This window comes from Ochotona curzoniae, unplaced genomic scaffold, assembly GCF_017591425.1.
Source record: "Ochotona curzoniae isolate NIBS_2020 unplaced genomic scaffold, NIBS_Ocur_1.0 contig_3520, whole genome shotgun sequence".
Lineage (NCBI taxonomy): Eukaryota > Metazoa > Chordata > Mammalia > Lagomorpha > Ochotonidae > Ochotona > Ochotona curzoniae.
Window position 1 is genome coordinate 4,771,182 of NW_024465894.1, and position 127,990 is coordinate 4,899,171.

The 127,990-nt window shown below is 48.0% G+C and overlaps 3 protein-coding genes and 3 non-coding genes across 13 annotated transcripts; 2 read left to right on the plus strand and 4 right to left on the minus strand.

The window, feature by feature from the left end:
• Positions 1 to 3,991: 3,991 nt before the first annotated feature.
• Positions 3,992 to 4,083, minus strand: LOC121157507. Its single transcript, XR_005884036.1, has one exon. It is a non-coding gene; the product is annotated as a small nucleolar SNORD12/SNORD106 (small nucleolar RNA).
• Positions 4,084 to 4,263: 180 nt separating this feature from the next.
• LOC121157508 lies at positions 4,264 to 4,353 on the minus strand. Its single transcript, XR_005884037.1, has one exon. It is a non-coding gene; the product is annotated as a small nucleolar SNORD12/SNORD106 (small nucleolar RNA).
• Positions 4,354 to 5,358: 1,005 nt separating this feature from the next.
• On the minus strand, positions 5,359 to 5,451 carry LOC121157506. Its single transcript, XR_005884035.1, has one exon. It is a non-coding gene; the product is annotated as a small nucleolar SNORD12/SNORD106 (small nucleolar RNA).
• Positions 5,452 to 5,806: 355 nt separating this feature from the next.
• ZNFX1 (zinc finger NFX1-type containing 1) lies at positions 5,807 to 42,222 on the plus strand. Its single transcript, XM_040981335.1, has 14 exons — positions 5,807 to 6,220; positions 8,017 to 8,123; positions 10,922 to 12,739; positions 26,099 to 26,230; positions 27,467 to 27,615; positions 28,175 to 28,324; positions 29,630 to 29,744; positions 32,369 to 32,595; positions 34,605 to 34,744; positions 35,600 to 35,754; positions 36,128 to 36,273; positions 37,030 to 37,140; positions 37,448 to 37,543; positions 38,781 to 42,222. The coding sequence occupies exons 2-14, from the start codon at positions 8,042 to 8,044 to the stop codon at positions 41,220 to 41,222; spliced, it is 5,763 nt and encodes a 1,920-aa protein (XP_040837269.1). The 5' UTR covers positions 5,807 to 6,220; positions 8,017 to 8,041; the 3' UTR covers positions 41,223 to 42,222.
• A 1,962-nt stretch (positions 42,223 to 44,184) lies between these two features.
• DDX27 (DEAD-box helicase 27) lies at positions 44,185 to 61,883 on the minus strand. 2 transcript variants are annotated; one of them, XM_040981338.1, is made up of 21 exons: positions 61,756 to 61,883; positions 60,816 to 60,962; positions 59,280 to 59,339; positions 58,592 to 58,763; positions 57,697 to 57,740; positions 57,487 to 57,573; positions 56,443 to 56,548; positions 55,216 to 55,389; positions 53,813 to 53,963; positions 52,577 to 52,676; positions 52,316 to 52,457; positions 52,041 to 52,194; positions 50,919 to 51,000; positions 50,635 to 50,812; positions 49,295 to 49,401; positions 49,075 to 49,177; positions 45,560 to 45,654; positions 45,368 to 45,491; positions 45,124 to 45,211; positions 44,686 to 44,760; positions 44,185 to 44,564 (listed from the first exon to the last, which is right to left on the minus strand). In XM_040981338.1, exons 1-21 carry the CDS (start codon positions 61,846 to 61,848, stop codon positions 44,546 to 44,548), a joined length of 2,301 nt encoding a protein of 766 aa, XP_040837272.1. In that variant the 5' UTR covers positions 61,849 to 61,883; the 3' UTR covers positions 44,185 to 44,545. The 2 variants fall into 2 exon arrangements, with proteins under 2 accessions (XP_040837272.1, XP_040837271.1); XM_040981337.1 differs by having other exon boundaries at positions 52,577 to 52,741; positions 53,788 to 53,963; positions 61,756 to 61,882.
• Positions 61,884 to 74,522: 12,639 nt separating this feature from the next.
• Positions 74,523 to 121,650, plus strand: STAU1 (staufen double-stranded RNA binding protein 1). 7 transcript variants are annotated; one of them, XM_040981341.1, is made up of 13 exons: positions 74,523 to 74,753; positions 86,158 to 86,226; positions 96,072 to 96,208; positions 97,816 to 97,984; positions 100,799 to 100,897; positions 112,032 to 112,262; positions 112,941 to 113,084; positions 115,433 to 115,579; positions 116,604 to 116,679; positions 116,856 to 117,175; positions 118,919 to 119,041; positions 119,717 to 119,802; positions 120,248 to 121,650. In XM_040981341.1, exons 3-13 carry the CDS (start codon positions 96,129 to 96,131, stop codon positions 120,261 to 120,263), a joined length of 1,491 nt encoding a protein of 496 aa, XP_040837275.1. In that variant the 5' UTR covers positions 74,523 to 74,753; positions 86,158 to 86,226; positions 96,072 to 96,128; the 3' UTR covers positions 120,264 to 121,650. The 7 variants fall into 7 exon arrangements, with proteins under 7 accessions (XP_040837275.1, XP_040837276.1, XP_040837274.1 ...); XM_040981342.1 differs by lacking the exon at positions 74,523 to 74,753 and adding an exon at positions 75,325 to 75,348; XM_040981340.1 differs by lacking the exon at positions 74,523 to 74,753 and adding an exon at positions 83,502 to 83,557.
• Positions 121,651 to 127,990: the final 6,340 nt, after the last annotated feature.

A 127,990-nucleotide genomic window follows, 5' to 3' on the forward strand; every position in this document is an offset into this window, starting at 1 on the left:
CACACGCCCAGCCTCCTTCATGAGAAAATCAGCTGCAGCAGGCAGGTGCTTGTTGGCTTTGCTCCATGCTGGATGCCATGGCATTGCCTGGCACATGGGAACTCAGTCAGCAAGGTGGCGGTGACCACCAAATGAGTAAATCTCACCTTAGCAACAAAGGGACTATAACCACAGGCTGACATTGCAAAAACGGGCCACCAGAGGTCGCACTTGCTTAAAACAAAAAGTAGGGAGGAGCGCTGGGAGCCATGGGGACCCACTTGGCATCATGTCAGCTTCACCTGCTGACCCAATTTCTCCAGAATCCTTGCTTGATAACCCAGGTTCTCAGGAAACCTTTCTGGGCAGACCACTCTCCCACTGCCTGCCCTGTGACTTTGCACTATTCCTTCAGCGGAGGGAGGGAGGCTTCTAGAAACCAGTCTGGCTGGCACCTGTTTTCCTTGGTGGTCCCCAGCTGGTCCAGCTGACATCTAAGAGGGTCTCTTGTGACAGTAGACCATGTTGCCATCCCAAAGCTGGGTGCTAAGGGTCAGATCTCTGCAATTCTGTCCAGTCATTGACTCTGCACCCTTCTCTCTCAGAAGTGAGCAGTGGTCATTTCCACTCTTACAGCCTCCCCACACCCCCTCGGGCTCTGTGGAGGACCCAGCCCTCCCCGTCTGTCCACGTGGCTCGCACAAAGCTGACATCACATGCGTTCCCCCAGCATGGAGCACACAGCCCAGAGGTGACCAGCTGACAAGTTCCCTCCTCCTGGATTCAGGTGGTGGTTGGATCAGGGAGGAGTCCTTGACTCAGGCTGTGCCTGTCAGATGTGACCCTAAGACAGCTGGGAAAGGACACTCTCATTCCACTGGGAGCCCCAGGATGGGGCTAGTGGAGGAGCTGGTGCCATGATATAGCAACTAGTCTTGCAAGTGCCTGCATCCCATGTAGGCAGTGGTTCAAGTCCCAGCTGCTCCACTTCCCATCCAGCTCCTTTCTTGCCTGGGAAAACAGTGGAGGACGGGGTCCTTGGGCACCTGCATCTGCATAGCAGACCTGGAAGAAGCTCCTGGCTTTGGATTGGCTCAGAAAGAAACCATTTTCCTAAGCCTATTCACAACACTCTGGCTTTGCCCAACCTGGACAGCTGGGCAGACCCCAAAGAGCAAAGAAGGGAAGCCAAGTTTTGAGGACCCTGGGTGCCCCAACCCCAGCTCTTTCAAGAAGGGCAGTTGCTGGGGAACTGATGACATCACACACCTCTGCCAGCTCCACTGGCCCCTCTACCTAGACCCCTCCTCTCCACTCCTGCGCTGGGGCAGGGGCGCCCCCTGTTGGGAAGGGAGCGATCTGGACACTAGCATCTCAGTGTGTCCTCGTGGTGACACCTGACACCAGCTGCTGCAGTCCCTGGGGGCCAGCAGGGGACGGCCCAAGTACTCGGGTCCCTGGACTGTGTTCTGGCACCTGGCAGTGAACGAGTAGATGGGGTCTCTCCCACACCTCCAATAAATTTTTTCTTTTTAATTTTAAAATAAACAAAGCTGGGCTTCAGCCTCACTTTGCACAAACCCCAATCCTTAACACTCCAGAAACAGCCTCCCTTCCCCCACCCCGCCCCACCAAATTTCACAAAGGCATCTCCTTTGCTTTCACGTGGGAAACTTCTCAAGGCTGTGTGAATTCCCACAGCCATTTACCACTCAGCCCCACGGGAAGCAACAGCCCGTGGGGGAAGACACCTCCGGCCCAGCTCCCCCTCCCCCACTCACTGTGCGCCTCTCCCACCAGGTTCACTCTGCTCCATGCACGAAGGTGCGCCAGGAAGTGCTCTGCTCCGAAGGGCCGTCCGGCTCCTTGGGAACTCCAGCCTGCCTCCTGGGCCCGGCAGCAGTCAGCAGAGGCGGTGCTGTGCAGGGAGGCAGCTGTTCCTGCCCTCTGCGGCCCAGCGCCCTGGGCATGCCAGATAGCATCAGGGTTAATTTGTTCCAGGAAAACTTGCAATCTTTAACGTTTGTCCATACAATACGTGGTACACATCTATCCTTTATTTTTTTGAAATATTTCTGCTGGAAAGGCAGATCCACAGAGCAGATAGTTCTTTCACCAGCTAGTCCAGTTCCAAAGCAGCCACAACGGCCCGAGTTGAGCTGATTAGAAGCCAGGAGTTTCTAATCTTGCATTGTGAACGCAGGAGCCTAAGCACTTGGACCACCCGCTGTTTTTGCAGGTCATTTGCAGAGCTGGATCGGAAGTGGAACAGCCAGAGCTTAAACTAGCACCCATATGGGATGCTGGCATTTGAAGCTAGTGGCATTCACTCACATTCCTGACCCCTAAATAAATTTTTAAAAAAGGAATTGGTTGCCAATACTTCAGTGACTTTTCTGGCTTCTCTTTAGAATGAATGCTCCAACATGCCTGTCCCACTGAGAGCAGACACAAGGGAACCGAGATACGTGAAAATTGATTTGTAAAGATGAAGGGACTGCAGGTAAATTTAGGAGCTTTTGTGCCATCCAGGCTTTGGAGAACTGCCCCTCTTGCAAACTGCACTGCTGAAGCCCATCACTCCTAAAGCCTTCACTCCTTCCAGGGTAGTGCCAGGGCCTCTAGCTACAAAATGGGTAACTGTGTGCCCACAGCGCCCCCTGCAGGCAGTCTGGGACCAGCTCCAACCTCCCGGAAAGGATTCCTGGGGACGGCCAAGGCGGCAGCTTAGGATTGTATGGGCACGAGGATCCTTAGTTCTGGTCTTCAGCATCCAGCGAGCTTCTGACCACCATGGCCCCTTGACACCAGCTGCAGCTCCCGTGCCATCAGGCTGCTGTAGAGCCCAGGGCCACCAAATCAGTGGAGCTCAAGAGCTGCTCCACCTAAGGACGGTCAGCATTTCATGCTCCAATTTCTAAATGGAGTTACTGCCTGTTAAGATTTCTGTTAAAGGTTTAGGCCGTCACACCAAGTGGGACAAAGGACTGTCAGGACTGGAAAGCTAGGCCTACTGGCCGTTAACAGTCCAGGGTCCCTCTAGCACTCCTGCATCCCCAACCCTCCATTATGAGGCACCTGGGAAGAAAAGCAAAGCTGGTCTCATTTCTCAAGAGCCACTGTTATGCTGGACCCTACCAGTTAAAGGATCATTTCTGGAACAGACTACAGGGACACTGCTGTTACTGCATGTCAGAACTCCCCTGTCCTGCCTCCCACAGATCTCAAAATTATGTCCCCAATGCCAAGTGCAAGAACATTTTGATTTTTAAGGATTTTATTATTTTTAAAGATTTATTTTTATTGGAGAGACAGAGGAAGATTTTCTGTCCGATGACTCACTCCACGTGGCCACAACTGCTACAGCTGAGACGATCTGAAGCCAGGTACCAGGAACTTCCTCCAGGTCTCCCACGCAGGTGCAACAGGGAGCTAGATGGGAAGCGGGGCTGCAGGGATCAGAACCGGTGGCCATATGGGACTGTTTTTCCACTGGCAGTCTTGAGGTCTGGAGCCTGGTGGACCGGTCAGATATGCCTATGGCACCTGTGCTCCAGGTTCAGACACAGCCTACAAACAACCAGTTACAATCAGAATCACCCAGAGCAAGCATGGGAGGGACATCTGGCCAAGCGGTAGCCCCTCGAGCACCCACCCACCCACTCTAGGTGCATGAAACCTCAATCCATCTGCACCTTGTTTAACCTCACCTTGACCTAACACTGAGCTCTCCCAGGTGAAAACTTCACCTTCTCCCGACCGGACCAGCACCCAGAAGCCACCTGCCCCGGAAGACAGCTGCAATTTTGCCACTTCATACCTTTGCAGTGGGCGAGGATTCTCTCGCAGTGGAACAGGTTGGAAACGGGCATTTCAGCTGTTCCAGGGAGGACCAGGCCGATAACCAACACGCCATGGTCCAGGACGTCTGACCTAGAGGAAGGGAACAGGTGAAGCCAACAATGAAAAGGCTGGAGGAAAACCCAGCTAGCCAACAGGAAGTGAACGAGAGGCCAATGCATCAGACGAAACTGGCTAAAAGTTCAGGTAGATCAACAGGGTCGATCTGATGGGGAAAAAAGCTCTGTCATCAGCTGCAGAGGCCTGGGGGGGGTCCCCCAGAAAGCACAGCGCCCCGGGGGCAGCCACTTACCCGACCCAGGATCCACCTCGGTCCACTCAGAGCCATGTTCTCTGCCAAGACCAAACCTGAGATTGAAGCAGAGAAGAGCTGCCGTCAGCAAGATGGCCAAGGGAGCAGAGGGGGTGGGAGCTGCTGCAGAAGCTGGCAGGTCAGACAGAAACTGGCTTAGAGAAGTTAGATCAACATGGTCGATCTGCCGGGGAAAAAATTCAGTCATCACACATGCCAGCAGGGGGCCGGGGAGCCCCCACCCCGTCAGTCCCCAAACTGTGACTAATTACTAATAGCAATAGCAAAGGCCTAGAATGCCTTCTCCGTTCTGGGATACAGTTGAAGCAAAACACCCAAAAGGCCCAGGGTCACTCTGCTGTAACCACTTTAAACTCAGGTGCCCAAGACGACTCCCACCACTTCCGAACCACAGTAGCCATCTGGGGAATGACCTAATACAGGGCGTCTCTCATTCACAATAAACGGAAATTGGCTGAAGTGCTTGGGTCCCTGAACCCGCGTGGGAGCCACTGGCTGCCTCCTGGATCAACACCGGCCATCGTGTCATTAGCAAACTGCTCTGCTTCCTGCAAACGCTTGGGATGGCTAGCAAGATTCCAGGCTTTCTCCCAGACCCTTCCTGCTGTTGCACAGCTTAGGAACATTAAGAATAGATCAAAAGATCCCTCACTCTGCCTTTCCAATCAAGGAAATGAGACGGTATGCTGGCTCACCCTCCACGTGTTTCGGATTGGCTCAGCTCCAGCCACTGCTGCCATTTGGGGACTGAACCTGCAAATGCTTTGTCCTCTTCCAATAAAGTCTTGAAAGAAAGAGGCCCAGCAGTTGGGTCGGGCTGCCACGTGGACACAGCCTATGTGGCCAATGGCTTTGGCCTGGCCTAGCGCCGGCGTTCGGGCGTCCTAACTGCCTCTGAAGTAAATGATCAGTTTCTTCGAAATAAAAGCTCCTAACCTTCAGTTGCTGAAGTAGCCAACTCCACCACTAGTCTTTCCCCAAGCCCCCGGACCATCAGCGGCTGGGCCAGGAAGACATGCGCTCACCCGGAGATCAGGAGACCGCAGACGGAAGGTGTCCACATGGGGATCTCAAGGCAGCCGGGCGGCCATCTCCGACAGCCCTCCTGTCCTCTCCGGCCGCGCCAACCTGGGAAACAAAGAAAGGATCTGCCGCCATCTTCCCAACGCGGGACCCGAACGCGGGCCTGGGAGAGACGGCCTGTGGCTGGCGCATCAGAACCAACTGGCAAGTATTCTAAGACTTCTCAGCATGGTCGATCTGATGGGGAAAAAAGTCAAGTCATCATGTACGCCAGCCGCTAACCCAGTCCACTCCCCAGGGCCTTCACTCGGACTCCCAGGACCCAAGAGACAAAGAATACAAACTATCGGGGCTTCCACTCACCACGCACGAATTCGGACTCTTAAATTCCGGCACCATTCTGCAACACCTGTCCGCACAACGGAGAAACCACACTGCAAGACACACCAGCGCGAAAGGAAGTCAGGAGCGCCAGGCCGCCCTTATATAGGCCCAGAAGGGGGTTGCGCCTGCGCACCGGGCTCGAGCGCCGCGCGGGGACCCCTGGGAAATGTAGTCTCCGGGTCGCCCAGCTCGGAGCGCTCTAACGGTAGCCTGGGCGGCGTCTAGCCCCGCCCTCTTCCTGGTACTCTGGGGGCCACCCGAGCTCCCCGGCCTCGCCGCCATGTCGCTCCTCCAGCACACGAACCCGCTCGCCGGGTTCCCCCTCTTCCGAGGCCGACGGTGGCCTACGACGGCCTGGGTGACAGTTAGCCCGTCCCCCGCAGTGCTCTCCCCTCAGCCGCGCCCTCCCGAGCCCGCCGGCCCCACAGCTGAGGGGACCTGAGGCGACACCCCCGCGGAGGCCCGGCTGGGCCAGGCCCCGGCTCCCTCCTCCTATCGCCTCCTTCCCCTCCTTCTCAGGGACTCCGGCCCAGCTCCTCGCCCCGCCCAGGGCCTGCGGGGAAGGGAAACCGAAAGTGCGCGGCGCCGGGCGGGGCCGTGGACCATCCTGATCCCGGAGCGCGAGCCTTCGGCGGCGGCGAAAGGACGCGCCGGAGCCCGGTGAGTGGCCCCTACCCCATCCCGGCACCTGCTGCTGAGCGCCCCCGACCTGCGGCGCTCGCGCTACCCTGCCACCGCCTCTGTCCGGAAGCCCCAGCACTTCCCTCTAGAGTCTTCCCCTGTTCTCTATCTCCCCATCACCCCTCGGCTTCCCCTCAGCGACCCCTTGCCTCACATCCGCACCTCCGCACTCCTCCCTGGCTCCCAGAGGCACCATCCCCGCCTCGCCATTCTGGGTCCCTCTGGGTTCTGACACCTCTCCCCTCCCCTGGTCGTGTGCTGGGCTCCCTCAGCACCCCGATTCCCCACAGTGGCTCGGCAGGCTCCCCCGCACCTCCCCGGCTGTCCCCGGGGTCACCTGCCATTCCCGACTCCAGCCTGGGGCTGGTGCCTTCCCTCCCAGAAGCCACGACCTCCAGCCGGCCCCGGTTCTCTCTGGACCCTTCTCGATCCCCGTGGGGAGTGCGGGGGCGCCTGTGTTGTCCCACAGCCCTCAGGACCCTGGAGACTTACCCCTTCCCCAGAACCCGCCCCTCCCTCCGCCGTCACCCCCATTCTCATCCCCCCCATCAGCGTGACCGTGTCCCCCATTTTCTTCTTTCTGCCTGAATTCACCAAAACGAGAGAGAGAGAGAAAAAACCCCACTTTCTTCTGTTTTCATAGCATTGCCTGTTCCTCTCTGGTCCCCTTTTGCTTTTTTTCTGGTATTTCTCCTGTTTTATGTCAGAATTTTTTTCGGAGCTTATTTTAATGGTTGTCAACAAGAGCAAGAAGGAATGTCCCCGACGGGGAGGGTGGGAAGAAATGAAAAAAAAAAAAAACCCTCAAAATGTGCCCCCCTTGTAGGTGGTGCTGGAAGAGCCTTGCCAAAAATACTGCCGGGGGAATATGTTTTTATGCTGATGAGAAAGGCTACCCCCCATGTGATGGCAAAGCCATTCACAGTTTCCAACCATGAATATTTTAAAACTCAGTGGCAAACATCCCCGGGCGAGCCCTGAGTCACCTTCTGTTTCCTGGCCCATATGATGTGTTCCTAGGACTGAGAAGTTCCGGTAAAAGACTCCTCCAGCCCTTCCCTGCCCGTTGTGAGCTGGTCCTGAGGAAACAGCACCCTGTGGATGCCCCAGGCCTCGGAGCTCCTCAAACATGTCATTTATTTCTCTAGATTCAGGAGAGCAGATGACTTAATTATTTGATGAGCATTGCTCATTAATTAGGGGCAAGCCATAGGGTACTGCAGGCTTGGAGTACAGTATGATAGAAATGCCATGGCAGGTGGCAAGTGCATGGTGTTGGTTTGATAAAAAATGTGTTCCTTTCTGCCCTGGCAACATTCTTTGCTCCCTGGGAGAGGAAAACGAAACCTAGTAACTGATTAGGTAACTGGGCTAACAGCTTAAAGCCAACAGTAGCTTTCAGTGGAACTTTGTTATTCCTCCTACCCGGAAGAAAGTGCAAGGGCAAAAAGAAGGGGGAATTTGGGCGAATCATCAGATGGAAGATCTTCTCTGGCTCTCCTCTTCTCTGTATGTCTGACTTTGTAATAAAATAAGTCTTTTATTAAAAAAAAAAAGGAAGGGGGAATTTGATTACTTGATGTCACCCACATTGTGAATTTCATATTTTCTGTTGCATCTGGGCATTCACGGCAGGGAGGACTTGCGCCTGTGCTTTGAATCTGCTAGTCACTCTTAGTTACTATGTCATCAAAATGTAGAGGCAAGAAGGTGTTTGGTGCTGTTTGGTGGTGTGTCTCCAGAGCAGTGCTAACTCGGCCTGTGCCATTTCCCAGATAACTGAATGTGACGGGAACTTGGATGAATTCAAGTAACTCGGACATGGAGAACCGAAGGCCTCGCCCAGAGGCCAGGCCCAGGAATCCCCATACCAACCAAAGAGGTGAGCATGGTTTCTTAGTGCATAAGAAAGACGTTTTGGAAGCCAAAGAAAGAAATCAGGTTCCCTGTGAATGAGCAGGCTCGCCTAAAATGACCTGTACTCTCAAGTAGAGTACAACTTATTCCTTAGCTACCATACAAATTACTCTGAAAATCAGACAGCCCTGGTCTTTGCCAGAGAAAGCTGATGAATGATTGCAGTTCACTTCAGCAAAAACAGCGAGCAGAGGTCAGAAATAGAAGTAACTTGTCTAGGGCAGCACGCTCCAACCGAAAAGTAAGTTGGAACCGTGGTTTTTAATTTGCTAGTAGCATCATTTAGAAAAGTGAAAAAAAAAAAAAGAAATTTTATTTTTCATATTTAAGATTGATTAAATAAGTCTAATCTAGTGTCTTACTTAACCCAGTATATCCAAATACTATCATTTTATCCTAACTAACGAATGCAGTTCATTATCATAATGCTTTAGTAATTTTAATAATATTTTTATTTCCCCATGACTCCAATGTTCCCATTCTGAAATGTTACCACTATAAAAAATTATAGTGATATATTTTGGTGCTAAGTCTTCAAAATCCCATGTGAGGTTTACATGTCTTAATTTGGACTTGTCACATTTTGCATGCTTAATAGCCACCTGTGGCCAGTGGCTTAGTATTGAATATCACAGGTCTAGTCCTGGTCAGCAAAGCAAAGTTAGTTCAATGAAGAAGTTGGTCAGTTTGGCCGAAATTTTCTAAAGCAAAACAACCAAATGGATTCCTGCTTTCCCCCAAGTTTGCAATATGTTATCTGAGCTTCAGTTGTGAAACAAATGAGGAAGAGCAATGAGATTTATTTAATGGGCTGCATGATTGTTGAAAGAAGGGAAAACTATGCAATTTTTTGTTCCCCTAAAATGAATGAAATTACAATAGTAAAAGAACAACTTTGATATTTTGGGAATTTGAAAAGTAAACATGAGCATAATGATTACTCAAATTTTAGAGTTCAATTATATGACACTTAAATTTTGCCAGATACCCCTTTATGTGATCAAATCAAGATTTTTCTCTACATAGTACAAACCAGAAAAAATGTACATAAATGGATTTAGCATCTGATGTCTGGAAATGATCATTTAAAAAATGATAAGCATTTACAGCTTTCAGAACATTGTTATTGGGTCACTATATACAGTCTCACTTTGTTTTTCAACTGTCAGTGTTACTCTGCTATGTTGTATTAGCTCCAGAATCTGTTCACAGGAAAGGAAAGTGAAAGAATTGGGCTTTGGGTATGTTGGGTAAGGTTGCTTATGAAGTAAATAGCAGATCAGATCAGAGATCCCAAGTTTGGCCTTTTGAACCGGGTGTGTTCCCTGCGTCCAGCTTCCTGTGCAAGATTTCCCAATCAATAAGTATTGGGCCGATGCGCTCAGGCTTCAGAAAACAGAACTTAGTTTTGATTTTCAGTTTCCTGAATCTAAATTTGAGTTTCAGTTTTGTTTCCCTCCCCCCCCCCAAAAAAAAAACTTGGTTTTCAGTTTCCTTTATAGTCTACAGCTCAAAACGTAGCAAAGAAGGCTATATCTTCCTCTTTCCTACTCAAACTGCGTTTGCTGACATTAGGCTAAGTCCAGGTGGCATTTCCTTCCTGGTTCTATTCTGCTTGCCTGTGAAGAACTTTTACTGTAAAGAACCAGTGATTCTAACGGTGAATAGGATTCCCTGCTTCCAGCAATCACTAACACTGAATTTTTCTTTCTTTCTTTCTTTCTTTCTTTCTTTCTTTCTTTCTTTCTTTCTTTCTTTCTTTCTTTCTCTTTCTTTCTTTCTTTCTTTCTTTCTTCTTTCCTTCCTTCCTTCCTTCCTTCCTTCCTTCCTTCCTTCCTTCCTTTCTTTTCTTTCTTTCTTTCTTTCTTTTTTTTAAGATTTATTTATTTGTATTGGAAAGGCAGATTAACAGAGAGAAGGAGAAACAGAGAGAAAACTCTTCTTTCTGCTAGTTCACTCCCCAAGTGACTGCAACCGCCAGAGCCAAGAGCTGATCCAAATCCAGGAGCCAGGAGCTTCTTCCAGGTCTCCCATGCAGGTGTAAGATCCCAGGGCTTTGGGCTGTCCTCTACTGCATTCCTAGGCCACAAGCAAGGAGCTGGAAGAGAAGTGGAGCAGCCGGGATATGAACAGGCGCCTAAATGGGATCCCCCCAGTGCATGCAAGGCAAAGACTTTAGTCACTAGGTTACCACGCTGGACCCCGAGTTTTTCATGTGTTAGATACTATATCAAGCATTTTATAAACATTTAATCTTCACAACAGCATAGAAACTGGGAGATACGATAGAACTTGTACAGGGAGAAAGTAACCACACCAGGATTTGTATAAGATCTCTGGCCCTGCAGCTCTTGACCTGCCTGTTGTTTGGAGTCAGCAGCAGGCTGAAGCAGTGAGCCTGTCTGTCTGTCTGCCTCCTCTGAGACCTAACATCCGACTCCTAACGTTAAATGTGACAAGACACACATTTACTCTCTAGTTTGTTCTAGGTACACACACATTTTGATTTCTCTTCCCTTTTGGGGGGCGCTGTTTTCATCATCTGTGCAGCAACTATAATCTTTCATTTATTTGTGAATAATGAATTCATTCATTTATGAATACTATTAATTTATTTAATCATTTGTGTCTTTGATAAGAAGCATTTTTCCCCCTTTCAGTAAAAAGTGAACTCCTTAATTCTTTTGGAAATCGAGTGCATTTTCATTTTTATTCTGTTGGGTTTCCTTCCTCTTGATTTGTGTGCGTTTTCTCTATTTCCAGGCTATTTAGGGCTTGTGGATGGAGAAGTACCACCTAGAGCCAGAAGTCAGGCTAATAACCTGCCAGCCCATGCTGGCAGAGGAGGCGCCAGCCATGCCGGAAGAACCGCTAGAGCCAACCACCCTCCCATTGCTTACAGACCACGGGAAGAGAGATTTGCAGCTATGGGCAGGAACCCACATCAGGACCGGAGGACCCAGGATGGCTACACCAGTGATGAAGGCCAAGACCAAAGACCTGGTCCAGAACATGAGGCCAGGCGAAGGACTGGTCCCCAGGAGGGTAGAAACCGCAGACTGCCATGGCTAAATGAAAACGTCCAGCAGTGGCGGACCCCGCACCAGAAACCTGCGGAACAGCCACAGCAGGTGAAGAAGCTGGGCTACAAGTTCCTGGAAAGTCTCCTTCAGAAAGACCCCTCAGAGGTAGTCATCACACTTGCCACGAGTTCGGGGCTGAAAGAGCTTCTGTCTTACTCTTCCATGAAACCCAACTTCCTCGAACTCATCTGCCAAGTCCTCCGGAAGGCTTGCAGCTCCAAAATGGACCGCCAGAGTATCCTCCACGTGCTGGGCATGTTAAAGAACTCCAAGTTCCTCAAAGTTTGCCTGCCCAATTACGTAGTCGGGATGATTACTGAGCCTACTGCCGATGTTCGGAACCAGTACCCAGAACACCTGAGCAACATCGTCTTCCTCCTTCAAGAGCTCGTGAGCGTCTTCCCTGCCAGCTCCGTGCAGGAGACATCCATGCTCACGTCCCTCCTGCCGGCTTCTCTCAATGCTCTGAGGGCGTCTGGTGTGGATATAGAAGAGGAGATGGAGAAGAACCTGGAAAAGGTGCAGGCCTTCGTGGAACACCTGCAGCAAAAGAGACGAGAGGGCACGCTGAGAGTAGACACCTACTCTGTCCTGCAGCCGGAGGCAGAAGGCCATGTGCAGAGCTACCGGACCATGCCCATCTACCCCACCTATAATGAGGTGCACTTGGATGAGAGGCCCTTCCTTCGCCCCAACATCATTTCTGGAAAATATGACAGCACAGCTGTCTATCTGGATACCCACTTCCGACTCCTGCGAGAAGATTTTGTCAGACCCCTGCGGGAGGGCATTTTAGAGCTTCTCCAAAGCTTTGAAGACCAGGGCCTGAGGAAGAGAAAGTTTGACGACATCCGAATCTACTTCGATACCAGGATCATCACCCCGATGTGTTCGTCTTCAGGCATCGTCTACAGGGTCCATTTTGATACAAAGCCCCTCAGGTTTGTTCGCTGGCAGAATTCCAAGCGGCTGCTCTATGGGTCACTGGTATGCATGTCCAAGGACAACTTTGAGACATTCCTTTTTGCCACCGTTGCCAACCGGGAGATAGAGGACCTATCCTCCGGAATGGTCCAGCTCAGCTTCAATGAGCAGAGCCAGCAGCTGCTGGCCGAGGTCCAGCCCTCGGACTCTTTCCTCATGGTGGAGACAACTGCTTACTTTGAAGCCTACAGGCACGTCCTGGAAGGCCTCCAGGAGGTCCAGGAGGAAGATGTCCCCTTCCAGAAGAACATCGTAGAGTGCGACTCACATGTCAGAGAGCCACGCTACCTGCTAATGGGGGGTAGATACGATCTCACCTCCCTGATGGAGAAACCATCCACCCCTGGTACACCTGTGCGACATGTCGAGGGCTTGAGATATTCCAGAGTAAACGTCTTGGACCCGAGCCAGTGGCCATCCAAGGAAGCCCTGAAGCTGGATGACTCACAGATGGAAGCCCTGCAGTTTGCTCTGACAAGGGAGCTGGCCATCATTCAGGGACCTCCTGGAACAGGTAGGACACAAGGTTTCCGAGCGCAGGACCTCCGCCCTTTGAGTGAGGCTTGATCCCGCATTCTAGGTGGAATGTCTCATCTAGAACATCCCTCGCCAAGTCGCTACACAGTGGTTTCCCAGTGGGGACAATGAGTGCAAAGGCGCTAGCGGAACCAGCAAAGTGGTACAGAGGGTCAACTCCCCGTTGTAAGACCAGCACCCACATCTGAGTGCTGCTGCTGTCCTTGCTGCTCTGCTTCCAGCCCGGTTTGCTGCCATTGCACCCGGGAAAGCACTGAAGGATGACTTGGGTGCTTGGACTCATCATCACCCACGTGGGGGACTTAGTTCCAGGCTCCTGGCGGTGGCCTGGCCTTGCCCTAGCCGTTACTGCCATTTCAAGAGTGAACCAACAGATGAAATATCTCTTTTTCTCTTTCCCTATCAGTAACTCTTGTTTTCAAACAGTAAATAAATAAGTCTGATTTAAATAAGATTGCTATCAGTCAAACTTAGGGAAGGCTCATGATGCCTGTTTCACCACAGAGTGTATTCATTTGTTCAATTTTGCATTTTTTTTAAAAAAGATTTATTTATTTTATTAGAAAGGCAGCTACACAGAGAAGGAGAGACAGAGAGGAAGATCTTTCTTCAACTGATTCATTTCCCAAGTGACAGCAACGGCCCAAGCTGTACCGATCTAAAGCCGGGAGCCTGGAGCCTCTTCCGGCTCTCCCACATGGATGCAGGGTCCCAGGGTTTTGGGCTGTCCTCTGCTGCCTTCCCAGGCCACAAGCAGGGAGCTGGAAGAGAGATGGAGCTGGATGAGAAATGGGGCCACTGGGATCAGAACTGGCGCCCATAAGGGATCCTTATCCTGCATGCAAGGCAAGGACTTTAGCCACTAGGCTACCATGCCTGGCCCACATATTATTTTTATTTAAATAGTTTCAAATATATAATAGCACTATGTACCAAGCCTGATTTTTTTTCCTTTAATTTTTTTTATTATGTTTTTGACAATCTTTACATAGTTAATTAGGGTAAAAAGCTTCAAGGGCTATAGGAAAGTGGGTAAGACTTATTTCCATATTGTTTTCTTCATGTTTAAAGGGGGGTATTAAAGGAGAAGGCCCGGGCCCGGCGCGATGGCGCAGTGGTTAAGGTCCTCGCCTTGCACGCCCGGGATCCTATATTGGTACTGGTTCTAATCCCGGCAGCCCCGCTTCCCATCCAGCTCCCTGCCTGTAGCCTGGGAAAGCAGTCGAGGTCGGCCCAAAGCTGTGCGACCCTGCCCCCGCATGGAAAACCCCGAAGAGGCTCCTGGCTTGGGATCAGCATAGCATCGGCCATTGCGCTTACTTGGGGAGTGAGTCATCGGATGGAAGATCTTTCTCTCTGTCTCTCCTCTCTGTATATCCGCCTTTCCAATAAAAATAAAATAAATCTTAAAAAAAAAAAAAGGAGAAGGTGCCGGAGTCCAGCTCCAGCCGAGTTCGGAGCTCGGGAAGGGTGCGTGGAGTCGGCGATAAAGAAAGACACAGACACAGGCATTTGGTGCGTTCTTCCAACCGCTCAGGAAAAAACTGTCCTTTTTATTTTCTCAAAACCCTTCTCAAGCTTCTACACAAGCAACTATTCTATTTTTTTTTTCTTTTCAAAATTAAGGGGGCATGTACAGACATTTGGTCACTCTGTCTGTACTCAAGGCTAAGCAGGTGCTCCTAAAGATAATTTTGCAAAATACTGCATTCATATTCTTCAAAGCAAGCTATTGTTTATCCTTCAACAGTAGCCATGGAGCAACAGCCAGGACTCCAAGGCCAAGGCACATGCGATTATCTGCTAATCAGTAGTACTTTCCCACCACATTTTTACTTCTACAATTTACCCATCATTTAATGGGAAAATAGGTTATAAGGGAAAAAACCTAAAATCTAAAATAGAAACTTCAAATGTTAAATCTCCCTACAACTATAGACCCCTACAACCCCATAAACAATAAGACAATAATCAAAAGCATTTTTCTTTAATAAAAGCATCCTTAATCCTCTAGCTAAAAATTATAAAAGCGGCTAAAACAGTTACATTTTCTATATTCCAAAAAAATTGCAAAGACAGGCTAGCCTTTGAGATAACAATAACTATATTTATTGCCATAGCAGTTTCAGCTCTCACTCCCATCACTTGTATTAATATTTAGGATATTTTCAAGCCCCTTCCCAGAAGGTGTGCTATATGTCTGGGCCCGATTTCAGGGCAATGGGTAGGTACACAATAAGGTGTCCAGAAATGGCATGGGTTTAATTGTGCTCCTGTGTGTAAATTGTCAAAGGCCCACTCACCAAGATATTATCAGTGACACTAACTCTCAAGCTCACGTTGGTGATAAAAGCCATCCCACAGGGGCAAACACTGCCTCAATAGATTGCAAAATTCTTAGTGGGGTGCTTGAGTGTCCATGCAGCCAGGGGGTAAAACAGTATCAAGGTGGTCGGAGAGACTTCCGCCGGGCCTTGCCACACAGCTGGAAACTCCCCCGGGCCTTGCCGCACAGGGGAGCTGTTCTCATCACACCCTCGTGTCATCCACACCCACTGCGCGGACCCCAGCATCTCCCCCTTTTTTATTATTAAGTTGGAGGATGTGCAGTGCTCTGTGAGTGGCTTAAATCATGGAGCTCAAATGTTAGAAGATGACTGGGCCAAGAAACAACACAGAAAGGAGAACAATTAGCGTGATTCCCAAATTAATAAAGAAAGAAGAAAAGTTCTTCTTAGAAATAAAAGATGAAAGAGATTGTAAAAATTGATTAGCAACACCTCCCGTGGAAATGGCCTGAAGGTGAGAGTGAGAGGTAGTAGAATTTTGGGCATATAATTCTTGGATGCTAAAAATATTAGATGTACTATTCCATACACTATGGAGATGAGCTTTAACATCAATCCAGGAGACATTTGAGTAAGTGTAAGGCAGCGGAGTAACACAGATCCATTTTTAATTACTATGACAAGTGGCACCTAATCTAATTTTTAAATATAGAATTTCATTGCTAATATAAATTATTGCCTCTTCTAATAATTAGTCTAGTCTCTAAATTTTTATCAATACCTTCCTAGGTAAACAAAGCAAGACTAATATTACGAGAAAGGGTATTAACATGATGGGCTGTATGAACTTGCTCTGTCAGGGCAGTCACTGAAGCTGCAACAGATTCAATAAGGGTAATAAAGGAAGTGAGACTTAAAAATAAGGAAATCACAAAACATTTAGGATCTGATAAAGCTGTAGAAACTGATTCTAAAGTATAAAGAGCAGCATCATCATACCACAACTCAGCCAAATTTACAGGTAACCATATATATGAGGGTCTTTTTAAGATGACAAAAATATCAAGCATCAGGAAAAAATTAAGACAATTAGTAACAATACACAATACAAATTGCAATATTCACAGAGTCATTCTGGGAAAAGGAGAGGGAATCTCAGGATCCCTGTGTAAGGGAAAGATAAGTTATTTATCAGAAGTCCTTTTGGAAGGTAGCTTGAGTCCTGTGCAGGAATGTCTTCAGTGGTAGAGGGTAGATCAGTAGATGTATTTGTGATGTGTCCTCATGGCAGGTGTTGATCCTCTGCACAGACTTGGCTCTTAAAACATTTCCAGGTGGAAGTGTCTGTTTGGCCTCAGCAAGGGTAGCACTGAGGCTAGCAAAACTCTCTTCTGTTGTTTGTAGTAACATAAGTTTACCATGGTCTTTCAGATGGTTCACATATATAGATGGAGAATACAAGGTGGATTATGATAAAGATTTTGCCAAGATGACTAGGGAATATTTCAGTCACAGACATCTGTTCTTTCAAATAATATTTCTGTAACAACAAACTCCAAAAATCAATTAAAAGTATAGCAATTCCTAATCAGTAAAAACAGACAGTATGATAACAATTAAAATAAAAATTTCTATAATAATTCTAATTGGAAAAAAATGGCATAAAACTAAGATCTATTATGTGTCTATTTCTCATTTGAACTCAAGGAACATTGAAACCAAGCAGTAAAACACACACACACCTCTTTTTTTTTCTTAAAATACACTTTAGATGACTGTAAAAGTAAAATTTCAAATAATCGTAATAAAAGACATACATCAACACAGACATAGGTGGCCACCACATTCACTCAATTTTAAAAGCTAATGGTCCATAATGATGTCTTGTATGGACCCTGACTCAAGAGATTGTGTTGCACCCAGCCTCTTGAGTCCCAGATGAGTACTCAAAACAAGCAAATTTGAATGATGAGGTACCTGTATATAGGCAGAGGTCAGTGCAAATCCTGCGAGCCAGGAAGCCAGGACTGGCAGCTGGGGCCGTGTAAATCATCACGGTGGCCTCCCCAGACTACTGAGTCAGGCTCTAGAACCCAGGATGGCTACTACCCTCTGACTGAGGCCTCCAAAATGTTACAACGTGCACGAAAGATCATATTAGATGAATTTAAGATTTATTAAGGAATCATTATAAACCAAGCTTGGTGATAAGCAGTACCTATTAAAATTTAGTAAATGAAAAGTAAACAATGATAATTCAATCCAAATAAAGACCCTGTAAGAAAAAAATTGGTCATACTGAAGACCCCGATTCAATTATAATAGTAATATAAATTAGTTAAAGAGATACACAGTTAACAGCCTGGACATATTTATAGAACTATAAACATTTATATTTTTCTGGCTTTTTGGCCTGCACTACATTAGTGTCAAGCATTATTGTCTTAGACTTTTGGAAATACAGAAATTTGAATTAAAATTCTGTAAAAATTTTTTTTTTCTGTAGTAGTATTTTGATATAGCTAGCTTTGCTCTACTTGGCATCTGACAGTATCTTTATTCCAAAAGCCCATTCAGTTATTGTATCTACGAAATGAAATTTCTGAATTATTTAGATACCTATCAAGGATGCCAGGACTTATAATATTTAATTGAAATAGAATATCTTTATATAACACAATATGGATTAGATTTAATTATTGGCATTAAGTGATTATTTAAATACCTGTAAAATAAATACATAACTTTTATCAAACTTAAGTAATGTGAACATACTGTAAGGCAGAAAACCCAAATATCACCTTGATACCTCGATATAGAATCTTATCATATTCTGAGACACTTCAGTAAATTCAAGTCTGGAGTTCGTTGGCGCTAACTAGAAAAATATAATCATTAGGTAGATAAAGACATTTAAGAGAAGATGTTATAATAACATGTGATTTTTAAAACTTTGTTGCTATGATAGACAGATTTTAATTCCATGTATCAAGGATGAATATTTTAGAAAATACTGCAAACAGTGTATAAAGGATATGATTAATTATATTCCATATAAATAATAAAGGATTATTATTTCACAGCTTCCATAACTTTTACATTATATCTTTCACAGCTTCCATAACTTTCCCATCCCTTCTTCAGCAAACTTTATCCTGTAAATATTTTGTCCTCTTCAGCACTACAGTCTAACATAGCCATTCTCCTATAGGAAGGAATATTTTACAAGCATGCCTTTTTTCTTTTATTCAAGAACTTTCCTCTATACCCTTTTTCATCAAGAACACATTGGTATACTTGCATTTATTCTTTATCTAAATATAAGACTAGCAGATAAAAGTACATGGGTGTGTTTCATACCTGGAAAAAATTTAACAGTGATGTTATCTTTATACCAGTTCATATTTGGGGTAAATGTTACTCTTTTAAAGCAGTGCCTCAAATAATACCTTAAGAGTTATGTTCATAAAGTTCAAATATTCAACATAAAAATTTAATAGAGTTAAAAAAAGATGTTAATTTTGTACAAATATTGTTTATGAAGTACAAGAGGTTAAGTATTTTTCTGTGGGCCCAGTTTAGTTTCATCTCCTATACCCACAAGGATAAATAGTGCTATTTGTCTTATCTCATCCTTAGATATTAAATAAGTAAGCTGTTTAGAGCTATAAGAAATAATTATTTTATTTACATCTTTATCAAAAGGCTTCTTATGTCTATGATATCTCTTGATAATTAAGGTGGAGACCAAAGCACAATAAGGAGTAATAGCTTTTTTATTCATGGAAGGAGGATGTAGCCACTCTGTAGGCCCTTGGTGCCATAAGCATCCAATTGAGGTATGAACAGTAGGTAGTATAATTAATTGCCAAGGAAGATACCAACCTTTAATTAGCATTTCCTCTATCAGTATCAGGTTTTAAGTCTGTTACTCTTCTATAGGCACAGCTTGGATTGGATATTGGTGCTTTGTAAACCTCTGATTGTTCAGAGCCCAGAACCTGCCCCGCCTGGAGTTTCCTGACCACGGGTGCTGGCCATCACAATCAATTTTAGATTTATATTTACATTTACATGCTTTTGCCCAGTGTAAACTTCTATGACATTTAGGACACATATTAAGGCAGTGATCCTTAGCGGTATTACTGCCATATTTTTTAGCTAAAAGAGGTGCTTGGCATTGCTTCTGAAGGTATTTGAGTTTATCACAATTAAAACATTTAGCATTCATTTGCTTTTGGACAGCAGGGGTTTTAAGTCCTGCTAGGTGGGCAGGATGTTTCAAAGTCTTGATGTTGCGGCAGGCCTTTAGATAACCCATAGCTTGTTTACCAAAATTTTGGGTATTTTCTTTCTTACAGTCTTTCCACATATGTCCCAATTTGCCACAATTATAACATTTACGTCTATTTTGCTTTAACTCTGTGCTTAAAGTAGCAGCCATCAATTTAGTTTTGTACACTTTAGCACCGATATTCATACATGTCTTCATAGTTTTGTGGACCTGGGACTGTGGCTGCCTCCCATTTCCCTGAATCTGACCCTGTACAGGCTGATTACTCAATTTAGGACGACTTAGAGGCAATAGAAGTGTTCCATTCTTGTGGAATTTAGACTTACAAGCTTTTTGCCAATGAAATCCCTTCTCACACCGTGGACAGACAGTGTGAGGAATATTTAAATTGGGTTTAGGAGTGTCCACATAAGTTTTTTCCTGTTTGAAATTTTGGGATGAGTTTCTGGCAGGACAGTTGTGGCTGAAATGCCCTACTCCACCACAAGAATAGCAATTCTTTCCTTTTTTATTTTTTTGATTGCCTCTAATGTTCTTTAAAATCTGAGTAGCAGTTTGACCTTGAAGAACTGCAGCAATAGTTAACCCTTGCATATAAGATGGAGTGACTTCAGTACAAGCTCTAACATAGTCTGACAAATCTCCTGTCCTTCTCACTGGCTGAATTAAGGTCTGGCAAGTTGGAGTAGCATTCTCAAAAGCTAGCTGTTTAACTATGAGATCTGTAGCTGTATTGTTAATTACTGTCCGACTCACTGCTTCTGTGAGTCGAGCTACAAAATCTTCAAAAGGCTCCTCAGGCTTCTGCTTAACATTTACAAAACCCGAGGACTTCTGATCTGCAGATGGCAGGCGTTTCCATGCTCCTAGTGCCAGGGAGGAGATAAGCTGTAATGTCTCCTTAGGCAGAGTAAGTTGTTCTGAAACGCCAAGATGAGTGCCCTGTCCTAAAAGCATGTCTAAGGTAAGAGACTTGCCACGCCTCACAGATCCATGAGACTTTACTTCTGCTTTAGCTAGTTCCTCATATTCCATCTTCCACAAAAGGAAGCTTCCTCCTGTGAGGCAAGCCTTAGCAACCTGAAACCAATCATATGGAGTCATCCACTTAGCTGCTAGTCCCTCCACCATTGTCATAGTGTACGGGGAGTTTGGCCCGTAGTCAGAGACGGCATGCTTTAGTTCTTTAATAAGCTTATAAGGCAACGGTTCCCATTCAGGTTCATTCCATTCATAAACAACAGGAAAACAGAAAAAATCACCTTCCTTATGTGCCTGCTGCATTGCTCCTCTAAAGCCAATCTTTGCTGGATCTGGTCTAGCTGGAAAGGGCTCACAAAGCTTAGCCGAATATCTTGGAGGCTTATCATCAACAGCAAGCGACCATCTATCACGCAACACAACTGTCTGCCCTTCTTTGCAATCCTTAACTTCTGATCTAAGTGTTTCTGGTTTTGAAAGATCTTCTTCATCTGCTAAGGCTTCCTGGTCATTGTTAGAATTGTTTACCTTATCTTCGGGACAGACACTTTCCATAGAGCCATAAGTCGAGCCTGAACCTCCCTTTTTACGATTAATCAAGGGAGTATGTTCCCGAGGCGGAGCAGTCGGGGAGGATGGGGCATAAGCATCTGTCCCCGTATCTAGTGTTTGTCTCAATACCGCCCAAATAGCATAGGCTGAGGAAGGCATGTCAGCCCCCCCATGGCTCTGATACCACCTCTTTATATCATTCCCTACCTGATCCCATGTCTGTAAATCTAAAGTTCCTTCCTCTGGGAACCAAGGACTAATTGTCCGTATGAACTGCAAAAATCCTGAAAGCTCTTTTTTACTAACTTTAATGCCTCTCTTTTGTAAAGTATGCTTAATAATATCAGCGTACAAGCTTCTGTCACTTGATGCACTCTGTCCCATTTTTACTCTATAGCAACAGAGGGTACAAAACTTCTCAAGAAATGTTCTGACTATTCACCCCTCCTAACCTGACCTTCTGTCAGGGGGCCTGCAGCACCCTGGGTGAAGTCCTATCCACGCCGCAAAAAAAAGATAAAAGACTTACCTTCGTCGAGCCCTCACGTTGGGCGCCACTTGCCGGAGTCCAGCTCCAGCCGAGTTCGGAGCTCGGGAAGGGTGCGTGGAGTCGGCGATAAAGAAAGACACAGACACAGGCATTTGGTGCATTCTTCCAACCGTTCAGGAAAAAACTGTCCTTTTTATTTACTCAAAACCCTTCTCAAGCTTCTACACAAGCAACTATTCTATTTTTTTTTCTTTTCAAAATTAAGGGGGCATGTACAGACATTTGGTCACTCTGTCTGTACTTCAAGGCTAAGCAGGTGCTCCTAAAGATAATTTTGCAAAATACTGTATTCATATTCTTCAAAGCAAGCTATTGTTTATCCTTCAACAGTAGCCATGGAGCAACAGCCAGGACTCCAAGGCCAAGGCACATGCGATTATCTGCTAATCAGTAGTACTTTCCCACCACATTTTTACTTCTACAATTTACCCATCATTTAATGGGAAAATAGGTTATAAGGGAAAAAACCTAAAATCTAAAATAGAAACTTCAAATGTTAAATCTCCCTACAACTATAGACCCCTACAACCCCATAAACAATAAGACAATAATCAAAAGCATTTTTCTTTAATAAAAGCATCCTTAATCCTCTAGCTAAAAATTATAAAAGCGGCTAAAACAGTTACATTTTCTATATTCCAAAAAAATTGCAAAGACAGGCTAGCCTTTGAGATAACAATAACTATATTTATTGCCATAGCAGTTTCAGCTCTCACTCCCATCACTTGTATTAATATTTAGGATATTTTCAAGCCCCTTCCCAGAAGGTGTGCTATATGTCTGGGCCCGATTTCAGGGCAATGGGTAGGTACACAATAAGGTGTCCAGAAATGGCATGGGTTTAATTGTGCTCCTGTGTGTAAATTGTCAAAGGCCCACTCACCAAGATATTATCAGTGACACTAACTCTCAAGCTCACGTTGGTGATAAAAGCCATCCCACAGGGGCAAACACTGCCTCAATAGATTGCAAAATTCTTAGTGGGGTGCTTGAGTGTCCATGCAGCCAGGGGGTAAAACAGTATCAAGGTGGTCGGAGAGACTTCCGCCGGGCCTTGCCACACAGCTGGAAACTCCCCCGGGCCTTGCCGCACAGGGGAGCTGTTCTCATCACACCCTCGTGTCATCCACACCCACTGCGCGGACCCCAGCAAGAAGGCCCACCCAATTTCTCACCCTCCCCAGGTCCCGCATGTAGGGCATGCTCTGAGATACTTGCTCAAGTGGTTTTGATAGTTCCCCAGTTATGAATCACTGCCAATCTTGCCACTCCAAGCACAGTGAGGTCTTTGAAGAATCCACTGATTGACATAGTCCATCATAGAGTCTCCGTTTGCCCTGTATTTCACTGCCAACATATGGCTGAGATGGTTGATTGACCTGTCTTCTGTCTTGTCTTGCTAGGGTTCTGAGTCTAGTGTTTTGTTTGGGGAGATCTCCAAAGAGACTTTGTCTGAGGTGTTCTCAGACCAGATTTCAAGCCTGATTTTTATTTTTTAAGACTTGCTTATTTTAAAGAGTTACACAGGGAGGAAGAGTCCGATCTTTTATCCACTGCTTTACTCCCCAAATTGCTGTAGTGGCAGGAGCTAGACTGATGGAAGACAGGATCTGGGAACTTATCTGCATCTCCCATATGGGTGGCAGGGGCCAAGCGTTTGGGTGAGCTTCCGCTGCTTTCCCAGACACATCAGCAGGGAACTGGATCAGAAGTGGACCATCTGGGACACAACCGGGTGCTTGTAGGATACCAGCACAGCATCACAGACAGTGGCTTCACTTCCCCTTTGCCAGGATGACAGCCACTGTTAGCACTGGGCTGTGTTCCTTTGGAGCGGCCCTTCATGGGTAACACGGATGTATCTGTTTGCACATGTACGTGTGCACCTTTGCACACATGCTGTTACTTAATAACAAAGATGGGATCATGCTGTTGCTTTGGTGTAAAGGTCTTTGAATCCAACATGTTACACATGTTTATACATGTACCAATGTAAAGACATGTTCATAGTCTTTCCATTACAGTCATAGTTAGAACTGGACATTGTTTTTACTTTACATGAACACTTTACTCAAGTGTTAATGTAACACTGTGTTACACAGAGTGCTAGAGTAAGTGTCCATATGCCTCTATGTCTGTGGCTTTGTATGTGTCGGTTGGTACCCCTGCCAGGAGGACATGTCTGTTCCCGTGGCCTTACAGCCTTTCAGCACTCTATGCCTTAATGCATCTTAGTTTTTGCTCATTTGAGAGGTTACAGTTGGGGGCCTAGTACTAATTTTAATACTAGGTTTTAGCAAATATTTTTTCCAAATTCTCTCTTCTTCCTCACATTATCCCAGTTAATTCCCTTCCCTAAAGCAGTGTCATTGTTGTCCTGTGTCCTTCCAGAGATGTGGGGTACTCAGGAAGCTCAAGGAAAGTGGAATTGGAAGACCAGTGTATTTTGATGCAAAATACTTGGAGTAGCAGACATGTGGTGCAGCAGTTATGTTGACACCTGCCACTTGAGAAAACCTGCGACCCGCGTCGCAAATGTCTTAATTGGGGTCTCAGCACCACTTCTGTTTGTAGCTCGCTGCTAATGCTCGCTCTGCAAGGCGGCTGATGTTCAAGCACTTGAGTCCCTACCATCTGTGTGGAAAGCCTGGATGAAGTTGTGGGTTCCTGGCTTTATCCAGGTCCAGCCCTAGCTGTATTGTGGGCATTCGAGGAGTGAGCCATAGATATAAGATCTGACTCTTTTTCTCTGCCTTTCAGATGAAAAACATATGTATTTTTTAAACTTTTAAAAACAAACTTTTGAAATCCACGTGGTCTTTTTCATAAGGGCCATTTCCGTGGACCTACTGAAGACCCCCTGTATGCTGGGAATACCTGTGTTTATTTTCCTCAATTTCCTTTAAATCTACTATACTATAAACACTGTTGTGGACTTGTTTTGCTGTTTATCTTGGTGGGGTAGACCAGTTAGGCTGCTAGCTTGCAATGCTGGGTCAAGTCCTGCCTCTTCCAATCTAGCTTCCTAATAACGAGCCTGGAGGCAGTGGATGCTGGTTCAAGGACGAGGGTTCCACCACTGCTGTGACAAACCCATTTAGAATTCCTGTCTCCGGCCCGGCACCGTGGCCTAGCGGCACATTCCTGAATCCCATGTGGGCACCAGTTCTAATCCCGGGCCACTTTCCATCCAGCTCCCTGCTTGTGGCCTGGGAAAGCAGTCAAGGACAGCCCAAACTTTGGGATCCTGCACCCATGTGGGAGACCCAGAGGAGGATTTGGGCTCCTGGCTTTGGATCTGCGCAACACCAGCCATTGCGGTCACTTGGGGAGTGAATCATCGGAGGGAAGATCTTTCCCTCTGTCTCTCTTCCTCTCTGTATATATCTGCCTTTCCAATAAAAATAAATAAATCTTAAAAAAAAAATAGAATTCCTGTCTCTGACTGTGGCCTGGCCAGTCCCCTACTGCTGTTGGCAGCTGGAAAGTGAGCTTTTCCCTTTGTTACTCCCCTAACCCCAGATACAGGGAAAAATGATAATATTAGCATGGAAACAATGGTATTACCCACTTTGACCCTGTAGCCCTTGACCCTTTGTACCCTAATCAACTAAGATTATTAAAATAAAAAAAAAGAAAAAAATTAATATTATCTTCGAGATTCTTTCATGTGAATATATGAAAAGTATTTTATTTGTGATTGCATAATATTTCCAATATGTGAAGAGATCATAACCTGTCTACTTCCTCACGGAAAGATTAATTGTTGGAAACGGTGGTTCAGTGATTAGTCTTGTTTGTCAGTCAGTCATTTCACATGCGATCAAATTATATCCCAACTAGATGAAGAACCTGCACACTGGTAGTTGGAGAAGATTGTTCTCGGCATTGTATATCACAGTGCTTCATAGTTCTTCACTTCAAAATGAGATGGAGTACCTTTTCTTTATTAACATCTCATGCTTCTGCTCCTGTTTATTGCCTCTTCCGAGTCTTTGCTCATCTTCCACTTGAATTGGCTGTCTTATTGATTTGTTTAAAGATTTATGTATTTATTTTGAAAGAGTTACATAGAAGAGACACAGGGATGATTGATCATGTGTCTGTTCATTCGTTCCCAGATGGCCACAGCATCTACCTCTGAAAAAGCAAAATGTAGAACAATTGGAACGGCTGTTTGTGTGCAAGCACTATCTGTATTCTCAGAGGAACAGGGGGGACTCGAAATGGGCATTCATACTTGTAAAGGCTGAGGAAGACAGTCTCTGGGGAAGGCACATGGAGATGGAAGCAGGCTGCTGAAGAGGACCAGGGCAGCTGGAGTGGTTTTTGTTTTTCTGAATCACAGAATTGGAGGCATGTCTCATATCTGCTATTTACTCCCCAAATGGCTGCAATGACTAGATCTAGGCCAGGCCAAAACCAGGAGTTTTTTCCAGGTCTCTCACGTGGATGCAGGGCCCAAGCACTGGGACCATCGCTGCTTTTGCAGAAATATGAGCAGGAGGATGATTCTGAGGCAGAGCAGCCAGGTGTGGAACCTTCCTTTTGGGATGCCAACACTGCAGGGGGAGTTCAGTTAAAAAGAAAGGAAAAAAAAGTTTTGCTTTCAGTGATTACTGCATTTAGGAACTGTCTAAAATTTTAAACTCCTTTTTCCTTGTTTTCTAGGAAAAACCTATGTGGGTCTAAAAATTATCCAGGCCCTTCTAACCAATGAGAATGTTTGGCAGATCAACCACCAGAAGTTCCCCATCTTGGTTGTTTGTTATACTAATCATGCTTTGGACCAGTTTCTGGAAGGTAATGTTCTGTACCAAGACATTTATGGTTGAGCTGTCAGCACCTTCAACAGCGTGTTCCATTGCTCTTTGAGCAAAATCCACAGTCCGAGAACCCATGAGGCCCCAGGTGACGTGCCACAGCCTGGCTCTGAAGCTCGGCTCCTGCCACTCTCCTCGGGTTTCTCCAGCTTCTTTGTCCCATCCGGGTCCCCTTACCTGAGATGTGCTTCTTCCCGTCAACTCTTCATCTTGTTTCCAGCCCATCTGGCTGGCTTTGACACATTCTTCAGGTCTGATCTTAGGTCTTGCTTCTTCAGGTAAACTTTCCCCGTTACCCCCAGACATCACCAAGTCAAGTCGCCTTTTGGCCTGACCCTAGACTGTAAGCGCTGTGAAGTTTGGCTGTGTTTCTTTACTGTAGTCACAGATTCTTGCACCTCTCAGACACTCAAAAAAGCAGTAGTAGCATTAACAAATATGAATATCTTTCATTTTGCTAAGAATATTATTTTCCGTACTTCCCATTCCCTTCACCTAGGTGAATCTTTGTTGTTAGAGTCTAGGTTTAAATATTGGGTCTTCAGGAATAGATCCTTACCCAGATAAAGTAAGGTACCTGCTATTCACTTATGACATTGGGTACCGAGTACTCACACTTTCCAGTACTAGAAGTATCTTCTCTGCTCGAGCATAAGATGAGAGAACAACTTGGGAACTGAGTCTGTTCTGATTACGGTATCTTCAGGACCAGGCACACGCCTGGGACTTAAAAGCCGTCAGGACACTATAGGGAAGGGCAGGAAACGTTCACCAAGAGCTTGCTTCATGCCAGCCCCCAGCCAGGAACTACATACTCTCATTTCTACACCAGTAGCCCATGATGAAGGTACTACTGTCTCCAGATTGCAAGGAAATTAAAACTCAAGTAACTTGCAGCAGGTTATACAGCAATGGGGGTATTTTCCCTGTGAGCTTGCTCATTAATGGGTTGAACTTGCTGTGAGGGCAAGTTGGTTTCCCAAGGGTCCAACTGAGGTAAGATCCCAACACCCATAGCTCTCCCCTGAGAAGGCAGACTGCTCCTCTCAACCTGCACAGCTCTTCTTCACCTGCACTAGAGGGATTTCATTTTTAATGTATCTTTATGAAGATTTAGACTTCATTCCTAAGTTCAAAGGGGATGTTTACTTGAGAAGTAAACATTTGTGTACCCGCCCCCCCCCCCAAAAAAAAACCACTCTGCTCTACTCCACAGGCATCTACAGATGTCAGGAAACGAGCATCGTGCGAGTGGGTGGAAGGAGCAACAGCGAGGTCCTGAAGCAGTTCACCCTGCGGGAGTTGAGGAACAAGCGCGAGTTCCGCCGCAACCTGCCCATGCACCTGCGCAGGGCCTACATGAGTGTGAGTGTGGACCCGGCAGCGGTGGCTCTGCCTGGACGCCCAGGGCCAGAGCGGAAGCTTCTCGGAGCTCTGGCAGACCTGTGTTCCCTTTGTGCAGTGTGACCATTGCCCTCGTGATTGAGGATGGAAGCTGTATGAAGGGTGCACTGTCCCCCCCTAATTCCTGTCAGGACGCCAAGGCCACTTCTGCCCTGCCACCCACATCACTTCTGTTCCTAGCCCATTGCCTGTCGTTCTGCTGGGCAGTAAGGTGTTGAGCCAGAAATCCTGAGTTCTTACTAGTAGAGAGGAGAACTGCTGCCAGGCGGCTTGGATGGCTCTGCCCCAGAAGCCTTGGCCTGCTGCTCTCTTACTATTTATTTCCTTTCCTTATTGGTTGGTAAGAATCTCTGAGACATTTTGGTTACCCATTCTTTGTTTTCAGACCCCCGTAGTGCCTGGGGAAGTTGGCTTCCTTCTCCCTTCTTGCTCTTCCTGTCTTGGCTTTGTTTTCCCTAGAGGCAAGCACTGACTTGGAGACTGCCACTCCCCCTCATTTCCTCCCCTGTGCTCTTGGCAGATCGTGACGCAGATGAAGGAGTCGGAGCAGGAACTGCACAAGGGAGCGAAGACCTTGGAGTGCACCATGCGCGGGGTGTTGCGGGAGCAGCACCTGGAGAAGTACATCTCTCCCCACCACTGGGAAAGCCTCGTGAATGGACCGAGACAGGTAGGCCTGGGCCCAGAGCCCCTGGGGGAGCCTCCCGCGGAGGCAGCAGAGCGCAGCCACTGTGTAGGGTGCTGCCTTTCTGGGCGAGAGGCAGCTGAGAATGCTTGGCAGGAATGAGGCTGCGCAGCCAGCTTGCTGGGTTTGAATCCCGGCTTTGCCCGTGGCAAATTCCTTAATCTGTCTGTGCCTATTTCTTAGAAAGTGAGAGTAATGATAGCATTAAGGCAAGCCATATGAAGCTGTCAATATTTGTACATTTTTTGTACATTTTTACCTGCAAAATTGCTGACTTCTTACAGATCAAATTAATTTTTTTTAAAGATTTATTTTAATTTAAAGGCAGATTTACAGACAGGAGAGATTCTTCAACTGCTGGTTCATTCCCCAAATGGCCACAACTGCTGGAGCTGAGCTGCTCTGAAGCCAGGAGCCAAGAGCTTCTTCTGGGTCTCCCATAGGGGCCTGAGGCTTTTGATCATCATCCATACTTTCCCAGGCGATAAATGGGGTACTGGAGTGGAAGTGGAGCAGCCAGGACACGATCTGGTGGTGCCCATAAGGGCTGCTTACTATAGGTAGAAGTTTTTAATTTTTATTTATTTGATGCTAATTATAGGGCTGACCAGGGTTGAAAGGATGAAGGATCAGGTGGAAGCTTAGTCTACTGAGGTACCATGCTGGCCCCAGAACAACTTAAAGGATTATCATTTGAATAAACAAACTGATATTTATAATCCTTTATCTTTAATAAGTATGCTAAACGTGGTTTTTTTTTTAATGAAATAAATAAGATCATAACTGAGGTGGTCTTGCGCATGTAGTGTGTGGCAGTTGTCAGCCCTGGGGCTTGTAGCCTGACGGTGTGGAGTTCGTGATCCGCAGCGACCACACAGGGATAATCGGGCTGCTGCAAACGCTGCTGTGAGAAGTAACGGAGACTGTGAGTGACAGGAGCCCAGGGACGAGGCAAGATAGACTCCTCCAAGGGGTCAGTAGGTGCGTGAGTGAGGGAAGCCGTCCAACACTGAGACATGACGAAGGAGCAAGGACTGGCGTAGCCCGGAGAGGACGCAGCTGCCTCAGCCCCCTCAGGGTTCTGCTGCCCTAGCCCAGAGTCTGGCAGGACTCAAGCCCAGGCGCTCTGATGTGGGATGCAGGTTGTCTTCAGCAATATTGTAACCGTTAGGCTAAACACCAGCTCCAGAGCCTCTGGGTTAGAAGGGGATGACTGAAGTGTTTGAGAAGACCTTGCCTTAGCACCTGTTGTTAGTCAATCCTCATCACTGGTAATTCTGGCTTCCTCAGGATAACGAATGGACCTACTACCAGCCCAGTAGGCATTCCATGATGCTGGAGTGGCTAGGTCTAGGTGTCGGTTCCTTCACGCAGAGTACTGCTCCACCTGGACCTGAGAATACAGGTAAGAGATGGTCACACCCTCAGGAAGCCCATGGCCAAGACCACAGCAATAGGATTTTCAAATAACGTCCAGAATTTATACACAGCTTTCAATCCATCAGAGCAAGGCAGATAGTTTACTAAGATGACAGAGGAAAGACTTTTTTTTAGAAGATTCATATATTTATTTATTTTTATTGGGAAGTCAGATATATACAAAGAGGAGAGACAGAGAGGAAGATTTTCCATCTATTGATTCACTCTTCAAGTGGCCACAATGGCTGGAGCTGAGCCATCCGAAGCCAGGAGCCAGAAGCCTCTTCGGGGTCTCCCACGCAGGTACAGAGTCCCCAGGCTTTGGCCATCCTCAGCTGCTTTCCCAGGCCACAAGCAGAGAGCTGAATGGAAAGCAAGCTGCCAGGATTAGAACCGGCACCTATGTGGGATCCTGGTACGTGCAAGATGAGGACTTTAGCCGCTAGGCTACCACACTGGGCCCTAGATGAAAGACTTTTAACGTACACTTCACAAAATCGGAAATGCTGTTGGTTAGTAGACATAGAAAACATGCTCATTAAAAGAGGAAGTAAAACCACACAGAGACATTATTATACTCCCACTGTGCTGACAGAAGTTAAGCAGTTTCTACAACCCTTCACTGATGAACATGTGTCGTATGGGAACTCTGTTACAGCCCTCGCGGTGATGTAAACTGGACAGCCACTTTGTAAGGACAGACCAACAGAACTCAAATTTTCATCAGTGTTTGTGTAGTGGATCAGTCGGTTATCTTCGTAGATAATGAAATACTGTATAGCTGAAAAGGAATGAATCATAACATGTTTGGACCTCAACACAGGCTGAACGGAAAAGACAGGTTACAGAAAAACACACAGACACGCAAGTGATGTGTCACATAGGAAGAGATATGTAAACTGTGTATGATCAAGTTTTAAATTTTGTATTTTTAAAGATACATTTATTTATTTGCTTTTTTTTTTTTGAAGATTTATTTATTTATTGGAAAGTCAGATGTACAGAGAGGAGAGACAGAGAGGAAGATCTTCCATCCAATCATTCACTCCCCAAGTGAGCGCAATGCTATGCCGATCTGAAGCCAGGATCCAGGAACTCTTCTGGGTCTCCCACACGGGTGCAGGGTCCCAAAGCTTTGGGCCATCCTCGACTGCTTTCCCAGGCCAAAGGCAGGGAGCTGGAAGGGAAGTGGAGCTGCCGGGATTAGAACCGGCGCCCATATGGGATCCTAGTGCGTTCAAGGCGAGGACTACAGCTGCTAGGCCATGCAATCGGGCCCCATTTATTTATTTGCAAGTTAGAGTGAAAGAGAGATCTTCAATTCACTGATTCAGTCCCCACATGTCCACAACAGCCAGAGCTGAACTAGGCTAACAAAATCAGAAGCCAGGAGCTTCCATTCGGGTCTCCCGCATGGGTAGTAGGGTCCAAAACACTTAGGCCAACTTCCACTTTTTTTCCTAGGCCATTAGCAGGGAGCTGGATGGGAAGTGGAGAGCTGGGACTCGAACCAGCGCCTCTGCGGGATGCCGGTGTCACAGACCGTGGGCTTTACCCACTATGCTTAAGTGCTGACCCCAAGTTCTTTTAGGTTTTTTTTTTTTTTTTTAAGATTTATTTATCTTTATTGGAAAGGCAGATATACAGAAAGGAAGAGAGACAGAGAGAAAGATCTTCCATCTGATGATTCACTCCCCAAGTGACTGCAACAGTCAGTGCTGTGCTGGTCCAAAGCCGGGAGCCAGGAACTTCCTCCAGGTTTCCCACACAGCTGCACTGTCCCAAGGCCATCCTCGACTGCTTTCCCAGGCCACAAGCAGGGAGCTGGATGGGAAGTGGGGCTGCCAGGATTAGAACTGGCACCCATCTGGGATCCTGGTGTGTTCAAGTTGAGGACTTTAGCCACTAGGCTATCACGCTGGGCTCCCCAAGTTCTTTTTAAACGAGAAAATGAGTAATGCAAAACTCAGGTTAAAAAGACCCACAAGAGACTTCAGAAAGTATGATAATTTTCTCCTTAAATTGGGTGAAATGGGACCAGCATCGGAGCATGGTGGATGAAGCCCCTGTCTGCAGTGCCTTGTCCCATGTGAGCACCTGTTCAAGTTCTGGCTGCTCCGCTTCTACTTGGCTCCCCACAAATGATGGCCCATAGCTGTGGGTTTCTGCACCCCAAAGGGGGACCCCGAGGAGAGTCAGCCTGGTCCAGCCCCAGCCGTTGTGGCCATCTGGGGCGTAAACAGGCTGGTGGAGGATCTCGCCGTCATTCCTTCTCTATCTCTGCAACTACCTTTCAAATAAATAAAAGCCTGAATGAATAAATGAATTGGGTGAATGTTCATTTTATGTCTTTCTGTTAAATTGCTTATTTATATTATTGTATAATCTCCTTTGTAATTTTTATCTAAAATTACTATGAGGAAATAAGTGCAACATGGGACAAACAAGTAAATAAGGAAGCTTGTCCCCCTCCCTCTCATTCCTCCCAAATTCCCTTCCTAGAGGGACCCACTAAAGCCCATTGAGAATGTCACCAGCTTTTGGGCTCTGGTAGGTGCCCTATCCTGACCTTGGTTTCTGCAGCCCCCATGTCTCTTCCTGCTTTTCTAGCCCAGGAAGAGGAGGAGGAGGAAGGAGAAGAGGAGGGTTCACTGATTGAGATTGCAGAGGAGGCTGACCTGATTCAAGCCGACCGGGTGATTGAGGAGGAAGAGGTGATGAGGCCCCGACGGCGAAAGAAGGAAGAAAACGGGGCTGACCAGGAACTGGCCAGAATGCTCCTGGCCATGGGATTAGACCACAGTGCCCGGCAGGATCAAGCCATGGGAGAGTGGGAGGTAAGTTCACTCCCTCTGGGTTCCTGAGAATCCCAGTAAAATGAGAAATGGGCCTTGAGTTACTACTGCCAAGTGATGTGGGTTAGAATCTGTCGAAACAGGCTTGAGCGTGTTCTGGCATCTTCTCTTACAGCTTCTTCACCCTCACAATTAGGAAGTGTGCCCATTTTACACCCTAATTCTAGCATCAGTCTAATTCCCAAGCTTATAAAAATCATACCACTTTTGAGGGGAGCCTGGCAAAAAATGCCAGTGTGGAAAATAAGAAATAAGTAACCAAATGCTGCTCTCTAGCTTTTAGAAAAATGCACAGAATTGAATCATCTGTGCTGTCATTACTTCATGTGTTTGAGGGTGGTACCTTCCGTCAACTGCAGCTGGGCCAGGAGCCTTGGATTAAGGCATGAGAGGATCATAGTGGGACAATAATGGGCACCCTCGGTGGGGAAGGGAGCCTGGTCCTTCAGTCTCCCTGAAATGTGTGCTCCAAGTACACACATGTCTTCCTGTAGACTTGCCCTCTGCTCCTTTTCCTTAAGATTTACTCATTTGAAACACAGTTATAGTAAGGTAGGGGAGAGAGGATTTCCATCTGCTGGCTTAGTTCCCAAATGGCTGCAGCAGCCGAGGAAGGGCCAGGCCAAAGCCTGGAGCTTCAATAGGTCTGCCCCACTGGTGCAGGGACACAAGGACTTGGGCCATCGTTGTCTGCTTTCCTGGAGCATTAGTGGTGAACTACATTGGAAGAGGAGCAACCAGGGCTTAATCTGGCTCCCATATGGGATATTGGTGTCTTGGGCAGTGACTTAACCCATTAAGCTTCTGCCCCGGCCCTTCTCTGCCCTTCTCCTCAATTCTGGTGATCCTCATCATTTCCCATGTGTTGATATGCAGAATGTTTGGATATGCAGAAGACCAGTTTATCAGCTCCACCAACTCATTTAGGGATTATCAAAGGTAACTTTGAATCCAGTTATCACTTAACTACTGATGTGACATTTGCTCCCTGCTTCAGTTCAGTCCAGTGTGGTGGGCAGCAGCATGCTCCCAGTGCTTGGAAGGCTCTCTGCTTTATGCCGCCAGGAGAATGTTTGGTTTTGAAACCAGGGAAAGCCTTTAATGTGTGTTCTCCCATGACCTCAGACTCAGTGACAGAGTCAGAGGAGAGCACTTTCTCCTAACCAGAACCTGTCCCCTATTCGATCAAGGTACTGGTGGGTGTGATGACACTAGGCTCATTTGAGCAGGCTCTACGCAAGCCATGTGCTCAGCTCCAATGGCTGGGCAGCAGTCACACAGCATCCCCCGGAGAGACATACTGCCCTCTTTGATTAGAATATAGACACTTTGGGAATGGTAAACAGTATGATCAATGAGGCTCAAGGATAGCTGGTACCAGCCCCATTGTGTCTTCCATGTATGCCTATGTACTACTGTCAAGTCACCAGCCCTTGGGCCTGGTACAATGGCTTAATGGCTAAATCTTCGCCTTGCAAGTACCAGAATCCCATATGGGTACCAGTTCATGTCCCTGCTGCTCCACTTCCCACCCAGCTCGCTGCTTATGGCCTGGGAAAGCAGTAGAAGATGGTCTAAAACCTTGGAACCCTGTACCTGTGTGGAAAACCCAGAAAAAGTTCCTGGTTCCTGGCTTCAGATTGGCTCAGTTCCAGCCATTCTGGCCATTTGAGGAGTGAATCAGTGGATGGAGGATGTTTCTGTCTTTCCTTCTCTCTGTAAATTTGCCTTTCCAATAAAAATTTTTTAAAAAAATCAACTTTTTGTGAGAGCTCTTTGTGAGAGGTGCTATTCTTGTTTTATACAAGAGGATGCTATGACACAAGAAGTCCCCAGATCCTAATAAGAGGGAGCCTAGGGCTTGAGCCCAGTTGACTGGCTCTGTAGCCTTTGCTTAGCCACCCAGTGGCTTGAAGCTCATCAGTTGCCCCACCTGGGGAACTCAGACTGGGCCTGCTACCCTCAGACAGCATGTTGCGTGGTGTCCACAGACCCAGCGCACCCAGAAGAAGAGAATGAAGAATAAGATGAAGAAGGAGCTTCGCAAGCTAAATGCCATGACTGAAGCTGAGGCCAATGAGATCCAGGACATCTGGCAGCTGGACCTGAACTCCCGCTGGCAGCTTTACAGGTAACTGTACACTTCCCAGAGCCAGCCCTTGTCATTTCTCCAGGGAGCTTTGTCTGTTCCTGGAGCTCTGCCACAGTGCTGTTGATGGTCACACCACCGAGCTGCTGTGTGCTCAGGCACAGATACCTGCTGTGCTTCCTGAAGCCTAGAGTCTGTCCAGGGAGACAAATGAGTTACAGAATCCCTCCAATGCGACATATGGGCGTAAACACTAACCAAGACAGAAGAGCAGGGAGGACAATGTTGGGAAGATCTCAGCTGGTCTAGGCGCTCAGGAAGGGGAGATGGGGAGTGAGATCTGAAATGCAGATAGGCAGCTGTCAGGTCAACAGGGGCAGGGAGTAGCTCAGGTGGAAGGGATCATACAGGTGAGGGAGAGCACAGCCGCTTGAGGAATTGGAGGAAGGCCCCAGCAGTGCTGTGACCCAAAGACTGGGGATGGATCTCGGGGGAGGCGGGACTGCCTGCTGCTCAGGTGAGGACTGTGATTTTTATCTGTAGAGCAGCAGAGATGCTAGAAGGTTTTACAACAGACTAGTGGCATCATCCATTTTCTTTGTATTACAGTATTCTGTGGAAGGGAGCAAAGGAGTTGTAGGCAAAGGAGGAGTGAGGAGAAATTTTTGCTAAAATCCTTCATTGTCTCCCCGGCAGTTTTTGTGCATTACCCTGCCCCGTTTCCTTAGCTCCTCATCACACTGCTCATCTCTGAGCTTCTGGGCTTGAGTTTACACATGTGGGATTCTCTCTCTGCTTGAGGATCCGGGGTGTACTTCATGTGCTAAGTACACGTAAGGGGTTCCTCCACCTTCTCAAGGCACCTGGCTTCTTTTTCTCGGCATTTGCATTCCCCAGGCTGTGGCTGCAGATGTACCAGGCCGACACCCGCCGGAAGATCCTCAGCCACGAGCGGCAGTATCGCTCATCAGCAGAGAGAATGGCTGAGCTGAGACTCCAGGAAGACCTGCACATCCTCAAAGATGCCCAGGTTGTCGGCATGACAACCACAGGTAAGCAAGGGTGAGATGCTGCAACCAAGTTCCCGCCAGGTGCCAGGTTCCTATCTGATTCTCTAGGGTGTGCAAAGAAAAGCTTCTTCGGTAGGTTAGGGGAAAATACCAAGAGAAGCTAGCGAATGCAACCCCTATTTTGGAAACTGTTCTTGAAAAACACATGCTCTTGCTGAGTTAGAAACTGCAGTTCTGACCACCATGGATATAATGCTGTGAAGACCAGCCAGCACCAATGGTGTCATTCGAAAGTCCCACAGCTCTGGGAAAATAAGAGGTCCTTATTGTCTCCAGCTCAGTCAGGAAGCATGGCTGGGGAAGCCCAGAGGTTCGCTCCACCGCTTAGAAGAGCCTCTCCCCTTTCTGACTTGAGGTGCTGCCAAATACCGTCAGATTCTACAGAAGGTGGAGCCCCGCATCGTCATCGTGGAAGAGGCTGCTGAGGTCCTCGAGGCCCATACTATTGCCACGTTAAGCAAAGCCTGCCAGCACCTCATTCTGATCGGGGACCACCAGCAGGTAAGAAGCCAGCATGCCTGCAAGATGGGCAGACTATAAGGATAGAATCGGAAAGATCCCAGCTGTTGGGCTTCAGCAGTCCTCAAGCTGATCACTGGCTTTTTCCGATTCCTTTCTCTCACTTCCCATATTCATTCTAAGAGTAAGTGCTGTTAGATTTGGGGTGTATTTTAGAGTTAGCACCATCAGTTCCTTCACCTTGTGTCCCACAATACCATGTTCCACTATCTTCCTGCTTGTTTTAGCTATCCTCTAATCTGTTCTCCATAAAGGAGCCAAAGGTGAATGTTTTTAAAGGTCTGTCAGATCCTATCACTCTCCTAGTCTGAAATACCCGTGTTTTCCCACTGCACTTGCTTCTGAAAGCAGCCTGGGAAGCCATCACAAGCAAGCTTCAGCCCATTTCTCCGACTTCCTCTCATCTTGCTCACAGTGTCCCACCCCATCCTTCCTGCTCCCCATTTGGCCTACTTTCTAAATAAGTGAACAACGGTCAGTTTCCAAGCTATCATCAACCTAGGTGTCACTGGTCAGGAGGCCTTGTTTAAAGACTGCCACTTGGGGTTCTGTTACACAGCACCCCTAGTACTCGTCTTTATAGCCCTTGTCACCATTACCCTGTGAGAACTTAGAAAAGTGCCTAGCACATGGAAAGTACTGGACAAATATTTGTGGGTGGATGGATGGACAGACAGATGGATAAATGATTAAAATACATTTTCAATGGAGAATCCTCAGCCATTCCTGTCTTCTTAGCTGCGCCCCAGTGCCAACGTGTATGACCTGGCCAAGAACTTCAATCTCGAGGTGTCCCTCTTTGAACGGCTGGTCAAAGTGAACATTCCCTTTGTCCGTCTGAATTACCAGGTAAGGAGCTGGGCCTCCATTACTGGCCCATACCCAGGGCAAGACTCTTGGGAGCCTGCCAGCTCCCAGCAAGCACAGACTTGTAGGAATAAAACTGGTTTAAGTATTAAAAAATGACTGCCAAACATATTTTCTGTTTTTAAAACACCACAAGGACATGAGATGAGTTTTATTGGATGAAGGAGCTGTTCCAATTTGCTCTGTCTCCCAGTTGTTGCCTAGACCTTCCACCAGCAACCTACTCTGCATAAAAATTTTCCATTTCTCCTTTAGCTGTGTCCCTAATGACAGACATGTGTTGTTTCAGCACCGCATGCGTCCTGAGATTGCCCGCCTCCTGACCCCCCACATCTACCAGGACCTAGAGAACCACCCGTCTGTTCTCACATATGAGAAGATTAAGGTGAGTCTTTCCTCTGGTCTGTATTTGCTAGGGTCAACACCAGGAAGGGGCTATCTTTCCTCAGGATGAAACCACAGTTATTGAGGAGGTGGCAGATGAGCATAGAAACTGGGAATGCAGACCTGGGCTTTTCAACCTCAGCCCTGACACTTCAAAATTATGGGTCCCATGGGATTTCTGAGTTTTAAGGTCTTTGTAAAGGGAGAATATTGGGTTCTTCCTCATCCCATGACTGCATTGATGGAGATGATATATACAGTCAGAACAGGGGGAAGCACAACTCTTCAGAAACTCCATAGGAAAGAGTTGAATTGAAAGATACATATTTTTTAATTGTTTACTTGAGTGGGAGAGACAGAGGTCAATCTGTCCACTGCCTTACTCCGCAATGGCCTACAACAGCCAGGGCTGGGCCAGGCCGAGCCAGCAGCTCCATCCAGGTCCCCCAAGTGCCTGGGCCTCTTCTCTCCCAGGTGCATTAACAGGAAGCTGGTCAGAAGCAGAGCATCCAGGAGTCCAGTAGGTGCATGGACATAGGATATACCATGTCACAGACAGCAGCCTAGCATACTCCACCACCACAACATACTCCAAAGATGGCTTCGGACAGACAGAGCTCTCATCCTCTGACTCATTGCTTCCCCAGCTGGCTACAGTGGTAGGATTTGGCTGGGACCAAAGCTAAGGATCAGGAACATAGTCCAAGTCTCCTGTAGGGGCAGGACCTCAGGGCCTGGAGCTGTCACCACTGCCAGCCAGCAGGCATCATAACTACAAGGCCGGCCATGGAATCCCTGCTGCCAAAAAAAAAAATTATGTCTAGTTTGAGTGTGTTTTTTGAAGATCCTTTATGTATATAGATTTGAATAATTTTTTGCAGCAAAATAACTTTCCATTATCCATGAACTTTTTGAAGTCCCCTTGAAAATGAGCTGCTCTGTCACCTGTATCAGATTACTGCTGCCATTCCCCAAGCTGTAATGTTTGAGTCATTAATGGCTCTTGTAGATATTAATATCAGACTAGCCTCAGGTAGACATGAATTCTTGATCCACTCCATAATTTGCTGTGGCCCTGAAACAAAGTACATAGTAACTAATTTCAGAATTAGATGGTGACATGGATGGAATAGATACCAGGCCCTCCAGGGTCTCTCTGGGGCAGCAGCATCAGCCAGTGCTGGAGGAAAGACCAGTGCTATGCAAGAGCCACCTAATGTCATTCTTTCCCTTTCCAGGGGGTCTCCTCCAACCTCTTCTTCATAGAGCACACCTTTCCTGAGCAGGAGATCCAGGAGGGTAAAAGTCATCAGAACCAACATGAGGCTCATTTTGTAGTGGAGCTGTGCAAGTACTTCCTGTGCCAGGAGTACCTGCCTTCCCAGATCACCATCCTCACGACCTACACTGGGCAGCTCTTCTGCCTGCGCAAACTCATGCCCAGCAAGACATTTGCCGGGGTCAAGGTCCATGTCGTGGACAAATACCAGGGGGAAGAGAATGACATTATCCTCCTTTCCCTCGTGCGGAGCAACCAGGAGGGCAAGGTGGGTTTTCTCCAGATAGCCAACCGCATCTGCGTGGCTTTGTCACGAGCCAAGAAGGGAATGTACTGCATCGGAAACATGCAGATGCTGGCCAAGGTGCCGCTGTGGAGCAGGATCATCCATACCCTGCGGGAGAACAACCAGATCGGCAGCACCCTCCGCCTCTGTTGCCAGAACCATCCTGACACCCACACCTTAGTGTCCAAAGCTTCAGACTTCCAGAAAGTGCCCGAAGGGGGCTGCAGCCTGCCCTGTGAGTTCCGGCTGGGCTGTGGGCACGTTTGCACCCGAGCCTGCCACCCCTATGACTCCTCACATAAGGAGTTCCAGTGCATGAAGCCATGCCAGAAGGTCATCTGCCAGGATGGGCACCAGTGTCCCCTAGTGTGCTTCAAGGAGTGTCAGCCTTGTCAAGTGAAGGTACCCAAAATCATCTCCCGGTGTGGCCATAAACAAATGGTCCCTTGTTCCATGCCTGAGTCAGAATTCTGTTGTCAAGAGCCTTGTCCCAAGTTCCTGAGATGTGGGCACAGATGCAGCCACCCATGTGGTGAGGACTGTGCTCGGCTTTGTTCAGAAATGGTCACTATGAAACTCAAGTGTGGGCACAGCCAGCTGGTAAAGTGTGGTAACGTGGAAGACCTCAAATATGGTCTGCCAGTCAAGTGTACCTCCAAGTGTGGCACCATCTTGGACTGTGGGCATCCCTGCCCCGGCTCCTGCTACAGCTGCTTTGAAGGTCGCTTCCATGAACGCTGCCAGAAGCCTTGCAAGCGCCTGCTCATCTGCTCGCACAAGTGCCAGGAGCCATGTATTGGCGAATGCCCACCCTGCCAGAGGCCATGCCAGAACCGCTGTGTCCACAGCCAATGCAAAAAGAAGTGTGGGGAGCTGTGCACCCCCTGCGTGGAACCCTGTACCTGGCGCTGCCAGCACTACGAGTGCACCAAACTCTGCTCCGAGCCCTGCGACCGACCACCGTGCTATGTGCCTTGTACTAAGCTGCTGGCTTGCGGCCACCCCTGCATTGGTCTGTGCGGCGAGCCGTGCCCCAAGAAGTGCCGTATCTGCCACCAGGATGAGGTCACCCAGATCTTCTTCGGCTTTGAGGATGAGCCTGATGCCCGCTTCGTACAACTCGAAGACTGTAACCACATCTTTGAGGTGCAGGCCCTGGACCGCTACATGAACGAACAGAAGGATGATGAAGTCGCCATCAGATTGAAGGTCTGCCCTGTCTGCCAGGTGCCCATTCGCAAAAACCTGAGGTATGGAGCCAGCATCAAACAGCGTATGGAAGAGATCGAAGTCGTCAAGGGGAAGATCCAGGGCTCGGCAAAGGAAATTGCAGCCAACCAGCAACAGCTTAAAGCTCTGCTGGAGACGAAGAGCCTCCTCTGCCAGCTGCTGCCTGAAGCCTCCCTGATGCTTCATGACAAGCTGGCTCAGGAGAACGTGTCAATGAAGGACCTGGGCCTTGTGGAGAACTACATCAACTTCTATGATCACTTGGCCAGCCTGTTGGCATCGCTGAAAAAAATACATGCATTAGAACAAGACAAAGTGAGGACTCGACTCGACCAGGTCCATGCCTGGCTTGACAAGAAGCGCCTGAGCTTCACCAGCCAGGAATTGAGTGACCTCCAAAGTGAAATCCACAGGCTCACATACCTGATAAACCTGCTAAGCAGCTGCAAAATGGCAGAGGGGAGGGTGAATGGTCACGTGGCAGAAGAGGTCCAGAATCTCCGGAATATCCTAGAGCGAACATCCAAGTTCACTGTGGAGGAGGAGCGGCTTGTGAAGGAGAAGTTGGAAGCTCTGAAAGCCTGCCTCCCTTGCTCCGGCCTGGGCATCTCAGAGGAAGAGCGGGTGCAGATTGTCTCTGCTATGGGTCTCCCTCGAGGCCACTGGTTCAAGTGCCCCAATGGCCACATCTATGTGATTGGCGAGTGTGGGGGAGCAATGCAGAGGGGCACTTGTCCTGAGTGTAAGGAGGTGATCGGTGGCACTAACCACACCCTGGAAAGCAGCAACCGGCTTGCTTCCGAGATGGATGGAGCCCAGCACCCTGCCTGGTCTGACACAGCTAACAACCTAATGAACTTTGAGGAGCTCCAGAGGATGTTATAGGAGGAGGCTGCCGGCTGCCTTCGGCTTGGCCACTCCATGGCTGTGCTCGGCTTCCCTGTGGAGGAACTGGGGGTGTTTTTATGATCCTCCTTTAGTCTTAGCACCTATTTAAGGATCCACTTTTAGGGCTTGCCCACATTTCTTTTTAGATTTACCCTGCGCTAGAGTAAGCACTTTACCTCCAAAACTGAACAAGTGTAACAGCTCTCACCTCTTCCTCTGTTGCAAGTTAGGGGAAGGACCACCCTGAGGCATTTCTGGGACTCCCACCAGGGCTGCCCAGGAGCCACTGTGGATCTTGACATGGTCAGAGGTCTCTTACACAGTGTTCCTGAGGCACCGAGTGTTGACTCAGCATAGCTGGTGGATTCTTACTGCCTAACTTGCAGACTAACTCTGATCCTAATAAACAGAGCCCAGAGGAGCTGTTTACAAACTGCTTATCTTCAAGGAGCACAAGAATCCCTCCTCCCTCCTCCCTCCTCCTCAGGCACCTCCCTCCAGGAGTCAGAAGCCCATGATAAGACAGTCCTCCACTCGCTGTAACCCAGTGGGGAAACGGGCTCTGCCCACAGCTCAGGGCTGACGCAGCAGGCCCAGGCTAATTAAGGCATGGTCCCTGCACCCTTTCCTGTAACTTGTACTTCAGAATAGGGAGGTCTCTACCTGCTATAGGAGAGACCCCATGGCCATGCTGGTCCTCCCTGGACCCATTCAGTACCAGCAGCAGCTGTCCCAAATGTGCCCCTTTGTCCCAGCACCTCCTCCCCAGCTTCTGCCTGGGCAGGGTTAGCATGCCAGCAGCTTCTGTGGGCCCCAAGCCAGAAGCTGGCCCCGGCCTACCGCCTGCAGCGCCTTCCCACGGCCCAGGGCTCCTTAGCACCACTTAGCCATCTCAGGTCCTTTCTAACCTTGGCAAGAAAAACATCCTACGTTGCATTTCCTTTTTTCTGTCTTTAACTATGCACTTTAGCTTATAAAGCCAATCAATAAAAATGATGGAAAAAAATCAGTTCGTGTTTTGACTTTTTTTAAAGATTATTTTATTTTTATTGGAAAGTCAGATATGCAGAAAGGAGGAGAGACAGAAAGATCTTCCATCCGATAATTCACTCCCCAATTGACCACAACAGCCAGTGCTATGCCAATCCGAAGCCAGGAGCCAGGAACTTCCTCTGGGTCTCCCATATAGGTGCAGCATCCCAAGCCTTTGGGCCATCCTCGACTGCATTCCCAGGCCACAGGCAGGGAGCTGGATGGGAAGTGGAGCTGCCAATATTATAACTGGCACCCATATGGGATCCCAGCATGTTCAAGGCAAGACTTTAGCTGCTAGGCTACCATGCTGGACCCATCTTTTGACTTTCAAAAACATTTTATCTGAAAGGCAGGTTTCCCATTCTCTGGTTCACTCCTCAAATACCTGCAGCACAGGCTGGGCCAGGCTGAAGCCAGATACTCTGAATTCAATCCCCATCTTCCCAGGTAGATGGCAGGGATTCAGCCACTTGAGTCATGACCTACTGCCTCCAGTACACATTAGCATGATGCCAGGACTCAACACTGGACACTCCAACACGGGGGTGCAGGCATCCCCAGGGGTACCTTGGTGGCCTGTGTCAAACCCTCGTTCCTTCCCTTAACTTCTAGAAACAGCACTGCCTACAGTAAGGCCATGCTTCAGATTTTTTATTTTAAAGATTTATTTTTTTATTACAAAGTCAGATATACAGAGAGGAGGAGAGACAGAGGAAGATCCTATGTCTGATGACTCACTCCCAAGTGGCTGCAATGACTGGAGCTGAGCTAATCTGAAGCTAGGAGCCAGGAGTTTGTTTCTGGGTCTCCCACACGGGTGCAGGGTCCCAAAGCCTTGGGCCATCCTCGACTGCTTTCCCAGGCCACAAGCAGGGAGCTGGATGAGAAGCAGGGCTGCCGGGATTAGAACCGGTGCCCACATGGGATCCTGGCACGTTCAAGGCAAGGACTTGAGCCTCTAGGCCACACCGCCGGGCCCAATGCTTCAGATTTTGTGATACAGCATTTTTGAGCTGTCAAATCATTGGTCCTGTGAGAAAGGGGCTGTGCCAAAGCACACACTTCACCAGTCTTGGCGGCAACCCTGCTGGGCACACAGGCAGCGTTTATGCTTTATGCCTTTTGGAGGAAAGAGGACCTTTGTGCAATTGGCTTTTCTAACCTGAGGAGCAATATGGGACTCCTGGGCATGGCCTAAAGGGATAGCTTTGCAAACACTCGTCTATATGTAACCAGATAATTACCGTACGATTCCAGGAAATGCACCTTCTCCAGACTGTTTCTTGGTGGCAAAGCCAGGAAACAGCACAGTGAGCTGACCGGGATGCTGCTCGGTACGTGGTGTCTGGCACACGGCACCCAAGAGCCGACAGCATTTACCTAAGCCCCAGGAGGGAATGTCCAGCAAGCATGTCCTCACCCCACACCCTTCCACAATCATGAAGTGTATATGGCTGTGCTGAGTGAGTAGGCCAGTAGGTCCCTTCCCCTCCTGAGGAACAGTCCTTCCATTTGGTGTATTACGGGGAAGCTAATGAGCAAGGGAGCTTGGCTGACTGGCAGAGATGTTTGGGAGACAAATACACGCCACCAACCCTAATGATTTTTTTATTTTATTGGAAAGATATACAGAGAGAAGGAGAGACAAAGAGGAAGATCTTCCGTCCATTGATTCACTCCCCAAGTGGCTGATCCACTGCCAGAAGCCAGAAGCCTCTTCCAGGTCTCCCAAGGTTTTGGGCCATCCTCGACTGCTTTCCCGGGCCACAAGCAGGGAGCTGGATGAGAAGCAGGGCTGCCAGGATTAGAACCAGCGCCCATATGGGATCCTGGTGAGTGCAAGGTGAGGACCTAAGCTGCTAGACTACCACGCCAGGCCCCACCTTTGTATTTTTTTTTTTAATAGCACAAACAACAGACTTTTGAAGACTTGTATTTATTTATTTATTTGAAAAAAAATCCATAGCCTCTTGGTTTACTGCCCAAATGGCTGCAACAGCTGAGTCTTGGCCAGGCCACAGCCAAGAGCTTCTTCCAGGTCTCCCATATGGAAACCAGGGCCCAACCATGTGGGCTATCTCTTGCTGTTTTGTTAGGTGCATTAATAGACCTGAATTGGAAGTAGAGCAGCCAGGATGCAAACCGGTGCCCATATGGGATACTGGCTTAGCCTGCTATGCCACAACACTGGCCCCAAAGACACTGGGGAACACAGCTCAAGACAGAGACTTCCCACAGGGAAGGGACTTAAGGGCTGCCCAACAAGGTTCTTCAATCCGCCATGGTTATTTCCTTCTCTTATACCTGTTTTTTAAAAAAATCAACAGAATTAAGGCCATGAGAAGAATCTCCTTGCCCATGAGCAGTTCTGCTCCCACCCTCAGGCACAGGCTCTGGGCCAGCCCACTCAACCCACACACATCACCTGGATTTAGACTTAAAGGTCCCTCCTCTTCTCTGATGGGCCAGGCCCAACTGTTTCCTTTCTTCAAAGGAAGGGCTGTAAGAAAGAAAAGACGCTGAAATGGGCAAGCTGCTGGACATTGAGTGGCAGCCCCCCCTGCCCCCAGCATCACCAGGACAAGCAGTTTCCAGACCCTAGGCTGTTCTATCTGCCAGTGCCTGCTCCTGAAAGTCAAGGGCCAGCTTGAAAACCGGGCAGAGAAGGCCCATTTGCATCTGCTGGGTATGGTATGTCTATGCAGGGGACTCAGTCTGCCTGACACCAGCTCTGAACCAAGTGCCATGGGGAGGGATGATAACTCCCCAAGAGCAAGTGGGGTCCTTTGGAAATCTATGGGATGGACCTTGAGGTGCAAAGGCTGTCACCACCCCCTTAAGACTCTGTGACCTAAAGCCCTACCCGGCTCGGTACTGCTTCAGGGCCTTCCTACTGGTGTTGGTGAGCTCCTCATCAAACACAGATGTCTTCTTCTGCTTCTGCTTCTTGGCTGTGTGCAGAGAGATGGGTCAGACACGGTCCTGGTGGATCCAGGCATCCAAATCCCCTTCAACTCAGGGTGATGACTGCAGGTGTGGCAGCTGCTCCATTGTTGCAGCCTTCGGGGAGACACTTGGGGTCCATGCAGCGGGTTCCCACCACCTACCAGGGCCTCTCATGGGCTCCTCTTCAGGCATGGCCCGGGCCCGCTTGGTCCTGCGATTCCTCTTGGCCAGGCGCTCAGCAAACATCTGTGCCTTCAGAATTTCAAACTGGGACCGTTCTTCTGCCTAGGGAAGGGGGTGCTGTGAGTGCGGGAATAGCCACTGTACCCCTTACCCCGTGGGGGCCCACTCACTGTCATCTCCCCCTTCTTCTTGGCATCCTTCATAAACTTCTTCCTCTTCTTCTTTCCTCTTAAGGCCAAGTCAAATTCTTGCAGAGCCTTGGCAACTGGAATGGGAAAAGAACAAGAGGCTTCCAGGAACCAGGCAAGGTATTTTGTTAACCCGACAGGAAACAGTGCACAGATTTTAAAGTGTTCAAGTCCTGGTTGCTCCATTTCTGATCCATAACCTGGGAAAGGCAGGAGAAGGTGGCCCAAGGGTTTTGGGCCCCTGTCTCCCAGGATGGAAGTTCCTGGCTCCTGGCTTTGAGCTGGCCTGGCCCTGGCTATTACTGCCATTTGGGGAGAGGGAAGTAATACACAATCTCTCTACCTCTCACTTAAGTCTGCCTTTCAATTAAGTAATATATATATATATTTATTTTTTTTTAAGACTTATTTTTTTTTTATTGGAAAGGCGGATATACAGAGAGGAGAGACAGAGAGGAAGATCTTCCGTCCGATGAGTCACTCCCCAAGTGAGCGCAACGGCCGATACTATGCCGATCCGAAGCCAGGAGCCTCTTCCGGGTCTCCCACGTGGGTGCAGGGTCCCAAAGCCTTGGGCCGTCCTTGACTGCCTTCCCGGGCCACAAGCAGGGAGCTGGATGGGAAGCGGGGCTGCCAGGATTAGAACTGGCGCCCATATGGGATCCTGGGTGTGCATGGCGAGGACCTTAAGCACTGCGCAATCGCGCCAGGCTTAATATATATATTTTTAAAAAATGGTGCCTAACATCTGGAGATGAAAGCAAGAATTGCTTTCTCTTCTGGTGATGCCCCCTATCACACTAAAAACAAGTTGGCTCAACTGTTTCTCCACTATCTTCATTATCTCCTGACTTCCGGCTGCAAAACCTGAAGGTTTATACACTTACACTGGCCACGCCTTCTCACAGAGAAATTGTTTTTGTTGTTGTTGTTTAAAGATTTATTTATTTTTGCTGGGAAGGCAGATTTACAGAGAGGAGGAAATGAGGGATAAAGGAAGGTAGGGAGGCGCATAGCACTTGGAAAAGCGTGGGATCATGTGTGAGTGCTTGAGCTCTGCCGCCCACGGAGGAGACCCAGATGGAGTTTCGTGTACCTGGCTTCTGTCTGACCATGCAGTCATTTGGGCAGTGAACCAACAAATTAAAATTTCTTTCTCCCTTGCTCACTCTCTCCTTTCTATCACTCTTTCAAATAAAGAAATAAACCTAAAACAAAACAAAATGGTAAGATCAGGAACTTCATTGACCTGTTGGGGCCCAGTGTGATAGCCTAGTGGCTAAAGTCCTCACCTTGCACACCTGGGATCCCATATGGGCACCAGTTCAAGTTCCAGTGGCCCCACTTCCCATCCGGCTCCTGCTTGTGGCCTGGGAGAGCAGTAGGATGGCTCAAAGCCTTGGTACCCTGCACCCATGTGGGAAACCAGGAAGGGGCTCCTGGCTCCTAGCTTTGGACCAACTCAGCTCTTGCCATTGCGGCCACTTGGGGAATGAATCAATAGACAGAAGATCTTCCTCTCTGTCCTCCTCTCTGTTTATGACTTTCTGATAAAAATAAGTCACTTTAAAAAATGACCTGTAACTGGGCATTTATTAAATAAAGTATGTCGAACTAATAGAAGACCATGTCGTCCCCACAGGGAAGGGCTGGACTGAAGTCCCAGCTTTGCTTCCTACTAAGGTGGATCCTGGAAGGCAGCAGGTAATGACTTAAGTCCGTAGGTTTCTGGGGCTGACGTTGTACGGTGCTGGGTTAAGCCGCTGCCTGTAGCTTTGACATCCCACATCAACACCAGTATGGGTTCTGACTATTCCATTTCCAAACAAGCACCCTGATAATGCATCACCCATCTGTTTGGGACCAAGATGAGGTTCCTGGTAGGCCACCCTCAGCAGATGGAAGATTTCAATCTTGTTTTTTCCCCTCTTTCTGTAACTCTGATTTTTAAATAAATAAGTAAATAAATCAGTCTTTAAAACAACAAAAGTACTTTGGTCCCTGGCACCCACACGAGCAATCTGGATGGAGTTGCTGATCCTGGCTTCAGCAGGCATCTGAGGAGTGAAGGAGGACCTCTCAATCACTGTCTCTCTCTATGGTTCTGCCTTCCAAATCAAAATGAAAATAAACTTGTTTATAAGCTGTACGTGTACCCATACAAAATGGTCTTTAATGAAACTGAGAAAGCAAGGTGTAGAACAATGTGAATCCATTAATATTGCTGTTGTTGTTTTCCTTAAAAAGAGAAGGAAATAAGAAAAATATCTCCTGGCCTTGCTAATATATATATAATATTTTTCATATATATTTATATTATTATATAAATACATATATATCTTTTCATATACATATATTTATTTTTATTTTTTTTAATTGGAAAAACAGATATACAAAGAGGAGGAGAGACAGAGAGATCATCTGTGCACTGGCTTACTCCCCAAGTGGCCACAGTGGCTGGAACTGAGCCGACCTGAAGCCAGGAGCCAGGCACCTCCTCCAGGTCTCCCACACGGGTGCAGGGTCTCAAGGCTTTGGACTGTCCTCTACTGCTTTCCCAGGCCACAAGCAGGGAGCCGGATGGGAAGTGAAACACCTAGGACACAAACTGGGACCCATAAGGGATCCAGCAGATACAAGGTGGGGATTTAGCTACTAGATTATCCTGCTGGCACCATTAACATTTTTAACTGTGGTAAAATTTACCATTTTGTCCATTTTTAAGTACAATTCTGTGGCATCACTGCTTTCATGTAGTATTAATGTCACATAACCTTCACAATTGGTTCCCCAAACTCCAAACAGGGGAGGCCAGTGCCTCCATCCCAAACACTTCAGCTGGCTCCCTGCCCTGGTGACCTGCGATGTGCCCCATGCACAGGGAAGCCCACATCCTTGCTTGTGGGGATCACTGTGTTCGGCAAAATGCACTCACAGTTTAGACTCGGACTGAACAGTCCAATGTGCAGAAACAACTATACACATTTTGCTGACCCACTATTTACTGAGAGACAGAGCTTCCATTAGCTGGTTTATCCTCTACATGCCCACAATGTGGCCACTGGGCCAGGTTAAAGTGAGGAGCCAGAAATTGAGCCAGGAACCCACCAGCTCTCCCAGGTGGGCGGCTGGGATGCCAGCAACTGAGCTGTCATCATCTGCTGCCTTACAGCATCATCTGTGTTAGCAGGAAGCTGGAGTCACATGACAGACTTAAGACTCAAACTCATACACTACTGTCAGAAGGCTACCTGCTGCTCTCAAGATGCACTAGTAGGAAACTGGATCGGTAACAGAGTGGGAACTTGAACTCAGGCATTCCAATAGGTTGCAGGGGTCCTCTGTGGGACCTAACTGTGGTGGCACAATGCTCCTGGCTACCAGGAATAATGCCTCACCAAAGCCCGGCACCAGCCTCACCAGCTCTGCCCCAGCACCTACTCTTGGTGCTCTGGGCATATGTGGAGGTGCTGGGCCCCTGGGAATTCCTGACCCACCTTTTTCCTTCTTCCTCTCTTCTCTGGTCTGGAACCAGCTTCTCTCCGGCTCTTGGCCCGGTGCCTCCTTGTCCTTCTCCAGGAGCTTTTTGGCTGTGTTGATCTGCCGAGACAGCAAAAAGGTGCCCCCTGTACTGTGAGCAGCTGACAAGGGTGGGGCCACGGTGACAGCTGCAGCCGGTGAGCCTGGCATCGGGCTGAGCTCTGCTCGCAGCCTCACCTGGGCTTCTGATTGCTGCATCTCCTTCTCTTCTGCCTCCAGCTGCAGGACTGCATACACATCTTTCTCCATTGCCTCGATCTTGTCCCGAAATTTAAGGATCACCTCTTGAAGCAAGGGTGTAAAAAGTTTTAAAATACAGGTGAATGCTCATACTACAAGGCTGATTAAATAAAGAAGAAAAAAAAAAAACAGGCAAATCTGTATCTCCTGCCACAGGAAATGGTGCCTTCTGAAGCAGGACTTCTCTGCTCCACAGTCCCCCAAGGCTTCTTGTGGCTCTTGGACGTTTCTAGACTCCCACAAGCAGCCCCTGCCTCAGCACCATTCTCTGTGCAGAATGCCACGGTCCCAGCTCCCCCTCGGTTTGGGGCCAGAGCTGAGGTCTTTCCTGATCAGCTTTTCTGGGGGAGGCACCACTGCCACCACTTTCTGATACATCCTCCATGCTGCCACCTCTTTCTGCCACCAGAATAGCAGTCCTGTGGGATCCCCAGTTCCAGCCCCACGGTGGTATCGAACTATCTGCTAAGTGAACTTGAATACAGGAGGAGAGGGGAGAAGTCTGTGAATGAGCAAAGGTCTGAGAGGTTGTGATGTAAAAATTATTGCTTTTACTCATTTTGTTAACCAGTTCCCAACAAGAAATAAATAGCTTTAAAAAGTTTTAGAGCCCAGCACAGTAACCTAGTGGCTAAAGTCCTCGCCTTGCACACCAAGGATCCTATATGGGTGCAGGTTCATGTCCCAGCTGTTCCATTTCCCATCCAGCTCCCTGCTTGTGGCCTGGGAGAGCAGTGGAGGACGGCCCAAAGCCTTGGGACCCTGCACCCGAATGGGAGACCCTGAAGAAGCTCCTGGCTCCCAGCTTCAGATGGGTTTATTTCTGCCCATTGCAGCCACTTGGGGAGTGAATCAACAGACGAAGATCTTTCCCTCTGTCTCTCTCTTTATGTCTGCCTTTCCAATAAAAATAAGTAAATCGTAAATTTTTTCTTTCAAAAGATGACCTTTGTTCGAACCCATGGCTCAGAGGAACAAGCCTGGCTGCACTCTCTCCTCTGCCTCCCTGAGAGGGAGAGAGCAGCTCCTCGCGCCTCCCGGGGAAAAGACCTTTCCTTCCCATCCTCCCAAGGGAATTATCTTAGTGAGGCCTTGCACCCATGTTTTATCCTTCCTGCTACACCCCCAGGAAGGCTGAGGCCAACAGAGGCACCAGAGACCTGCCCAGGATCTCAGCAGGCCGCTGCACAGCAGGGATCACAGCCCAGTTGACTGCGAAACACCTGCTCCCAGCCATGCGCCGTGCCCACCTGTGTGAACATGGGGCCGCCTCTCACCTTGGGGGAGGATGCGGGCCTTCACAGGAGCCTTGGCAGCCTTCACGATCTCCTTCAGCATCTTCCGTTCCTCTTCTCCCACCAGGGACACTGAGCGTCCTGCCCGGCCGGCACGTGCTGTCCGCCCCACCCGGTGGACATAATGTTTGATGGTGTTGGGCATGGTGAAGTTGATTACCTGGAAGGCCAACACGGAGCATCAGCCAGCACAGGTAGAGGCAGGAGAGGGAGTGGGGGAGTAGGCAATGTGGAGACAGAGTTCCCAAGAGACGGGCCCTGCTCACCGTTTTGATCCCTTCGATGTCCAGTCCACGGGCTGCCACATCTGTGGCCACGAGGATGTCAATCTGTTCATCCTTGAAGCGTCTAGAAATAGCCAGACTATTCAGATGCCCGACCCCAGCAGAGAACAGAGTGGGACACTGAAATCGCCACAAGGGGGCTGGCACTGTGGAGCAGCAAGTTAAGTCACTGCCTGGAACAACCCCTGGTTCAAATTCTGGCAGCACCTGTTCTGCCCCAGCTCCCTGCCAATGCACCTGCAAATTAGCACATGAGGGCTCAAGTACCAGAGCCCTACCACCTACATGGGAGACTTACATGGAGTTCTGTGTTCCTGACTTCAGCCTGGCCTAGCCAGGCTCTTGTGGTCATTAAGTGAGTGAACCAGCAGATGCAACATTGACCTGTCTCTCTCTCTCTCTCTCTCTCTCTCTCTCCTTTCCAAATGCATAAGGTTTCCAGGAAAGGGAATGTGTGAATGTCAGTGATAAATGAACAGAACCCTAGGGCTCCCCTGCCCTGCCAGCTCTGACTCCGAATCTCATCCAGTCAACTGCAGGCATGGCTGCCGTCCTGGCCAGCTGCAGCCACAGACCAGGAGTTGGCTTTCCAGTCAGATTCCCATGGAGGCCCACCCCTAGCAGCTCTCAGGTCAAGACACCCTCAACAGGAATGCCAAGGAGCTGTGCCTTGTCCCCTAGTGCTGCCTGTGTCCCCTAGTGATTTTGTTTTTAAAGATTTATTTATTTTCACTTGAAAAGCAGATTTTCAGACAGGAGCAGAGATCTCTGTCCACTGGTTCACTCAAATGGATACAATGGCTAGAGCTGAGCCAAATCTGAAGCCAGGAGCTCTTCTGGGTCTCCCATATGGGTGTAGGGTCCAAAGGACTTGGGCCGTCCTCCACTGCCTTTCAGGTCATAAGCAGGGAACTGGATTGGAAGTGCAGCAGCCAGGACACAAATCAGTACCCATATGGAATGCCAGTGCTTACAGGTGGAGGATTAGCTTGTTGAGCCACCACACTGGCCTCAAGTGTCCCTTGCTCTGTGTATAATTTTTCCCTCCTGTGAATGGCGCCAGAAGCAAGGTTAATGGAGTTACCACCCCCGCCCGGTCATTACCGAAGGGCCTCGAGTCGCTGTGTCTGAGACAGGTTGCCGTGCAGCTCGCCCACTTGCAGCCCCATGAGGCCCAGGAGGATGTGCATGCGGTGGGCCTGCTTCTTGGTCTGGGTGAACAGCATCACATGGTCGGTGAAGGTTCTCGTCAACAGGGCTGCAGGGAGGAGAGAAGGAGCTGCTGGGCTCTCACTCAGCACCTGCTCTGCCCTGGGGGGTGGGGAGCCCACACTTGCAAGCAGGGACAGAGAACTGCCGTGTGACCCCTGGGCCTTCACCTGCCACGATGGCTTCCCGATCCCCTTCCCGGTTAGGCCGAATGCGGATGAACTCCTGCCGCAGGAAGGGGGCCACGTCCGTGTTGCTGTTTACAAATATCCGCACGGGGTTCTTCAGGGAGACAGAAGCCAGGTCTTTCACCTGCCAGGCACAAGGCCAAGGCGCTCAGTGCGTGCCCAGGCAGCCCCTCCAGCCCGACCGGGGAGACTGCACAGCCCTGCACACTCCCCAGCACGGCCAGCAGAGCCGCCCGGGCCCACCTCGTCAGTCATGGTGGCCGAGAAGAGCATGGTCTGGCGGTGCTGGGAGCACATGCGGATGATCTCCTTCATCTGCTCCTCGAAGTACTCGTCCAGCATCCTGGGGGCAGAAGCAGAAGCGACGGCCGTCGGGAGCAGCACGCAGCCCAGCACACAGGCCAGGGGCTGCACAAGGCCGCCTCTCTCGTCATTCTTGGGGTTATTTTGCCCATGCACCAAGAATGACCATTCTGCTCCATTCCCGCGCCTTCTCTGCTAAACCACTGACAAGTTGCAGACATCACGGCCCTTGACCCCCAAATCTTTGAGCAAGCCTCCTGAGGACAGACTTCTGCCTTGTCACCACAAGGGCACCAAGGGCCTGAAGGACATGAAGTACAGGTCACATTCAGGTCTGCTCCACTCTTCCCCGAATGGCGCCTTGGAGCTCCCCTTTCCTTGACTCCAGCACCAGACTTGCTGTGGTGCAGCATCAGGACAGAGTGGCATCCATACCTTAGAGAACCAATAGAACGTGAGGAAGGCAGGAACTTCCCAAGGAAAGTCAGCTGTGGCCCCTCCTGCGGACCAAGTGCAGCAACAGCCCAAGTGGACAGAAGAGCACTGCCTACCAAGGGACAGCCAGCATGGACACCCATGGGGCCAGCATGAGTCTTGGACAGACAGGGGAACAGACAAGGAGTTGTTGTTCCCTGAGACTGGTGAGAGGGGGCATGCATGATCAGACACCCCTTTACAATCTGTCCATTCTGTGCTATTTTGACTGGGAGATGACCCCAACTCACTCCGGGTTATCTGCAGCCTGCTGAAACTCGCCCCCGCATCACCAACCCAGTGCCCACAGAGCTGGTTTCATTCTGCCATGAAGGAAAGAGGTAAGCAGGTAGGACCCTTGAGAGAAAAGGAAGCAGGGAGAAGTGATGGAGGAGGAATCGACGGAGCTCCCATCATTGGCATGGAGACTTCAGTGGGGTCTCATTCCCCACAGTAGGTACCACTCTACAACCCATGTTTCCAACAAGAGTTCTCAACCTTGAGAACCCAGACTACGCTGCCAGACCTCAGATGGCAAGCAGCAGAGTAGAGCACAAGTGTGGACTACCTCACAGCTTAACCAGAGAGAGAGGCAGCAAAATCTGGGTGAAGGGCACGAAGGCATGGAGAACAACACAGCTCCACATCCGGGCATGGCCCTCGGGAGCCCAGAGCGCCCACGGCCCCGCCACAGTGGCGCACCTGTCAGCCTCATCTAGGATGAGCACCTCGACGCTGTCCAGGTGGAAGGAGGGGCAGTTGTGCAGGTGATCGATGAGCCGCCCTGGGGTGGCAATGAGGATGTCAGGGGCTGCCCGAAGAGCTGCTTCCTGCGACTTCACGTCCAGGCCACCTACGAGGAAAGCCCGCCAGGAGTCAGGTCAGACACCCATGGGCTGAGCTGAACTCCCACCTCAAACACAGCCCAATGCAGAGGAAACAGCAGAGAACTGGACTGACCCAGGCCCACCTGCATGGACTCTGCAAGCCACGGAGAGAGCCAGTCATTTGAAAAGCAAAAAGATGACACAAAGGCACTAAGGAATATGAGAATGGAAACCCCCAAAGATAGGAAGAAGCAGCTGTGAGAATCACTGATGTCACCACAGATGGGATGAAAAAGATCACCTCTGACTTCCAATAGACGGAGAGCAGGTTGGATGGCACTCTCATACAACTTCACCACAAAAATTCTGCCCCAAATAATGCTTGATTCATCTTTCATGCTAAGCAGACAGGATATCCTAAGAGCAGGCATTTGGGCCTGGCGCAGTGGCCTAGCAGCTAAAGTCCTCGCCTTGAACGTGCCGGGATCCTCTATGGGTGCCAGTTCTAATCCCGGCTGCTCCATTTCCCATCCAGCTTCCTGCCTGTGGCCTGGGAATGCAGTCAAGGACAGCCCAAAGCCTTGGGACCCTGTACCCATGTGGGAGGCCTGGAGGAGTTTCCTGGCTCCTGGCTTTGGATTGGCACAGCACTGACTGTTGCACTCACTTGAGGAATGAATCATCGGATGAAGATCTTCCTCTCTGTCTTTCCTCCTCTCTGTAATCTGACTTTGTAATAAATAAATAAATGAATAAATAAATCTTAAAACAAAAAAAAGAGCAGGTGTTTGGCCCAGCAGTGCAGACACCAGCTTGGGCATGATACCTGCCTCTGTACCATAGGGTCTGGGTTGAAATCTCATGCCCACTCGTGATACTAGCTTCCTGAAAACGGGTACCCTGGGAGGCAGCAGCAGACGGCGTGTGCACTTGGGACTCTGCCGCCTCTAGCTCTGGGCTCTTGTTTTGACCTGGTTTGGCCCCCGCTGTCACAGGCGAGTCAGAGGAAGGACACTCTGTCTCAAATATTTTTAAAAAGAAAAAAAATCACAGGCAGCCCGAGTGTATTCAACACCGAGAGAAATTTTCCTGTAATTTTGGTGCTTTTTTAAGGCTGCCTCAATCTCAATCTCCTCCATCCCCTTTCTGTGTAAACAGGACATCTGGTCTATAAGTAGATCCATTCAACGGAGGCCTTTCCGGGCCCCCAGCACCTGCAGGGCACAGGACACACCTGGCTTCCACCCCATCGCAGTCCCTCAGCGGTCAGAAACTCACCCACAGCCAGGCAGGTAGTGATGTTGCAGAACTGTGCCAGCTGCTTGGTGACCGAGTGCACCTGGATGCCCAGCTCACGGGTGGGAACCAGCACCAGCACACGGGTGACAGGCGCCTGGCGGGGCTTGTAGATCAGCCGCTCCAACACGGGCAGGGCGAAAGCAGCCGTTTTTCCTGTCCAGGGAGCAGCAAGAAATGAAGTGACCCGGTTCCTTTCAGAGCTGGAATGTCCCCTCCAACACAGAAAACCCACAGGGTCCTGCTCGGAGACAACACACTATTACTATCCTCTCAAGCCACACGGTCAATGCCAAACTTCTGAGGACCACAAAAACCAGCACCCCTAGTCCAGCCACATTATGCTCTCTGGAAAATCCACTGCAAACGTCAATGGGTCCTGTGTTCTCAATCTTACTCCTTTGTGGACCAAGAAACATAAAAACACACATATTCTTACATAGTAACACTAGAAATTGCTTTATAGTTTTTCTAGGAAAAAACATGAATATATATTTTCTTTTTTTTTTTTTTGTAAGTGCTGTTTGGTCACATGGCTGCACAGCACTGTGACACCTGCACACTCTGCTGTGAAACCAACGATCCCAGGGCTGCCATGCAGGGTGCTCCCTCACTCAGTGCCTGGAGGACTGTCCAAACACAACCTTCAACAGACCCCCAACAAACCTGAGCCCCACAACATGACCACACCTCCCCCAGACACTACATCAACACTGAAGCCTTCCACAAACTGAGCAAGCCATGCACTGAGTCAACATTACTGCATCTATGATGATGCTGGGGACTGATGCTGCCCCACAGCTACGGCTACAGCTACATGGGATGTTCCTGCTATGAGAAGGACTCAGAGTTCCCACCCTGTTGGAAATGGAAATGTTTAAGTCCTTTACCTCTGCGTCACACTGGCATCCCTGAAGAGGTGCTAACTGCTGATTCTTCCCCTCCCCCCAACAGGGGGTGCTGCTGGTCACCCCCAGTTCCCCTCCAGCAACTTGGGAAAAGGGCTCAGAACATTCTGTAAAATCCTGCCCATGCAGACAAAATGAGAACTGGCCAACTCCAAGTTCCCCTGAGTCTTCAAAAGCCTTGGAAACCCCCAATCTGACAGATTTCCTGTAAACATGACCCCTAGCTCAAACAAGCAAAGCCTGATAACCCACTGGTATCCCACAAGGTCCACCCTGGACCCCAACTGGTACCGGGCCCTACCTGTCCCCGTGGCCGCGCAGGCACAGATGTCCTTTCCCAGCAGGCCCACAGGGATGCAGGCCTTCTGGATGGGGGTGGGTTGCTTGAAGCCCATGGTGGAGATGGCCTGAAGAGCAAAAGACAGGCTCAGCGGGGGCAGCGGTTGTGATGCAGTCCCAGCTGGAAACAAATTGCCAGCACAAGTTGGCAGGCTCCTGGCAAACTACAGCCATCCCTCCTGGAACTCATCCCACACACAGTGACCCAGACCACATGGGGTACAGAACCTCAGTGCTGTGCCAGGCCCGCAGCATAGAGCAGCAAAGAACAACAACAACCAAAAAAATGGTGAAGGGGGGGAAATCTCTGCCCTTAAGAACCCCATAAAATAGGGCCCGGCAGCGTGGCCTAGCGGCTAAAGTCCTTGCCTTGAATGCACCCCGGGATCCCATATGGGTGCCAGTTCTAATCCCGGCAGCTCTATTTCCAATCCAGCTCCCTGCTTGTGGCCTGGGAAAGCAGTCGAAGATGGCCCAAGGCTTTGGGACCCTGCACCAGTGTGGGAGACCCAGAAGAGGTTCCTGGCTTCGGATTGGCACAGCACTGACTGTTGCACTCACTTGAGGAATGAATCATCGGATGAAGATCTTCCTCTCTGTCTCTCCTCCTCTCTGTATATCTGACTTTCCAATAAATAAATCTTAAAAAAAAAAAAAAAAGAACCCCATAAAGTAATGAAAACAAATAGGTCCAAAACAAAGACAGGTCCCATGAGTCATGTGCGGGGAGGACACTGCGCCGTGAGGGGGCTGGGAAGTGGCCTGGGGCAGCGGCTGCATGACAGCTGGAGCACCAGCAAAGAGGGCAGGGCAACTGGCCAGCACACAGTGACGTTCAGAGACCTCACCCAAGGGCCTTGGGGCCGATACGGCAGCACTAGCTTTGATCTCAAGGGAGAGGCCTGGGAGAAAGGTGAGGCTGGGAAGATAGCAGTTGTGGGGTCTCTGTCTTGGGAGGGAGGCGTGCTGTGGTTATGGGTCCCTAGGGGCCCCCAGAGATCACCACCTTCAGAAGAGGGCGGGACAGGTTCATGTCCTGGAAGGAGAGGCTTTCGTCGTACTGAGACGCATCTTCAAAAAATCCACCCGCTTCCTGCAGCAGAAGGTTAACAAACAGTGAGAATTCAGCACACAGGATGGGGTGTGGGCAGTGAATGACCCCAAAATCCTTGCAGGATTTCAAGATGAGCCCACCCCGGCTCCTGGTCCCACTCACCTGTCCTTTCTTCTTCCTCTTCTTCTCCTTCACCTTCAGAGTATCTATAAAGAAGAGCCAAGCTGACAACCACACCAAGCCACCACCACGTCCCATACAGTGTCACTAGAGAACGGTCCTGTCGGGCAGCCAGTGGCTGGCTTCAGTTCCCAAATGAAGACACTCATGTGACCTCTGAGAAAAGGAGCCCAGGGTCTGACAGGAAGCAAAGCTGGCTGGCTGGTCCGGAGAACAGGCTCCGAAAGCTGAGCCGCAGTATAGCGGGTGAGTACACACTTCTGCAAAACATGTTCCCTGGGGATCTGGCTGATCCACATCAGTGCAAGGGTGAGTCACAGAGCTGTCCAGAGCTGTCCAGCTGGGCCAAGAGGAAACTTCCTGACAAGTGAGATGGTTGGTCCATGCCAGTTCCCACAGGGATCCAGTGTAGCGAGGAAGAGATCTGAACCATTTGCTGGGGGTGGGCTGAGTACTGTGGTTCAGTGGGGTTAGGACACTTGGTACGCCTGCCTCCCAGAGCAAACTCGGGAGTCTGCCTCCACTTCAATCCTGCTTCCTGCCTACGCGCACCCAGGCGGCAGCAGGAGATGCGTCCAGTACTTGCATCCCTACAATCCACATGGGAGACCAGAGTACAATCCCAGGCTCCTGGCTTAGGCCTAGGCCTATCCTAGCTGTTCTGAGCATTTTGGAAAAATGTGTCAGTGTGTCTGTCTGTCTCTTTCAAACACATAAAAAATAATTCAACAAATTTTTAAATATATGAACCGTACAGAACACCAGAATTCCTATAGGACAAAGGTGAATGTTTTCCCATCCCAGTGCCCATTTCTGCTGGCTCTAGGGTCCACTGACCAGCTCCAGGCTCCGCCCACCGGCTCCAGGGTCTACCCACCTGCTTTGGTGAGGATGTTCTCCTCAGCTGAAGAGTAGTCAGTTTCTGACTCTTCCTCTTCCTCTCCTTCTTCATCTTTTTCCGCAGGATCTTCCTGGTCCCCTGGCTCAGGCTCAGAACCCTCCTGGGATTCTTTCTCCTTTTCCACCTTCCCAGATTTGGCTTCTTTATCCTGGGAGGAAAAAATTACAGGAAAGGCAGGGTAACAAGGAGCTGCAGGAAATTCAGAACCTAGACAAGTGTACTATTGGGCCTGAGAGCCGGGACAGAGACTGTGCGATTCTTAGTGACCCAAGAGGACCAGGACGGGGCCAGTGTTGTGGACAGAGTTAAGCTGCCACTTGCCATGCTGGCACCTCATATCAGGGCATCAGCTCAATTCCTGGCTGCTCCACTTCCCATCCAGCTCCCTGTTAATGTGCCTGGAAAAGCAGTGCAGTACTTGGGCTTCTGCCACCCCCACGAGAAACCAGAATGCAACCAGAACTCCTGGCTCTGACCTGCTCAGCTCAGCTCAGTGTGGCCAGTGGAGATCAAACCAGCACATGGAAACGTCTGTCTCTCTCCTTCGCTGTGTCACTCTGACTTGCAAATAAATACAATAAAGGAGCACCAGGAGACCCTGGGGGGGAGGGCAGAGCACAAACCTAGGGTGCCACTGCCATGAGCAACGGCACTGCCTTCTCACCTCCAGCTTCCGCTTCTTTCGAACTTTCTCAATCTTCTCATCTAACGTAGTGGCTGCCCTCTGCAAATAAAATTAAAGAAATTTAAAAGAAAAATGTAACAGTGACCAAGCAGGATCTCTGACAGCTGGATGCAAATGTGAAGATGGAAAAAGGCTTATCTTTGCACAGATCGACCAATCTGCAGATTATTCATGGGAAAAAGGAGGGGTTAAATAATTGGTCTATTTGCAAACAAACACCTAAACACCTTTAAATCATTAGGAACTAGCACAAGTATCTGCATTTTAGAAAGAACTTCCAACACTGATACAATTACCAAGATACAAGAGCTATATCTAAATGCTGTGTGAAGAATCCTTCCCCTGCTATGTCCAATCAGAACAGCACATGCCTTACTGGAAGACCTGACCACCACATTCACTGCAGCCTTCTCCTATAGACCCTGGGAGGCATCAGGGATGGCTCAGAGGTCTGGGTTCCTACCACCCAAGTGAGAGAACTGGATGGAGCTCCTAGCCCCTGGCCTTGGCTTGGTCCAGTCTCAGCTGCTCCAGGCACTGGGGAGTAAGCCAGTAGACAGAATTTTATTGTTACTCTCTCAAATAACAATAAAATTCTAAAAAGAAAAATACTACCAAAGCTGTCCATTAGACTGTTCTCTGTTACAAATTGATACAACAAAGCTTTCTTCCTAATGTTTAAAACAAGGAATTGGGGCCTGGTATGGTGGCCCAGTGGCTAAATCCTTGCCTTGCATGCCCTGGATCCCACATAGGTGCCAGTTCATATCCCGGCTGCTCCACTTCCCATCCTGCTCCCTGCTTGTGGCCTGGGAAAGCAATAGAGGACAGCCCAAAGCCTTGGGACCCTGCACCTGCATAAAGAAGCTCCTGGCTTCGGATCAGCTCAGCTCTGGTCATTGCAGCTATGTGAGGGGGTGAACCAGTGGACAGAAGATCATTCTGCTGTATTTCCTTCTTTCTGTAAATCTGCCTTTCCAACAAAAATAAGATAAATCTTAAAAAAAAAAAAAAAGGAATGAACATCAGAAAAAGCAGCCTTTTTAAAACATGGCTCTCTCTGTGTGTATATGTATTTTTAGATTGGCTATGGTTATTTATGCCATAGTTGGCACCCCTCAACCACTGTCTGCTATCATCAGACATCTTCTAAGAGCTGCTCTGTCACACTTGAATGTCCATAAAGTCAGGGCCTCTCACGATGCGTACACTGAAGTCTGCCTGAACTCACTTCCCCTCTAGCAAAAGGCATCACGAATATTTGCACTGCTTCTAGAACATCATTCACAAATCAATGACTAGCTACTACTGAAGTCTTCAATAAAGCCAGCTTGTCGCTCCATTTTACACTCTGGAGGTGGTAGAGATTCTCAGTTGCCCGTGACCTCCTCTCCCCATCCTACCGCACCAAAATCACACCACGTCCTGTCCAATGAGCTCCAGTAAACACAAGCAGGCGGGAAAGGGTGGGGAGGCCGGCCAAGGCCAGCGACTGCCCTCCGCGGTCAATCTCACCTTCTTCTTGAGCTGGCTCATGACATCCGCCAGAGCCCAGCTGCCGTCGTAGGCGCCACCCTTCTCGGTGAAAACGAAGTCAGGGTTGAAATCGGCGCTGCGGCTCTTCTGCAAGGCTTTCCGCTTTCTGCCCAGCACGATGGGCCCCTGTCAAGAGGGAGGCAGAAGGTGAAGCCTGGCGGAGGGGACACAACAGCAGAAAGAAGCAGAGGCACACACGACCCCAGAGACCAGAAACACACCGGACGATAAACGGACAGACAGCTGCAGCATCTCCAACGGCCACAGGCCTCTCGGCAGCAAGTCTGCAGGAAATGCAAACACCTCCAAGAGGTCGCGCAGAAAACACACACCCACCAGGCCACAAGTCAGCAAGGCCATGGCTGCAGCCGGAGGAGACGGGAAGGGAACGGCCGAGGAGGACAAGTGTGAAAACGCCTCTCGCTGCCAACAAGACACTAGGTCAGAACCAGAGAGAGAGGGAGGACAGTGCGCCTGGCCAGCGGGTGTCCGCACTCCAGAGGGCAGCGGCCTGTTCTGGTGCACGGGGCAGGGGGCTGGGCGGTTCCGAGAGGGGCTGTGGAGCCGTCCAGAACGTCCAGCTGGAGAAGCGAGGCGGACGGCAGGTGAGGGAGGGCACGAGCTGGACCTGGAGCGGCCGGGCGACACCCCCATGGGTCTCCCGCAGCGACCCCCGCCTCCGGAGACAGGCGCCCTCCTAGCCCACTGCCAGTCAGTGCTGACTCGTCGCCGGACACCCGAGCAGAAGGACAGCCGTGCGACCGCGTCTGCGGGTCTCCATCACACGGAGATGGGCTGAGGCTTCGGTCACCGAGCCCGGCAAGGCGACGTGGACCGGCCCCGGAGCAAGGGTGAGCAGATGGAGACGATGGCGGGGAAAGGAAGCGATCGAGGACGCCCGAGCCCGGACGGCTCCTACCTCTTCTTCCTCGTCTCCCGAGTCGGACTCGGGCTCCAGCGGCACCTCGTCATCCTCGCCTATAGTCCCGATGAAACCGAGCTCGGACAGCATGGTCAAGACACAGCCACTCCCGGAAGCGCGCCCTGCGCGTCACTTCCGTCTGCGCGGCTCGCTCGGGGCAGCCGACGGCGTGGGCGTGGCTTCGTGTGACGCGCGGCGGGGGCGGGGCTTCAGGTGCGCAGGGTCCACTGTAGCCACCCTAGGGCGGGCAGCTGTGAGGAGCCCAGTGTGAGGCAGTTAGGGACGGACCAAACACGGTCATTGGTTAGCAAGGGTTGACCCCGAGCAGTGGAATTATAGATGACATCTCATTTTCTAGTTCCAGTTACCATTTACTTTCATAAAAGAGGCATATATATATACATATATATATAAACTAAACCGCACATTTATGTGTGTGTTATATATACCACTTATCTAGATTCTTTTAGCTAAGTTAATTCTCCTATTTACATACTTTTACACCTATTAGCTAAGTTGATTCTCACAGCAACCCTTGGCTGGAGGTATTCTCTTGGCATTTTACAGACAGGCAGAGCTCCAGGGAACTCATCAGGTAATTGTTCCTTCACTTTCTGTCTACCTCTAGTCCACTTTCCCTCAACATTTTCTTTCTTTCTTTCTTTCTTTCTTTCTTTCTTTCTTTCTTTCTTTCTTTCTTTCTTTCTTTCTTTCTTTCTTTCTCTCTCTCTATCTTTCTTTCTTTCTTTCTTTCTTTCTTTCTTTCTTTCTTTCTTTTCGGATTTGTTTATTTGAAAGACAAAATTTCAGAGAGGACAGGGAGCAGGAGATAGCTTTTCCATCCACTGGCTCACTCCCCACATGGCTGCAACAGCCATGAGCCAGAGCCAAGAGCCAGAGTTTCTGTGTGTCTCCGGCACAGGTGGCAGACTCCCCAGCACTTGTGCCATCTTCTGTGGCTTCCTGGTGGGGGTGGGGATTAGAAGGAAGATGTATCAGTTTTATAAGGTGCAATTTACTGCCATTCATTGCACTCACAATGTGATGCAACCACCACCAGTGTTTCTGCAGCGATTTCATCACCATGGCTGCCTCAGCCCGCAAAGCCTGCAGTGGCCGAGTGTAGCCAGCTTGGAGCTGGGAGCCAGATACTCAAGTCTCTCCTGTAGGTGAAGGAAGCCCAGCTACTTGAGGCATCACAGCTGTCTTCTGGGATCTGCATCACTAGGAAGCTGAAGTTGGAAGGCAGAAGCAGGTGTGGAAGCCAGGTCCTTTCTCAGAAGACACAGCCATCCTTCCTGCTAGGCTAAAGGCCGGCTCCTCATCACGATGCTTCGACCAGAAGGGATGTGATTACTTCTCTTCACATTTCATTGACGCCCAGAGGCTAGAGAAGTGCAGCCGTGCCTAAACATACCAGAAGGGAGAAGCATTGGAAACATCTGAGGAGTGACACTGATGGCCGCCATGGTGACATACAAGATTTCTGGGGAGCTCTCTTTGAGGAGACGGTGTTTACCTGTGACCTGGAAGAGCCTGTTTTGAAGTTATCAGTACGAAAACAGAGTAGCAAATGCAAGGTCCCGGAGGTGGAAACGAGGTTGGTTCATTTGAGGAAGTGTGTAAAGAATATAGTGAGTAGGAAGACAGAAGGGAGATGGAATTTTCCATCCAAGCCTTATAGCATGCAAGCTGAGAGGGAGGCACCCTCATATCTGCATGAGCTGTTGAGATTTTTGTAAAGGTTAAAACATTTTTGGAAGGCCTCATTTAACAGGTACTAAGTTTCTAGGTAGCTTCAACTGCGAATTAACACTGGGAAAGTCAACTGATTTTTTATCTTTTGAGCAAAGTTAGTTGATGTGACTATGCAGAATAATGAGGGTGGGGGCGGCGTTGAGGCCAACCAAGGGCTCAGCGAGGAAGAATATTTGCTTAGCAATGTCTGATGTGGACAAGGGCGGGAAGAGTGAGGGTCCTGAACTTGATTAGCAAATGCGGAGTCAGAGGAACTCATCCCTGATGCTTCTTGATTGTGATCTCATCCCCATAACTATAAATTACCCCCATGTCATATAGGTAGGAATCCAGATCTCACAGAACATGTAACTTACTAATGTGGAATGGGAGCAGCTGGCATTTCACACTAGGTCTGTCTGACTCACTGTCTCTCAGTAAAACCTCAAATATTCTGATTTAAGTACAGGCCAGAGTTGAGCTGATCTGAAGCCACGGGCCAGGAAAGGATCCTTAAGTGGGCACAGGGTCCCAATTTGGGCCATCCTCTACTGCTTTCCCAGGCCACAAGCAGGGAACTGGAAGGGAAATGGAGCATCTGGGACACAAACTGGCACCCATATGGGATCCTAGCACATTCAAAGTGAGGACTTAGCCACTATACTAGGCCATTGTATTAGGCCTCGTACCCTTTTTGAAAGGTTTATTTATTTTACTTGAAAGAGAGAGGAAGAGACAGAGAGAGATTGAGATCTTCCATCTGCTGGTTCACTCCCCAGATGGCCACAACAGCCAGTCTGAAGCTGACAGCCAGGAGCTTCTGAGTCTCCCATGTAGGTACAGGGACCCAAACACTTGGGTCATCCTCTGCTGCTTTCCCAGGCCATCAGAAGTGGAACAGCTGGGGCTTGAACCCATAAACAATGTCAGTGCTGCAGGCAGAGGGTTACCTGCTACATCACCACATCATCTTCAGTACTTTACATTTTGGAAAGCATGTGAGGCCAGCGTTTCACACAGCGCATTAAGCTATTGCCTCACTATGTGAGCATCCCACTTCACAGCGTCCAGCGGCTGCTTTTGAGTCAGCTCCCAGCTAATGTGCCCGGAAGGCTCCAGGTGTGACCCAAGTGCTGAATGCCCTGCCACCCACTGGAGAGACACAGGTGACAGTCCAGGCTTCAGCCTGGCCCAGTCCTGGCCATTATTGTTGCTCGGGGAGCGAATCCGTGAATGGAAGATCAATCTCTCTTTCTCTCTCTCTATTTCTGCCTTTTAAGTAATAGAATGATAAAATCCTTTTTTTTTTTTAAGCATGAAATAGGCAGTGGTGGTATGTTTCTGATTTGAGAGGACTGAATAAGGTAGCATAGGTGAGGCTGGATTTATCTCTCAAATCCATTTTCCTACTTCCTGGGTTGAACTGTGGTTCATTTAACTATCCTTCCATCTTTTTCAGTGGGAGTTAATTAACTGAGCAACTAAACAAGCTTTAAAATATAAGAATGTGGAGGATAGGGGATAGCATTGTAGCACAGCAGGTGGCTCTAGTTCTGGCTGCTGCACTTCCCATCTAAAAGAGGAAGATGGCCCAAGTACTTGGGCCCCTCCAACTCACATAGCAGACCCAGATAGAGCTGCTGGCTGCTGGATTCAACCCTGCCAGTTCCAAGGCCAATTTCAGACATTATAGCTATCTGGGCAGTGACCAACAAATGGAAGCTCTCTCCCCTATCTCCTCCCATCAAACTGCCTTTCAAAAAGAAATTTTTTTTAAAGAGTGTTGAAGAGCCCGGCATGGTAGCCTAGTGGTTAAAGTCCTCCCCTTGCACGCTTCACGATCACATTTGTGCGCCAGTTCTAATCTCGGCAGCCTTGCTTCCCATTCAGCTCCCTACTTGTGGCCTGGGAAAGCAGTTGAGGATGACCCAAAGCCTTGGGACCCTATACCTGCATGGGAGACCCTGAAGAGGCTCCGGACTCCTGGCTTTGGATCAGCGCAGCTCTGGCTGTTGCAGCCAATTGGGAAGTGAATTAGTGGACGGAAGAGCTTCCTCTCCCTCTGTCTCTCTATATATCTGACTTTCCAACAAAAATAAAATAGGGCCCGGCACGGTGGCGCAAGTGGTTAAAGGTCCTCGCCTTGCACGCCCGGGATCCCATATGGGAGCTGGTTCTAATCCCGGCAGCCCCGCTTCTCTTCCAGCTCCCTGCCTGTGGCCTGGGAAAGCAGTCGAGGACGGCCCAAAGCTTTGGGACCCTGCACTCACGTGGGAGACCCGGAAGAGGCTCCTGGCTTCGGATCGGCATAGTATCGGCCCGTTGCGCTCACTTGGGGAGTGAATCATCGGACAGAAGATCTTCCTCTCTGTCTCTCCTCTCTATATATCCGCCTTTCCAATGAAAAAATAATAAAAAAAAAATAAAATCTTAAAAAATAAAATAAAATAAAATAAATATTTTAACAAAAAGTGTTAGAGTGGTAATTGGGCCTAGCGGTTAAGATGCCGGTTACAGCGTCTTGTCTCCTGTATAGCTCCTGGATGCCCAGCTCCAGGCCCTGACTCCAGCTGGCACAGACCCTCGCAGGCAGCTGTGACGTAGGAGGTCAGGACTGAGTTCCTGGCTCCCAGCTTTGGCTTCAGCCTGGCCCCACCCATTGTGGGCATTGGGAAATGAATCAGTGAATGGGAGCTGTCTCAAAGAAATTAATAAAAATTTAAAATAAACAAATAAAAGAGGGTATTCTTTGCAATTTTGATTATATTCACCCCAAATTAAAAGCAAATGAATACACCCCTCCGTCAGTGCAGTAGGTATTGGGAAAGAGTGTTTATTGACTTGCAAATGTAATTGCAGTGTTGTTAGATGAAAACAAAAAGCTGCCGAACAGTAGATGCAGTAAAGTGCCATTTTCCCCCCAGTAATAAAATATTCATATGAAAGTCTGCCTGGAGATGCTGCACATGTTGACAGAACTTCTTTGTGGATGGGGCGGGGGGGGGTGCTCTCCTTACTGTTACTGCATGCTTTCTAACTAGTTCTCATATATTATTTGTGTAATAAAGGTTTTTACATAAAAGGCAATGTTATTTCCATTTTATATTTTTAAAATCATCCTACAAGTACCAGGATTTTCTCAACTAAAGCAAAAGCCAACATAAAGACACTATTCTTTCCCCAGCTATAGGCAATTGTCTAGGTTGCCTTGTTCACCTAGGCCAGTGTTACACTGCTGGGAGAAAAGCAGCCAACAGCTGGGCCTCGTTAATGCCAAATCTATGTTAACAATACCAGTGTGCCAGCTTAGTCTGTTTGTTTGTTGTTTGTTTTGTTTTCAGATATGCGGGGAAGGTGGAGGATGTTGAGCCAGGACACCCCACGCTGGTCCCCAGGCATGCTGTGCTGCTGTGCGGTAGGGGAAGGGGGCTGCAGGGAAGGGGGCTGCAAGGACGTGCTGGAGTGAAGGCCACTGAGGGCATGTTCGAAAGGAGAAGACTTCGGAGGGCTTCCATAGACTAGGCCGCTGTGCTCCCAAGGAGGCGAGGGAACTGAGACGGAGTGGTTTAGAGGGGAAAACTATAGGGCATGGTTTTTTAGGACGAGGTGGGAGACCTGGGCTGGGCTAAATGGCATTTCCCACCGCTCCCTGGTACACACGAGAGCTGGGGCTGGAGGGCATGCCTGGCTGGGCTGAATTGCAGTACCTGTCCGTGAATATTGGGCAAGGGGTAGACCAGGTCAGGCTGGGCTATAGCACCCATTGGAACATGAGAGAACAGATTTTTTTTAAAGATTTTTTTTTAATTGGAAAGGCAGATGTACAGAGAGAAGGAGAGACAGAGAGAAAGATCTTCTCTCAGATGATTCACTCCCCAAGTGGCTGCAATGGCCAGTCCTGTGCCAATCCAAAGCCAGGAGCCAGGAACTTCTTTCTGGGTCTCCCACGTGGGTACAAGGTCCCAAGGCTTTGGGCTGTCCTTGACTGCTTTCCCAGGCCACAAGCAGGGAACTAGATGGGAAGTGGAGCTGCCGGGATTAGAACCAGCACCCATATGGGATCCTAGTGTGTTCAAGGCAAGGACCTCAACCACTATGCTATTGCGCCAGGCCCAAGAGAAAAGATTTGGGGGCAGATTTTTTTTGGGAATGTGTGGGCTTGTCTATGTGGTACTGTAACACCCATCAGTTTGCATGAGAGCTGGGGTGGTGGGATTGTGATGGGCTCAGCCAGGCTGGACCACAAAGAGTACCTCACACTTGCAGAAGCCAGGGCTACCAGGCAACTGGACTGGGCTAGGCTACAGTACCTGTCAGGACATGCAAAGCGCAGGACTGAGGGCAGATCATACTAAGCATGGCTGAGGCACTCAGCACCCAACAGCATGTGTGAGATCCAGGGTTGGGGTGGGTCAGATAGGGGAACCTAGGGAATTCCCTTGCCAGGCTGTAACACCCACTGGGGTGCATGGGAGCCAGGGCTGGGAGGACAAGCTAGGCAAGGTTGCAGCACCTGCTGACATACGCAAGAGCCAGGGCATAGTGTGGGTCACACCAGGCAGGGCCAGCCTGCAACATCTGCTAGTGAGAGCTAAGACTGAGGGTGCAAGGCTGGGCTGAAGCACCCATTGGCACATGCAAGATGCAGGCTGGGAACAGGCCTGGTAGGGGAACTTAGGGGACTCCCCTGCTGGGCTGCAGCTCCCACTGGTGAGTGGGAGAGCAGAGTGGGTGTGGGCCAGGCCGGGCTAAGAAGCATCTCTGTGGTTTTGCTGCCAAAGATGTAGAACTTGACTCTAATCCTAAAAGCAGTTCAGTTAAACCCAAGTGGAGGGACTTGCCACTGATTTGGCACTAGAGTCTTCACAAATACATGTGCAAAGAGCTCTGTGAGTTCCTGCATCCCTAAGGATCCTCTGACAGCAGGTGACAGACACCAGCTCTGTCTACCTCCAGCAGGAACAAGAATTTCCTGGAACGTGTGAGCTATAGGGCAGACTGTGTCATGAACAACAACTTCACTTGGACAATTGACAGAACAACTCTTAACTGTTCTGTCCCTCACTTTTCTACATCTTACAAATGGCGAAAATTAAAGAACATTTCATAGAATTACTAGGGGGTCCGGCGCGATGGCGCAGTGGTTAAGGTCCTCGCCTTGCACACCCAGGATCCCATATGGGCACCGGTTCTAATCCTGGCGGCCCCGCTTCACATCCAGCTCCCTGCCTGTGGCCTGGGAAAGCAGTCCAGGACTGCCCAAAGCCTTGGGACCCTGCACTTGTGTGGGAGATCCGGAAGAGGCTCCTGGCTTTGGATTGGCTCAGCTCCAGCCATTGCGGCCGCCTGGGGAGTGAATCATTGGATGGAAGATCTTCCTCTCTGTCTCTCCTCTCTGTATATCTGCCTTTCCAATAAAAATAAATAAATCTTTAAAAAAAATAGGATTACTAGGAGGATTAAATTTAAGGAATATCCATAAAGCATTTATTACAGTGCCTGATAAGAACAAACCGCCCCCTAAAACTCCTGCAAGCCATTCAGGACACACACCTAATGAGACATGTCTGAAGAGTTCGGACAGACCTATTAGTTTATCTACCCAGCCCATTAGGCCCGGGTGCCAGGCACATAGGCTCAGTTCATCTCAGCCACTGGGCAAACTCGCATAATGCTTTTGTTTTTTATCCATTCCCAGAAACATCCATCCTAAATGAATCAGTAGCTTTGTGCTCGGCGTACTCCGAGGGTGGTTGTAGACCAGCACCTTCTTTGAAAGCCTTCTCCAATCCATGGGTAACTCACTCCTCCCTACTTAGGCCTATGATTTTCAGGCCAAGCCAAAGCGTGTTTACTCGGTATGTTAAAGGAAGATTCGCTACCATGGAAGGCACCAATTGCAAGCAGAGTTTGACCACTTCAAAACACTTGCCAAGGTTAATTGAAAGTTGCTGGGTTTGTGTCTCAGATTCTGCCCTGAATGAACCTTATGTTACCCTTGTTACAGAGCCTGTACTTTCCCATTAACACTAACATAGCTGATGCTCCATAAATACCATTATCATTTAGGATTGTTCAAAGTGAACAAGGAGTAGCCAGTGCAAGATCTATAGCCTAGTTCCTGAGTCCCTCACTTTATACCTCGAATTCCTCACCACAACACTTGATTATAGCTTTTAAAAAGGTTTATTTATCTATTTGAACAGCAAAATGGCCAAAAGAGAGGAAGAGATAAATCTTCCCTCTGCTAGTTCTTTCCTCAGATGGCTGTACCAGGCAGCAGGCAGGAGCCTGGAACTCCATCCGGGTCTCCCCCACGGGTATAAACGACCCAGCACTTGCACCCCTCCCAGGAACATTAGCAGGGAGCTGCATCAGAAGCAGAGCGACCGGGATTCACAGAGTGTGAACATATCAGAGAGTAGCTTAGGCCCCTGCTCCACAACCTCAGTGCCCTGATGCTAACTTTAACTGGTCCTTGGTCCTCCCTCATGATGAAAACCATGGGACTTTTCCTTCTCCCAAACTACTAATCCTTCGTTCTGTATCCTGCTAGGACTTAGACACAGAAACTCGGGCCCAGTGGAGGAGCTAGCAGCTAAAGTCCTCACCCTGCATGTACCGGGGTCCCGTAATGGGCAACAGTTCTAATCCCGGCAGTCCCACTTCCCATCCAGCTCCCTGCTTGTGGCCTGGGAAAGCAATCGAGGATGGCCCAAAGCCTTGGGACCCTGCACGCATGAGGGAGACCCAGAAGAGGCTCCTGGTTCTTGGCTTCAGATCAGCTCAGCTCCAAATATTGCAGCCATTTGGGGAGTGAACCAGCTGATGGAAGATATTCCTCTCTGTCTCTCCTCCTCTCTGAATGGCCAGTCCTTTTCAGAAGCTCCACACGTGTCTCCACCCTCAGAAAACCCTTGCTTCTTTTGTGAATTCTGCATGGAGAACATTTCACCAGCATAACTATCTCCCTGACCTTTCAGATCAGCAAATCAGTAGTTGTATTGTACTGTGTTGGCTACCTGGTCATAAGCAGTAGCCTTCCTTCTAGTGCTGGGTGGAAAAGAACCTATCAGTACCTAAAGAATACTAAAAGATCCAAAAAATGTAGACATCTCAACAACGTGGCCTTGGGTCTAGCACTGTGGCATAGCATGTTACTCCTTGGCCTTTGGTGCTGGCATCCCATTTTGGCACTAGTATCCTAGCTGCTCTACTTCCAGTCAGCTACCTGATTATGGCCTGAGAAAGCAGCAAAAGATGGCTCAGATTCTTGGACCCTGCATCCATGTGGGAGACCCAGAAGAAGCATCTGGCTCCTGGCTTCAGATTATGCTCCTTGATTGTGGCCTGGGAAGGCCAAGAAGCTCAAAGTGTTGGGACCCTGTGCCACATGTGAGACCACATACTAAGTTCACTAAAAGAGTTTTTTTTTTTTTTTAAGCAAACTTGGAAACAAAAACCAACTCCAGAACCGGATGTAGGAAAGCCAGGAAGTTAACTTAGCCTGGTGGCCCACAACACCTGACCCCTTTACCTAATTTTTAATATAACCATCTTTTACAGTTCCTGCCTATGCTGTCTTATTTTGGAACAGGGAAACTGAGGCAGTTCCCTGTTAGCATCTTATTGCATAGAAGATGAAGCGAAGGCAGTTAATAATTTGGGAAGATTACATAAGAATGACATTTAGCCATCACACCTTAGATATTCTGGAGATGAAAATTATCTATGTAGTCATTACTGTAAATATTAAACCATGGTTGAACTGAGAATTATGGATAAAAGAAGGGGAGTTGGTGTGTTGGAGAAACTGACAACAAGAATAACGAAGCAAAATCCTCGTATTCCATAGCAGACAATCAAAGCAACAGCTGTTTGTCGGACAGTCTGCCCAGGAACTCCATTTAGAAGAATGAAAAAGGAGTTTAGAGTGAATGGTGGTTGAGTGCTGTTTCTCATGACAATGTCAGTGTGTTTATACTATTTGACTTTTATTTATTTATTTTCAATGGAAAGGCAGATTTACAGAGAGTAGGAGACACAGAGAAAGATCTGTCTGATGATTCACTCCCCAAGTGACCGCAATGCCTGGGGCTGAGCCAATCTGAAGCCAGGAGTCAGGAGCTTCTTCTGGGTCTCCCACGCAGGTGTAGGGTCCCAAGGCCTTGAGCCATTCTCTGCTGCTTTCTCAGGCTAAAAACAGGGAGCTGGATGGCAAGTGGGACAGGTGGGACACGAACCTTTGTCCATATGGATGCCAGCACATGCAAGCAAGGATTTAGCTACTAGGGTATTGTGTCGTGCCAGCTATTAGATTCTTTATAGTCACATATCACATTAACTAAGTCAAATTTAAAAACTATGTAATGGAAGCAGTTGTGAGGCTGGGTGTGGCTTCTTCCCCCACTCACTCCCACCCAATTTCCCAGATACAGGAAGAAAAAGAAAATTTGGAAACTATGGTCTTACCCACTTTCCCCTAACCCTTGACCCTTACCATCCTGATCAAGTATGTAAACATCCTCAAAAATAAAATTTATTTAAAAAAAGATGTAATAAAACATAGAAATTATCTATAGACTAAATCATATTTGAACATAACATACCTAAGTAAGTACACTTACGCTCATGAGGAAAACTGTGAAAAGTCCAGTGCTGCTGGACACGACAGGGAGCTCTGACTCAGGAGAGGATGGCCCCTAACAGGAGCATCTCCAGTCCAGTCCGAGTGGACACCTCCTGCTCCCAAGCAACTCCGCCATAAGCAATGGGTTCGCGTCAAACTTACACGGTGAGGGATCTGCTGTTCCCATTGGATTCCCTGCTGTTAAATTTAAGAAACAACTAGGTCAGCTAAGGCAGCTGGGCTGCTTGGTGACCCAGAACTAACTCATGAGATCTACTTTGCACCTCACTGCTCTGGAGCCCATCACATCTCAGTGCAACAGCCTATCAGAATTTTTTTAGAGCAGCGGGTGAAAGAAAAAGAACTAGGAGAGAGAGAGAGAAAAAAAAAAGGAAAGAAAGGAAGGAAGGAGGGAAGGAAGAGAGGGACAGAGGGAGGGAGTAAAAAGGGAAGGGGAGTTCCAGCTGTTGAGGTCATTTGGGGATGAATTAGTAGACCTAAGGTCTTATTCTCTGTATTTCTGCCTTTGCAATAAGAAGAAAAAATGTTTAAAAGATTTATGTTATTTTTATTGGAAAGGCAGATAAACAGAGAGGAGGAGAGACAGAGGAAGAACTTCCATCCGATGCTTCACCTCCCAAGCGGCTGCAACAGCTGGAGCTGAGCCAATCCAAAGCCAGGAACCAGGAACTTCCTCCAGGTCTCCCACACAAGTGCAGGGTCCCAAGGCTTTGGGCTGTCCTTGACTGCTTTCCCAGGCCACAGGCAGGGAGCTGTATGGGAAGTGGGGCTGCCGGGATTAGAACCGGTGCCCATATGGGATCCTGGGCGTGCAAGGCGAGGACCTTAACCATCACGCCGGACCCCCCCCCCCCAAATTAAATCTTAAAAAAAATAAAAACACACAGAAATCAGTAGTTAGTATCTCAAAGATAGGCAGTGTAAAAATCTCCCTAGGAAACAGGTAAGTATGTTGACAGCAGTCGGACTGGTAGTAGCAGAAAATGACATCAACCTTGATATCCCTCACAGGGTAGTGCATCACGGGATGCACACTGCACAGCAGAGAACATGAGCACACTAGAACGAGGTGCCTAAACATTGTGGAACCACCCACAATAGCACCTTGAGGAAACACAGCAAGACATTAGCTTGAGCCTGGGCAAGCGATAGAGGCAGCCCAAAGCCCTGGGACCCGGCACCTGCGTGGGCGACGCAGAGGAGGCTCCTGGCTTCCGACCAGTTCAGTTGCAGCCGTTGGGAAAGTGTACCAGCATCTGGAACAGCTTCTCTATCTTTCCTTCTCTGTGTAAAATCTGCCATTCAAAGAAAAGTAAATAAAATATTAAAAAAACTATGCAAAATTGTACAATAAATTTAAAAAAAAAAGGGAAAGAAACTGTGACCACTGGGGATGTTACACCCAATTTTATGTGTTCCTTTTTACAAGATGGATTAAAAGGGAACAGGCAAAGCTCGTAAAACCCTTGCGAAAAGTTTTTATGTAAAGATGACACTTTCATTCTTGTTTCCATTCAATTGGAGGCTCTGTCACAGTATGGAAACAGAAAAGAAAGCTGGGCTGGAGATTTTGTTTTTAGATTGAAAGAGTTAGAGATGGGGATGGGATGGGAGCAGGGGAGGAGGAGGAGGAAGAGGATAAAGAGAGAGAGAGACAGACTGACTGACTCTTCCATCTGCTGGTTCACTCCACAAATGGCCGCGAGGGCTGCAGACGGTACCGTTCGCAGGCAGGAGCCAGGAGCGTCTTCCCGGTCCCCTAGAAGGGCGCAGGGGCCGCAGCACCTGAGCCATCTTCCATGCTTTCCCAGGCTTGATGGCCAGGAGGCGGATGGGAAAGGGTCTTCCAACTAGAGCTCCTACATCCACGAGTCTCAGCTCAGAACGCAGGCCCCAAAGTTATGCAATTAATTCGCGTATTTCATCCACACTAGAACGTAATCTCCAAGAGGGCAGGAGTGTTTGTTCCGTGGTTAGCTCTCGGAGTGGCGTTTCGTACACAAAGGAGGCATGAGGATTAGAGACCGAACGGCCCCTGACGACACTCTGACACGAAACAAGGAAGTGCTGGCGGACAGTAGGCACGCGTTCCCCACGGTCCCGCTCGGGGGAAGCAGCCGAACTACAATCCCCAGCAGGCCTCGGACCCAGGCTCCGCCTTGCAGGCTACTGGAGCGCTTTGCGGGCGCAGGCCCCGCCGCACTGCCCGCCGGGACTTGTGGTCCGCGGCGCCCGTGCTGGGTGTGTGGGGCCGGGCCTGGAGGCGGGCGGGGGCCGGGGGCGGGCGCCGGCCCCTCCCCCGTCACTTCCTGCCCGGCTGCGGGCGCCGGAGCGGCTCCTCAGCGTTTGCGCCGGCCGCCGTCGCTTCTCCCTCGGCTTCCCGGTTCCTGTGACCAGCCCCTCGCCACGCTCCCGCCCGCCTCCTCGCCCCGGCCCGGCGGCGCCCGCCTCCTCCGCAGCCACTCCGCCTCTTCCCTCCTGCCTTCCCTTCCTCGTCTCCCTTCTTCCTTCCTCCTTCCTCCCCCCGGCTCAACGCCGCCGCCACCGCCGCCGACGCCCAGGACCGCCATCCCGGGGGCGGGGGTCGAAGCTCGGGGCAGCCAGCCAGGTGAGGCGGCCGGGCCTGGCGGGGACCCCCGCGCGGACGCCGCGGCCGCGGGGCGGTGGGCGGCGGGTGGGGCCTAGGCCTCGGCGGGCCGCGCGCCCGGCCTCCTCCCCCCAGCCTGCTCCGCCGGGCCTGGCCTCCCCGCCCGCCGGGCCTGCCCCGGGAGGCGAGGAGGGCGGCGGGTCCTGGGGCGCCCCTCGCCTCCGGGCGTCCGCCACCTCTTTCTAACTGGGACTGGGAAACAGGTGCCTCGGCGCTCTCCGCCTGGCGCGCGGGGGACGCCGAAGTTATTCCTGGGCCAGGGGGGTGCTGGCGGAGTCCCGAGGACTCGGAGCGTCCGTGGGGCTCCCTAGCCGGGCTCTGGCGTGTGCCGGACTGGGCACCGGTGTCCGGCTCCGGCGCTGTCCCTTTGGGGCCGGCCGCTTCAACTCTTTTGTGTGTGGCACGTTAGGGGAAAAGGGGACTGGCCGGGAAGGTTGGGCGAACTGGGGCGTGTGAAGCGCTTATCGGAGCGCCAGACCCACAGCGTGTCCCAATAAAAACCGCCTGCAATAATTTATTTGGCGTGATACGAAGGTATAATTTAGTGGGTCGAGTGGTACGCAAATTGACCTACCTATCCCGTGCGAGTTTCCCTGAGTCTGGAACGGCTGGCGTGGCCGGGGGACTTTGGTGGTGGTGGTTGTTTTTGGGTGGGGGGCTCCCCGGGACCCTGGGGCCGACCGCCCGTCTCGCGGCTGCTCCTTGTCATTCCGTTTCTGGGCAAGTTGCTGGCGGAAGCGTCCCTCGTCAGCGTCCCACGCTGTGGGGGCAGGGGGCGGTGGGCCGGGGTGGGCGAGTCCGTCTAACTTTGGACTTGTTTTTTTTAAATCCGCTGCAACTTGGCAAGTGTCGCTGCCTCGGTCGGCCGGCCGTGCGCGACTGTGCTGGACGCCGTCGCTCCTGCGTGGTGCGGGGAGAAGTTTTCGTGTTCGGGAGGAGGGGGAAGATTTGTGTTTCGTTTTGTCCTCCCAGTGGCAGTCTGGCTGTTGGGGAAGTTGTTAGGGTCACGCTTCCGTTGTGTTTGTGTTTTTGTTTAGAGTGCTGGACAGAGTCGGGGTTGGGTTCTGGTTGGTTTCTGCAATCGGCTGAGCAAATGGAGATGACATGGCTACTTGTTGCGGCGGAAACTAAAAATACAGTCGAAGTGTAGGGGGAGCAGTTTCGGTGCTCCTAGTGACAGGTGGGAGCTTTAGGCAAGGATTCGGGATTTCTGTTAATTCTGTTCCTAGGAGTGGAGCTGCACGTCTCCCTAAAGAAGTGCAGCTGTGGATGTTTAGAGACTGGTCCTGCTCGCCTTGGTATTTAGATCGTAAATTTTACGTAGCAAAATGAAATATTTTCCTTTGTACTCAAGTCCCAAAAATGGAGAATACGTGTTTTTCATATTTTTTTTTCTAAACTACTTTGACACAGGCTTAGATCGTTTCTAGTTTAAAATCTGGCTTTTTAAAAACATGTGACTGTGTAAGCGTGTTCAGAGCAAGTTTTCCGCTACAGGGTCATACATTGTGGTTCCTGGCAAGTGATTTTTAATATTGCAGTAGCTAACAAGAAGTTCAAGTTCAAGAAGTTCAAAAAAATTTTTTTTTCGTGATGGAAAATACAGAATAGTACAGAATAGTATTGGTCACTCAGCTTAGTTTATTTTTCTTTCTTTCTTTCTTTTTTTTTTTTATTCAGCTAGTTTTTTTAAAAAAATATTTACCTAACAAAGGAGACAGTCTTCCATCTACTGGTTTACCCCTCAACAGCCTGCCACAGTTGGTTGGGCCAGACTCCCACATGAGCGGCAGGCACACGTGCTTGAGCTAGGTTGGGCTCCTGGACAGGCAGGTACTCATGATGGGAGGCCAAGTGCTGGCTTGACCTCAGTGCCACAGTGCCTGCCCAGCGTTGACAATTATTAACTGGACAGTTCAGAGAGTCTCCATTTCGTGTTGTTCCTCCTCCCCCACAGTGCATTATCCTGAAACAAATGTTAAACGTCCTGTCCTGGTATTAGGGGCTTTGAGTGTGTCAATCTGTCCTAACGTTTGCATTTAGAAAAATCATGGCTTTTTTGGGGGGAGGGGGGAAGCTTCTCATCTCCAAACAGGTGACAAGGTTGCTCCCCAGCAAGGAAAAACCAACCGCAACTCAACGGCCCGCTGCTGAGTTAGCTTTCTGTGTACCAAAGTCATAATTCTGGAATTGTTAATAACTAATTGAAAAGCCATCAAATACAGATTTCCTTAGCTCTGGTTTGGAGTAGCCCCTTTTAATGGAGGTTAGCTTTGTGACAAAGTTAAATTACAGTTAATAATTCATAATGAAAACTTTGCAAGTTTCCTTGCAGTGGTTGTGTAAATATATTATTACTGCTTGAGGGTGTTTGACTTCAGGATCTTCTGCTGCAGAATTGCTCTCCATAGATTCCCCTTCTCTATTTATAAACAGCAAGCTATTACTAGTAACAAAACATTAATTTTTGTGACTCGCATGAAATCACAGAATAAACGTTCATATTTCAAGGAGCTCTTTCCCTGAAGTGTTGTTAAGTAACTGCCATTGTTAAGGTGATGTTCACATTTCTGGTCACGAACAGTTTCTAGGTTTTTAACTTGTAATATTATTATTCAGTTGTGTGGGTTTACACTGGAACCTGATCAGACATACAGTGGAAGTGTTACAAGTTTTGTTTTAGTTATTGCAACTTGGGAGATAAGGAGGAATAAAATTAATCTGGGGGAAAAGTTGGTTATCTAGGAAAGTACACAAAATTTATCTTTAAAACATGCTCAGGGCCCGGCGCGGTGGCGCAAGTGGTTAAGGTCCTCACCTTGCACGCCCGGGATCCCATATGGGCGCCGGTTCTAATCCCGGCAGCCCCGCTTCCTTTCCAGCTCCCTGCCTGTGGCCCGGGAAAGCAGTCAAGGACGGCCCAAAGCTTTGGGACCCTGCACCCGCGTGGGAGACCCGGAAGAGGCTCCTGGCTTTGGATCGGCATAGCACCGGCCGTTGCGCTCACTTGGGGAGTGAATCATTGGATGGAAGATCTTCCTCCCTGTCTCTCCTCTCTGTATATCCGCCTTTCCAATAAAAACATAATAAAAATAAATCTTTAAAAAAAAAAAAAACATGCTCAGTGCTTGCCATTAGGCTTAAAGGTGAAACTTCCAAGTATTTAGAATTATTACCATAAGTAATTTCTTTAGAATAAATTGTTAGCTCTTAAGATTCAGCCAGAGAGCCCATTTATACACAGATTTTTAAAAATATATTTTATTTTTATTGGAAAATCAAATATATAGAGAGAGGAGGAAGTCAGAGAGGAAGATCTTCTGTCTGCTGATTCACTCCCCAACTTGCCACAATGGCCAGGGGCCAGGAGCCAGGAACCTCTTCCAGGTCTCCTATGTGAGTATAGGGTACCAAGGCTTTGGGCCATCCTTGACTGCATTCCTAGGCACACACAGGGAGCTGGATGGGAAAGTGAGGCCGCTGGGATTAGAACCGGTACCCATATGGGATCCCAGTAGGTGCAAGGTGAGGACTTTAGCCACTACTGTGCCGAGTCCTCTGGGTGTAATCCTTAAATACTGGGGCCAGACAGCTCTGCTGCTCAGGGCTGTCTCCTCCCGGGGGACACAGGGCAGGCATTTGGACTAGGTGGCACCCTGTGCGGCTCAGCATATGGGGCATTTTTCTTGGACAGCCTTTTACTGAATACAGTGAAAGTTAGATTCATCAGCATAAAGATGCAGCTTTCATGAAAAAGGCATCCTTTTGTGGAATTTCCTAACCCTGGTTCCGAGAGCTTGTTTATCTGAGTGAGACCTTCTCATTTGAAGTTACACATGATGAGGCTGCTCCGTTCGGGGAAATGTGAATTCCTTTCCTCAAAGGAGCGCTTTCAGGATAGCTTGCTTTCTCTTTCAGAAAGGGATTTTCTGAGCCGTCGAGCATGCTCCGGGAATTGAAGGTCGGCTTGGTTTCACTCTAGACCCAAACCAGGTTGTTTTAAATTAACTTCTGGTAGAGATGTTTGCGGTTGAAATGCTGGTGGTGTAGTTTTCTGTTGAGCATTTCTTTAAATATAACCCTTCACCAAAATCGAGTGACAGTATTTATACTGCTCCAAAAAATACAGGTTGCAAATTAGAGAGTGAACTGTGAGAAGACCTGTTAGTTGCTATGGTGCCTTGCGTCAACATTTCAAATGTACAACGGAGTTTTAAGACATTTTAGTGCACACCTCTATAACTGCCGTTTACCTTGTGCTATTCTTTGTTGTACTTGTTTCATCATGTCCCATTTGTCTCATTTTAAAATTCATTAATACGTGTTTTGATACATTTCAAAGAAAATTGCAACATAAGCATATAAATATGCTCAATGTGCATATTTATTATTTATCTTAAGTGGTGACAGGCCTGCAAGGTATCTTTGGGATCCAAGAATTTTGTTGGTTTTTGTTTCCAAGTTTGCTTAAAAAAAAAAAAAAGCAAAAAATAAAAAAAAAAAACCACCTCTTTAGTGAACTTTGTATGTGGGTACTTATCTATAAAGCATGTATTGCAAAACTAATGTAATGCTAACCAAATCCTTTGTTCTTACCTATTAAGGTGATAATAGGATTATTAATACATACATTTGGTTATCAGATATCACCTGATGAATGGCTTGGATATTGTTGACAACTTAATATTCTCAATTTCACAAAATAATGCTGAATAAGGTTCATGTAAAAAAATGATTTGTTTCTAGATTAGTAGTAGAAATGATAGTTATATATATATAAAACTGATAATTATATAGAAACTGATACTTTATATATATTTAGAAAGACTTATTTATTTCTTTTGGAAAGACAAATTTGCAGGGAGGAAAGACAGAAATTTCTTCCACCCGCTGGTTCACTCTCCAGATGGTCATAGTAGCTGGAGCTGAGCTGATCTCAAGCCAGGAAACAGGAGCTGCTTCTGGGTCTCCCATGTGAGTGCAGGGTCCCAAGGCTTTGGGCCATCCTCGACTGCTTTCCCAGGCCACAAGCAGGGAGCTGGATGGGAAGTGGAGCAGCCAGGACATGAACAGGCACCCATTTGGGATCCTAGTGCATGCTAGGGGAGGATTAGCCAGTTGAGCCAAAACACTGGGTCCTGATCATTATATTTTCTGGGATTATATATGTTTATTTTTTGTTAAAATCCTGTATCAAGGGGGCTTCCTCAAAATGCATTTATTGAGATTGGAGTGGAAAAAAGGGAACGTTAATATCTAAGAAAGCATTATTTGATTAGAAATTGGTCTTTAAATATTAAATATACTCCTGTCTAGCTTCTGTGTAATCTGAAATTTAATTTGGGAAAGAAATGTGACTTTGTGGGTATGTAGCAGTAATGGAAATAAAACTGGCCATTTTATGATAATATGATAGAAGCTTTTTTATCATGTTTCCCAGAGTATAAAAGTTTTTTTTTTTTTTTTTTTTTTTTTTTTTTAAGATTTATTTTTATTATTTTCTCATTGGAAAGGCGGATATACAGAGAGGAGAGACAGAGAGGAAGATCTTCCGTCCGATGATTCACTCCCCAAGTGAGCGCAACGGGCCGATACTATGCCGATCCGAAGCCAGGAGCCTCTTCCGGGTCTCCCACGCAGGTGCAGGGTCCCAAAGCCTTGGGCCGTCCTCGACTGCTTTCCCGGGCCACAGGCAGGGAGCTGGAAGGGAAGCGGGGCTGCCGGGATTAGAACCGGCGCCCATATGGGATCCCGGGCGTGCTAGGCGAGGACCTTAACCACTTGCGCCACCGCGCCGGGCCCCAGAGTATAAAAGTTTGAAAAAATATCTATGTAAGTGGCCTGGGGCCTTTCACCTAAATGAAAACGATGGCTGAGGACTAAAACCTCATTAGAATGCCTCTAAATTTGGTGTAGCTGCTGGACTGGGTGCCCAGTGAGTGGGCTGGCTTTAGTCAGCATGTTCTATGTTCCCATTTAAAAATTTTTACAAGTTGTATGCTGCTAAAGGTTTATATTTATAGATGTTTATGTGACTGAGAGCAGGATAAGTGAATTTGCTGGATAGTAATATTTGCTACTATTTATTGAACTCTAACATGTGCCAGGTTAGAATTACAGGGTGAGAGTTATTTGAAGGCAGAAGAGGAATCCACAAGGTCATGTTGAATTTATTTAATATGAAAGCTGCAGTTCATAGAGCTCTTTCTTGGCGCTAAGGTCCACAGTAGACCTTCTGTGATGTCTAGGCACTCCCCAGGCCTTGGGAGAGAGGCCCATCAGAGCTGAGGGTACTGAGGCGCTGTAGAGGCGAAGGAGCTGGGAAGGGCCAGGAGCCAGGCTGGTGGTGTCCTTCCCACTGACCTGCACTAATTGGATCTGCTTATCACCAGTACCTACTGCCCCCCAACCCCTCTTCACTTGCCTTCCCCTGGCACTGGGATGAGTTTGGCTTATGATTTTACATCTTAGAGGTAAATGGGAAGGTGGATGTTTTGTTAACTTTTGTTAATAAAACATGTGTCTAGCGTGGTAGTCTAGTGTCTAAAGTCCTGGCCTTGCATGAGTGGGAACCCATATGGTTACTAGTTTGTGTCCCAGCTGCTCCTCTTCCCATCCAGCTCCCTGCTTGTGGCCTGGGAAAGCAATAGAGGGTGACCCAAAACCTTGGGACCCTGCACCTGCGTGGGAGACCTGAAAGAAGCTCCTGGATCCTGCCTTCAGATCAGTTCAGTTCTGGCCATTGTGGCCACTTGGGGAGTGAACCAGAGGATGGAAGCTCTTTCTGTCGTTCCTTTCTCTAAATCTGACTTTCCAATAAAAATAAACGTTAAACTTTTTTTACCTTTGTGTCGAGGGAAGCTATTTCCTAAATTATTGGTAAAATGACAGCATGGCGTTTGTTAACAAATTATTCAACTATGGCCATAGTTGCTCAGAAATTGACTTCTTTTGAATGATGATATTTGATTGTAAATGAGTTAACCTCTAGTTAAATGAGTAAGGGCTAAGAGGGTGTTCTACTGTCTGCTTCCCAGGGTTCTAACATCCAGGTCCTGTTACGAGTGTTGAATGCAGCCTCTCTTTTTGGTATTGAGCTGTCTTCTGAACATTTCTTTCTTTCTTTTTTTTTTTTTTTTTTCTTTGAATCGATGGTCTGAATCAGAAGGCCCTCTGGTTCTCTCTGCTGACGTGATGTTTGTTGATGGGTAGTCCTAAAAAGCCAGACTGATGAGATTAAATCTGCACTTGGACTTGTGTTTTTAGTGAAATGGTGTGAGATTCCTTTCACTGTTTACCTCCAGGAAGGGGACTTTGTAGTCTGTAATTCGTAAGTCTGTCTCGGTAATCACCAAAGGAAATGGGTCTTTTTCTGGGGATGATCAAGTGAGCAGATAATGCTGCTTACATTCTTGCGCCAGTGACTCTCCTTGGGGTTAGCTTTGTGATGTAACTAGTTCTTATCTGATTGTTTCACCTTTTTGCTGTTGGAGATTCCTCCTTTCTATAGGTTAAAGTGAACTGAGGCATGAATTTTCTGCTTTTGTAAATTCCACTCTAATACAAATAGGGCCATTGTCTGCTGACACCATTGGGATTTTATGCAGAATGCTAGGCAGTCCTTTCCTCTGTCAGAGTAATTTATGTGCAATAAATCTGATTATTTTTAGAAGCTTGTGTCTTTGTTGCACAATTTCACCAATCTATTCATTGAATTTGCCTTACTCCTTGCCTGCCTGATAGTTCAATATAATTAGGTAAACAGCTTTCTTTTTGGTTTGTACTAGAGTAAACCTTTGTGGTCACTAATGATTGGTATTGAGTTTCTCTAGCTAGTAATTTCCCTAGTAGAGAATTTAAGTACTAAACATAAAACATGAAGTTTGCTCTATTTTTTTCTTGAAGATTTATTTATTTTTTTATTGGAAAGACAGATTCACAGAAAGAAGGAGAGAAAGATCTTCCATTCACTGGTTCCCTTCCCAAATGGCCGCAGTGGCCAGAACTGAGCCAGTCTGAAGCTAGGAGGTAGAGCCTTTTCTGGTCTCCCACATGGTGCAGGGGTCCCAAGGTTTTGGGTCGTCCTCTGCTGCTTTTCCAGGCCACAAACAGGGAGCTGGATGGGAAGTGGGACAGCTGGGGACATGAACCCATGCCCATGTGGGATCCTGGCAGTTGCAAGGCAAGAGCTTGATTCGCTAGGCTGCTGCACCAGGCCTGCTGTATTTTTTTCCAATTTTTAAAAACAGTTTATTTTTATTGCGAAGTCATATATATATATATAGAGAGAGAGAGACAGAGAGACAGAGAGAGACAGAGAGGCAGAGAGGCAGAGAGGAGAGGAGAGAGACAGAGAGGAAGATCTTCTGTCCGCTGATTCACTGCCCATGTGGCACAGACCGGATCTGTGCCAATCTGAAGCCAGGAGCCTGGAGCTCATATGGAATCCCAGCACATTCAAGGTGAGGATTTTATCCATTAGGCCACTGTGCCGGTCCTTCTTTCTAAATTTTTAATGTTTAAATATTTATGGACAAAGAGGGAAAGATCTTGCATCTGCTGGTTCATTTCCCAAATAATCACAGTGCCTGAAGCTGAGCTGGTCTGGGGCTAGGTGCTTTTTCTGGGTCTCCTACACAGGTGCAGGGTTTCAAGGCCATCCTCTTGTTTTCCCAAACCGTAAGCAGGGAGCTAGGAGTGGAGCAGCTGTGAGTCGACCTAACACTTATATGGAATGCCAGTACTGTAGGTGGAGGATTAGCCAGGTGAGTCACTGCGTGAACCTGTTATTTCTTCTCAATAGTGTATTTTGAATGTGATTAATTAATAACATTTACTCAATTAAGGTGTATCCTGGTAATGTTTAGCAGTTTACTTTGATGTGGCAAATACAGTTTACAAATATTTCACCTATATTGCTGGTTTATTCACTTGAGAATCATATGACTACTGTAACATTATTTTGAAATTATTAGTTTTAGTATTATTTTTAAAATATGTTAAAGAGCTGAGACCTATCAGTATAACTTGGTTGGGGTGATTCAATTAAGTGGGAAGGTTAGGACCCAAACTTGTCCCCATTCTGAGTTCTTTCTGCCATATTCCAGTAATTAGGTGCCACCTGATTTACCCTAAATCAGCAACTTATGGCCAAGAGATCTTTAAAAATATGTGTCCTTTTCAGTAATAAAATGACATGCTATAAAGGATGTTACTACTAATTAAAATGCAGCTGTGATTTAAAAAAATTTGTATTGGAATCAAAGTTATTCCTACAGAAAAGTGACTTTAGTGAAAACAGAAGTATGTGTTATTTTTGTCCTCTTGCCAGTGCCTAGAATAGTGTCTGCAAGTGGGTCATTAACTGAACTCACTTTCTCATGCTTTGGTAATCCTCGTGGAGGGGTGTGGGGGAGAGTGAAGGCTCGTGCTGTCTTCTGCCTTCTGCCGTTGCTTGGAGCAGGTGCTGTATGGGCGCTATTCAGGACGCCTTGGAATTGTCTTTGGAAATTGATGAGGGCTTTTAAAAGATGGTGTGTCAGGCTAGCACTTGAATAAAGGTGTTTGAGACCCAGTTGGTTGTCAACTGCTGTTAACCTGGTGGCTGCTGTTACTCTGAGTATTGTCATTTTGTTAGACTCTGGCAGTTCCTTTTTCCAGTCTGATTTTTTTTTTTCAACTTATGCTGTGTGCTAGGAAACTAGATTAATGGTTTTCAGTGTGTTTGGTGTACTTGGGCTTGCACTGAGCGAGACCCTCGATGGCTGAGGTGTCTGTGGCTGTGTTTAGATGGCTTGAGAGCTCTGCTTTGTGCAGCAGCTGCTTTTTCAGTGTCTGTTCCTGCCAGTCCTTTGAATAGGCAGGATTGTGGAACAACTTTGTTCAAGATTGGAAAGTTACTAGTGCACCTGAACAGCCTTAGGATCAGAAGTGTTTCAAATTTGGGGGATTTTGGGAGTTTTGGAGTACTAAACTGTGAGTTAAACATTCCCTAACCACAAAATCTGAAATATGATTTGATGAAAAACTTTCAGATTTCTGGGTTAGCAGTGTTCTGCCTGTTTAGTAAATGATTTACGAAAGAAGCCTCAAGGAGCCCCTGTTGGGACAAAGTGAGTAAGCCATTGTGCTGATGCTGCTAGCCCATTTGGGTTTGGGTCCTGCACTTCCCATCCAGCCCCTGCTGATGCTCCTGGGAGGCAGTGGAGGCTGACCCGAGTGCCTGGGTCTGTGGCCATTTGGAGAGTGAACCAGTGCATGGAAGATCTCTAACTTCCGTTTCATTTATTTATTTACTTATTTTTGTTTAAAGATTTATTTATTTTTTTAAATTGGGAAGTCAGATAGACAGAGAGGAGGATTTCTGTCTGATGATTCACTCCCCAAGTGGCTGCAATGGCCGGAGCTGAGCCTATCTGAAGCCAGGAGCCAGGAACTTCTTTCTGGGTCTCCCATGTGGGTGCAGGGTCCCAAGGCTTTGGGCTGTCCTCGACTGCTTTCCCAGGCCACAAGCAAGGAGCTGGATGAGAAATGGGGTTGCTGGAATTAGAAACAGTGCTGGGATGCTGGTGTGTGCCAGGTGAGGACTTTAGCTACTAGATTACTGCACTGGGCCCATCTCTGCAACTTTTAAATAGATAAATAAATAAATCTCAGGAGGTGGCGGTGGAGGGGATGATGTGGGGAAGGGAAGAGAAGATTGATTTTAAGACAGAAAAGCAAAGGGGAGAGCTAGGGAGATCTTCACTTACTGACTTGCCCCTCAGTGGCCACAGTAGCCAAGGTTAGGCCATGCTGAAGCTAGGAGCAAGAACCTCTCTGCTCCCGTTCAAGTGGCAGGAATTCAGGCCCTGGGAGCGCCTTCTGCTGCCCTCCCAGGTGCGTGGAAGCAGGGCAGCTGGCACTTGAACTTGCACTCTGATGTGTCTGGAATGGGATATCAGTACTGTACAAAATGACTTTTATTAAGTTTTCGGTGCAATTATATTTGCAGCACCAAGCATATGGTAAAGATATTTATGAATGGAATATTTAGCTGTTAGTTACAGGATTCTTCAAAAAGTGTATCCAGATGTTTGAAAATCAGGCCAGCTGATTGTACAGTGTGATGTACAGTTCCTTAAAAATTAAGTGCTGAGTTTTCACAGCTCTCCCATTAGGAGATAATTAAGATGGAAGCAGGGAGGTTCTGTTGTTTGTGAGGGGTGTGTACGCAGTGCTCCTTCCCAGGTTCCCAGGCAGCTTTCTCCAGTGGTCTCACCGTGGGCAGCCTCGCCCCCAACCTGTGACGCCGAGCTATCAGTGGCTTCCCTGCAGTGTGAACAGTATGTCTTCCACTTCATCATTGTTGTTTCTTCTTTTCCAGGAGTTTCCCAACCGCATAACCTCTCAGAAGTGAAGGAAAGCAGTGTTCCCAGAACGCCCTGTTTCTGAGGTACTTCAGTTTCACTTTATAATTTCAGACTGTGGTAATCAGTGGTACTTGAATGATTCTTCAGTGACTTGTAATGAAGCTGATTTTTACTTTAGGCTGTGATGCTAGAATAACATGAAATTTCTTGTTTGATATATTTTTTTCTTTTTAAATTTATTTGAAAGGTGGATTTTATAGAAGGAGAGACAGAGAGAAAAAAGAATATCTATTGGTTTACTCTCTAAATTGCTGCAGTGGTCAGAGCTCAGCCCAACAGGACCCAGAAACTTCTTCTGCATCTCCCAAGTGGTTGCAGGTTCCCAAAACTTGAGCCATCTTCTACTGCTTTCCTAGGTCATAAGCAGGGAGCTCGGATGGAAGTGGAGCAGCCAGGACACAAACTGGTGCTCATGTGGGTTGCTGGTGCTACAGGCAGAGAATTAGCTTGCTGAGTCACTACACTACCCCACTATTTTTCTTTTTGATTCTTGATTTAACTGATACATGCAGGAACAGTTACTGTTGATAGGTATATGAAACTGGTTAGCCTGAGCTACGGTGTCAATGTAGTGAGGTGAAAACTGGCCACTGAAGTTGTTAAATTTAACTTGCTTAATAGTATCTTGGTGATTGAAGCTTTTTCTTTAACCAAAGGTTATTTTTATTGGAAAAGCAGATCTACAGAGAGAAAGCTTTTCCATCCACTGGTTCACTCCACAGATGGCTGCAGTTGCTGCAGCTGGGCCAATCTGAAGGCTGGAGCCCATAGCGTCTTTCAGATCTCTCACATGGGTGCAGGGACTCAAGTACTTGGGCCATCTTTTTCTGCCTTCCCAGACACATTACCTGAGCTGGATTGGAAGTGAATCAGGCAAAACCCAAACCAGCACCTGTATGGGGTGCCGGCATTGCAGGCAGAGGCTTAAGTTACTATAACAACTCCAGCCCTGATGATTAAATCTTTGTCAGCTTGGATTCTTTTACAAAGCCATTTATTTCTTGGATTGCTTATATTAAACTTGGTTTTCACACTTAGGGAACTAATTCACCATTTTTTGTTGAGGTTATGAATCATGCTGTGTTTGCCACTTGCAGCTTGTGATCATCCAGCGGAGAGAGAGAAGTTTAACAGGTCCAGAATTTTACATTTGGTAGTTTAGGGCACTGCAAAATGTGCCTCATAGAGTAATGTTGTGTGTGTGTGTGCTTTACAATTTAGCTTTTGGGTCTTACACATGGGTCCAAGAGCCCAAGCACTTGGGTCCTGTTCTGTTGCTTTCCTGTACTTAGAAACTGGGAGCTGGATCAGAAATGGAGCAGCAGGGACTCAAACCAGTGCTCATATGCTGGCATTACAGGCAGTGGCTTTACCTGCGTGCCACAGTGCTGGTCCCAGTGTATATGTGTGTTTGAAAACTATCTGTGAGGGGGAGGGAGTTTAAAAGAAAGCTCTATTTGTTTGAGTGGCGCAGTGACGAAGTTCTTTTCAACAGGAAGTTCATTCCCCAGAGAGTTGCAATACCCAGGGCTGGGCTGAAGCCAGGAACCAGGAACTTCATGCGCGTATTCCATGTGGGTGGGCCATTATATACCACCTTCCCAGGTGTGTTAACAGGGAGCTGGATCAGAATGGAGCAGCTGGCACTGAGCCGTGTCTGTGTGTTTGTTCTCCCTTTCTCTGTAACAGCTGAAAGCACAGTGCTTGTCAGAGCTGTGCCCTGTCTCTGGGGAACTCCTACTTAGACCTGCTAACCAACTTTTCTGAGTTGGAAGAAATAAGCATTAGGATGCAGAGAAGTTGTGCCTCAGGGTGTGCATTTGTACTCATTCCGTTGAATTTATATAACTTCTATTTTTCAAAGGCTGAGTTAGAGGCTTCTTCTGTTCGCTGGTTCACTCCCCAAGTGGCCACGATAACTGGAGCTGAGCCCATCTGGAGCCAGGAGCTTCCTCTTGGGTGCAGAATCCCACGGCTTTGGGCTGTCCTCTGCTGCTTTCCCACAAGCAGGGAGCCGGAGTAGTTGAGACACAAACTGGCGCCCATATGGGATTCTGGCACTTGAATGGAGAGGATTAACCTATTGAGCCATTGCGCCAGGCTCCATCTTTTTTTTTTTTTTTTTTAAAGATTTATTTATTTTTATTGCAAAGTCAGATATATATAGAGAGGAGAGTAAGAAATATCTTCTGTCCAATGATCCACTTCCAAAGTGACCACAATGGCCGTTGCTGCTCCAATCTGAAGCCAGGAGCCAGGAACCTCCTCCAGGTCTCCCATGCAGGTGCAGGGTACCAAGGCTTTGTGCCGTCCTTGACTGCTTTCCCAGGCCACAAGCAGGGAGCTGGATGGGAAGTGGAGCTGCTGGGATTAGAACCGGTGCCCATGGGGGATCCTGGTGCCCATGGGGGATCCTGGTGCGTTCAGGGGCGAGGACTTTAGCTGCTAGGCCATGCTGCCGGGCCTGATTTTTTTTTTTACAGTGGGTGGGTAATACCATTTTTTCCACACTAATATTATCGTTTTTCCCTGTATCTGGGGTTAGGGAAGTAACAAAGGGAAAAGCCCCACCCAACTTCCCACCCATCCCTGATCCCCAACAGGAGGGGTACTGATAGTTCATCAGTTCTGGATTGCTGCCAATCTCAAAGTTCCAATCGCAATGAAACCTATTCAGAGTCCACTGGCTGACAGTCTCTTGATGGATGGGGTTCCAAGATCAGCAGTTCAGTGGGAAGGAATCTCCAAAGAAACTTCATCTGAGGTGATCCCAGATATGATTCTTGAGTAAGTTTGCTAGTACAGACTCCAACACCATCTGTCACACCAATCAGCTTATGCACATGCTGGTCATTGCGATTGCTGGGTCCATTCTGTTTAATGTAAATAATACTCTTAAGATAGATTTTTGAAAGAGTAATGTGGCGGTGGGGAAGACAAATATCTCCATCTTGGCAGTCACAGGGAAAAAAAATGCAGTGAAGCCAGGTCACAACTGACTTCTAAATGGTTCTAGACTTGTCCCTGGACAATCTTAACTCTTTAGAAGCTTCAGAGACCCTCCGCTGTTTGTTTGTTGTGATTCCAGAAGTAAACAAGGAACCGCTGCACCGTTGGGGTGCTGGTGAATGAGGCCAGCGGCCTCTGCTGGCCTGGCCCTGGGTCAGCTTGGTGTCTTTGGGTTGTGCGCTCCTCTTGCTCTCGGGGGGAATGCGCCAGCACTCCACTGCCTAACTTGTTATGGTCGTTTATCTCTTTCTAGAGGTTAGGCTTTAGAAATCATCTTGAGGCTTTACAAAAATTAAAGTAACATGCAGTTACTCTGTTATTAGTTGATGTCTGGGTTACTGCTGCTTCGGTTGACTACTTCCTGAGAGATTTGTCATTTCTGTTCTTTTTTGCTGTTATTTTGAAATACTTTTGATTGGCTTAAAGCATTTTCTCCTTTTTGTGGGATGGCAATGAAAATGAGCAGTGATGTCTGTACAGTTTAACTTGCAAAGAGATTGAAATTTATTTAGAAATGATGTGATGTCCAGCTCCCAAGCTGAAAGACTCTCTCGTGCTCCCTCCTCCAGCCTCAGTGGAGGTTTTTCAAGTCTTGTCTCTTGCTTCTCTTCTCTGATTCTGCTGGTAGCAGTGCAGACACCACAGCACGGTCTTTGCTGTGCGCCCCATATCCTAGCATAATGAGCCATGATGCAAAAGTTTTCTTGTTTAGAATCTATGATTAAATGAACTATCTGGAATATCTTAGAAAAGCACATCTTTTGTCACCATAAAGACAAAGACATAGCAGAAATGGGAAATTTCCACTTTCCTTCAGCCAACTTAAAATTTCTAAGGATGCCAGTCTGAATGTGTGGCCCTTAAATGAAATTGTTTGTATTACTTATCAGTGATGTTACTAATCCCATTTTCTTTTTCTTTTAAAATTTAGTTTATTGGAAAGTTATATCTACACGGAGAAGGAGAGACAGAATGTTTTTTTTTCTGCTGGTTCATTCCCAATATAATGGCTGGAGTTGAGCCAATCCAAAGCCAGGAGCTAGGAGTGTCCTTTCTGGCTCCCATGTGGGTACAGGGTCCCAATGCTTTTGGGCTGTCTACTGCTGCTTTTCCAGGTGAGGATTTAGCTACTTATCCATCACACTGAACCCAGTTGCTCATAATTTTGACACCAGAAACTTTTGACATGATATTAAAAAAACCTCATTAAAAAAAAAAGCTCAGGGCCCGGCGCGGTGGCGCAAGTGGTTAAAGGTCCTCGCCTTGCACTCACGGGATCCCATATGGGCGCCGGTTCTAATCCCGGCAGCCCCGCTTCCCTTCCAGCTCCCTGCCTGTGGCCTGGGAAAGCAGTCGAGGACGGCCCAAAGCTTTGGGAACCTGCACCCGCGTGGGAGACCCTGAAGAGGCTCCTGGCTTCGGATCGGCATAGTATCGGCCCGTTGCGCTCACTTGGGGAGTGAATCATCGGACGGAAGATCTTCCTCTCTGTCTCTCCTCTCTGTATATCCGCCTTTCCAATGAAAAAATAATAAAAATAAATCTTAAAAAAAAAAAAAAAAAGTTAATGGGCCTAGTGTCACCAAAGACCTCACCTTGCATGTACCAGGATCCCATATGGGCACTGGTTCTAATCCCGGTGACTCCGTTTCTCATCCAGCTCCCTGCTTTAGCCTGGGAAAGCAGTCTTAAGACGGCCCAAGGCCCTTGGGATCCTGCACCTGCATGGGAGACCTGGAAGAAGTTCCTGGCACCTGGATTTGGATTGGCTTAGCTCCGGTCATTGTGGACACGTGCGAGTAAATCAGCAGACAGACATCTTTCTCTCTTTCTCTCCTCTTTCCTCTCTGTGTATCTGGCTTTCCAATAAAGATAATGAAATCTTTTTTAAAAGATTGAATTGTGAATGTAAGTGTAGTTGGCGATTTTTAATATCATGTAATATTATTATACACTGCTGATTTCTCTTTGTGAAAATAATGGAGTGTGTAGGTATTATAAATCACTTTAAAGATAGTGGGAAAGCTGTCATGTCAGAAGACAACTGTATTCCAAGCAGAAACATATTCGTGTTCAAATCAGCAAAGCTATATGCTATACTGGGACTATTTTAAAATATGAGTAGTTGACACTGATTTTGAGTGAAAGTTGGGCATTGCTTATCTCCTTATAATTTACCTTTTTATTTTCTTTCCCTTGAATTTTTTGGGTAGAAGTTGAGACTTCATAATCCTAAATTAACGTGTCCTGAAAGCTGTTAGCTGCAGTTGTTTGCTTTTTTCTCAAGTTCAAGATAGAACCCATCTGCCACAGTCTCAGGGAGCCCAGAATTGACTGAGCAGGACCCAGTCTCTTCAGAGCCTTTGATGCGCAGTCCTCCTGCCAGCTCTCTGCCCTGTGAAAGCGCAGGTAGCCCTTTTCAAAACTCTGCCTTACCCTTTGCAACTGTTACCACTGCCAGTGTAGCTGCAGGTAAGCATATGAGCCAAACTGTGTTCTGTTGAAATGTTAAGTGTAGGGAACTCTCAGAAGCAGGAGAGTATTGCTCCCCACCCTTCTTCATCCTTGACCCCAACAGTCTCTTGTGTATGGAACCTGATAGGAGGTCTTGGTTACTTAGTGCACTAACCAAGGTTGTAAGTTTGAAGAGAATTGAAAATTACTCAAGCTGTAAGACTGATACGCTAGACAGGAAGAACTGAGCAGTAAATACCACTTTAGATATTCATTGATCCCTGGGAAAATTCTACTTTTGAAATGATTTCCCAGAATGGACAAGGAACTCTTACTTGTGCAAGCTCCCTTTTTGTACGTCTGTGAGAATTTTATGTCAAGGCAGGGGCAGTGAGATTTATTGGAAGGCAAAGAAGTGCATTGTTATAGGCTAATTTTTATTTTGAACAAGTGAGTTTAGATCTGGAAGTTTCCAGAAACCTTAGTGAGGACCAGTTAGAAGTTAAAGAAGCACAAATTGCTTGAAAGCAAATAAATTTACAAGCATTCAGCTCTGATTATTAGAAAAATGCTCGTGTGCACTTTCATAGGGCAGAGCCATTGCATCAGTGAGGTGTTAGTGTGGACTCTCCATGTGGAGATCTTCAAATAGATTCCTTTCAAGCCCTTCCTTGTATCTAACAGTTCCCTTTGCATTTCCCCCTTCTCCCTCTGCTTCCTTTGTAAATCTGTTCTTTGAATGTCGGTTTTCCTGCTGGCAGAATGTGCCATGTTCCATGCTACCTGTAGGATGCCTTGAGTGCACCAGATGGCATTCTTCACGTGCTGGGGTTTCCCACAGCTGCAAGTTTCTCCATACTTGCCCAGTGAGGCTGTATTATTTATTATCTCTCTTTTTTTTTAAATAAGTATTATTTTTAAGTATTTTTGCATACTTGATAAGGGTCAAGGGCCACAGGACGGTAGATGAGATCACCATTTCCACATTCTCTTTTTTTCCTTCCTGCATCTGGGAGAAAAGGGGAAACAAGGAGAGATGACACTCGCAGCCTCTTCAACTCCTCTGCACCCTGGGATGGAGGACAGCCTCCCGACACCACCCCAGGGTCCCCGATGTGGGGCATGCTCCAAGGGTTTTGATAGTTCAGCAGCTCTGAATTACTGCTGACCTCGCAACTTCAAGCATGATGAAATCTCTCCAGAATCCACTGGCTGACATAGTCCACCTTAGAGTCTCTGCTTGCTCCAATTTTCACTGGCAAATTTGGCTAGGGTGGTTGATCAATTTGTTCTGTCCTCCGTCCTCTGTTGTGGTACCAGGTGTCTTCTGTAGGCTCCAGTGTACTGCCATATCCTCCATGTGAACCTGGGGATGCTGTCCACTGCTCCGTCTCAGCCACTGAGGAGGCCCAGCTCTGACACATGCATTCCATGGTCAGACCATGGAACCTGCAATTCTCTCCATTTCAGCTGGGGAAATCCCCAAAGAAATCTCATCTGAGGTGATTCAGACCTGATTCTCATGTGTGCTTGCTAATACTGGATTTGAATACGCGGTCTTCATGCAAGCCCGTGGGAACTGCAGTCTAGTTGGGGTGACCACAGTAATCCTGCCCCCGCCCTCATTTCCATGCTTGCCTGTATGCCAGTATGTACAGCAGATTGGTCCAGTCTGACCCACAACCCATTCAACTCTTATGCATGTCAGTAGGCATCGAAGCCTTGTTCAACCCAACCAGTCCTACTCTCTAGCCCACACATGTGCCAGCAGGTGCTACTCTGTCTAGCTATGCCAACCTCAGTCTTAGTTCTCATGCTCACCAGTGGGAGTGGCAACCCAAGAGTGAGGTGCTCACTTTTTCCCTACTGGGCCCACTTTCAGATACTGCACTGTCCAGGTGGTTCTACAGTTTAACTGGACAGATTTTGATGCTCATGCCAGCATTTGCCAGCTGATGCTGTGGCAAAGCCCAACCAACCCATACCCACTCTGATTTATGCATGCACCAGTACAAACAGTCAACCCAGCCTGGCTTTTCCCTCAATCATCTCACACGAGGCCCACAGGTATTGCAGCTCTGCCTGGCCTGGTCTGTTCCCATCCTAATTCACGCTGTTCAGTGGGAGTGGTAGTCCAGCATGGGTGCCCCGTGTAGACCCTCTACTGACTTGGCCACCCCCTCCCCCATCAGTTCTCACGTGTACTAATTGGGTGCTGTGGTCTAGTTTGGTATGGCCCACCTCGCCTCGGCATTTGCCAGTGGGTGCTGTAACCTGACTGGGCCCAGCTCACCCCCAATTCCAGCTCATGATGGTGGGGGCTACAATCTTAGCCAGCCCAGCTATCCCCCAGTCCTGGGCCTCATGTGAACTGGCAAGTTTTGTGACCCAACCTGGCCTTACCTACATTCCATTCTGGTGCTTGGATCCGCCAGCAGGTGATATTAAAATACCAAGTCATGAAGATTGAGGTGTTTCAGGGGACACATTATAGATGACAAACCACGTTTTCTGAACTGAGAAGAAACTCACACTTTTTATTTTTTTATTTTATTTTTTATTTTTTTTAAGATTTATTTTTATTATTTTTTCATTGGAAAGGCGGATATACAGAGAGGAAAGACAGAGAGGAAGATCTTCCGTCCGATGATTCACTCCCCAAGTGAGCGCAACGGGCCGATACTATGCCGATCCGAAGCCAGGAGCCTCTTCCGGGTCTCCCACGTGGGTGCAGGGTCCCAAAGCTTTGGGCCGTCCTCGACTGCTTTCCCAGGCCACAGGCAGGGAGCTGGAAGGGAAGCGGGGCTGCCGGGATTAGAACCGGCGCCCATATGGGATCCCGGGCGTGCAAGGCGAGGACCTTTAACCACTTGCGCCACCACGCTGGGCCCGAAACTCACACTTTTTATCTTTAAGTGTTTGAGTGTAGCTGACACTTGGAGCCAGCAGATCAGCACTGGGAATCTGAAAGAGCTAAAAACCCCCAAACACAGCTGCAGACAGACCTTGGGAGGAACCCCGTTTTCTAGATCCCCAAGCAGCCCTTTCTGTAGTGTAGGGAGAAATTCAAATAGACATGGGCCAACATGAAGTTGTTGTTTCTTTTTTGAAAGGCAGATTTACAGAGAGAAAGAACAAATCAGGAAGATAGCATGATTTCTGTGTGGTGTTTTTTTTTTTTTTTTTTCATCTAAATTCTCTTGAGTCCAAATTGCTATTAAAATGGTTCAGGCTGTACTTAAAATGTAAATGTATCAATTATGTAAAACATGCATTTGTAATATAAGGGGGCAATTTGGTTACTCATGTGACTGAACAATGAGGAAACTCTTTTTTGTTGTTTTGTTTTTTAAAAAAATTATTTGGAAGGCAGAATTATAAAGAGTGAGAAGACCTAGAAAGGTTTTAAAATTGCTAGTTTGGGCCCGGTGCAATAGCCTTAGTGGCTACAGTCCTCTCCTTGCACCTACTGGGATCCTTTATGGGTGCCGATTTGTGTCCTGGTGGCCCCACTTTCCATCCAGCTCCCTGCTTGTGCCCTGGGAAAGCAGTCGAGGGCGACTGGAAGCCTTGGGACCCTGAACCTGGTGGGATATCAGAAGAAGCTCCTGGCTTCTGGGTTCAGTTCAGCTTAGCTCTGGCCATTGTGGCCACTTGGGGAGTGAATCAGTGGATGGAAGATCATCCCCTCTGTCTTCTCCTTCTCTGTGTATATCTGACTTTCCAATAAAAATACATCTTTAAAATCACTAGTTCATGCTTCCAATGGCTGTAATGGCTGGCGCTTGGCCACGCCAGAGTGTGGTGTTCAGAGGTCCGTCGCGTCCTCCTATGTGTGGGACGGGGACTCGTGCACTTGAATTCCCAGAGGAATTAGCAGGGAGCTGGACCAGACGTGGAATGGGTGGAGCTTAAACCAGTGCTCACATGTGTTGCTGCATTGCAGGCAGTGGCTTAACGCACTGTGCTATAGCGCTGTCCTGAGCATAGTGCTGTGTAAGCTTAGCACACTGCTTTCCATCCAGATCCTGCTCTGGGGGTGGTGTACACAGTAACAGTAGCTCATTACTAACAGGATTCCCCAGCAATAAAACAATCGGAATAGCTGTGGGCCTTTGGGTCATGGAGTTATATGTGCACTGTGTGATGATCACTGATGTGTCTCAGGTCAGGTTGTTCTTTCTGGTTGCTCTCAGTGTGCTTAGTGGTGGGATTGTTGTGAATATGGAGAGAGCGAAGATTCCTAGGATTCTTGCCCTGAAGTCAAGCAGTGAAGTACTCACACCTTTTATATAAAACCTCATGAATCCAGTTAGTAGAAACTGTGTTGGTCTCGTTGATTCTGTTGCCATTCTCTTACCTAACTCCGCCCCCACAAATGCCTTGTGTTGGTTCTGTGTTGCAGGAGGCGTAACCCCTGCTGTAGAGCTCAATGCACTGTGTGTGACACTTAACCAAGCCAATGTATAAGCCTGTTGACCCCTACTCTCGGATGCAGTCCACCTACAACTACAACATGAGAGGAGGCGCTTATCCCCCGAGGTAGGTGTTTGGTATTTTTTGGTAAAATACATTAAAAAAATATATCCAGTCTTACATAGGATATATTCAATAGATTGTGCAGTGAGTAATGGTTTGGTCTTTGGCCCACCAAGTGTTAAAGTAGTTTTAGTTGTGGTTGTATCTTTACAATTGTGTCTTGGTTCGTTTTTCAACTGCTACCTTTGCAGAGGATCTGCACACTTGCAGTGTGGCCTGTGTTCCCCAAGCTGTGTGACTGCTGTGAGTAACTGAATTGTATTTGAAGATGATTCCTGCAACACCGTGATTATTGGCATTTGTGTATTTTCAGGTTATTGTTTAGGTATTTTATTGGAAAGGTAGCTTTTCTTTTTTATCACAGAGAAAGAGACAGAAAAATCTTCCAATCTGCTGGTTCACTCCCCACATGGCTACAGTGGCCGCAGCTGGGCTGACCCGGAGCCAGGAGCCAGGAGCCGCCTCTGGGGCTTTTGGCCATTTTCTGCTGCTTTACCAGGCCACAAGCAGAGGACTGGATTTGAAGAGGAGCAGCTGAGGCATGAACTGGTTCCCTTATGGGATGTCAGTGCCATGGGGTACAGAATTAGCCAATGAGCTGTTGCAGTGGCCTCTGTTGGGCACATTTTTAAAAAGATTTATCCCATTATTTACTTATTTTTTTTTTGTTTTGTTTTGTTTTGTTCTTCAGTTATTTATTTAAAAGAATTATAAAGAGGGCAGGAAAGACAGAGAAGGAAATCTCTCTTGTGCTGGTTCACTCTCCAGTTGACTGTAATGGCTGAGACCAGACCAAAGCCCGGAGCCTGGGTTTTCATCAGGTCTCCCATGTCGGTGCAGGAGCATCTTCGTCTGCTTTCTCAAGCACACTAGCAGGGCGTAGATCAGAAGTGGAGCATCCAGGATTTGAACAGCCTGTTTGGGATGCTGACATGACAGTGTTGGGTACTTTTTGACTTTGGAGCTGTGTTTTATGAACAGTTGCAGTGCAACAAAACATGAATTGAACCTAGAATGTCATGCATTGGAAACCTTGCTGATAATAATGCATAGTGGAAAGATTTATAATCAAAAGGGAATTCTTTGGTTCTCTCCTTTTCCTGAATAGAAGGGAGGTTAGCAGGCTAAACCATTGGAGAAATTTGTGTTGTGATTGCAAGAAACTGGGCTCAGCTCAGAGCTCAGCTCTTGGCTGTGGAATTTCCAGAAATGAGAGTATTTTCTGCAAGATTTCTTTGTTTGAAATTCCTCCTTGGGAGGCATGCGAGTGCAATCCAAGGTTTCAGAAAGTAGAGCCAGTTGTTTCTGTCTCAACCAAAGCCTAATCTGTTTTAGGTTTTGTCAGAACAGACTAACATTTTAAATTTCACTTGTTTAATATGTACTTCATTGTGTCTTGTAGAACTTAAGTGAGAATTGCCACATAATATCTATTCTATTTAAAATCCAGTTCAGATTTTTATTCAATCTCTAGATGTGTTTGTGAAGTTATTATTAAGTACTAATGTGATTGGGACCCATGGTGAAGGAAAGACATTGAATTTGCCAGAGCACATATGAGTGATTGATTACCAGAGACCGTGATTTTCCTAATCCTCTTTTATTTTTAGGTACATTTACCCATTTCCCGTTCCACCTCTACTTTATCAAGTTGAACTTTCTGTGGGTGGACAGCAATTTAATGGCAAAGGGAAGACGAGACAGGCTTCGAAACACGATGCTGCTGCCAGAGCTCTGAGGATCCTGCAGAATGAGCCCCCAGGACCCGAGAGGCTGGAGGTGAGGGCATTTGTCGGCCAAGCTGGGGAGGAGGCTGTGTGATGTCAGCAGGATGTGAGGGTGTGCGGGACAACCCTCCAGTTGCTGCTTCTGAGACACAGCAGTGACAAATATTAATTTTCATGACGTGGAAGTTCTACCCTCCCTCTCTTATTCCCAGGGTTGTGTGACGTCAGAGCAGGGTGCGTAGGTGTGTGCAAGTGTGAAGGAAAGTGCTGCCCTCTACTTTTAGCTTTCTTAAAATTTCTTAGTACTCTGACATGACTTTGAGTGATGTAATGTGGTGTGAACATGTTCAGAAAGTTGTGATTCAGTTGAGTTGTAAAGAACATGTATGGATGCGTTCTTCAGGGCTAAAGGTTATGCTCTCCAGCGTCTACTGGGATCAGTGGTACCAGCTTAGAGAATGTTCTCAAGCTGTATTTGACTGTGTATTCTTTATGTATAGAGGTGCCTGTTACCTATTGTTGTGTAATATATTAATACAAAACTTAGTGATGGTTTCAAAAGCTCCAGGAGTTTATTCTCAGGAACCTGCAGTTCAGGTAGAATAGTTTGTCTTTACTCCACGTAGCTTTGGCTAAGGCAGCTCTGTACTAGAGGATCCATGTTCAGGCCGGCTCACTCACGTGGTGGTGAGTGCTAGATGTCAGCTGGGAGCTGAACTGGGGCCCTCGGCTGGTCACCTCAGTTTCTCTCCTAGAAGACTTGTACGCTTCCTCACTTACATGGCTGAGTTCCTACAGTGGGTGTTCTGTACTTAAGCAACTAGAAGCAGCTGCCTGTTTCCTCAGGGTTTGGTTCCAGAAATTACAGGATCATTTCTGCCATAGTCTGTGTGACTAAGACCTCCGCATCTAATTTTTTTCCCATTGAGGTAAAAAAATGCTGTCAAGTCGATTGAGTATTTTAACTATTCTAAGTGTGTAGTCCACAGGGTAGGGGGAGAAACACTTTTGAATGATTGTAAGGAATTTGCGTCCATGTTTTGTTTTTTAAAGATTTATTATTTGAAAGGCAAATTTTAAAATTTATTTTTATTTATAGAGAGTAGGAGAGAGGGCAGAGAGTTGGTTTACTTCGCAGATGGCTACAATGGCTGAAGCTGAGCTGATCTGCAGCCAGGAGCTTCCTCTTGGTCTTCATGGCTGCAGGGGCCCAAGGACTTACACCATCTTCCTCTGTTTTCCCAGGCATACAGGGCTAGATGGGAAGTGGGCCAGCCAGGACAGATGCCATCACCGGCTGCAAGGGAAGTGAGATCAGATTATGTGAGGAGAGCAGAATTACAGCTAGTGTCTGGAATAAGTTTGTCTAGGAATATTCTCTTGATTCTGCACTTCTTTTTGAAAGTCAGATATACAGAGAGGAGAAGAGACAGAGAAGAGCTTCCGTTGATTCACTCCCCGAGTGACTGCAATGGCCAGAACTGTGCTGACCTGAAGCCAGGAACTTCTTCCGGTTCTCCCATGCGGGTGCATGGTCCCAAGGCTTTGGGCCGTCCTCTGCCACTTTCCTCGAGATCTCAGCATGTGCAGTGTGAGAAATTAGTCAGTAGGCTACGGCACTGGGCTCTGTACTTTTTTTTTCAGCCTAGCATTTCACTCTTTCACTTCTTTTAAAGCTGCAGCTATTAGTATTTTCCCATTTAGGATGTGTTTGCCACATAGACATCAGGGGAAATGCAAAGCAGATAGAATCTTGGGTGATCCTGTTCTTGCCTGTTGAATAGTTTTCAGCTGCAGGTTTCTGTTGGGTAGTTCTGTTCCGGAGTTAGGATTTTGCTTGTTGTTTGGCAAAAGGGAAACATTCGCGTGGAGAAGAGCTTGCCTGTTTGGCCGTGTGTTGGGGCTTGCTTTTTCTTAGCTTGTGTAGTGTCTTGCTGTCGCTACAACATGATTGGAAGTTGGTGTTGCTTGCCTGCATGGGGAAGTTCCTTTGCTTCGGTCCCACCCAGATAGAGGATTGTAACTGAATTTGTTACAGTGGTAGAATCTTCCTTTGTTGAAGAGACTTTGAATTTTTACCAGTTGCAAGAAGAATAAGATACAGAACAGTCATTTTATGATTTCTTTTTCACTATTTGCATTTAAAGGTGGTTTCCAAAGGCTTTATGTCCAGGTAAGAAGCTTGGAGACTGGGCCTGGCCTGATAGCCTAGTGGCTAAGGTCCTCACTTTGCATGCAGTAGGATCCCATTTGGACAAAAGTTCTAATTCCGGCAGCCCCGCTTCCCATCCAGCTCCCTGCTTGTGGCCTGGGAAAGCAGTCAAGGATGGCCCAAAGCCTTGGGACCCTGTACCCAGGTGGGAGACCCAGAAGAAGCTGGCTCCTGGCTTCAGATCAGCTCAGCTCTGGCTGTTACTGCCACTTGGAAGTGAATCAATGGATGGAAGATCTTTCTCTCTGTCTCTCCTCCTCTCTGTATATCTGACTTTGCAATAAAAATAAATAAAACTTAAAAAAGAAAGAGACCCGCATACCTTGTATGGGGACTTACAGCCAAAATGGCTGTGTCTCACACAGAAGGGTCTGAGTTGTGGCTTCTGGAATGAGGCTTTATAGTGTTTGGTCCCTGTGCAGGTCACCATTCCCAGGCTGTGGTTGTTGTTGCTGCATTTCAGTTGGACACTTTAGTGCTCTGCAGTCTGTCTGGGCTGCATTGCTTATGGTGCATCAGGAGACACATTTTGGCTCAAGCTTGGCCTTGGTCACTGGTTTAAGTCCATAAAAACAAGATTTGTTCGTTGCTTTTATTGTTACCGTTGGTGTGTTGTTGATTTTAGTGTTAACTGCTAAATGGTTATTCTTTTAGATGAATGGAAGAGAATCAGAAGAAGAGAACCTCAATAAGTCGGAAATAAGTCAAGTGTTTGAGATTGCCCTTAAACGGAACTTGCCTGTGAATTTTGAGGTAAGTTTATTTTACACATAGAGCTTTCTGTTGCACAATCCTGTCAGCATTCATCCTAGGAATGAATTTTTGTCCTAAATAACAGTGAAGTGTGACTAGAATGATGTTCACATGGTGTGAGGCTCCACACTTGGTTATTACAGTTTCATTTAAGGGACCAGTGTTGTAGTATAGCAGGTGGAGCCACTGCCTGCAGTGGCAGCATTCCATTTTAGCACTGGGGTGTCAAGACAGTGGGGACCCTGGCTTCTGTGAGCTTGGCAGTCACATTAATACCTTCCCAAGAGTCAACAGTTTTTTCTGATACCTGAGTGAGAGATTGCACTTGAGGTTTTTGCTGTGTGGGATGTGTTCAGATTTCTGTTTTGCACCTCTGCTTTTGTTTAGATTTCAGATTTGACTTTGAGACCTGTGTTTGGGGATATGTGACATTTAGCAGGCAATTGTTGGAGCCGCCCTGTGGTAATGAATATCTTTAAAGTAAACATTGCAAGAGGGGTGGTGGCTTTGAGTTTGCTCACATGCATCCTTATATTAAATAACATATCAGAAGGTTGATGGATACCTCTTATTTGATTGAGCAGGGCTTTTAAATTAGTTAATTAATTGGAAAGGCAGATTTACAGACAGAAGGAGAGGCAGAAAATTCTTCCATCCACTTGTTCACTCTCCAGAGGCCACAACAGTGGAGTTGAGCTGATCTGAAGCCAGGAGCCAGACGTTTCTTCCAGGTCTTCTCTGTGGGTGCAGGGTCCCAAGGCATTCATGTATTTTCCACTACTTTCCAAGGCCACAGGCATGGAGCTGAATGAGAAGTGGAACAGCCAGGACACAAACTGGCACCCATATGGGATGCTGTGCTTGGAGGTGGAGGATTAGCCAGTTGAGACAATGTTTCAGCCCCAAACAGGAACTTTATTTTCTGTTGTATGTGAAAGGTTGCCTGACAGTTAAGTATTGCATAATCAGGGAATACTTATTAAATAGACTAGTGGTAAATTGTTTACTAATTTTTGGTAGTAAAATCTCTCACTTAGGAAGGTGTTTAAGACTGGAACCATTCTTAAATTCTTTGGAAATATGTATATAGGTTGGCCTTAAAAAAGATAAAAAAGATTTATTTATTTGTTTAGTTGAAAAAATAACAGAAAAATATTTTATCTTCTGGATTACTTCCCAAATGTCTGCGATAGCCAAAGCTGGGCCAAGGCACAGCTAGGAGCTGGTTTCCCATATAGGTGGGAGCTGGCTTAGTACCTGAGCCGACGTGAGCCGTCATCTGCTTCTTCGATGCTTTAGCATGGACATGGATCAGAAACGGGACACTTGGGTATGGAATTGGGCGTCCCAACAGGTGGCTAGCGTGCTGCACATAAGCACCTGCTCCTATAGCTTGGCTTCTGAGAAATCGTAGTTTTGGTTGTATAGTTTGGTGCTGCTTGATAGGTCACAGGGAGACAGATAGCCCACCAAGGAGGGTCCAGGTTCAGAGTTAGACTGTATATGTGATTGGACAAGGGCAGTTATTTTGTTATGTTTTTTATTTTTTACTTTTGCTGAGTCATTTGACTGTAGCAGTTCTATCATCTGACTCTTAATATTTCAGTACGTATGTATTCTTTCAAATGCATTTGTATTAGTAATGGGCACACTGCATTTGTATATACTTCATGGGGATATGGCATTGCATTTTGATGTGCTTATACAGTGAATTTTCATTCCAGAGTAATCATTAATGTGCATCTCTGATGGTAAAGGATGCTTTTAAAGTAATCGCAGTCTGATTATTAAATATAGGACATTTAGCATTGCTATGTTTCCTGATACACAGCCCATATTCATATTTGGCCAGTTGTCTCATTGATGTCCTTCTGATGTCCAGTATGGAATCCAGCTTTACATTCATAATTGGCCTGTAGATCTTTTTTTTTTTAAAGATTTATTTTATTTTTATTGGAAAGGTGGATATATAGAGAGGCGAGACAGAGAGGAAGATCCTCCATCCGATGATTCACTCCCCAAGTGAGCGCAACGGCTGGAGCTGAGCCAATCCGAAGCCAGGAGCCTCTTCCGGGTCCCCCACGCGGGTACAGGGTTCCAAAGCTTTGGGCCGTCCTCGACTGCTTTCCCAGGCCACAGGCAGGGAGCTGGATGGGAAGCGGGGCTGCCGGGATTAGAACCAGTACCAATATAGGATCCCAGGCGTGCAAGATGAGGACCTTAACCACTGCGCCAGTGTGCTGGGCCTGGCCTGTAGATCTTTAAGAATTCCTTAGTCTTTCTTGAAAAGTCATGGACAAGTTTAAAGGACAGCTATTTGTTTAGATGACCCTCCGTTTTGGCGAGGGGTGGGTGTGTTTGTTTCTCCATGATTAGGTTTGAGTTCTGTTGTTTTTGGCAGATCACTATGAGAGTGATGTTGCTTTTTCTTTGAGTGTCACATGATCCATTTATCCCAGTGTTGGTGAAGTTACCTTTGCTGTCTCTCAGGTCTCCAAGGAGACTAACCCATAACCTGCAAGGGAATGCCTGCAGGCTTAGTAGGCATTGAGGATTCTGGGCAGCATTGTTGATCATGGTGGTGAAAGTCAGAAGTATGGTTTTGTGCATTTCTGTGGTGTCATTCTAGGGTCAATAAAAACTTTGCTTAATCCCCTCTTATAGTTGCTTCAAGTGAGCAGTATAGATGCATTGCTTTTAAAAACTTTTTATTTACTGGAGAAGCACGGAGGAAAGGAGATGGAGGAGGGGAAGAGATGAGAGCGGGCCCAGTGAGGTGCAGCAGCAGCATCCCAGTGCAGGCTGCTGTTTCCGTCCTGGCACTTCGCTTCTAATTCAGCTCTCTGCTAATGACCTGGGCAAGCAGCAGAAGATGGCCCAAGTGCTTGGGCCCCCAGGTGGGAGACCCACATGACACTCCTGATTCCTGGTTTTAGCCTGGCCTAGGTTGGACTCTTGTGACTATGTAGGGAGTAAATTATCATATAAAATCTTTGTTTCTCCCTTTATTTCAATGACTGATTTTCAGATAAATAAAAACAGTGGCGAGAGTGTAATCGAGTTCCCATCTTGCATCTGATGACTGATTCCCCTGATGAGAGCGACGGCTGGGCCAGGCTGGTCCAAGCACGTCTCCTACTTGGGTCATCTTCCACTGCTTTCCCAGTGCACTAACAGGAAGCTGAATGTGAAATGGGTAGCTAGTACTCACATGAGCACTCTAGTGTGGGATACAGGTTTTTGCAAGTGGTAGTTTAACCTGGTGTACCACCGTGGTGCCCTCTGTGATACATTTTGAAGTGCTTTTTATATATGCTGAGAAGTAAGGGTTGAGGTGCCTATTTTTATCTGTGTTTGGATCATTATTCCTGCACAGTATACTCACATTGCCTTCCTTCTTAAATTACCTTTATACATCCTATTTTCAGATTCTCAGAACTTTTTTACGTTCTAGTGCAACATGCTATTTCAGTCTTACTTTAGAACTTTCCTGCTTCTGCTTTAGCCTCAATGAAAATAGCAATTTCTAATAGAAATGATCTGTGACATTTCTTCAAGAACCATTCTAATGGGCTGTGGTGTATAGAGACAGGGAGGAGGGGCCAGGTGGACTTCTTGCCTTGCAACAGTCATTACTTCTAGATCCTTTTAGCAAATTGAGCTGGAATGGACATATGTATTTTTCAAGATTTATTTATTTTACTTGGAAATTAAAAAAAAAAAAGGGTAGGGGAAGATACAGATCTTCCATTTAGTGGTTCTCTCCTCAAATAGGTATAGCAGCCAGAGTTGGGCTGGTTTGAAGGCGGGAGCCAGGAGCTTCTTCCAGTCTTTCACATGGATACTGGTGTCCAAGGACTTCAGCCATCCCCTGTTGCTTTCCCAGGCTGTAGGCAGGGAACTAGATGGGAAGTGGAACAGTCAGGACACAAACCAGTCCCCCTGGAGCTGGAGCTGGCAGATAGGGAATTAGACTGTTATACCATCACACTGGTCCCAGGATATACGTATATATATATATATTTTTAAGATTTATTTTTATTATCTTTTTATTGGAAAGGCGGATATACAGAGAGGAGAGACAGAGAGGAAGATCCTCCGTCCGATGATTCACTCCCCAAGTGAGCGCAATGGCCGATGCTATGCCGATCCGAAGCCAGGAGCCTCTTCCGGGTCTCCCATGAAGGAGCAGGGTCCCAAAGCTTCGGGCCGTCCTCGACTGCCTTCCCGGGCCACAGGCAGGGAGCTGGATGGCAAGCGGGGCTGCCGGGATAGAACCTGTGCCCATATGGGATCCCGGGTGTGTAAGGCGAGGACCTTAACCACTGTGCCACCACCCCGGGCCCGATATACGTATATTTTTAAAAAAATCAAAAATTTGGGCCTGGTGCAGTAGTGTAGTGTTTAAAGTCCTCTCCTTGAATGTGCTGTGATCCCATGTGGGCACTGATTCTAATCCCAGCTGCTCCACTTCCTATCCAGCTCCCTGCTTGTGGCTTGGGAAAGCAGTCAAGGATGACCCAAAGCCTTGGGACCTTGCCACCCTTGTGGGAGACTTGGAAGAGGCTCCTGGCTTCGGATTGGCTCAGCTCCACCCGTTGCTGCTGCTTGGGGAATGAACGATCGGACGGAAGATCTTCCTCTCTGCCTCTCCTCCTTTTTGTATATCTGCCTTTCCAATAAAAATAAATAAATCTTTTAAAAATAATAAAAAATCAGAAATTTATACCTGCTTTCAGTTTACCACAGGTTTTTCCTGTCTGGTTCTTATTTCACATCTGAATCATCTTCTGACCATGTTAAGATTGTGGCTGTTGGCATCGTCCATCTATTACACGTGTCACAGCAGCAGAACTGCTGTGTGGTGTTCACAGTGTCTCTGCAGTGCTTTCTCCTTGCAGTTCTTACCTTTTCATTGACAGTATTTTGTCAAAGCATTGTGCTCCCACGTTACTTGTTTCTTTTCTGTGCTATCAGTCTACTGAAGTATGCCTTGATGTACAATAAAATGCCCATGTCTTAAGTTGACATCTCAGTTTTAGCATATTTGTGAAACTATGATTCACAGCTCAGATGGAGGTGTACAACGGTTTCATAACCTCTCAAAGCTTTCCTTTTTCATAGACCACAATGCAGTGGATGGTTTTATATCTGTTTTCTTATGAGCAGTGTAGTTTTAAATTTTTACCCATATATTTACGTCAGATAGTAGTTCATTGCCAATGGCACCACTCTGAGGGCTCTTGCTATAAAGCTGCATGAGATTCTTCTGTATGTCTTATGTAGCTCTGTCCTTTAGACTTGCTGAGTCATGGGATGGTACTTCCTGCTCGCTTCCCAACTTGATTGCATCAGCTGATGTTGTCTTAACTGCTCTGCATCTTTGCTTACACATGACATTGACAGTCTTTCACTTAGCTAATCTGGGATGCCTCCTTTGTGTTTTAATTTTTTTTTGTAAAGATTTATCTGTTTTTATTAGAAAGGCAGATATACAAAAAGAGATATATATAAAAATTATTCGTCCGCAAGCAGCCACAGTGGCCATTGCTGAGCTGATCCGAAGCCTGGAGCCAGGAACCTCCTTTTGGTCTGCCATATGGATGCAGGGTCCCAAGGCTTTGGGCTGTCCTTGGCTGCTTTTCCAGGCCACAAGCAGGGAGCTGGATGGGAAATGGAGCAGCCAGGACATGAACTGGCAGCCATATGGGATCCTGGCACGTGTAAAGGAAGGATTTAGCCACTCGGCTGTGCTTGGCCTTGTGTGTTAGTATGTCGTGGTGATTTTCACATGCATTTCTCTGGTGGCTAATAATGAGCACATATCTTTGTATGCTATTGTCCATTTACAGATCTATTTTGTAGAGAATTTGTTCATGTGTTACCTATATTTTTTCTTTAATTGAAGGGGTTTTTATTATTGGGTTGCAAGGTTCCTTATTTTGCATGTCAATTCTATTAAAGATAAATATACCAAATATTTTTAAATGGCCTCTCAATTAGCAGTTAGCAAATTAAAAATTTTGAGTAATTCCAAATTTTTGCCACCGCTGTGATTATAAAGTTTCTCCTGGAGTTTTCACTTTGACCTTTCCCATTTCTGTCTGTGATCCTGCACCAGCCAGTTTTTATTAGTGGTGTCAGTTAGGGGGCATGGCTCTATTTTTCTTATGTGGATATCTAATTATTCCTCTACTTTTTTCTCTTTTTTTTTCTTTGTATGTATGTTTTTACTTTTTTTGTTTTATTCATTACTACCTTTTTCTTTAAGGTTTGCTTAGTTTTAGTGGGAAGGCAGATTTACAGAGAGGAGAGGCAGACATATCTTCTATACCGTGGTTCACTTCCCAAATCGTCACAAAGGCTGTAGTTGAGCCAGTCTGAAGCCGGGAACTTCTTGGTGTTCCATGCAGGTGCAGGGTCTCAAGGCTTTTTTAAAAATTATTACTATTATTTATTTTGATTTGAAACTCAGATTTACGGAGAAGGAGAGACAGAGTTTCCATCCACTGGTTCACTTCCCAGATGGCTGCAATAGCCATAGCTGGGCCTGTCCATAGCCAGCAGCCTAGAGCTTGTTCTGGGTCTTCTACAGAGGTGCAGAGGCCCAAGCACTTTGGCCCTAGGCACAATGACAGGGAGCTGGATGGGAAGCATGGACCTCTACTGATGCTAATATGGGATGCTGGCATTGCAGGTAGAGGCTTAACTTACTATTCCATGGTTCCAACCCCACTCCACTAGCATATTTAAAATTTTTATTTTATTTATTATGAAGGTGAGGGGTTGCAGATCTGTGTGGGCCTCTGAGTAGAATTAGGGTGGAGAGGGTTGGGAAGTGGAAGGTGAGTGAGATAAATGTTTTCATGTTTCCTCTTGTGGCGGTGGTGGGAGCTGGTGCCCCGCACTGCTCCTTGCTGCCAGACCACTCCAGGGGTTGGAGTCATGTGTTTGATGTCACGAAAGAGACCGGGGGGGAAGAATGCTCTGAGTTGCTACTTGAGTGGTCTGAATTGTTCTGAGAAGTTGTAGACTTCGTTGCATCAGAGATGAGAAATTCTTGATGAGGCCTGGTGGCTGTCTTGTCTGCCTCTTGTGCCCACAGACCTAGGTGCTTGCCCTGTAACCTGGCCCGCATTGTCATTTAGCTTGTTCTTCTCTCCGTTGTTTGAAGATTGCCTTGAAGTCCTCTGCTGGCGAGGGTGGGCTGGCTGTCTTGTGTTTCCCTTGTCGCGGGGTGCAGTCACTAGTAGGAGTCAAGAAAACAGAATTTGATTTTTTTGTGTGTTTGCTCAGAATCATGTGACTTTAGATAGGTCTGTTCCTGTACTTTGTCCTGCTGACTTGTTTACCCTTTCACAGTCGCGTGGTGTCTTAGCTGCTGTGGTGTTACAGGATGCCTAGCAGGGTGAAGTCTTCCTGAGAAGAATGCCTTGCCTAATGCAGGTTGAATGTGGGTTTTATTTTTCTTCCTTGTGATTAAGAAATCACTTTAATATTCTGTTAGGTTTGTGTTCATATTCAGATTTAGGTTTTTTCCTCCTTTGTTAACTTATGTTCATTTATGAAATATGTGAGAAAACTACATTATTAAGAAAGTTGGAACCAGTCAGAAAGCTGTATTCACGCTTTCTCTTGTGTCTCTGCTCCAGGCCTGCTTACTTGCCTGATTTTACTAGTTTCTGCTTTATCTGTCCTGTTTCTTTGTGCAAAAGTGAACATGTGAGCATATACCTGTGTCTGTATATTGTAATATTGTGTATATGTGCATGTACAACCTATTTTTAAACTGTGGCCTTGCCTACTTTTAATCTGACTAATCTGTGTTTTTTTATCCTTAGTTACTTTTCTTTTCCTTCTATGATTTTTTTATTTCTCTTAAAGATGTATTATTATTTGAAAGGCAGAATCACAGAGAGATACCTTTCATGATCTGGACCAATCCAAAGCCAGGAGCCTGGAACTTCTGGATCTCCCATGTGGGTGCAGAGGCCCTGGGGGAGCAGCCATTCCCTGCTGCTCCCCAAGCCGTGAAGAGGGAGCTGAATCGTAATTGGAGCAGCTCGTACTCAAACCAGTGCCCAGATGGGAGGCCAGTGCTGCAGGTGGGGATTTGGCCCATTATGGCACGGTGCCAGCACCATGATTTTTGTTATATTTATTTGAAAGGAAGTGTTAGAGGGCCTGGTGGCATGGCCTAGCGGCTAAAGTCCTTGCCTTAAACGTGCCAGGATCCCATATGGGCGCCGGTTGTAATCCTGGCAGCTCCACTTCCCTGCTTGTGGCCTGGGAAAGCAGTTGAGGATGGCCCAACCTTGGGACCCTGCACCCATGTGGGAGACCTGGAGGAGGCTTCTGGCTCCTGGCTTTGGATTGGCATAGCTTCGGCCGTTGCGCTCACTTGGGGAGTGAGTCATCGGATGGAAGATCTTCCTCTCTGTCTCTCCTCCTCTCTCTATTTCTGACTTTGTAATAAAAATAAATAAAGCTTTTTTTTAAAAAAAGGAAGCCTTAGAGAAAGGGAGTGACAGAGATCATCCATCTTCTTACTGGTTCATTTTTCCATTTAAAAAGATTTACTTTTTATTTTTAAAGATTTATTTTTATCACAAAATCAGATATATATATATATATATATATGGAGAGAAGGAGAGACAGAGGGGAAGATCCTGCATGTGATGATTCATTTTCCAAGTGACCACAACTGCCAGAACTATGCCAGTCCGAAGCCGGGAACCTCTTCTGGATCTCCCACATGGGTACAGGGTCCCAAGGCTTTGGGCCATCCTGGACTCCTCTCCCAGGCCACAAGCAGGGGAGCTGTACAGGAAGTGGGACTGCCAGGGTTAGAACAGGCACCCATATGGGATCCCAGTGCATTCAAGGTGAGGATTTTAGTCACTAGGCTACCACGCTGGGCCCAGATTTATTTATTTTTATTTGGAAGGCAGATATACAGAGAGGAGCAGAGACAGAGAGGAAGATCTTCCTTCCAATGATTCACTCGTCAAGCAACCACAATTGCTGGAGCTGAAGTATTCTGAAGCCAGGGACTCCAAGCCTCTTTCTGATCCCCACATGTGTGCAGGGTCCCAAGGCTTTGGGTTGTCCTCGACTGCTTTCCCAGGTCACAAGCAGGGAGATGGATGGGAAGCAAGGCTGCTGGGATTAGAACCATTGCCTACATGGGTTTATGGCGTTTAGCAAGGCAAGGTGTTTAGCTGCGAGGCTACTGCGCTGGACCCCACATGTGTTCTTTTACAGTTTTTTTAATTTAATACTCGTATATTATACTGGAGTTCACACTTACTCATTCACTGTCTAAGATTTTCTCTCAAGATTTTTATGGGACTGGCCTGGTGGCATTTCAGGGTAATTCTCTGTGGTGCCAGCATCCCGTAGGGCACCAGTTGTAGTCCTTGTTGCTCCACTTCTAATCCAGCTCTCTGCTCGTGACCTTCGCCTTGGGGCCCTGTACTTATGGGGAGACCCTGGCTATTCTCCTGTCTCCCACCTTCAGGGTTGGCCCAGTTGTGGCCATTGAGGCTATCTGGGGAGTGAACCAACAAATGGAAGATTGCTCCGTCTCCTTTGTAATTCTGACTTTTGTTAGATTTGCCAACCACCAGGGAAAGGGTAACTCAGTCAACTATATGAAAAGAATTGAGATGGCCTTTATTTCAGGGAACCATGGTCACGGGCTTCCCTTCCCCACGCAGCAGGAAGGACAGATGGGGAGGTGTGGGTTGCAGAGGAAGAAGAGCGTGGAAGAGATGGGGAAGGGGCCCTTTAAACGCTCCCTGAAGCTGAAATGGGGGTCACCTTGGCCCTTATTGGTGGGGGGATATGGGTCTGTGCCCCTCATTGGTGCAGTGGTGGCTTCACAGCCTGAGTGGCCTGCCAGAATTCCGCCGTCTGTTCTGGGTTTGGTTGGAGGCAAGTTCCGCCCTTCTCCATTTACCGTGGTAGCCATCAACTTTCAAATATAAAATAAACTTATTGAAAGTTAGAGCTCGGAAAGAAAGGAGCGCCATCTTCTATCCGCTGCTTCACTTCCCATTCTTGAAATGGATGAAGCTGAGCTCATCTGAAGCCAGGAACCAGGTGCAGTGGCCCAAGGGCTTTGGCCATCTTCTGCTGCTTTTCCAGGGCCCTTAGCTGGGAGCACCAGCATTCCATATGGGTGCCAGGTGGAAGAGGAACAACTGGCACCCGTATGGAATGCTGGTGCTGCTTGCGGCTGCTTTGCTCTGAATGCCACAGTGCCAGCCCCTTTACTCGTTTCTCAGTCTTTTTTTTTGTAGCTGATTGCAGCCAGTATTTTAATAAGCCAGCATTTTTTAAAAAATTAAAGGATTTATCCACTTATTTATTTGAAATACTTAGGAGAGAGAGCTTTCATCTGCTGATTTACTCCTCAAGGCCATAGTGGCCAGGGTGGAGCCAGGATCCTTGTCAGGTATTTATTTAACTATTTGTTAAATGTATGAATGCTATGAGACTGTGTACATCTTTCCAGCAGTGTTTGTGCTACCTTAATGCATAAGATTTAGAGTCAGCCTCATTGCTCCAGTGGGTAGAGTTCAGGCCATTTCTAATTATGACTGTCAGAAGTCTGACGTGTAAAATACAGTTACTTCAGCACTTTCTAGAGAAAGCGTTGTTGGCAGTCCCACGTGGTAGCATGAAGTCTGTCCCTCAGTGCTCATCCTGCAGTTAGGGAGTGTGCGGTCAGACCACTCCGAGCTCTTCACAGCGACTGGGTCCCTGAATCGCAGCACTGAGCTGGTGAGCCATCAGAACAGTGTGCTGGAGGGAAGTAGATTTGCTCAGCTTAGCTGAGGCCTCCATAGACAGCATGCAAAACAAAAATGCAGTGGCTCACTTTTGTTTCAGCCTCAAACTAAGAACTGAATAATTTCTGGTGAAGCTCATTGAATAACTCACTCGTTTTGATGGGGGCGGAGGTGGAGAGGTCTGATGCCTGCCCTTGCTGGCTGCAGCCGACTCAGCATTAGCAGGTGTGGAAAGTGTGAAGAGAAAGGAAGTGCCATCCCCATGCCTCCTGGAAAGTGCGTGTGCCAGGCAGTATGCCCGGTGGCCTTGAGCTGGTGTCTGTAACACTTCCACTCAGTCTTTCCTTCCCACCCAGGTGGCTCGGGAGAGTGGCCCACCGCACATGAGGAACTTTGTGACCAAGGTCTCAGTTGGCGAGTTCGTGGGGGAAGGTGAAGGGAAGAGCAAGAAGATCTCCAAGAAGAATGCTGCCATTGCTGTTCTCGAGGAGCTGAAGAAGCTGCCACCACTGCCTGTGGCAGAGCGCGTGCGGCCCCGGATCAAAAAGAAAACGAAGCCCCCAGGCAGGGTAAGCACCTATCCACAGGTCGCAGGGAGTTTGGAGGGAGGCGAAGTGCTGTGCTCTTCTGCTTTTGGGTTGAGGTCAGCCCGGGAAAGGAGTCAGCCTTCATCTTGAGATCCTTTGTGAAGTGCTGGGGCTGTCATGGGCTGATTGTCAACATTCAGAACCAGACTTCAGTAACGTTGGTCTGCGTGTTCTTAGGGCGTTTCCTTTCTTTCACTGACTGTGTTCTGGAAAATGCTGTTGGTCAGTAGAGTTGCAGAGCTTTATTTGTGGGCAGACTCACGGTTCCTTTTCCCAGGACATGTGAGCTTTGGGTATAATCCTTTGGATAATCTGGACTTCTCAGAACCCAGCGCTGTGCAGACCTTTGAGGAGTTTGCAGAATTGGATTCTTTGTTCTGCCTCTCTATTTCCACGTGCTAATTTGTTAAAAAGCAGGGATTATAGCAATGCTTGCCTCTTTCAATGGAAATGTTTTTTTGTTTGCTAAGATCTTAAATTTGCATTAGAATAATTATGGAAGATGTAAAGTGGTTTTTAATTTAAAAAGGAAAACCTGAGCCCTCATCAGGTCAACTTCAAGTTGCCTCTGTCCTGTCCTACTCTTTGAGTTGGCTTTTGTCATTTAGTGTTTTTCTCGGATTAATAAACGAGAACATTCTTCCTTCCTTCTGGGCTCAGCTCCAGGCAAGCCCAGAGTATGGGCAGGCGATGAATCCCATCAGCAGACTGGCCCAGATACAGCAGGCGAAGAAGGAGAGGGAGCCCGAGTACCAGCTGCTCACAGAGCGCGGCCTCCCGCGCCGCAGGGAGTTTGTAATGCAGGTGAGTTTACTGGGCTGAACTGGGCACCGCTCTCTGCTGTCCCACATGCAGTACTAGGACTGGGAGGCCTTCCTCAGGAGACCAGGGCCTGTGGACCATGCTGCTTGCATGAATGCGATGATGAAACAGGCGCTGTACGCTTACCTAGGGTCTTGCTCTTCAGCATGTGGGGGTGCAGATGCTTTGTGCCAGAAGTCGAGAACACTTCCAGAGAGGTGGGTAGGTTATGGCTCAATGCTTTTCTCCATTGCTTTTCCTGGGAATTTATGTTCTTTGAAATCAAAGTCTTGGGACCTGATGTGTTGGTTCAGTGGCTAAATTCTCACCTTGCAAGCACTGGGATCCCATATAAACGCTGGTTCATGTCCTGCTGCTCCACTTCCCATGTAGCTCCCTGCTAATGGCTTGGGAAAGCAGCAGAGGATGACCCCAGTCCTTGGGTTCTTATACCTGTGTGGGAGACCCAGAAGAAGCTCCTGGAAGAAGCCATCCTTCTGAACTGGTGCCATGGCATATAGGTTAAGCCCATGCTTGACGCCATCATTCCATGTGGGCACCAGTTCAAACCCTAGCTGTTGTGCTTCTCATCTAGCTCCCTGCTGATGGCCTGGGAAAGCAACAGAGAATGGCCCAAGTGTGTGGCCCCTGTACCTACATGAGAGGCCTTGGAAGCAACTCTTGGCTTCTGATAGGCTCATCTCTAGTCAGTTGGCTACTTAGGGGCTGAACCAGTGGATGGAGGATCGATTTCTCTGTGTCTCCTTCTCTCTGTAGCTCTCTCTTTCAAATAAAAATAAAATAAAAAATTAAAGATTTATTTATTTTTATTGGAAAGGTAGATATACAGAGAGTAGGAAAGACAGAGAGGAAGAGCTTCTGTCCATTGATTCACTCCCCAAACGGCCACAATGGCTGGAGCTGCCCTAGTCTGAGCCAGGAGCGAGGAGCCTGCTCTGGATCTTCCACGTGGGTTTAGGAGCTCATAGACAAGGGGGCAGGATCACAAGTGCAGCAGCCATGTCGTTATAGGGTGCTAATTGCTACATGCAGAGGATTAGCCTGCTATAACTCCAGCACCAGCCCCAAGATTTGAGGTTATTATCTCTCATGAATATTGGCTGATACACAGACCCATGTTTATGAACATGTGACATAGTGTTGGTGTCTGTTTTTATCTCTTTGAAAGACAGAGCCACATTGAAAGATCATCCTCTGCTGGCTCACTCTCCAGATCCCCTTGGCGGTGCCCAAGTTGGGAGCCCTGAGCCCATGCAGCCTTGCTTGTGTGACAGGGACACTTGAGTCTGTTGTCTGCTGCCCCCAAGATAAGATTAACAGGAAGCTGAATTGGAAGTGGAGTAACTGCCAGCTGAACTGCCACTGTGATATGGGCTGCTGGTGTCCTGAAGGGTAGCTTAACCCACTGTACCACAGTGACTGCCCCATGATAGTTTTGTTTACAGTAATAAAAACTGAGCACATAGGTAGCTCATATGATTTGTAATCACATGCGAGTGGCATCTCTGCTGAACCGGGTAATAATTTTCAAAGACTAGAAGAATGCTTCAGTTTGTTTTACTGAGTACAGTTAGTGATTATAGACTTTTTGCTCCTGTAGGCTTCATCTGTGTTATTAACCTTCTCTTCATTATTCTAAGTCTAGAGTGAGTTAGTAACTTTGTGTTTGCTAGGTTGCATGTGCAGATTGCTGTGCTGTGATTGTTTTCACTGTGGTCACTTTCAGGCTGTGGAAGTGACACCTGTGATGGCAGAGTTGGGAGGAGGTCTGCGGTAGCTCCTTCCTGGAATATTCCCATCTTATAGACACACTAGGGAGAACAGGGAAGCAAAAATTATTTAGCAAAATGTAGGAAGCGGTGGGTTTTGAGTATTCCTTACTTTTGGTAAGATAGTTTAATTGTAGCCTGTGTTTAATAGCCAGTTTTCCAAACTCCTAAATACTTAAAAATTAGCCCTGACATTGTGGCATTGTGAGAGGGCATCCCATATGGGCACTGTTGCATTACTAGTTGTTCCTTAGGCTCTTGCTCCCTACTAATGTGCCTTGGCAAAACAGTGGAGTCTGTTTAGACCAAGTGTCTGGGTCCCTGCCACCCTCGTGGTAGACGCTGTTGGCTTGGCTCAGCCTTGGTCCTTGTGTTCATCTGAAAAGTGAACCAGCAGATGGAAAATAGGTTGCTCTGACTCTGACTTTGAAGTAACCCTCAGCTGTGGCCAACCATCACAAACCAGCCTCTGGGGTGTTGCTGCTTCTGAGCAGCCTGGTCTCCTGTCTGGTTTGTGCTGTGCACATTACACGCTGAGTATATGTTGGCCTTCTTGTGTAGGTGAAAGTTGGAAACCACACGGCGGAAGGAACGGGCACCAACAAGAAGGTGGCCAAACGCAACGCCGCTGAAAACATGCTGGAAATCCTGGGCTTCAAAGTTCCACAGGCTCAGCCCGCGAAGCCAGCACTCAAGTCCGAGGAGAAGGTGACTGCCTCCAGCCATCTCCATCCACGTTCCCGCTCAGGGCAAGGCTTCCTCTTTTGGTCAGGTTCCAGGGACTGGGATTCTTATGGTGTGTCCAGAGGGGGCTGTTTGGTATCTTGGTGATCCAAGAGTGCTCTGCTCCTCTCTGTTTGTAGTCATAATGACAGATATGGTTCTGTCACTTGTGCTCTAGAAGCCTGCAGGGAAGGCCATAGGTGAGTCTCTTCATCAGTTGTAGCAGGCTGTGGTTTTTCTGAAACAGTGAGGCTGGTGACATGTGAGTCCAAATCTGTGACTTAAAGAGATTTGGGATTTTTTTTCATGGATCAAAAATGGAATGGAAATTACCCCATCTTGAAAAATGCACTTCTGCTGAGAATGCTCAGTAGGAACTTACTGGAAGCCCTTAATGACCTTGTTTCCAGTCACTGAGTTGTCACTGCCGGGAAACGCCCACAAGAATGACTGAGTGATTCCTCTGCTGGCCACACGGACAGTGAAAACAGCCTTAGGTTAATGACTGAGACTCCCTGCACTTCTGGAGTCTGCACAGATCCTAGGCCTGTCTTCGCTGTTGCCATCCACAGTGATAGACTTGGGCATCTGTGCGCATGCATCCTTCCTTCTCAGAAAGGAGCCTGTTGGTGCAGCTTTCCCCTCAGTGCTGTCCTGAGAAACTCCACCCCGTTAACTGGCTCTTAGGCCAAGGAAACAATCCTGATTTGTTTAGCTTCCGTTGAAATCCTTCCTGCCTCGGGTGCTCTGGCTGGCCTCCTTGCTCCCTCTGGTCCCAAGTTGGAGTCCGTGATGCTAAGCACAGATTCCACCTGCCAGGGAGTGGAGCAGGAGCAGGAGGATGGCTGCAGCCAGCAAATGCGCACCAGTGGTCAGCTTTAGGCACGGGACTGTGTTTCTGCTGGTTGTATCTTATGAGCTGGTTGAAGTTAACGTTGCTTTACATGGCAGGAACTAATTCTTCAATGGTTTCATGTATGTTCATGGCCCTTTTTTTTCTTCTCTTAAGACACCAGTAAAGAAACCAGGGGATGGAAGAAAAGTAACCTTTTTTGAACCAAGCGCTGGGGATGAAAATGGGACTAGTAAGTGCCATCTGTACATTGTCTTGCTTTGCGTGTGATTCATGGTTTTCTGTGATTTGACAGCAGGTGCCCAGTGGGCATTTGTCTCGGGGCTGAAGGAAGAGGTGGTGCGGGTTTGAGGCCACGAGGCCTTGGCAGGCAATGGGGGTGACCAGAGTCTCTGTGCCCCTCCCCAGACAACAAAGAAGATGAGTTCAGGATGCCTTATCTTAGTCATCAACAGCTGCCTGCTGGAATTCTTCCCATGGTGCCCGAGGTCGCACAGGCTGTAGGAGTCAGCCAAGGACATCACACCAAAGATTTCTGCAGGGCAGCTCCAAATCCTGCCAAGGCCACGGTAACTGCTATGATAGCCCGAGAATTGTTGTATGGGGGCACCTCGCCCACAGCCGAGACCATGTTAAAGAATAACATCTCTTCAGGCCACGTACCCCATGGACCTCTCACGAGACCCTCTGAGCAGCTGGACTATCTTTCCAGAGTCCAGGGATTCCAGGTAACTGTCGGGCCTGAGCCGAGAGGCCTGTGCCTGGGGCCATCTCTTGGCTCCTCTCAGCCAGGGAGCTTGGAACCTTGTTCTGGGGGCAGGCATTGTGGTATAGCAAATGAGGTCATTACTTGGTATGCCCACAGTCCTGACCAGTGCTTGGTTCAGGTCCCGGCTGCTTGGCTTTCAGTCTTGTTTCCTGCTAATGTGTATTCCGGAAGGCAGCAGATGATGGCTTAAGGACTTAAGTTTATGTTCCCCACATGGGAAACCCAGATGGAGTCCAAGCTCGTGGCTTCACCCGCTTCAGTCTTGACTTTCGTGGGTGTTTAGAAAGTGAACCAGCAGATGGATGATCAGTCAGTCTTGCTCGTGCTCTTTCTTCCTCTTTCTCTTTTTCACTTTGCCTTACAAGTCCAGTATTTGGGGTGGGAATCTGGCAAAGCTGGTGAGAAACTGTGGTGTAGTTGGGTCCCACTGCCTGCTGGCATCCTATATGAGCAGCAATTTGAGTCCTAGCTGCTCTACTTCTGATCCAGCTGCCTGCTAATATGCATGGTAGAACTGCAGAAAAATGGCTCACGTACTTTTCGCTGTTCCCATCTACATAGGAGATCCAGTTGAGTTCTGTCTTCTGGCTTTGAGTTGTCCCAGTCCTGGTCATTTTGGCTATTTGGATGGTGAATCAGCAGATGGAAGCTCGCTCTCTCTGTCCCTTTGTCTCTGAAATCTGCCTGTCAAATAAATAAGGAGAAATACTCCTGGGGCCGGCGCTGTGGTTTAGCTGGTTCTTTTCTCTTGCTTGTAGCCCTGGCATCCCATGTGGGAGCTGTTTCTAGTCCCAGCTACTCCACTTCCCATCCAGGCCCCTCCTTATGACCTGGGAAAGCAGTGGAGGACGGCCCAAAGCCGCACCCATTTGGGAGACCCAGAGGTGACTCCTGATTCTGGCCTTGGATTAGCCCAGTTCTGGCTGTTGCAGCCATTTAGGGAGTGAACCAGTGGATGGGAAAATCCTCCTCCTCATTCTTTTTGTAAACCTGCCTTTCCAATAAAAATAAAAAAACTGTTAAAAAAGTAATTTTAAAAATTTAACATATGCTGCTTTGGACACCTGCATGCCATGTTGGAGTTCCTGGGTTCAAGCCCAGCTCTGCTGCTGATCTCCCTGCTGGGGGCGAACTAGGAGGCAGCCTGATGGCTCAGATGGGTTGGGTCCTTTCACCCATGTGGGAAGTCTGGATTGAGTTTCCATTTCTCTGTGTCAGCCCGGCCCAGCCCCATCCATTGCAGACATGTGAGGAGTGAGCTAGTGAGTGGCAGCTCTTTCTTTCAGATAAATATGTAAAATCTTTTAAAAATTAAACTCTTGTGGATGGGAGTGGGAAGTGGTAGCTAAGAGTGCTTTTGAGGAAGGAAGAGAGAAATGGGAAGTGTTCCCAGCATGCATTGTCCTTCCCCAGCCAAGCTGACTCTAGATATAAAGGCCCTGAGCACCAGCAGCGCTTACAGAGCTCAGCTTCTGCCTGGCTCCGCGCCTGCCAGGAAAGGGCCTGCTTCCTTCCATCCCAGCGCTCAGTGGACTGCTCCGCTCTTGCGGGACTCTGGGCTGCCCCTCTCCTTTGCTGCAGTCTGCGCAGCCAGGTTGCTGGTGGCATGGCTGCCTGCAGGCCGAGCTCCGCCTGCTGGCCCTGTGTGCTGCTCATGCCCACTGCTTGCGTGCCCTGGCCTCAGCTCTCTCTTCCCCCGTAGGTTGAATACAAAGACTTCCCCAAAAACAACAAGAACGAATTTGTATCTCTTATCAATTGCTCCTCTCAGCCGCCTCTGATCAGTCACGGCATCGGCAAGGATGTGGAGTCCTGCCATGACATGGTATGTGCCTTGGGGGCGCCCGGGGTGTGACTGCCAGCTGAGGTGCAGCCTTCCCTTGCTTGGCTCGTCCTGACCTCAGCAAGTCCGGAAGGGCTTCTCTGTTGGCCTTGAGCGAGGTGCTTGGGGACACTGAGTCCTAGATGCTGATCAGATGGCACCCTCCCTCCCCTGTGCTGGTCTGGGGCCTGACTGGGACCTGGGACCTCAGGGACTGTATTTCTGCAAGAACAAGGAATTGCAGGTACACCTTGTGGTGGCTGTAGGAAGACCCTTATCTGGTATTGTGTTTAGATATCACCACAAGAAAGGTCGGGGTTGATCAGATCAACCACCTATGTGATCTGCGTGTACTCGCTTCATGGAATGTAACGCAACCGTCAAACTCATGTGAAGATAATGAAAATACATGATGGGTTTTTGTTTGAACAAAGAAAAATCTGTGCATTCTAATTTAATCACTTCAGGTTAAAAACACTGGAAGTGAGATTGTAAAATTAATAGGTAGTGTTCAGTGAGATAACTAGACAATCTTTTTTATTTGTATTTTGAATTAAAAATTCAACTTTAAGAAGTTACTACCTGTCTTCTAAATGGAAGTACCCTCCTTTGGGTTCCGTGTGTGGGCTGGTGCTGTGGGCAGGACTGTGGTCTCACTTTCCTTCCTGTCGCTCCCAGGCTGCCCTGAACATTTTAAAGTTACTGTCGGAGTTGGACCAGCAGAGCCCAGGGACACCGAGGACAAGCAACGGGCCAGTGTCTGTGTGAGTCTGCGCCGTACCCGCACGCTGCCGCGTTCCTGCCCTTGCTGGCTCACGGGCTCTGACCCTGGGTCCCCTCAGGTCCTTGCCCCTGAAAGGATTCTGTTCTCTGGGCAGAGAGCTCTGCCTTTGTTCAGAACCACTTTGATTTTGAATAAGCAATCCTCCACATGCCTCACAGCTGCTGACTGCGGGATGTGATGGTGCGCTTTGGCCTCACAGTCTCCACCCCATCCTGTTGATGTGTTTTCTTTATGAAATATGCATCTTCCATCTTCCGTCCCCTCATTTCCGGCTGCATGCCAAGGGGAGTTGTACTTTGGTCCAGTTGTCCTGTGTGAACCTGGGCTGATACTGGCGGGCTCCCAGATGTTGCTGCTTCTCCTGTAGCTTAATTAATGGCCTTGACATATCAAAACGGTGTCATTTTTGTGTTTTTTCCTTAAAGGTGTGGGAGGTGCTGAAGCTTTGTGGCAATGAACCATCACAAAATCCCAACATATATACTGAAAATACTGAAACTGCTTTGAAAATTTGGAATTTCTGATACCTCCAGTGGGCCGAGAGACATAGTGGGTAAGAATGTGGGCAGCGGTGAGGACAGCACAGTCCTGAGGAGGTGGCTGTGGCTGAGGTTGAGCGGTGTCTCCTGCATAGCTGTGGGAAGGGCTCCGCCAGGGGCCGCAGCTCCCTGCTCCCTGTACTTCAGGGCTTGCTTTTGGTTGGGGATTTTTTCCCCGTGTGTGTGGGAGAAGAAACAGGACGCAAGCCCCCTTCTCAAACTGGCTCACTCGACACTCGGGACAAACCCTGGACAACCACCCTGGAGACAGGCCTTTAACCGCCCCCGAGCGAAGAGCGCCTGAAAAAACCAGATGCTTCCTTCCCAGCGCCACCTAGCCTTCCTAGCGTGCATCTCCATGCCGTAACCACTGCTCTGCACACTGACGCCTGTTCTTAGTTTCATTATTTTCTTTTGATTGATATGACACTATATGAAATTTTCATTTGAGAGTTTCCTCGTTGTATCTAGTTCTATAGCACAGTTTAAGAATTTGTCTGAGACTGACTGTATCAGTAATGTAACCGGCCAGGATCACCCTGTGTGTCTGTGGTTCCGTGTTTGCTTTCATTGGCCACGCCCAGGACCGTTTCACTGAATGCAAACCGTCTGCCCTTTGCTGTGGCTGAGACAGTCTGACGTCTCGGACCTTGATGACGTGTCCCGCAGTTGTATAAATTGGACGATTTAGAAATTTTAAACTTTAGATGATCATTTTGTTCCTTTTCTATTTTATTTTTGTTAATGCAACAGGACTTAAATGAACTTTGATCTTTGTTTTAAAGATTATTAAAAAATTGTGTCTATACGTGTGGCTCTTGGGACATAGCTTGGTGACACTGCAGGGACACACATACCTGCAGGTGCCTGGTACTGCGGATTGCATCTGCTGGAGGGCTGACTGGAGTGACCCGCGGGGGTGTGTACAGCTGTGTTGCTTTAGGTGTTGTGTTGCTACACGCAGAGATGTGCGTGTGGTCCAGATGAGAGCGTGGCAGCCTCGCCAGCCCAGGACCGCTTCCGTTCATGTTTACGCTGGAATGTTCTCTCCCCATGGAATGTAAGTAAACTTAGTGTTTGTCACCAATAAATGGTCGTACTAAATTTCTTTTGTTAATTTATTCTCAAATACCACTTCTGCCAGGTTGGACACCTCCCAACTCGGCTCCTACCCTTTTTTATTTTTAAGAAAAAAGATTTATAATGCTTGTGATTTCATCTGAACAGAAATCTGAAGAACTGAAATAACTTTATATCAAACTGTTGATCAATAAACAGCTACTAACGAAGTTTTTGGCCTGTTGAGCAGTAACTGAGGGATGATGTGAGTGAGGGAACGGAAGTATTGGCACAGCGGGCACAGAGAGCCGGCCTGGGTAGTTTCGCTGCTGGAGATGTGTCCCTAGGAGTTGCTGGCGTGTAATTTCCCTGGGTGTATCTGTGTAACACCGCCACTGCGCCTGTGCAGCTGGGGGGCTCCAGAGTTTATAGAGAACTGGGATGACTGCTCAACTTAACGTGCTTGATCAGAAGGTGTAGTAGAACAAGTCAACATTTTGAGGGTAAAAGCAGTGAAAGGAAGCCCTGTTATATCTTCATATATATATGTATTAACAAAATGACTTGTGAGTTCTGCCATGCCCACCACCTCTCCTTGGGGACAGGCTGAGCACCTCCCAGGGGACCAGTGTGGACAATGGCAACGGAAGCTGTCCTATGCCACATTCTGGGTTCTGGATTATTTGTAAAAGCTCATCCTGGGTCCTCTTAGGGGACATGTGACTCTCATTAATTAGGTGGCTTGGGCGCCCCACATTTCATGCTCAAATGAACCTGGGACGCAGCTGGTGGTGGCTGTAGTGGTTGGTTTCTGCTGCCACAGGAGAAGGCTCTTTTTTGTCCCATTTAAAGATTTATTTTTTGGGTGGAGAGCAGATTAACAGAAGGAGAAAAAGACGTTCCACCTGCTGTTTCGCTCCCCAAGTAGCCAGAACAACCAGAGCTAAGCTGATCTGAAACCAGGAGCTTCTTGCAGGTTTCCTACATAGATGCAGGATCCCAAGGTTTTGGGCCATCTTCGACTGCTTTCCCAGGCACAACTTTCCAATAAAATAAAAACAAAATCTTTTTTAAAAAGACTTTATTGGAAAGAAAACAAAGATTGTGTCTGCTGGTTTATTTCCCAGATGGGTTGCGGCAGCAGGGGCTGGATCAGACCCAGTTCCATCCAGGTCTGTCCCCCACGGACAGGGGCCCAAGCACTCAGTCTGTCTGGGCTGCTTTTCCCATGTCAGTGGGGAGGTGGGTTGGGAAAGGAGCAGGCAGTGTTTGAACTGCACTTTTAAAGGGGGGGCCCAGGATTGAATGCTGCACTGTGGTGGTAGCCTCTCTCCATCCTTCAATATTTCATTTGTTTTGCAATAATTCCAAATAGAGAAGAGCTCTTGGTAGTAGAATGGCCTGTACATTGCTGTCCCTCCTCCCCCAGGCTCCACCCTCACAGTCCCTTCAAAACTTTGGTGTTCTCCTGAGTCAGGAAACAAGCAGGCATTGCCATGCAGGGGTCAGAACTGCCATGGCAGCCCAGTCTCCCCCTGGCCTGCATGGTGCGGGTGAGCTGGTGCTCCCTCCTTGGACCTGCCGTGCGACCCTCCCCTCTGTGATGCCTGCAGCGCACATCTCTCTTCCCAGGCTGACACTGGCTGAGGGCATCGGAATTGGGCAGTAGTTGGCAGGAGGCCACAGGGGAGAAGTGTATCATGCCATCGGCACCCACTCCTTTGTGAAGCCCCCTGCCTTCTGTCAGTACTCCATCCGTAGCAGTCGCTGCGGCGTGATTGGGGGACCTTCTGTCTCCTCAGTTGACTGAAGGAATGGTCCCGAGCCCAATCGTCTCCATGGGGAACCCTTTACATTGCTGTGCAAACTGTTGCAAATGTGGCCACCACCTGAGCCTTCCTGGAGTGTGCCATCCCTGTGCTTGAAGAACATTTTTTTTTTCTGCTGTAAAATACACGTGTGAGAAAATCTGATAAGACAGCTCAGCACTCTGGTGTGTCCACGGAGCTCTGAATGAGCCCCGTGGCAGCTCCCTGCACTCCCTGAGCCGGCTCTCTGCTTTGTCCCTGCAACTCTAGCTTGCGTGTGTCTTCATCGGAGTGGAGTCCTGAGCTGCTGATCTTTGCATCCCGCTTTACTTGGAACACGTTGGAGAACCTCACTTGCTTTTTATTTTTTTAATGATTTATCTGTTTAAAAAAGAGTACCAGAAGGAGACAGATCTTCCCGCTGGTTCACTCCCCAGAAGGCTACAGCAGCTGGTGCTGGCACTGGCTGAAGCCAGGAGTCTGAGACGATCCAGATTTTGCCATGTGAGGAGCTTGGCCCCAAGCACTTGGACCACCACTCAAGACCTCCATGGTCACAGGAAGCTGCATTGGAAGCAGAGCAGCCTACGTAGAAAGCTTGGCGTGCCACCCCACCATGATGGTCTCTGCCATATCAGGATGAAGGGTCCAGGTGAGTGTAACCCCCGACCCCGCTCCTTTGTGGTGCTGGGGGCACACCGCCGTCAGGAGGAGTGACCGCTGCTGGGTACACGGGTGAGATTGCCCATCTCTGTAGGGTCTCACCTGCCCATCCAGGGGTGTGCCTGAAGGTACAGATTGCTTTTCCTGCTGCTGTCCTGGGGGTGCTGTAGCACGCTCGCCGCACCCTGCCAGCAGTATGCAGATTCCAGCTCACACATCCTTGCCAACACTTCCCTTGTGTTTTTGTTCTTGTTAAAAATGTTTTTTCTTATTTGAACGGTAGAATGACATGGGAATATAAGTTTCATCCACTGTCTTGATTCCCCAAAACCCCACGATAGCCAAAGCTGGGCCAAGCTGATGCCAGGAGCCGGGGTGCCTCTGTCCCTGCCATGTGTGGCAGGGGCTCACTGCTTAGGTTGTCTACCACCCCTGGGTGGAAAGCAGAGGTAGAGCAGGATGCCATGCCAGGCACTTGAGTGTTGGCATCCTGCACTGTGGCTCTGCCTCTGTGCCAAGGGGCCCAGCCCTGGGTTTGGGGGTCATTGTTGTCATTTGCAGATCTGTTGATTAGTTGCGTTGAGCATAAACTATTTGTGCGCCTTCGGAGAGACATCTGCTGACTTTGTTTTAAGACTTATATGAAAGAGTAAGAGGGAGAGACAGGGAAAAGAATGGATTTTACACCTGCTGGTTTGCTGCCCAGATGGCCAGGCCAAAGCCAAGAGCGGGAAGCTTCTTCCATATCCCCTGTGTGGGTCAGGGGCCTAAGCACTGGGGCCATCCTCTGCTGCTTTCCCAGGCCATTGGCAGTGAGCTGGGTCTGACGTGGGTCAGCTGGGACGGGCACCAGTGTTCATATGGGGGGGTCAGTGTCCCAGGCGAGCGTTACCTCCTTGGCCATAATGCCAGCTGCTGGTGCCCTGCGGAGATCTTCGTTTTTGGGTCGGACTAGTTTATGTTTTGGGGAATCTGTAATGTGGACATTAATACTCCATCAGGATTTACAGATGTCCCCGTTAATCCCACATCAGGATTTGCACATTTGTCCTAGTGTTCTGTGAGTCGATCTTTTTACTGTCTAGTGTTTTGGTGAGAAACTTTATCCTCATGCAGCGGCCCATGTTTAGACAAGTTCAGGCAGTCATTCCCAAGTCCAGTGTTGTGGAGTGATGGCTGTTTGTTAAGACTTGCAGCTTTTGGTGTGTTTAGATGTCAGCTCCTTTAGAGTTTCTAGTTTGTCCTTTGTTGGAAAGACTGATGATCTATCCCCATCGCGGGGCAGCTGGCAGGGCCCGGCATTGTCCAGTGAAGCTTGGGAGATACATGTTCTGTATATGTGGCCACAGGATGAATGCATAGGAGAGAGGCAACGAGGCCCACCGTCTGCTCAGAGAATGGACCAGATCAGGCCTGAGGGGCTTAAGCTGCGCCCCATATGGTCCTGTTGGTACCCTCCAGCCTCCTGCTGATGCACCCACGTATTTGGGTCCTTGCCCACTGGGAGACCTCAGCAAATAGGCTCCCGTCTGGCCCAGCCCTGGCTATTAGGGTGTTTGGAGGATGGACCAATGACTGGAGGCTGACTCATTTACTTCTGGCCTACTCTGTTGGTCTGTTTCTCTGTATTCGGTACCACTTTGTCTTGATGGTTTTATTTTATTTTTTAAGATTTATTTATTTATTGGAAAGTCAGATATACAGAGAGAAGGAGAGCCAGAGGAAGATCTTCCGTCTGATGATTCACTCCCCAAGTGAGCGCCACAGTCGAAGCTGTGCCAATCTGAAACCGGGATCCAGGAACCTCTTCCGGGTATCCTACACGGGTGCAGGGTCCCAAAGCTTTGGGCTGTCCTTGACTGCTTTCCCAGGCCACAAGCAGGGAGCTGGATGGGAAGTGGAGCCACCGCGACTAGAACTAGTGGCCATATGGGATCTCAGTGCATTTCAAGTTGAGGATTTTAGCCACTAGGCCACTGCACTGGGCCCAGCTGTTGGAGTCTGTCACTTTGCCCTAAAATCCTTGAGTGAACAGAGGACACACACACGGGACTGTCTTTAGAATAGTGGACAGCAAGGAGCAGTCACACACCCAACCACCCATTTCACAGGAAACCAGGAGCTGGGCTGTTGACTGGAACCCACTGTCCATGTTGTCAGCTGCACCCAGCAACTGCTCAGATGGGCTGTGGCCAGGTTATACCCTCAGGACAGAGCCTCTGAAAAGGCTTACTGGCAAAGTGCCTCACATGTGCCTGTCCACACCTCATGCCCAGCTGTCCAGCTCTGTGCACTAGTTTCTGCCCCCCAGAATGCAACCCTGTGGACCTGCCCAATTTCAGAGCAGTGGTTCCTGGACATTTCCCAAGTGGACATTTTGACCGGCAGGTGGACTGCACTGGAGAAGACAAAATAACTGGAAAAAGCAAGCAGACAAGGCAAATCATGAAGGATCTGCCCTCCCACAGCGATGTGTGGTCTCAGCGGTGGCTGCAGGGCGGCGAGGCCAAGGACTATGGCAAGGGAATGGGATGGCCGGGGAGCCCAGCTCAGGCAGGGGAGGACACCCAACTCCAGAAATGAAGTTTCAATGGCTGCTGTGGCACAGCAGGTTCAAGCCATTTGGGTTGCGGGCACCCTGTTTCAGCACCGTCTCCAGTCTGGTGGGGAGTGCTGCTGTGTGTTGGCTCTGTGGCTTCAGCTTCTCGGAGCGACAAGGGCAGGCGAGGTGGACAGCACCAGAGGCCTTAGTGGTGACACTGACTAAATGAAGCCCGGGAGGAGACAGCAGGTCTGCCTGACCTGGTAGGGGTGGCCTCATCCTCTGGTTCTGTCAGCACGGACTGTGGCTGCAGTCCCAGCGTGGGAACAGAGGGGAGACCTGCCCACTTCCAGTTACGCCCCATCAGCTGTGCCAGGCGTCAAGAACTAGAGCAAGTGCCATCTAAATGACAATAGAAGACAAAGCTTGGGGGGCAAGTGTGCGGCAGGAAGTGGGAACAGGAAAGGGACAGCGATGGGACAAAACCAGATGGCCAGCGAGAGAACTCGGCTCTGGGTAAGGACGTACCCGAACTAAACCACAGGCGCCCCAAATGCATGAACTCTAACCACAGAATGACCCCCATGTTGCTGGGCAAAAACGAGAACTGATTTGAACAGAAAAGGAAACTTTAATTTTAAAATATTTAAAATATTTCTTGCAAAGAAAATACATTTAAAAGAAGTGATTTTAAAAGTGGGTTTGTGCCATGGGTTGACCCAACATGCGGCGGGCTGAGCCAAAGCCACAGGATGCAGTGTTTCCTGCATGCTGCCCAGTGGAGGCCAGCTGGCCCCGGCCACCAACTCCTCAGCAGGATGGACGGTGCACAGCCCTGCCCGGGGCTTACCTGCACACGTGTCACTTCAGCTGAACCAACAGAAGTGAAACCAAAGAGTCAAGTGATGAGCAGCAGATTACAAGTCAGCCCAGTTCTGTCAGCCCCGACAAAACAATCCCGCAACCCACAATCCAAGAACAACCTGGGAGTCCAGTGTGAGGACCGTCTTCTGGGTGGAGTAAGAAACCTCACGTGGTTTGCATTTTCAAAGCCCGGGAATGTTGTGTGGATGGATATGTGCGCCCTCCCTGGGCAGTCAGTGTGGGAAGGCACCTTTAGCCCAGGAAGAAGAGGGCTAAATGGACACCACTGTCCACCCCACAGCTGCGGCAAGGCTACAGGGCAGCTGAACGGCCAGCCACTGTCCCCTGGGCCCTGCCACGCTGTTAGTGTGAGCTGACTCCACACCTGTCAGTGGCCATGTAAAAGCCAAGTGAGATCTTGAGGTTAAAGTTCCAGTTAACACATTGCTCAAAAATTCCCCACGCGCAACTAGAGAAACAAGTACCAAGAAAATCAGCTACTTGTGCGAGACCTCACGTCACCTGCACAGGCAGCGGTCTTGGCGCACGCTGGCGAGGCCACCGACACGGACAGCCAAGGACCGCGGCCTCACACGGTATGACTGCTGGCCAGAGAACTCGCCAGGTCAGGTGAGCGCTGGCAGCCCTTGCCGGACACTCTCCCGTGGCCTCAGCACCTGCAGCTGCCCCGAG

Bases quoted from the DNA above. Each gene is read 5' to 3' on its own strand.
- ZNFX1 (XM_040981335.1), top strand. From the start codon at position 8,042: ATGAATTCAAGTAACTCGGACATGGAGAACCGAAGGCCTCGCCCAGAG. The intron at 27,616-28,174 runs GTGAGTGTGGAC...TGCTCTTGGCAG, and splicing joins TGCGCAGGGCCTACATGAGT to ATCGTGACGCAGATGAAGGA. The intron at 28,325-29,629 runs GTAGGCCTGGGC...TGGCTTCCTCAG, and splicing joins TCGTGAATGGACCGAGACAG to GATAACGAATGGACCTACTA.
- DDX27 (XM_040981337.1), bottom strand. From the start codon at position 61,848: ATGCTGTCCGAGCTCGGTTTCATCGGGACTATAGGCGAGGATGACGAG. The intron at 58,764-59,279 runs GTGAGAAGGCAG...TTTTCCTCCCAG, and splicing joins GAAAGAAGCGGAAGCTGGAG to GATAAAGAAGCCAAATCTGG. The intron at 56,549-57,486 runs GTGGTGATCTCT...TTTGCTCTTCAG, and splicing joins TGTCCCGCCCTCTTCTGAAG to GCCATCTCCACCATGGGCTT.
- STAU1 (XM_040981341.1), top strand. From the start codon at position 96,129: ATGTATAAGCCTGTTGACCCCTACTCTCGGATGCAGTCCACCTACAAC. The intron at 112,263-112,940 runs GTAAGCACCTAT...TTCTGGGCTCAG, and splicing joins AAACGAAGCCCCCAGGCAGG to CTCCAGGCAAGCCCAGAGTA. The intron at 117,176-118,918 runs GTAACTGTCGGG...CTTCCCCCGTAG, and splicing joins CCAGAGTCCAGGGATTCCAG to GTTGAATACAAAGACTTCCC.